At 39.5% G+C, this 144,179-nt stretch overlaps 1 protein-coding gene across 5 annotated transcripts; it reads left to right on the top strand.

Annotated features, from left to right (window-relative positions):
* The first annotated feature begins 31,503 nt into the window (after window positions 1-31,503).
* On the top strand, window positions 31,504-141,573 carry PHACTR3 (phosphatase and actin regulator 3). 5 transcript variants are annotated; one of them, XM_075768243.1, is made up of 13 exons: window positions 31,504-32,018; window positions 90,686-90,847; window positions 91,726-91,803; window positions 95,941-96,123; window positions 100,265-100,468; window positions 104,349-104,610; window positions 105,599-105,846; window positions 111,449-111,602; window positions 131,742-131,797; window positions 136,028-136,089; window positions 136,956-137,096; window positions 138,466-138,542; window positions 140,516-141,573. In XM_075768243.1, exons 1-13 carry the CDS (start codon window positions 31,910-31,912, stop codon window positions 140,529-140,531), a joined length of 1,752 nt encoding a protein of 583 aa, XP_075624358.1. In that variant the 5' UTR covers window positions 31,504-31,909; the 3' UTR covers window positions 140,532-141,573. The 5 variants fall into 5 exon arrangements, with proteins under 5 accessions (XP_075624358.1, XP_075624357.1, XP_075624360.1 ...); XM_075768242.1 differs by having other exon boundaries at window positions 104,346-104,610; XM_075768245.1 differs by lacking the exon at window positions 31,504-32,018 and adding an exon at window positions 34,856-34,875 and having other exon boundaries at window positions 104,346-104,610.
* The last annotated feature ends 2,606 nt before the right edge of the window (window positions 141,574-144,179 follow it).

The following is a 144,179-nucleotide window of genomic DNA, read 5'->3' as shown; positions in this document are numbered from 1 at the left end:
TAAGCCTTCCCTAGCCAACAAGTAGCTAAACAGAATACGAGCAGCTTGTTTAATGCAGCTGAAGTATATTCAGTTTTCACTGCCATCAAGTGAACATTCAAATTCTGTATTTCATGCTGCAGTCCCTCTCACAACAACCAGTTCAAGACACTATACACTTAAAAAAAAAGAGAAATAGCTTTACTTTAGACAGTAACAGACCATATTTTAAAGTGTTTATAAATAGGAAGACTACATAGGAGTAGCAAATTTATTCTTTTAAGACTCCTAATGTGAGAAATATAGGAAGACACACTAATGGTCAGTAATTACTCGATTGCACACTTTCCAGAAGAAAGCTTGCATTTTTCAAAGACAATAAACCTGAAGCATGAATTTTGCTACCTGATGCAGTCAGGGGTTTATCCCATGTCTCTAAGTACAAAAAAAGCACAACTATTTCTGAAATTCAAAAGATTCATCCTCCAATTCCTAGGTTACATTCTCATTTTTTCCTTATTTTAGTCCTAAAACTCTAGTATCTAACCTGTTTTCTAGTACTACTGAATCACCAGGTACTGCTCCTTTCATATGATCATGGAGCAGGTTGACCTTGTGGCATGCTTACAGAAAACAAGCAATCTTGCTGTGCGTGAGCCATGCAAATGACGATTTCTTCAGTCTCCCAGAAAAACAATAACAGTTCCAAAACAGTCACTTCCATGAGACTTCTCTTCAAAGGTACCAAATATAAAAAAATATTTTAAAATATTCTGAGATTTGATTAAAACTAAGAAATGTCATTCCTGTTCTTTAATATTTAGTAGGTAATATTAAAAGTGTCCCGTGAAAATTAGAAATATAATCCCACAAATTTTAAATAGCCTTTCATCTTATAAGAAACGACCTCTATTTTTGTGAAGATGAATACCTGAAGAATCAGGAACAGAACAGTTTAAGTAATTTTAAACTGACAACAGGGTTTAGTTGCAACCAGTCACTTTAAGAAGAACCAGTAGATTTAATTATTAGTTGCCCTAGAAAAACTGATTTAGGCATGATTTCTCTTGCCCTTACTCTTTCAGTCATAACAACAAACACTTGAAAATGTAGACAGGAACAAATATAATAAGGCTGGATTAAAATAAACAATCAAACTACACAATTCACCTCATTCTTCTGTTAAATTTAACAGAAGTTACTGTAGTTTCACACTTCTACAAAGATACACCTTTTAACAACAACTGGAAAAGACTGATTCTGCCAAATTGTGCTCCTGCATAGGTAGGTTGGTTTCTAGGCAGTCAACTTTACCATATTAAAGCTTCCAGATTACAAGAAAGGTCGAGAATTTATAATACAAAAATAAGGGTTTTTTAAAGGAGCTAGATACATAGAAACAAAAAGAAAACCCCTCCTTTTTCGGTTTTAAATCTTAACCAAGTCATCTACAAACACATAATTATTGATTTTTATTTGGTCCAAATAGAAACCAAACAAATATAAAATAGACCTAAAATGGAACAAAACCCCCACAAAGACAGCAAGCATTTAGGTGCTTAATCATGCACATAATCAAAAGAGCAAAATCATCAACCACAATGAATTCAAAACGTATTAAAAAAAATTACCATACCTCAAATGATATTCCAGGCTTTGTGTGCAGCTTAGTTAGGCCTCACATAAACTCACCCTGAAGCTTAGCTGTAAGCAAAAATACCCAATGGCATGCACCAGGCCATACCAGGAAAAGCCCTACTCTACACAGGCTCTTCTGTCAGCAGAACCATCACACTTTCACAGCATACTTGCCTTATGCTTTTCACTAGCTCTCTTTCCAGAGTTCTTTTTCAACATATTTTCAAGTTCACTTTGCAGGACACTTTTTTCATTTCCTCCTCCTGTTTTTTGTTTACACATGCATCATATGCCCAGGGGCAGGGTATGAAGACTTAATTGCTGGATTCAGGTGTCACTTGAACCAAATCAGAGAGCTGATTGCAGGAAGAAATACAGCTGGCCACATTCAAAATGGAGTTAAAAAACAGTGGAATCCTCATTTAACATCACACTGGCAAATAATCCTAACTCTGCCTTAAGTTTAAGATTTCAAAATTTTTAGCATTTGATGAAGCACTTAGATGAAATGATGGCATTCAAACTTCTGTTTTCACAAAAATTACCCCAAATCCTTCATATTATGAAAACAGTTTCCAGTACGGTGTGGAATCACTGCTGTAAGACTGTATTATTAAGAAACTGCTTGCTCTCCCCCTCCCTGCCTTGAGAATTAGAAGCAGCCTTGCCATGGCAGGCTCAAGCAAAACTTTTCCCTGCCAGCTTGTTTTTCAGCCATAGAATTGCCAGTTCCTCACTATTGACAATGTACATATAATCCTCTTGCCAGGAATGGTTGTCAGTATTGAACAGTATCTCTTGCCTAAGACAGCAGATTGCTGACAGCAAAACAGGCCACGGAAGGGACTGTGTCCCACTTCACTTGTACTGGATTCCTGCAGAACCTGGACGGCACCTTTTGTCACTGAGGAAGGGGTCAGATCATATTGGGTCGCAGTTACTGGGGATGGGAAGGAGGAAGAAAGAGAAGTAGCCCTTTTTTTTTCATTTTCTTTCAGTAACACAATTTACTCACCCTATCCAAGAAAGCCCCACCCTCCAGGGGTAATTAGTTATGCCCTCAGGCTTTGGATTGCAAAATTCACTTTTGCCTGCACAGCTGAAATTCTTTTTCTGCTACTACACTAGAATGAGCACAAACAGCAAAGCCACTGTTTGTCCATAATGCTCTTGAAGGATGTAGTGGGTTGACCCTGGCTGAGGGCCAGGTGCCCACCAGAGCCGCTCTATCACTCCCCTCTTTCATTAGACAGGGGAGAAAAGGTATAACGAAAAAAAAACTTATGGGTCGAGATAAGGACAGGGAGAGCTCATTCTCTAATTATCATCACGAGCAAAACAGACCGAACTTAGAGAGGGAATTCATCTTATTTATTACTAAGCAAAACAGAGTAAAGGAATGAGAAATAAAACCAAATCTTAAAACACCTCCCCCCACCCCTCCCATCTTCCCGGGCTCAACTTCACTCCCGGCTTCAACCTCCGTCCCCCCCCAGCAGCACAGGGGGACGGGGAGTGGGGGTTACGGTCAGTTCATCACGCGGTGTTTCTGCCGCTTCTTCCTCCTCAGGGGGAGGACTCATCGTTCCCCCGCTCCAGCGTGCGGTCCCTCTCACGGGAGACAGTCCTTCACGGCCTTCTCCAACGTGAGTCTCCTCCACGGGGTGCAGACCTTCAGGAGCAAACTGCTCCAGCGTGGGTCCCCCACGGGGTCACAAGTCCTGTCAGCAAACCTGCTCTGGCGTGGGCTCCTCTCTCCACGGGTCCACAGGTCCTGCCAGGAGCTTGCTCCAGCGCAGGCTTCCCACGGGGCCACAGCCTCCTTCAGGTGTCTCCACCTGCTCCGGCGTGGGGTCCTCCACGGGCTGCAGGTGGAATCGCTACACCCCCTCATCCTCCCTCCATGGGCTGCAGGGGGACAGCCTGCTTCACCATGGTCTTCACCACGGGCTGCAGGGGAATCTTGCTCCGGCGCCTGGAGCACCTCCTCCCCCTCCTTCTGCACTGACCTTGGTGCCTGCAGATGTTCTTACATCTTCTCCCTCCTCTCTCTGGCTGCAAAAGCACTCTCTGATTTTTTCTCTTTCTTAAATATGTTATCACAGAGGCGCTGATTGGCTTGGCCTTGGCCAGCGGCGGGTCCGTCTTGGAGCCGGCTGGCATTGGCTCTATCAGACACAGGGGAAGCTTCTAGCAGCTTCTCACAGAAGCCACCCCTGTAGCCCCCCCACTACCAAAACCTTGCCACGCAAAACCAACACAAAGGATATTTCTAAATCTACTTTGTACATAGGATGTGGATGAAATAAATGGGAGAGAAAAGAAACTTCAGGAATTAGGTTTTCTGTAAGATCCCTAGGTAAGCTGCATCAGTCTACACCAGTGAAAATTTAAATTTCTTTAAAAGCAAGCCAGGCAATCAAGGAAGATTTATGGTTTTAGCACTGTCTTAGAAGTTTCCATCAATTGATTTTCTGCTTTGTGGCTTCTGTCTTTGTGACAAATAACCAAATAAGATCAGTGCACAATACTGACCAGGCTCTTCCACTGATTTCCTCAGGAACATAACCCTCTTCTCTCTGGAAAATGTAGGGAAGAGGGAGAAAGCTGAAAAAGCCCAGCAGGCTAAGACATATCATGCATGCCCCTTTTGCCAAGCTATCAGTAGTCAGGTATGACATGAAATCTGAGCTGGTTAACAGCTCTACCCCACTGAAAACATATTTTCCTCCCTTACTATGCAGACTCTGAAAGGATAAAAAATGTCTAGTAGAAGCTTAAACACATTATTTCATCAAGGGAGGAAAAGGTAACATGCTTTTGGTGGGACTATGCAGCCCATAAATTTCAGTGGTATCCAAACATTACCAAGTTATTCTACTTTACATTTTATCTTACATTTACATATACGCAAAATGTGTACTCAGTGCAGAAGGCTATTTTAATGTAGCAGCAAAATTTGAAAGTGACAGGCATGAAATTTGTGCACAAAAGACATATTCATTTCCATGGATCATATATGCAACTGGCCCTACTCTTACTAACACTCAGACCTAAAGGCTGTAGAGCTATGCCAGGTTCAAGGCTAGTGACCCTCAAGGGCAATGAATTCTAGCAGTTCTTTCCCCTTGATGTCAATGGGGATGACATCTAGTATCTTTCTTTAAAATTTTGTCTAGCAATTGAACCAAATGGCAGCACCAAACCAACAAAGGCTCTTGGAGAACAGAAATAAAGCAAGTTATCAATAAAGACACAGAAAGAGCTAGCTAGTGGGATGTATGTGGCTAAACTAATTGCCTGCACCATGATGGTTTGCATACAGAGTTTTGCAAACCAGCTGGGTGTTTTAGCAGTTGGAAAACTAGGCACCAAATTATATACAAAGCCTTTAATGTTCAGCTTTCATACAGAATTAGAACTCCAAATGCTTAGATCATAGTTTACATCTGTACGTTCTTATCTGTAAATAGTATCTATGCTAACCCAAGGATTAGAATGTGCAAAAAGTATTTAGTCTACAAATATGTTTCATTAAAGGAATCTCAGATTTTAAATAATGTTTTATTCCTCTCAAATGGAAAACTGAAGGTGTAGTTTCATGATACTGCTGTCAGCTGAACACCCAGTTTCAGCCAAAAGAACTAATCTTCAGCTTCATGCCAGCTGCATTCTAGCCATTTCTCTTCCATAGGGTATGACTCTTAATTATACTATAGCAAGATAGTATAGGGAGCTATACCAGAAAAATAACCCTGCAAAAACCCTGCTTTCAGCTGAATTCCCTGAACTGGCTAAGAATGCAAACAAACACCTTCACTTGTACAAGGAAAAGGGCAAGAGCAGAATCAGGATCACTTCAGTGGTTGCTCGTTATTAAAATGGCTTAACTTTAGTGCAACCATTTTTGGGGTAAAATTTTTAATCCAAAACATTTTTAAAGTGCTATTGAATTTTTTTTAAATTACCTTCGGCAGTTAATTAGCTTAGCAATTTATGGGAAAAAATATAAAAGCCTTTAATTTGAGCAAACTGGAAACAAGGTACTTTTAATTTCTAATCTTTCAATTCAACTGGTGAACCAGAAAAAAAAAAAGTTATTCCCACAGCTTTCATTACAACAAACCAAGACTAGAAACAAGCCAACATAACATGGTGTTCTGATTCCCCATTCATTGTCATATCATTTATATCTAACATGTAAAAAAGGAATTATTACACCTATTCCACTTTTATCTGGAGATCTTGTACTACTCTAACAAAACTATTAAAAACATTATTTCTTCTTTATGCACACAAAGAAAGATGCAGAGGATAGGAATACACAAAGAAGTTTCTGCAGGGTAAGCAAGGGTATAAACTTGAAGAGCTCCACTTATTCCATGAGAAATAGATGCACATCTATATCCTATAAAGCAATTATTTCAAAAGAGGATAAATTCTTCTCTTACCTCAAGAGGTAAATTTGAGGTGGATTATCTTCCTATCCTGGGGTAAGAATGTTTGTTTGGCAATACTGCTGAGAAGCTGATGTATTTCAAGTTCAGTTTGCCCTGAAGTAACTTGTTTATGTGTCCCTAATAAGACTTGCCCAAGGTCAGCGACAAAGCCAAAAAAAATGGTGCATGTGCCCTGTGCCCTGCAGCTAGCTGAATGATTCTTCACTACATTGGGCTAAATATTAGAGTTTTAAAAGCATTTTGCACAGTTCATTAGTGTCACCAGACAATTTATTTTTTAACAGCTTTCCCAGAAAATAATGTAACTTACACCGGTTATTTTCAATTTGCTTTTAAAAAAATTTATAAACTCAGTTCAGGACATTTCAAGAGTTGTCATCATCACACTGGAGACCATTTTGCTATGGCATTATCAGGGGGCATTTTTACAGCTTCATTAACAGATGTATCATGCACACTAAAGTGTTGAAGAGGCTGTAAAACTTCCATCACTTTAGTCTCAGTCAATATAGTTCATACACATATGCCTGAAAATTTTTGTAATATAAATCTTAATGCAATCAGAAATTATTTTTAGAAGATGCGTGATTATCCTTAATTGAAATGGCTGATACATAATTTTAAAAATTATATTTTGCATATAAACCTACGAGCTGAAATGCCAAAGATAATTTATGGCACAGACCAGCAGCACAGACATGTAGTTAACGTAGCATCTGCCTTACTTAACATCTGTTATGGATAGAAAGTTTTTTTAGGCCTTCAGTTAGGTTGCTGTCAGATGCTTCCCATCTCTAGTATTTTCTTGCCAAAAAAGATTTTTAAGTAGGATTCTTATAAAAAGGAAATAACATAGAAGATATAAAAACTTCTGCTCTTGAGGTATTTGATCTCTTTTCTAATAGCTTCAACAGTTGGATGGAAAAATAACAAGGAAATATGGAAAATGAGGGTGATGAGTATTAAAGCAAACAATTTAGCTTTGCGAGAAGTAGTTTTAAATGAAATTGCTTCATCATCAAGTCTTAAAAAAGGCCAAGTGTGTAATTGTCCATACTAGCACTTATCATAGAGCTAAGTACTATAGACTATTTTGGCCCAAAGTCATGATGAGTTGTCTTAGGTCATGAGAAAAGTGTGAACTTTAATACATTTTGCCTCACAAGGCAAAAACTTCTGCTGCAGAATTTAGGCCCTGGCTGAATTCTACTACTCGAAACAAAACTCAATACTGAAGTCACAGCTAACGGTTTGTTTGGAATCTTTTTTCACAAGTTGTTTAAACCTCCATATTTTACATCTGACTCCAGAGAGGACTGGAAAAGACCTAGTCATGAAGTTTGTCACCTGCAGCAACCACATCATATACTAGTATTAAAAAAGAGATAAAATTTCTGCTCAGTTTTGTATTTAAACTTGATGTTTTCAGTGTCGTTATAACCCCTCTTTTGTATGTGTCCCTTGTGTTTCTGCAGACACCATCATATCCTCTGACAGCTTCAGTTCAGTACACTAAACACAAGAAAAGGCCTTTTAAATGCCTCCTGGAAAATGCTCTTTGATTCCTTCCTCATTGCAGTAAAACCACTGTAAAACTTTGCCAGCTACAATTGTCACACAGTCCACATACTCTACATGCTAAAAACTGTGAACAAACCAACTCTCAAGCAGTAACTATGTTAAATGCTTACAAATTACTTCAGTGCATCCAAAGGGAAATCCAAGCAACTGTGAACTAACCTAGCTTATTCAAGCTGAGGATCTGGGCTTTTCCCTTCTAAGGAAAGAAGCTGTGAGCTCAGGTAGCACCATCAGTTCACCCCAAACCATAGCAATAATAGGACAATTTACATTCAATTATACAAATTTTCAATTATTTTCAAATTAATACATTTGCGAATTAAAAAGATAAATCTTGAAGAGTGCATCTTTTAACTTGAATCAGATGTGTGCTAAATGATGAGAAAGAATAAGAAACTCAGTATTCACACCACCAAGATAGACATAAACGAGCCTTTTTCAAAACTAAAAAGAGAAGAATGAGAGGATCACATATTTTTAATCCATGATAAACCAACTGTTTCCTCACATCAGTCAACTAAACATTTCTCTGACACAAAAATCATGATCCAGTTTCCAAATTGCTCATTTCATATATTGGGATAAGTTTTAGCATACTTACAGTACATCTAGAGTTCTTTTCTAGATGTTTGGCTACTGGTACGGAAGAAATAATTGAAGGTTCTATCAACAGGATTTTTCACTACCATGTTGCACAGCTTTAAAAATGTAATTTCCCTCCTTTTTAATGTAAAATAAAGCTACAAAATTTGATATAATTTTAATTCCTAAGTGTGTGTGACCATCTCTTGTTTCTGACTAAACATTGTACTCATTGTCATGAATTCATAGACTGATAAATACTCTTTAGGCACTGGCTCCAGGCAATAACAGGCCTTTAATCCAATACTAGCAGGCCTAAAAGAATGACATTCTGCAATTTTCAGATGCATTTTGAAAGAGCATGATGTAGTCAGATGCAGCAGATGATGAGAATACACTCATAAATCCTCTCTTCAGTTACAGACAGAAGAAACTAGCAAGTAGTTCTCAAGAGACTGACCACAGTCCAGGTATGAAACTACTGAGCCACAAAGTTCTGAGCACAGTTTTTACTCCTTTTGTGTTCATGACCACCTCATGCAGTTTCCTCTGCATGACAGATTACAGAAGTCCAACTCACAGCACAAGGTCCCCATATTCCAGTTATTGAGCAAATGTAAATTTAGCCATTAGTGACTCCTAAGTGACAAGCTCCATCCCAAAGAGTATTTTCCCAAGTACATTATGAAAATCATCTGTGTTAGCTTTGAAGATGAAAAGCACTCAACACTTACAAGGAAAGTGATAACAGACAGTACAGAGCTGAGTATAACAGCTGGACTGATCAGCAGCATGCTAATGGCAATATGAAATTCCCTGCACCATTAGTGTTCACTTAAAAATTCCACATCAAAAAGGGTAAGAGGACTATAAATTTTAATATTTCCTTCCTTTATAATATGCGGCCAGATATCTTTCAGTATGCTTTCTTGTAAAGGTTTTGCTTCGCCTTTTAGTTTAACTGTTTCAGGACATGTCCAAACAGTTCATACAAAGCAATGAATGAGAGTTCTAGAGTCTTAATTTCCAGTTTGGTGCTAGGTATTGCATGATTGCAGCAAGCAAAAGAGAAAACACTACATGATAAAACAGGAAAAAATGAACTTTTTTTTTTTTTTATACTGTGACTTCTAGATCTTAACCTACCCAAATAAGTTGCAAAAAGTTCAGTGAGATGAAGCATCTGTTTGAAACATCTACTTCAGCAAAGGTGCTTTTCTAGGGGAAAAAAAAAATTAAAAAAATTAAATCAGATATCTGAACTAAGGGAGATGGATTGCTTTCACATGTCTTGTCTGAAGGCATTTTCCTTCTTCCAGTAAAGATGCTATTTTAAGGTTATAATTGGAGCTGGCTCAAAAGAAGCTGTGAAAAGAAATGTGCCGGTAATTTGACCAAATGAACTACAGTTTTTATGAAAGGCAGCCAGTTTGAGTAACATCATTTACAAGCACTATAAAGCCAGTATCATTTAGTTCTTAATTTTAAATCTTTCATGTTACTGACTGTAGTCATTCCCTTGACATAACACCCATTCAATGTAACATTACAACAGGAAGCACAGAAGAGTGGCTTTCTCTAACTTGTCGTGCCAGTTTTGCAGTTCAACCTTTTCTCCAATGCTGCTTTTTGGCTACTAATATTATGCAGTGATCATGAAAGCAGCATTTTGTAGTTTCTAAAGGGTATGCTATACAGGCAGTTGACTCCCTCATTCCCACAGTGCCTCAGTGATTATTTCTCCTTCTGTAGGGCTTCTAATACATAATTTTATTATCAGAATTAATCAAGAAGAATGACTCATGCTTAGTGGGAAGTAAGGTAACTCAGTTCAACACAACACTATGAACCAAAGATGCATGAGTCTTAAATTGAACTCACAAAATAATGAAGCTTTAACTGGCCCATGAGGACTGTTATCTCTGCTATCACTTTGAAAAATACAGTTCTATTTCAAGAGCCACAAAATAACAAATGGTTCCACACCTGCTTACTTTGAGTGACGGTATAGCAATGGGTGCCTTGGCTAGTCTTCTTAAACTTATGTAAATCATAAAGTGATGTGAAAAGGAAGGAAGGAAATTGAGAAAATATAACCTCCTAATTTTCTTACTGAATTCTGTATGTTCAAGCTACAGACCTACTAAATTATCTAATTCTTCCTTTGCTGAGTATTGTTTATAGCATTTTATCTTGCAGTTCCATTTTAACTCTCTGTATTGATTAATGCTAGTTACTTTACTTGCAGTTATACAGCATGACACATGTCAGCGTCAGGAAATTGCTTCCTGAGATTGAGTTAAACCAGTGGCTTTGGGAAATATCAGGTGTGTTGAACATGGCCAGCTGGTGTTGAAGTAGCACAAGCTGGGTTTTTGACTACCGGAGTCCTAAAGACAGGAGATGCCATTATGCTGTTCGGCATGGTGTCCCATGTGTATCACTTTTCTCCTTCAAAGACTGGAAAGTGGCATAAGTTGGGGCTAGCGTTTGGTCTGCTCTGTGCAATAGGAGAAAAGGTATCTTATCTCAACAGATGATCATCTGATAATTTTGCTGTTTGTAGGTACAAAGTACATTTATTGAATGCTAAGCTAAAAGCCAACACTCTCATTCCATTAGGTGTATGAGACATTTCAGTGCTCTAACATTTCTCAAGCAGCAATAGTATGGATGTGGGAGCCTTTATGATTCTAGCCCACGTAGTTTCAAACCCCAGTTCTTATCTCACTTGGGAGGTAGAGTTTTCCAGTTTTCAACTGAGCTGTAGGAAGGACACGTATGTTGTGATCCTGACAATTGTACACCGAGGAGCTAGAGATCCACCTAACAGTTGGTCTCAGTAGGACCAGCCCTGCCCCGTGCTGTGCTATGCTGCATATGCAGTGTGGCTTTCAGGGGTGTGCTGTGCTGCACAAATTCCCTGGCCGCAGGATGAACTTAGCCACCTAAGGGTAACAGCAGAGCTGGCAGGGAGCTGCCACTTGGCACCGGTGGTTACAGCACCTGCATGGCCTTGCCTTTATCTGAAAGTGCAGCATGAAGTTCTCATGCAAACATCCTTTCAGTTTGACAGTAAAAATGATGAATAGAGTTGTTTTCTTGTCAGAAAATTCTGTAACAGCTTGAATGACCAAAATGGGAGAACTTCCATGGGTGGGTTCTGCACAGCGTGCAGGTTCTACACCACTCGGGATTCCTAGCATCTAAAGGGACATAAAATTATCTGTACTTAGTCTTTCCTTATAATGGTACCTCCAGTAAATATCATTTGAAGTGATACTTTACAGCAACTGAGTACCTTTCTTACTGAGATCATAATGGACCAGCACCTCCTTGGTCAAAACACATGCATCTGTAGATTACACCTTGCTTAGTAAGAGATCTGCGCAAAAGTATGCACATATTTATGAATTACATTGACGAACTCATTTTCTCTTTTTTTCTTTTTTTTTTTTTTTTGGTGTGTGTATATGTGCTAAAAGCAAGCTAGTAAGATTAGAAATTATCAGATAGCTCTGACATATTCCATTGATCAGACAACACCATACCGTCCCTGTGTACTGAGCATTGTTCTCCTTCTCAGAAAAATATAATCACTGCTGCAACAGAACATTCTGGGAAGACTGGACTTATTCTCAATGTGAATTTAGACCACAAAAGTTAACTGAGTATTGAAGAGATTAGCCATATATCTTACTATAGTTTAAAACCCCCGTGCCCTAAAGGGAAATATATAAACTTATTTTTCAAGTATAATTAAGGTTTTGGCTCCAAGTGTTTGGCAGAAGGAGAAGAGTAAACATTTTGTAACTTGCCTTTGTGTGTATTATGCTATGAGAAGGAGTTCACATATTAACTAATGAGGTCCATAGGAGTAATTTTTCTAGTCCATAAGTTTGGCATGCTGATACTTCCCTAATCCTGACGCTTCACCTCAAAGCATGTATTACATGCTGTATTATTATGCATTAACACTTAACAGCGTTATATTCTTCTTCCTCTCAGTTAACTTGAAATATCTGCTCCTCTTTGCCCAGTGGCAAAACTTTCTCTCACTGGCAGAAGGACAGATTCACAAGGTCCTAAAGTCATTCTCTGTCATCTCATTGTATACCTGTGCTTTTCCTCAGATGTGACTGCATTGCAGTAAGTGGGATATTTCTGTTAGTGCACACAGTGCTAACATTCACTGAACTCAGTGGAAACTTGCAGTCACTTATGTGATATCTTTCCAGGCAGAGATATCAGCGATATCTCTGGAAATCCCTGTCTATGTAGATCACTCTGGACAGATTCAAGACCTGCGGCAGCCTAAATTAGCAGTGCTATTCATTTCTTAGGACTTCTCCTATAGTTCTCTGAAGGCATCCTGAAATTGTCTCCTATCTTTCTCTCCTTGTCTGCTCATATCCCTTTTGAGGGACTTCAGACTCTGGCCCAGAGGAAAACCTGTCCAGCTGTACCCAACAAATAGGCACAACACATTTTCTGATGTCTTATGTCCCACGCTGATGAAAGGTGGTCTGTATTTATACATGTCCTTTATGCAGGAATGGCTAGTTCTTCAGTGGAAGAGGTGTCTTTTAGGTGGAAGAAGGTGGTGCTGCAGGGTTTGCAGTTAGGTAAATTGATGGCTTTTCCTCATCTAGTCACGCTTCATTGTGGTTCAAGCAGGCAAGGAAGGTGCCAGGAGAATGAAATGTTTTTCAGAGAATAGATTCATATGCTTGTTTATGGAGGAGACGGGAATGGTAACAGTGCACAAGTTTAAAGGGGTGCCAGCTACAGACAAATGCTTTCCAAATTCTATTAAAAATGCTGCTCTGAATAGGCTGTGGGGAAGAAGGCTTTGTGAGAGGGACACAAGAGTCAGAGAAAGGAAGGAATGCAGATTGCACTCAGGAAGCTGTTTTATTATCACTCCTGGGAGCAATGTATAATACGGTGAATTTTAAGAGAGAAAAAAAATCACTTTTGTGGTAACTGATTTTAAAACAAGATTTCAAGCCCTTTGAGCAGAGCACAGTTTTTTGCAGAATGCCTACAGCTACTCAATTATGCATGTGGATGCTTATCTCTGATAGAAAAAAATTGGTAACATTTATTTCTAGGCCTTGAAGCAAAATCAGGGCATATGGGACATGAAGATCCTGTAAGAATTTTTGCAGGCAACTCCTAGAAAAAGTCCAGATCCAAGATTTCCTAGAAATCCTAGGAAAATTCCTAGGGAGGTTCTTAACCTAGGAAGGGAAATTACTAGAACAGCACAGGAAGTACCTCAGGTTCTAGATTCAGGAATCCCCATAAAAAGTGAGAAAATTCCAAGAAAGGTTGTATGTCCAGTAAACCCTAGAAAAGGTCTCAGTCCAAGAATTCCTAGAAAGGTTATGCATTCAAGAATTCCTACAAAGGCCAGGGAAACTCCTAGAAAAGATCTAGATCAATTAATTGCAAGAAAGTGCTAGGAAATTCTTTGAAATTTTCTTAATTCAGTAAATCATAGCATAGGTCTCAATCTAGGTATTCCTAGGAAGGTTCTTGATCCAGGATGTCCTAGAAAGGCCAGGAAAACTCCTAGAAAGCCCCAAATATTCCTAAAAAGTTTATAGACCCAGTAATTAAAAACTCTTTCTTTCCTGGCCCTGAGAGTGACAAATACTTACAAAATCCATTAGACATCATTTGGATAGCTACTTCCTTAGGAAATTAAGGCTAGATTTTAACTTCTTTTTAAACTTTTCTAGATCAATGACTTTTCACATATTTGCCTGCACACCTTAAATCATAAAAAGCTCCATTAATTTAATCTATGTATTTTAAGAGTCATAAAGATTCATTAATTAGAAATTCTGAAACAGATCACAATTTCAGTATTTTCAGCTACTTCTGAACATAAAAATCATTCAATCTAAAAGCAATAATGTGAAGTGTATAGGCACTGACTTTTTCCTACTGAAGCTAAGCCAGAAGAAGAGAATGAAGAATTAAATACAGTGTGGTTAATTTACATGCAAATCAATGCAAACATACAAATCAATCGCCTAAGTATACACTCTAATCACTACGGAATATATAAAAGCTCCTTTCTGAAGGAGTGACCTCAAATCTTTGCAGATTTATTAATTTCTGTAAGAGGTTATAGTCATGGATTTTAATAAACTGTTCACACTTCAGCCATTTAGACTGTAACCTGAATGCTGTTTATTCTAAGTTGCTTAAACAAATTGTTTGAGTAATTTTTACATTTCATCACTTGAATTAAAGCCAGTAACACTTTTCATATGGCCAAGTGACTTCCCAGCTAAGCATTCTGGTACTGTAAAAGTAAATAGAAATGTAGTCTCTCTTATGAAGTTTATTCATAACTGGTGAAGAACAACTATGGAAAAGAACAAACAAAAATACAGGGACATCTGTGATTATTTCTTTTTTTTTTTTTTTTTTTTTTTTGGTTCAATTGTCATAGAAGCAATGTGGGCTTTGTCAGCAAGTACTTCAAACCAAACCTGCTAGTTAAGTTTTCAAGTTTAACACTGACATAAACAGGCTGGCAAACAAAGTTGGGGATCTGCAACTCAAGGTAGGGTGGTTTTTGTTTTTTTTTTTTAGTTTGGTCTATTTAGGTTCTTATGTGATAAATACCATTGTCATGGGTAGGGTCTTCCACATCACCACGTATTCCATTTATACAGCTGGCCCTAATGTTTAATGTCTTCAGAATCCAATTTAGTCCCCTACAGCTGGTCTGACTAAATAATGCTGACAAGAAGTAGTAAAATTTCACTTCAGTGTAATAAGTGGCTCTGCTTCTCAGCACCAATTTATTAAGTAAGGAAACACCATTCTGCAACAATCCCTTTGCTGACCACAGCTGCACTAATCACTTCCTGTAAATAGAACTGCAGACCTCATGATGAAAATTTTGGACTTCTGGGCTGCCCCTTATCTTCTGAGAATCTGCTTTCTTCCACAATCACTGGCAAGTTTTAAGCTACAGCCTTTCCACCTTCTTCTCACACAATAAGCTGAAAGATACCAATGACTTCAATGAGAAAGTCCTCCCAAAAAGCACAGAAGAGATTTAAAAGGACAATGCATACCAAGGTCTCTGACAGCTGATTTCAGAAAGCAGTGTGAAAAGAGAGAATAAAAACCCAAAACAACAAACCACCTCAAGGCACAGGTACTTAAAAAGACAAGAATAATGCTTTTTTTTTTTTTTCTGGGGGAATATGGGAGATGAGCCATACGAGAGCTACAAAAATACAGTGTTGGTCAGATAAGGAAACATCAACACTAGGATCAGGAAGAAAGGAGCAGATTCATTCATGCAGCATTTTCCCTTTAAATCACCATTTGTAAGAGTTTGCTTACATATTTTACATAGATGGGCTCCATTCATGGTTTGCTGAATCATAATGATTTGAGATAAAAGTTCTTCTAAGAACTAAGCTAAAATAGGACTAGAGTCACCAAAGGTTATCTATACATAATACATCAAAGCATCATAATTCAGTCTTATTGTAAAAATAGCCCATACATTAATAACTATAGTGGACTTTTCCTGGCTATATTACAGATCTCTGTGAAAAACTACTGAGCAAGAATTAAATGTTGATGTAAGAAGTCTTTGCCAAGAGTAATAATTGTACAAAACAAAATGTCAGAGGTCTTAAAATCTGGGCATAATATACTCTATTTTGTGCAAAACGCAAGAGGATTCTTAAGAAATGTAGTGAAAAAAGCCTTTCATATTTAACTTCACATTGTAGTTCTCTATTTGGCTACCACGCCCTACTTCGGAAAAGCTACAATCACATAGTGCTCTCTAGTGGCTGTCACTCATAAAACCCCTGTAGGCTGCAATGGCAGGTTTTAAAATATGCAAAATAATCAAATATTGAGCTGCCCCTGTAGTCAGGCACGACTCACTGAAGAACAGTGCTTCTGGCAAAGAGGATCAACCGAGTACACAGGTAGCCCTGTCTGTTTGCAACAGCTTGTAGAAATGGGCTTCAAACACCTTTGGTTACAATTAATCGGAGCTGACATTTTGAATGAGAATCAGAAAGTGAAAAATTTTCTGTTTAAATGAGAATAAATTTGGCATTTTAGTATGTCTCCAGACTCATTGATCTTACATCTTTAACAACTCACTGAGGAGTAGACAGTGACTTAAGGCACAGACTCAGGTAACACATGATGCAAATAAAAAGGTGAGTAACAGTTATATTCCTTCTCTTCCCTTACTGAGTGTGATCTTATTCCTGCATGTTTAATAAATTGTTGTGAAGCTGTTTCAACAATTCACCTTGTGCAGAGATCTATTAAGAAAATTACTATAAGAAATTATCAAGTCTTGGAAGAGAGAAGGCACTTGTGTTTGCTACAGCCTTCTGCACCGACCCAAGCCTTGTTCTTTCTTAAGGACTGAATTCCGTAACACAAGTGCAAATATTGATGTGTCTGGAATTATGCAGAAAAATTTAACACATTTGGTGATTTTTTAGTACATTAGGTGTCTCATGGTTAGTATCAAAACAAGGGGACCTTTTGACTCCCTAACAAACTCCAGCTGTGCCAGATTTCTTCCTCATCTTACAAATGACTGTGTAAGGGGAAAACCATTCCCTTCTGCTCCATCTAGGCTTTCCAGCTGAGATGACCACATTGCAAAATAGGCGCCTATTTTGGGCTATTAAAACTGTACTACCTTACTGTGCAATGTTTAGACCAAGTCAAGGACTTTTCAGTTTCTCACCCTGCCCTGCCAGTGAGGAGTCGGGGGGCACCCAAGAAGCTGGGAGGGGACATGGCCAGGACAACTGACCCCAACTGGCCAAGGGATATTCCATACCATATGACGTCATGATCAGTACATAACCGTGGGGAAGGTGGCTGAGGGTTCGGGAACTAGCTGGGATTCAGTGGTCTGTGGGTGGTGAACAATTGTTCTGTGCATCACTTAATAATAATAATAACAACAACAACAATAATAACAACAACAACAATAATTTTCCTTTTCTGACAGATTAAACTGTCTTTAAAACCCACAAGTTTTAACTTTTTTTTTTCCTGATTCTTTCCACAGTCCCACTGGGAGAAAGGAGTGCGCGAATGGCTGTATTCTTATTTTAGCTGCCTGCCAGGTTAAACCACAATGATTTCTTGAGTGTAAAAAGTACAGCAGGTCAGAATATCGTAAGTGAAAGGCAAATTCTGGGAGCATCCAAGTCAACCATTCTTTTCCTTATTGTTGAAATATGAAGCATCCCAGACAACTAACCCACATTCCATTTCAGTGCCAAGTCCGAGTGGGTGTTCAGGGATTGTAAAAAAACTACCCTGAAATATTTTTAGAGAAGCCCAACACTAAAACATAAAACCACAGGACTTCTGCTGCTACCAGTGTTGAACTTAACCTTGTGACCAAGACGAAAATAAAATCAAGGACCACTCCAGTGTGATTTCTTTCTAATATACAGAACTTTATTTTCTTAACCTTGCAGAAAGCTTTTATCTACAGCTTTTTTAAACTATGCTTTCTTTCTACTTTTCTACCACACTATAATATTTGCAATATAATTTAAAAATGTGAAAAATCCAATATGAACAGATATTAGATATTAGTCTTTAGAATCCTAGATAAAGTAAAAATTTGGTTAAGTGTCCCAGTACTTCTCAACCTCCATTATCACAATAATATAACCCCAAAATAGTTTGGGAAATTCTTGGATACTAATGCAATGGAGAGTTGCTTCTGTCATAGACGACTTTCTCAAGACCTCTGAAGTCCTAGTATGTAACAGTCTGACAGGACACTATTCTCTGCCCATAGTAACTGACACATTTCTGTACCCATTGGCCTGTAACACTGCTGTTGTAAAATGTCTTACTAAGGATAAATTATACTTTGATATTTGTTACTTCAGATGCATAAATCAAGGCTAGATGGCAAAATTACCCTTTAAAATAATTACATAATTCCTATGACTCCTTAGTAGGCACATCAATAATTTCCTCTATACAATAATGTATTCTCTCAGCTCCATCAGATATTTATTCAGCCAAATAAAGCAAAAATTGCTGAGCATAAAACCACTACCGAGTGTTTGCAGTATCATCCATTAGCTTCATGATTTCCTTGACAGCACAAAGGATTGCGGACTGCCAATTATAATTAAATAGAGCTCCCTATTGTCTCAAGCAGAGCTCCTCATTGCACTAGATAGGAAAATGCAGGTTAAAACCCAAGAGTAATATAAAATGGACCCAAACCTGGTCCTGGTAACACTGTTTTACAGAACTGGAAATATCTCTGTAAACAACATTTATATGACATTTGCATTGGGCAGAACACACAAACTGTGACATTCTTGTGTTGTCAGCTAGTCTTCTATTCAGGAAATCCAGTAGGAGGCCCACATGAAAGTTTAAGGAGTACATACTGTATTGTTCAGATGCACATACAGAACATCTTTACAAATGGAGAAAAAGATTCATTTTGACAGCTTTGGTTCATAATGCATTAATAAACAGAATTTTTGTAACAACAGCCACAAAGCCAAAGAAGAAATAAGATAAAATGTTAAAATAATTCATGATTTCTGAATTATTTTTGAAGAAGTAAACCTACCGGCATCTTCCCTGATTGATTTAATTGGAATTATTTCTACTTTATTCTTTCAGGGCTGGGGGGGGACCACCAGCAAAACCCCCTCTGTTTGCTAGTTCACTAAGCAAGGGTATAATTACCTAATCATAAATACTATGGGTAATACAATCTCTTAGCTGTTTGGACATGTACTTCCAATACGCTTGCCTACAAATGACTAGCAAGATTTCTAAAAGATGCCATTCATGTACATAATTATTTGCATATTTAGCAAAAACTGGTGTTGCATGTCTCTATATTTCAGATTGGGTTAGAATAAAACCTTTTTAGAATACATGTTAATAAAATATCTAGTTCTGCAACTGGACCTTAAAACCTGAAGGACATGGCCTTGCAGAAGTAATTTGTAGGAGAGAAGCCTAAAATATCTATATGGATCACACACAATATTAAATTGATCTTGGGAATTCCTTTCCAATGTAATGTTTTTATATCTAGCCCTAGAAATATACATTTGTGTAACAATGATGAATGGCCTCAAGTTGTGCTGGGGAGGTTTAGATTGGATGTTAGGAAAAATTTCTTCATCAAAAAGGTTGTAAAGTACTGGAACAAGCTGTCCAGGGTAGTGGTTGAGTCACCATCCCTGGAGGTTTTTCAAAGGCACGTAGATGTGGTGCTTAGGAACATGGTTTAGTGGTGGACTTGCCAGTGTTAGATTAACAGTTGTACTCAATGATCTTAGAGGTCTTTTCCAACCTAAATGATTATATGAATGAGAAGCACATATTAGGAACAACCTCTAAGTGAAAACAGTAAGACTCTTTCTTTTGACTTCAAAAAGGTTTGGATCTAGCTCTAAAGCCCATTCCATATGCCAGCTTGCTTGTTTTAATACCTTTCCTGGTCTTGTTTCCAGTATAAATTGGCATGCTTTCCCATTTACCTAACACTCATGTACACTTGCACAGTATCAATGCACATGGTATACAACCCAAATGACTAAAATGTTCCAATGTTTACAAACACATGACTGTCAGACAAGCATCTGATAATATGTGGATTTTCATTGTCGCTCTGGCTTTGCCAATGGCTTTGAAACACCGGAAGCAGCTGGAGCTGTTGGCATTGCGGTGTACAAGTTCAGAGCCACATCCGATGTCCTTCAAATACATTGGTAATACTTCCTCAAATCCACTCGTCACTACAGTATTTCAGAGTGTTTCCTGAATTTGTCGGTGAGTGATGAGACTGCTTTGTTAGAACGTCACTTTCGGTGTATTTACATGGTAAGAGGACTTTGCCAACAAAATCCCCATAAATCATTCTTGCACAACACACCTTACTGAGCTCATAATTTGCAACTCCGTCAGTTGTGCTGATGCAACTCTTTGTTTTGACCATACAGAAATCTGATCACTGACATAAGCCGGGTTGGAAGCAGCACTAAAGAAAGGGGATTTGGTTTTTAACCTTCAGCCTTTCATTGATTCAGTTTATACCTGTCCCACAACCATATTAACACAACTGATGGAGATAGCAAACTACAGTGTGGAAAACAAGCAGGTCAAAGTAAAACTCCTGAAACCAAATTACTGTTGAAATCACCATGTTATGTAACTGTACTTTCAGACTCTTGTGTTTTAACACACCTGGTAATCCTAGTGAAGAAAGACTCCTGCCTTTTAAATACTAATTAACTCATACATACTCATAAATTCTGGTTAAGAATTTGGCTCTTCAATAAGTTTATCAGAAATAGTGTTAGTAAAATCCTACTTGCATTTTTTATTCCAATGTGTCACTTGGCCTAGAAGGGGGCTTTGTAACAACCATCTGAATTTTCACCTCACTGGAAGAGTATGACAGGCAAGATCTGCATTTTACTTGTTGGATAAAGATGTTAAAGAATTTGTTTCCAAAATACATGAGATCAAAGCTGCATAGTCTGAAAGCATTCACCTGATTACAGTTTACTGCTGTTTGGAAGCCAGGCTGGCAAAGTGTATTTTACAATAGAACTGCAGTACTGACATTTCTACGATTAAATTGTTCTGACTTTGCTTATGATAGTGTCACAGTTTCCAGCTTTGAAGACATGGAAAACAAGATCTGTCTAATTCTGTCTTGGGCTAACTTCTCAGGTTAAAAGTTTACTATTAGAACTGTTCCTAGAAAAACAACTACTATCTCTGTCCATCAAACAAGTTGTCTTTAAATTGCTAAGAACCTGCCCTTCCAAAATTTGCAGCAAGATGGCATCTGTGTCATTAAGAAACAGCATACTAAACTGCAATACCGTAGATAAGCAGATTGTTTTAAGATTGCTTGCTGTCATGGCAACATACACAACTGTCAAATATCCAATACTTAAAAAAAAAATCAGCTCAGTTTTTACCGAAGAATGATTTCTCAAAAAGACTTACTACATCTGCAAAAGAGCAGAAACACAACCTTCACAGCAATAATCTTATTGCATATCTATATTCTGCCTAAATGAGGATGCAAAACACTACATAAGTCCCTATTTCATCACTTGGACAGCAGTAACTTTACTATGTAGGAATGGTATTCAGACCTAGTGTTCCTTAAAATTAAACTAAAAATTCCTGCAATTTATTTGTAGCTGTTCTGCTTCCCTTCTCAAGTCTTGCTTCAGGAATTGGTGAGCAGGAAATGGAATGGATGGAACCATCCCAAGGTTTACTCTATCCCAGATACACATAAAACTAGGTCACTGAATCTTCTGTTGCACTATGTGGCACCTGAGCATGAGAATTGTAACTGGTGGCTATGACTTCTGGGGAGTCATGCAATACATAACTTCAATCTCGAAACAGATACTGCGCTGCTAACTTGGACCTTGCTTATTATGAGTTCTAATCATTTTGATCTTTCACTCTCTTATCTTCAGCTGCTGATCAACTCTAGACTTCCTATAGTCTCTCCCATTAGAAGACAAGCCCAGGTTAGCTCCCGATTATATGAGGTTGTGTCTCCTGTGAGATGCTCATAAATCCTGATTATTATGGTCTTCACTAGATTGCAGGTCCCCAGGAACTGTAAACTGTGATCTACTGAAGGAAGCTCTGTCACTAGTTTCAGGTATCCCTGGCCCCAAAAGTATTTTAACTCTCCAGCTGCCAAATTTCTTGTGTATTATGGTCAGTATGTAAAACACCAGCCAAAGTCCTGTGTTACACAAGAAATGAAACTGATATACAAATGACATCAAAATGGCATTGAAATAAATGTTGAAACTTATACTATCATGAGCGGAATCAGAATTTTGTCCTGTAACTCTATGTCGAAGATTCCTCAGCTCACATCCAATTAGGACAGAACACCAATTTTCTCTTTCTGCTTCTGCTGACAACTGAATGATCTTTGCTATTTGAATTAATTTGAGAAAATTATACAATCAAAGTTATTCCAGATTTGGTAACACCAAGATGAGATCTGAATCAGAATGCACTGTCTGAATACAATACATAATAAAAAGAAAGGACGTCTCCGATAAGGGTACAACCAATCTGGTATATGATCCCTGAAAAATGACCTGTGTTGCTTCTAAAATATAAACACTTCCAACAGCAAAGCATAAGCAAAGAAAGGTTACTCTTTGTCATATATACTTTATTTCCTAATGGAATTTAAGTGCTCAAAATGGTTATTAATAAAGTCTACTTATTTTCTAAGCAATTTACCATTTGCAAGGAGAAAGCTAGCATCATTACAGTAATTACAATGTATGTCTTCCTTGCACTGCGCTCCAGTACAGTATTACTTACCCGCTGAAACATGGAACCCAAGATCAAATGATGTGAGTAAGATATATGGAAAGCATAGGAGCTGCAGCAACATGCTGATATAAAAAAAAAATTTTAAAAAAATCACATAATGTACTAAACATAGGGGTATTATGGTGGTTACTACTACTTGAAATATCTGTGTACAAATATGATTTACTCAGCTGTTCATTGTTCCATACATCCTAAAGAGTGTCTCTGTTACATACCCTGTCTTTTCTCTATTATGGGAAAAAAAGGACTAGATCACAACTATGGATAAACCTTGGTGATATAAGTGTTAATTTCTAGCACCCTATGTAAACAGTTTCATGCTTTCTCCAACGCAGCATAGAAGGAAGCCTTCAACGCCACAATTTCTTCCCAAGCACGTGCCCTCCCGTTCTTGGGCCAAACTGATCACCGTCAGTTAAATCAGACTTTCATAAGCAAGTGGCAAGCAGTCATTTTTTTCATAATCCAAAAATCAATTAGTAGCCGATGCTAAGTTTTTGCCATTTGTGAACTTCTCCCACTTAGTATACCAAGTCAAATAGCTTCCATTGTTTTTAATCTTCAATACATCGAGTGATGGAAGCAAGGACAGGTAGCCTGGGAGAAATACAGAGAAACTGTCTGAGCAGCCAGGGAGCAGGTTAGATAGAAATTAGCCTGGCAAGGGATGTCAAGGACAACAAGAAAAGCTTCTATAGGTATGTTAGTGAGAAAAGGAGGATGAGGGAAAATGTGGGTCCCCCCCCGGCATGAAACGGGTGAACTGGTTACCCAGGATATGGAGAAGGCTGAGGTACTCAACGACTTGTTTGCCTCAGTCTTCACTGGCAAATGCTTGAGCCACACTGCCCAGGTCACAGAAGGCAGGGACTGGGAGAATGCAGAACCACCCACTGTAGGAGAAGATCAGGTTCGAGAATATCTAAGGAACCTGAAGGTGCACAAGTCCATGGGACCTGATGAGTTGCATCCGCGGGTCTTGAGGGAACTGGCAGATGAAGTGGCCAGGCCACTCACCATCGTATTTGAGAAGTCCTGGCAGTCCGGTGAAGTTCCCACCGACTGGAAAAGGGGAAACATAACCCCCATTTTTAAGAAGGGTCAAAAGGAAGACCCGGGGAACTACAGGCCGGTCGGTCTCACCTCCGTGCCTGGCAAGATTATGGAGCAGACCCTCCTGGAGACTATGCTCAGGCACATGGAAAACAAGGAGGTGATTGGTGACAGCCAACACGACTTCACTAGGGGCAAATTGTGCCTGACAAACTTGGTGGCCTTCTGTGATGGGGTTACAGTGTTGGTGGATAAGGGAAGGGCAACTGACATCATCTACCTGGACTCGTGCAAGGCATTTGATACTGTCCTGCACGACATCCTTGTCTCTAAATTGGAGAGACATGGATTCGATGGATGGACCACGTAGTGGAGAAGGAATTGGCTGGATGGTCACACTCAAAGAGTTGTGGTCAACATCTGAATGTCTAAGTGGAGAACGGTGACGAGCGGTGTTCCTCAGGGGTTGGCACTGGGACCGGCACTGTTCAACATCTTTGTCGGTGACATGGACAGTGGGAACGAGTGCACCCTCAGCAAGTTTGCCAACGACACCAAGCTGTGTGGTGTGGTCAACACGCTGGAGGGAAGGGATGCCATCCAGAGGGACCCTGACAGTCTGGAGAGGTGGGCCCGTGCAAACCGCATGAAGTTCAACAAGGCCAAGTGCAAGGTCCTGCACGTGGGTCAGCGTGATCCCAAGCACGAATATAGGCTGGGTGAGGAATGGATTGAGAGCAGCCCCGAGGAGAAGGACTTGGGGGTACTGATTGATGAGAAGCTCAACATGAGCCGGCAGTGTGCGCTTGCAGCCCATAAAGCCAACCCTGTCCCGGGCTGCATCAAAAGAGGCGTGACCAGCAGGTCGAGGGAGGTGATCCTGCCCCTCTACTCTGCTCTTGTGAGACCCCACCTGGAGCACTGTGTCCAGCTCTGGGGACCCCAGTACAGGAGAGACATCGAGCTGTTGGAGCGAGTCCAGAGGAGGGCCATGAAGCTGATCAGAGGGCTGGAGCACCTCTGCTATGAGGACAGGCTGAGAGAGTTGGGATTGTTCAGCCTGGAGAAAAGGCGGCTCCGGGGAGATCTAATTGCGGCTTACCAGTACCTGAAGGGGCCTACAGGAAAGATGGGGAGGGACTGTTTATCAGGGAGTGTAGTGACAGGACAAGGGGGAATGGGTTTAAGCTGAAGGAGGGTTGATTTAGATGAGATGTTAGAAAGAAATTCTTTACTGTTAGAGTGGTGAGGCACTGGAACAGGTTGCCCGGAGAGGTTGTGGAGGCCCCTGGATCCCTGGAAGTGTTTAAGACCAGGTTGGATGAGGCTTTGGGCAACATGGTCTAGTGGAGGGTGTCCCTGCCCATGGCAGGGGGGGTGGAACTAGATGATCTTTAAGGTCCCTTCCAACCCAAACCATTTTATGATTCTATGATTTTGAAAGATAAATAATGGAAAGAAAATAATATATATAAAGAAAAGCTGACAGACATAATTGATCAGTGAAAGGGTTGTGTTAGTGAAGAGCTCAGGCACGGCATGCAAGATGACAACTGGCAAAAGGAAAAAAAAGCTTCTGAACATACAGCAACCTGGCAGAATGAGGAAAAGAGTTAAACAGAACAGCCAGATAGCAGCAAATCTGCCACAGCGCTTATTAATGCACGTAACAGTTTCAGGATCGCAGCCCTAGAAGCATGAAATGGAGAACAGTGGTTTTCCTAATGAAATCTCAATTAGACTCAAACCCTTCCTCCCATATTTCTTTGCTGGACGCAGTGAGGAAGGTGACTAGCAGGCTGTCCACAATGCCTTCCTGACAACCATTCCACTCATACTGCCAAGCCTGGTCTTAAGAGTACTTGGGCAAGGTGAGACTGTTCCAAACCCTTCGCTAGCATGTCTTGGCTATTTTTAGTGTGAAGAAAAGTCCTAGATTTTTACAAAATTCAGTTAAGACAGAAATTAAATCTTTACGTGTGGATTTTTAGAAAGCAAAGCGTTAAACATCAAATAAAATACTGTTTCCAGCTGCTCAGAAATCATTGGGAAAGCAGCCTTCCCTCCTCCCCTTATTAAATGAGGGAAAAAAGTCTTTAAACAGTTGATATTATCAAACTATTAACTAGCAATATTTATACAGTGTTATATAGGCCTAAAATGTTTTCATAAAATGAGGTTCCTGATTCTGTGGAGCTAAAGTTAAACTCCAGGGTCAAGTACCTGCCAAGCTGAGATAAATCCTGGTTAAAGGTGTCAGAGTTTAAACACAGGGCAGGAGTGGGATTCTTGCATAGAGGCTTTCCTCAGCCTCCACCCAACGGGATGCTTGCGGCAAACCTCACGGAACGCACCAGCCCTTGAGCAGGTTGTGTTAAACCCCGGTAAAGCAGGGAAGAAATCTCATCCACAGGTGCGTACCTCGAAGGAGCTTCCTCCAACGCCAAACGTCCCGAAGACGACCAAGGGTGCGGGACACCGCGGCTCTGAGGAGAGGGAGAGACCGCGCCTCGCGCCCCAACGGCCGTTCCGAGCCGTGACGCCACCTGCCGCTCGCGCCTGGTGCCGCGGTACAGGCGGGGCGAGCTCCGCTGCGGGGGATCGGGCTCGTGCCTCAGGCGAACAGTGGTTTAACGGCGAAACTGCACGTGCACGGAAGAGGAGCCCGCTGGAAAAGCGACGCTGAGGGTAAAATGGAGTCAGCAGAAAATTTCCATCTCGGGTGAGCCAAGATCTCATCTGTGACAACAGCTCTACGGCTAGAGGTTCAGGCCAGACTGCATCAATTAATACCTGATCATGCCTGATACGCATTTTTTCACACCCTTAAATATGTCAAAGGACAATTTAATGATTCAAAATGAAACTTCCTAACTCCAATGGAAAACTTCTTCTGCGATCTTACAATGCATTTTTTATATTTACAACAAACACCAATTTCTTTAAGCTATTTCTATTATCCTGAAGTCTAAAAGCTCTACCACTTATGTTACAAATGTAACAAGAAATACTTCACTGGGTTTTCCTGTATTAATTAGTAGAGCTTGCACGGGCATGGCTTTCAGACCTCCCAGGTCTGCAGTTTTTCATAGTTTTGGATATCTGAAACCATGGAATACTTTTAGGATAAAAGTGAGAATAAGGAACTTCTAGCCATCCTGTATGGTGGGCCTGTGAAAAAGAGAAAGATCCGTATGCAAGAAGATTCATTCCCCAAAAGGCAATGCAGAAGATTTGGACCTGCTATGGAAGTTGTATATACGCTCCTTTTCCTCAGACATATTGAGGTCTAAAAGGAACAAAAGAGGAAAATCAGATTCATCCCTTCAAAATTCAAACTGGCACAAACAATACTTACATAGCACATCACCTCTAGCCTCATTGGCTTTGACAGCGCTGCAGGAGTCCTCCACTGTCTTCCACACACAGCTGCCTTTTCCTTGCTCCTTATACACAATTATTGCACACAGTAATCACATCCCTGTAACTCTCTGTTGGCTTTGGCATGTCACAGATATGATTTCCCTCCCCATAAACTGACTTGTTGCTGTTACTGTTACAAGCTGTGTAATTTAGAATAACTGACCTAAGAGTAGATGTTCACCTTCTCATTGTCATCGCACTGCTACCTAGAAGGACTTAGGTGAGTAGAGCTGTTTGTCAAGAAGGCAGGAGGCAGAGATGACCACCTTTCCCACATTTCTCCCTGCCTTTTCCTTTCCTGTTCCTTCACTTATAAAGTGACAGACTGAGCACGAGAGCCGTGAGAAAGCAAACATGAAAATAATATGGGTGATCCCTAGAATATCTCTTAAGTATCAGGAATGTTAAACGTGAACGTGTGCATGAAGCCACTGACAAACAAGTCCCTGATGCTTATTCATTTTTTATTCGCCTTCCATAGTAGCAACTACACCGTTATGCTTTGGAGAAGACATCTTTTGAGTCTTTGTAATTCCAAAGTTGTGACTGCTGGATGATACTTACATTTCTTCTCAGTGACATGCATTTATCTTGGCTAAAATAAATAGAGGCTAAAAATAGACCCTATATCCTCTTTACCAAGAAAGGATCTGAGGGGGAAAAAACCCCCCAAACACAAAGTAAATAGAGACAAGAGCCTTTTGAGCCTTGGAACGCCCATCTTTATTGTTACTGTAAGCATACCGAATTACAACAAGCTGGCATGAAAACTAAAAATCTAGGTTAAGACTCACAAGCAACAGAACAAATGCTGCATCTAAGAAAACTGCTCTGAGCAAGACAATTTGTCCCTTGGTCATCAAAACAATTTTAACATGAAAGTTGATATTGTCAATCTCAATGTATCCTGAAGTCATTTTTTCTAAATAACAGTGCAGAAAGATCAGAGTTATGCTCAGAGATCACATGTAGGCTTCAGATTAATGAAAACGAAGTTGTTTAATATTCTGCTGATTCGAGAAAAACAGCACTGACATGACTCACCTCTTTCCTTTCTCCTCAGAGAATTAGTCCTTTCTAACACAAGTTAGGTTTTCTCTTTATATAACTAGATCATCAAACAGGAGTTCAGCTGCCCATCAAACAGAAAGCAAATTAATCAACTCATGCATACCATTTATATAATTGCATTTTAAAAATTTTTATCAAGTGAAGGCATATCAAATGGACATGCATTGGTTTGGTTGTGGAGTATGCATCAGGCTAAATAAATTTTATTTTCTCTTTTGTGTTCCTTGAGTGGATATTTCATTTTAAGAAGTATTTTTCTGCAACTGAATGGGATCCCATTGCAGAAATATCTGCCACTAAGCTAGAAAAATCTCATCGTAAATATCAAAGGCTAGAAATCCTCTGAAAGAGAAATAAACAGATCATTGTACTTTCTGGGAAAGTGTTGCAAACTTGTTTACCACAAGACTGCCATAGTGAGAAAATAAACCAAATAAAAGGAAAATCATGTTTCTACTAATAGTCATTCTGATCCTGCAAATACTTTTGTTTGTGACATTTATAGAATTATATCAAGTAGTAAAAGGGAACTTAAGAACAATTTTTCAAGTGCTTAATACCCACAGCTAGAACCAGGCTTAGTTTCATTCCAATTTCAGAGGGATTTACAGTCAATATACTTACAATATATTGGTTGGTGAATACCTCCATCAATTTCTATTTACTTCTGAGAAAATGCTCCGTTCCTTTTGGCACTGCTCCTTCAACATGAAGAAAAGACTTTGCCTCACATTTATTTTTCCTGTCAAAAGCTTTACCCCTAGAAGGAATGCAGAGCCAGCTTTAAGGTAAGGAAATGAAAAGTGCAAATAGATACATCATCATTATATATGCAACTTGAAAGTCAAAGACATGCAGATAATCATACTTTTTACACAACAGATATTATTTAGCAACATAGGTTTAAATAATTTAACACAATTACGTGTTTCCTTGTGCCCCCAGACCCGATGATGATTCACTCGGGAATAGCAAGGTGGCCCAGGGGCAGCTCCGTCAGCTGGCATGCACAGCACCTAGGATTTATTCCCAGACTGAGTCTCTTGATGCTTGATTTAGCAGGAATGAGAGAAAATGAAATGTTTTAACTAAGTTAAAACAGCAAGGCAGATTCCAGCCTTGTTTGACTGATTTCTATCAGACAATATTTTGGGATCCAAAGGAACCCTATGAAACATCCTCTATAGAGGCAATCCATATGCAAGTTGGTTAAAAATACTCCAGTCTCATCTTATGTGCTTCTATAGGTATTAAAGCTGTCTTGGAGAGATTATTTCTTGGGCTGAAAATATTTTAATATATTTGATCTTGTACAAATGCTTAAATCTGATCTGGAACTTTTCAACTATATATTTTATACAAGAAATCAGTATCATTCTTCCTTGTAGAAGGCAGGTATATCATTAGTACAAAGAGACTTTCACAGAATTCACTAGAAACCATCAGCATTTTCCAGCATGACCTAAAAGCTATATAGAGAAGACACATTTAAAACTTACTACTTCCTCTCTTTTTAGGACTAAAAACAGAATTGGCTTACTTCACTATAAAGGGGAGATTTCTTACTTGAAAACGGCCCAGTGCCTATGTCAGACTGTGCTATCTGTTTGCACAGGAAAAAAAAAAAAAAAAAAGAGAGATAAATCTATCTTAAGTAATTTTTAGAGTTCATGACTCCCTTTCAGAGTTGAGTTACAGCAACTTAAAAGCTTGGCTTGAGGGGGAAAGGAGTACAAAATACATCCTGATCTCTTTAAAGCATCCCTTAAACAAGTGTTTTGGATTTATTTGTTTGTTTCCTTGGGAATGGTTTATAGCATGATAAAAACGGTTCATTTAGCTGTCTGTTTGGAATTATGATGAGCTGTTTGACTGGCAAGGCTTGGAAGAAATTACAAAAATTGACACTGAAAATGTGTCAAGATGGCAATGTTAAGCTCTCAAAAAAACCAAGTTACAGAATGCCCTCGCTACCTTGATTTATTCCATTGCATGATGATACAGCTTAGATTACACTACTACGTGCTACTTTTTCCTTAGGATCTACCTCATACGCCACAAGAAGGGATAATACTCACTGAATGAGAAACTCTTTGCTATTTTGTTTTAAACTCTTTGCTCCACTTCTGTTCTTGTGACAATATTCAAACTCACTGTTCGATGCAGCAGCTTACCCCAGCCTTGGGCAGACATGACCAGAACAGCCACCCTCAGGCCTTGTTCTAATGGAGTCTTTGAAGACTTTTCTTACCAAGCCCTACATTAAACGGAGGGCTGCAGACTTTGTTTTTTGTCAGAAGGTCTCCGAGTTGAGCAAATCTCAGGGAGTACACAGCCCAAAGGTGACTCCCAAACAAGATGTGTGCAGGTGGTTAACTCTGAAACTCCTGCTTCAAGCGAGAGGCAAATACACTTCTCTGTGTGATAGATGTGATGAATGTTGGGTTAAACCCCTCAAAAATACAACAAAGTCATGACCCCACAGAAATAGCTAAAAACACATTTGCTTTATGTAAGATACACGAGACGTTTGCCATATATTTCTGTATAAACAAATATGTACATGAACAAATGACCACATTAATGAAAAAAATTCTGACACAAAGTTTCATCCGTAAAATTTGGCAAACTTATTTCTGTCTTATGGTAGGAGCTCACATAACCACTGCTCCCGAGTCAGCCTAAGAAATCTACTTATAGGTACACGTAGTCCTTAATGCTAGTTCCATACAAAGACAAAAGCAACGTTCAAAGCACGCTCCCCAACACTACCTGCTAGAATAAACACGAACCCACATGATCCTAACACGCACCAACTGAGCATCCTGCAGGGCTTTACGAGGACAGCAATTAAAAACCACTCCCGGTTTTTACAGGTCAAAACTCCCAAGAAGATACTACCCGGTGCACTGGGTACACACCGGCAGCCCCGCTGCTGGCGCCCACCGCAAAACGGGGAAACAACCCCCAGGGCACCCTCCTTCAGCCCGGGCTGGAGACATGCGACGGGCACCGAGCCCGGCGGTGGCGGGGGCTGCCCCCGTGCCACAGGGTCCCTCCGCTCCCGCCACCGGGCGAAGCGCCCCGAGGGCCGGGCCGGGCGGAGGGGAACCGGCGGGGTCCTCACCCGCACCCCGGGGGCGGGGCAGCCCCTCCCCACGCCCTCAGTCACGTGCCCCCGGTGAGGGCGGAACCCCAAGGCCACGCGCACCTGCGGCGGCCCCCGCCTTTGTGCAGTGCAGGTGCAGCGCCCGCCCCCCCGCCGTGACGTCACACGGCCGCTCGCGGGGCACCATGGGAGAATCCCAATGTTTTCCAACGGATGCGCTCAGCAGCGCGGCGGCTTGAGGCGACTCCGGGAGCGACGCTCGGGGGGGGGGGGGGGTGGGTGTCCCGGGAGGGGGCGACGGGGGGCCGGGCGGGCGGCCCGCGCCCCGGCTCTTCCCCACCCCGCCAGGCAGCATGGCCCACCCCCCTGAGGCGCCCGGAGCTGCCCCCTGAGTGCCCGGTGCCGGCGGAGCGCCCCGCCGCAGCCTGCCGACGGCGCCGGGGAAGATGCTGCCGCGGCTGGTCCTGCCCGGCTGACGCCCCGCCGCCGCCGCCGCCGCCGCACCCCCGTCCCCATTGTCCCCCGGCCGCCTCCGGCTCCATGAGCGCCTCCTCCTCCTCCCCCCGCCTCTGAGCTTCCCGCCCTCCACCTCATGGCTGCATCGGAAGAAGGGACCGGCTGCTTTCTCCCGCGAGGCAGGTCGCAGAGTGACCCCAGCATCCTCACCGACCCCGCGGGCCCCGGCGCCGGGGAGCACCCAGGTAACGGCCCCGCGCTCCCCGGCAGCGCTCAGGCGGGCGGGGGGGGGCGCCGGGATCATCCGCCAATTTGTAGCACGCCTGTCCGCCACGGCCGGGCAGGGAATTGGGAACATATTTTCTGCAGTAAGTGCTGAAATGATGCAGCGGCTTAGCTCCAAATAGGATTACAGCGGAGCTCTGCCCGCCGCTTTGCAATCGCGGCGTTGGTCCGCCAAGTGAGCGGGCGGGGGGCGCGGCTGGCGCTGGGCAGCCGGTGGGGTCCCCGGGGCCGCCCGCGGGCAGGCGATGGGCTCTCCCCTCCCCGGGCGCAGCGCTCCGGCGGGGCAGCGGTTAACGCTGCGGCTGAGGTGCACGGAGAGCTAATTTATTACTTTGGTGGGGCGGGGTAAATAAGGTCTAATAAAGCAGGCTGTTTGCATGGGATCACCATGGAGACAAGGGGAAGCAGAGTCATAATTAAACGCTTTCTCCCCACAAGAAGGTAATTTTCACTTCATAGGGAGAAGCGTAATCTTCTTATGAAGTGTAGGCACAGGGGGTGGTGCTGGGGGATACAGCCGAATCGCTAGTATATAAATAGAATACTGTGATTAGATTTTTTTTTTCTTTAACAATGGCTAATGGCTAATGGTGTTTCAGCTTAACTTCACTTTGAGGAATAATTCTAAATGTCTGTTGGTGGTGGCTCAGTAATTTCAGATTGTCAGAATCTAAGCAATGATGACCTCTGTAGAAAAAAAAAAAAGAAATAACTACATCATTTTGATGTGATGTGACTGCAAGGAAAGCACAACAACAAGTTGGAAGCAAAGGCTAAGAGCCAGTTTACTCTCAGTTTATCTGAATAGATGGTCATACAAGAACTGGAAGGTTTCTTTATGAGAAAAGGAGTAATCAAAAGAGTGTAAGACAATGAACAGGGTGTTGATCATCACTGCCCGTTACACTGAATTCTAAACTTAGAAATGGGTTGGGGTTTTGGGCCAGGCACTATCAGCCAGGAAGAGACAGTCCCTGAATGCAATTTTGGATTGAACTTTAGTTCCAGTCTTTTTCAGATTACTGAGTAAAGACAATATTCCAGACTTTTTTCATACACCTGCTATACTGCTTCCTTCTGAGCCAATGAGGATATTAATATTTGTAGCTATTTTAAGTTCTTCTATTGTCTTATCAAGCGATTCTGAGCACCTTGGTCTGGAGTGAAATACAAATTAAATTAAGGCAAACAGTAGATGATTTATCTCTGATGCCCAACTGTTCCGATACCGTAAGCGAAGGGAACAAAGGACTCTTCTAACATGAACTGCTCGACTCACTCCCAAAGGGGCAATCTTGACTGAGAGGGGAATGTATGTTTCTGCCATTTGATTTCTGGAAGCAGAAGTGACTAATGAAAGGAAGGCATATGCAATCTCAGTTTTAATTCCTCTATATTATTTTCCGCTAATCAATTCTTTTGACCTTTGTGAAATGTACAACAAAGGAAGTACACAACATGTCTGACATAGAGACAAAGATATAAATGTTATAATGCTTTTTGTAAGGAGAAAGAACTATCAATACTAAGTAGCATTTTTTTCCCCTAATACAGACTTCATCAGATAAGACAGTGTCCCATTGCATGGCAGAAGCTATACTAATACGCAAGAAAAGATGTCTTTTATGGTATTGTGTTATGCATACAATATGTGGAGAGAAACAAAAGGTGATAAATACGTATGTTTTTTGTCCAGGTAGGTATAAATAGTTAGTAGTAGAGACAGCACGTGTGGTAAGCTTTTCAGGTTTTAAATTTGTTTATCAAATAGTATTGGACATCTGTATGCTTCAAAATGATCATAAAATAAACATAAATTACTTAATTCAAATAATATATTGCCCTACAGTGTTGTAAGTAATCACTTACTATGAGCAATTTCAACCAACTGGCTACTCAGAAATACAATTTATTCTATTGTAAGAATTATGTATGCTGGGTGATATAATTGTAATTTATCTTATTATTCTGGAAAATAATTTTATCATTATCATTATAAGACCAAGATAACCACCTACGGACTCTAAGTCAAAAGGAAGTCTTAGGAATGCTAAATGATAGATACAAAGTTTGTGTTTACATCCCAACCCTACTCACAGACAAACCATGTAGAGAAGAAATTTTGAACATGTAGGATTCTTTGTTAATTTAAAAACTAAATTAATTTTCATTAACATTTAAGTCATGCATTTAAATTATACATAGAAATAAGCCAATAACAAAATATGGATAAAACTGAAGGATCACTACAAAAACATTCCTACTTTCATACAGCATTTGAATGATACTATATTCCTACTGGAGACGCACTCTTGTTTTGCAACATTTTCTTGAATGCATGATGTGGTCAAGGATTATTCTGCACCAATTCATTTGGCTGTGTCTACTGTAGGAAAGTATATTGAGGTAGAAAATGTGGTAATAGATGAAGCCAGCCTATATTCTAAACATTTTTCTGGTTTTCATGTGGGTTTGTTTAAAGACATAATTTATATTCCTTTTCTTGACCTATACAATTACAGTGTGTTATTTTTAGCCCAGCTTTATACAGGAAATTTCAGTGACACAGCTGAGAATGTAGAGGTAGCAGTGTATAGCTTTTTGGGAATTTACCTAAGAAAATTCTCTGATGCAATGCTTCATTTTCCTTTCTCTCGTGAAATGCCAGCTTAACAGTAGTATTGACTGTACACAGCATGTCCTGCACGAGTTCAGAATCTTTCATCATTGGACCATATAATCTCCTTTTAGCCAATACAGAGTAATGTAAACATCAGATTCAAGGAACTTGGGATGAACAGGCTGCAGATGGCAAGTGTTAGTTCACTTTCTATTGCTTTCATTCGCAATTTTTTTGATGAGCTATTGCGTGAGGTCAAATCTAAAAGGGAGTTTCCCACATGAGAACAAAGCTGAAGTTCGTGTTTTGGTGTTTTTTTTCAGTTTTGTTTGTTTGTGTTTTTGTTTTGTTTAGTTTTTCAAGAGGATTGCCTCTTCTTCCAGCAAGAGCACAGAATAACTAAGTAACTGGCTGGTTCAAATAGCCTTAGATGTTGATTTTTGAGAAGTTCTGGACACTTGCAATCCTGACTGATGCCAGCAGAAGCTGCAATTACTCCAAGCCTTGAACAATCAGGGCTTCACGATAAAGCTTCTTATCTAGTGTGCTCTTCTTTACAAAGCATTCACTGTAGAAATGAAAAGCTATTTTATAACCTTGATTTACTAGAACAGATGTAATCTTTAGACTACAGTGAATTTTATCACATGTAAAAAGCTTAAAAAATTAACACGTCACTATGATCTTATTAAATGTTCCTGCAGTAAATAAGATAAAGAAGGCGTTCAGTAAACTCAACTAGAGGCAGTTAATAGCTATTTATTCTAAAACAGAGATACAAATTCACTGATTCAGATCCTTCACATGCAACTTTAATTAAACAGCAACTCCTCACAGTGACCAATTAAGATGTCACAGTCATGGTCTGAGAAGAAAATATGGGCTTCAGTTATCTGTGCAGGCACTACGGACAAATAGATAATTTCCTCCAGCATTTAAATGGTGCATATAGTTCCTATTGGTACTGTAGAGAATACTGGAAATAGTATGAGAAAGGTAAGAAGGAAGGAATGTTTCCTTGTTTTAATTGAATCAGTTATTTTCTCCTTTAAGACAAAATAAGGCATTTCAGCCTGTGATTTAAGTGAACTATTTTAGGGCCACTGAGCAATATTTAATGAGAATTATGGAATTATGAACACTGGACGTCATATTTCAATCTTTATTTAACCATGCTGTCACAGTGAGTGAGCAAGCATTAGAAAGGAATATGTCCTGAATTTGAGAAACATACATCAAATACTTATTTCTTGCTTAACTATAGACTGTCTCTGGACTGTGTGGTTGTTAAGAAAGTTAATTTCATTTTTCTTATTGTGCCACAACGTAATGGCAGATTCACAGGAGAAGAATCACAATTAACACAACTTTCATTTGGAAATCCTCTTAGGAAAGAGTTCTAAAACCAACAGCATCCTTCCCTGCTGCCATTAAGACGGCCGTTCAAAGTCCCATTGTTTTCACTGAGTTTGGGAGAAGGCCAGAATACCCAATTGTATCAGATTTTGTGTATAAACTCACAACTGAATTGATTGTAGAACTAGGGTTAGCTCTGAGCTGAAAAACTACTCTTGAAAATAACACATCCTGCCATAACATCAAGGGGAATTTTTTGAGGCAGTTAAGGAAGTTTAAAAATTATAAAATTCTAGTTAAGTTCTAATTTAAAAAATTAAAAGGTGATGGAAGATGATTTAGATGGCAAAAGACAGCAATCACTTAAGAAAACATAATGCAAAGAGGGATTTCATTAGTTCCAGAGATCATCAGTTCCTTTCCCTTTTCTCTTTCCCCTCATCCATCTTTCCAGGTAAGGATCAAGAGAGAAAGGAGAGCCAAAAGAGGCCAGGGATATGAGATTCAGAACAGATTTCAATATCACCATCTATTTGAGAGACAGTTGCAGGAAGCCAAAATATTGCTCTCATTATATCTTTCCAGCAGTCACAGGGCTTAGAAAAGATTGACAATCTCATTTGATTTGTAGTCATAAGAGATAGGGCTCCACAGACTGAAGAAGAGCACACCATGTCAAAACTCGGTATTACTTGAGGAGATACAGACAGCCATGACAATGTGTGAAAATGCCACCTCCCCCCCTCAATTTTGGGGTAATCCATTCTAATTTGCATAAGCATACATTGGTGCCATCATGTTTTGCTCTCCATGCTGCTACTTTTCCTCTCTGGCACCATGCAATTAAAGATTTTTTTTCAGGATTGGCACTACCAAGTTCTTCAGTGGACCTTGCCAATGGTCCACTATGTCTTCCTTCTCCTCCGGTGTAGGATGTATACCAAGGCAAGGAGCTGTTGTGGTGCAAGCCGTAGTGTTACATGTTGTTAACAGCTACATTAGCATAATTTTTTAGCATTCTCATTGGAGAAGATTGATGAAGAGGGCTTCTCAGCCTCTACACTCTTTGCTGTGATGTGCTTCAACATCTGAAAAGTTAAAGCTACTTCAGAATCGTTGTTCCAGAGATGTACAACTATGTTGCAGCCAGACACTAATTCCGTTTTAATTTCTATCAATACCATGTGTAATTAGCAGTATTGTGCACTGAATTAACTCAGGGAGAGAACAACTGCATAAAACTTAAAGCTCCTTCATCACTGTTTCTAGTTATTGTAATTCAAAAGTTTTGTAGCAGGAAACATTCTTGTAAGTATTCTTCTAGGATGCTAAGAAGAAAATTGAAAGAGAATTGTTGTGTTCCTTTTACTTTTACATTGCTGGTCTGTAACTGGACCCCAAGTCCCTGTGATGCAGAGAAACTTCACTGGAAGCACAGAACTCCCTTTTTTTCCCTCTGTCTTGCAGCAGAGAAGCTCTTCCTGCCCCAGCAGCCCTCCTCCCTGGTGGATCTCGTATGCATGGCAGCTCTTCTCCAGCATTTTCCAGGAGGGGAGAGTAATCTCTCCATCTCTGGAGAGGAAAATGGGCACAGTGCACTTGGGCAAGCTGCATAGATGGGACGTACTAGATGTAGATTCTATTGCTCTAATAGTGTGATTTTGGTACTGCAGATATTTAGATTTGTTGCAATGGCGCAGTATCATGTTGCTCAACAAGATGCATGCTTAACACAAACTGCTTTATGCTGGTTGCCTGACTTTTTTACTTACTGAAACTCTAACTACTTAGTTTATTTTTGGGGATTCAAGAGACAGCTTGGTGAAGTTACGTTTTAATGCTACTTTTGCAGCAGTTAAGAGATCAGTTAATAAGTATGCTATTCGTGTTGAGGGTTGTTTTAAGGTTTTTCCAAGGTTTGACTGTTTCCAGTGTTTGGAGACTTGTGTTTAGCCAAATATTAGAGTTCTGTAAATGAAATAGAGACTTGTAATGGGGAAAAAAAAGTGGTTTAGAGTTCTCTTTTCTTCTAAATGCCAAGTTGGCAGGTAGTTTGAATGTTGCTGAAAAGCTGCTTAAACTATTTAGGCCTCTTTGTCCAAGAAGTAGAAATACTCATTATACCCCATCATAACCTAGTCTGGATTAATGACAGTGAGGTCATCATATCGGAAATACCTGGTGTTGGTTTATGAACTTTTTTTTGCATCTATAGTTATTTCTGCATCCTTGGGCAATAACTGAGGGTCCTATTTTCCTCTAGCTTTACAATCATTGTCTTCTCAACAGAAAGACTGAGCAGAATCTCACTCTGAAATGCAGAAGTCTAAGGGACCATCACAGTGCAAATGTGCACTCTGCTCCCACGTTACAGAGACCCAGTGCACTGCTATTCTGATATTCCAGATGATTGTTGGTTCTCCTGTTCTCGGCACTACTAGCAAAACCCTTGGGACACGTAAAGGCTTGGGTCTAAACTTGAATATCAGAGTTAGAGTGTGGAGTCTGTCACATGTCAGTGAAAAGCTTTTTCACTAGTTATTTGATCTAGCAGTTTCTGTTATCCCTTGTTGAATCAGAATTAATTTATTAGTTCTGGAATGTCTTAAATATTATATCTCCCCTAGTTCCTAGGAATCCTTTCTCATGCACCAGAAGGAACCTAGTTATGTGTACACAAGTTCTTTCTTCACACTTATGTTTCGTTTTAGCAACTATACTCTGGCATTAAAAGCAGCAGGGATGACATTGCACACTGTGCAAACAATGCAGGATTGATTTTTTTAAAAATTATTTTTATATTGATATCTAAATAATGCTTGTGCATCCTATTGAATAAATTTTTAGGTCTTAAGTATACAACCATCAAAGCAAGCTGTATGAGTGAAAAAGGGCTCTTTCAGAGTTGCAGTATCTCACATCACGCAGAGAAGTATTACAGGTTTCTTGTATACTCTCTACAAAGGGCATCGCTGTTTCCCTCTTTAACTCTTCAGATGTTTTCATGCATCATAAAAGAACTATCACAGATTACAAAAAAAGATTCAGGCTCAGAGTCTCCAAACACAGATGTCTAGTCTGAGAAATACCTATGGACTACATTGGAAATAATGCATGATTGTGCCAGTTGCTCTGTAGTATATAAAGAGAAACTGTTCCCACTTTAAGCAGTTTGCAATCTAATTTGAAAAAGACAGAAAACAGTGAAAAAAAACCCAAATGTTTCTTATATTTTACATATGGGGAATTGAGCTGTAATTAATTGCTTTCTCTGAGTTTCTGTAGGAAGCCAGTGGCACCACTCGAAGTTGACTCTGGATTTTGTAAGGCTCAGTCCTGTATCTTAACCACAGAAACCATACACAGCAGTACTACTCTTGGGATAAAAGCTGTCTATGTATGTAGGTGTTTCACAGTCTACTAGTCAACTCATGGAAAAAATTGGAAGGGAGAAGAAAACATATTTTGCATAGAAAAGGAAATCTGTTCTCATTGTAAGGTTAGAGAACTTTGATTTTTTTTTTTTATTTTTTTTTTAAATGTAGCTGCAGTTTCTTGTTCTATGGCTTCCAGTGTTTCATGCTACTAATAATGGAGAAAACAGTTTAGGCAAGTACATCTTGGAGTTTTGGTGAATTAAGGAAAAAAAAAAAAAGATCTGAAACTCTGCTCTTTGTATAATATTACACTGGGACAGTTTATTTAAAATCACAGGCAAGTCTGTTCTCTCACTTGGAGATTTAGGACAAGAATTTTTATTTGTTAAAAGTCTTCGGAGTTTCAGCCTTTGTGCTGAGTATTGTTTCACCTGATAGGAAAAAAAGGGAAACCATGAGCTTTTTGATGAAAGATGGATAAGATTTCTAATTACCTTTTAGTACTTCTTCCTCTTTGGAATTAATTTACCTTCTAATGACCTTTTTTGATATGAAGTAGAGGTAGTTGGGAACCTGACAGAGAAAAGTTAAATCACAAAATAAGTATTTCTCCACACCTTCCTGTCCAGCTTCACTGAAACACCAGTTTCAGTAAGGACAGAATTAAAAAAAAAAAAAAGAAAAAGAAAAAAGAGATCAGTAAACAGGCATCCCTCTCCTAAGTTAGGCAGAATGGGCACTTGAACAGAATAGAAATTGTTCAGTCAATCAACTAGTCTGTGGAGTATTGAAACCCTGTCTTATCTTTCTCTCTTTAATGTTACAGGCTTTATTTTAAAACAAAAGTAAACTCCAAATTTGACTGCATACATTAAGTAGAAGTACTCAGACTTAATTTGCACACGTAATAATTGTGCACACAATTAGTTGCTTCTCTGTGCAAATAAGATAAATTCTTATGTCTGTCAAATAATAATAAAAAAAATAATCACACTTTAGCTATAAATGAAGATGGTTTAAGATTATTCAGTCAATTAATGTTTGCACCACACTTTGAAAATGTAATGAGTTACATAATGCTTGGAGTCATGTTTATCTGGAAACTTAACTGTTTATTTTAGTGAGTAGTTAAGTAACAGTACTAATCTTTCAAAATCTTTAGTTTTGGAACCTGTTTCAAGACTGCCCAATTTGTGCCATAATGAATGGGCTACATCATTTATTTATTTATAACATTATGGCACTTTTAACCAAGCTTGTGGATTTGTATTTTTAAAATTTAATATGTAGAATTAATTATGCTGGCTTCTCTAAGCAGGTCAGATCTATAAATACCAAAGAGTAAGTAAAGCTACACGATACCTTCGTTTTGCTTCTAAACGTAGCTAGAGTTTGTATGCTAATACAATGGATTCTTTGTGCCCATTAAATCCCATGCTTTGGTTTGAAATTCAAGTTGGTTTATGGTCTAATATATACACAATTTATAAATGCCCTAGAAAGCACATCATATAACTACTTGACACAGGTCAATAGCTTCATGCTCGAGTCTGCATAAATATTTCAGTAAGATGATCTTAATCAAAGGGTATCTTATCTTGCTCTCTGTGGTACAGTAATATCCTGTAATCACACGTGGTTCATGCATGCAGACCTGTGATTATAATGAAAGAAAGACACGTCCTTATGCATAAAGCACTTCATGATGGTTGCACATAATGAAGAGACAGTTCATGTGTTAACTTCCTTATTCTTTTTTATTATTATTTTAACATCCTCAAATTGTTCTGTTGCTGCCTAACCAGCAACTGGACATAGGTCGCTGCATTACAAACCAGTGAAGCCTTCAACCTTTTCTGAGGGCTGCTGCATCCCTCGGGCCACGCAGTCTTCCCTACGCCTTGCCCATATTGATCTGTTGTGAATGTCTGTCCAATTTCATTCATTTGCTCACAGATGTCTGTATCTGACCTCTTAACTCAACAGCCTGCACCAAGACTTGGTTGTTTTATCCTTATAAGAACATAAGAAATGCCCTGCTGGGTCAGAACTGTGGTCCATCCAGTCTAGGACAGTGTTCTTGACAGGGGCAGTAGAAGACACTATTTAGGGAGACCGTACTGGCCTAGCCTTGAAGCTTCAGACAGATTGGAAGCAAAGCAAAGGGTGGCTGAATGAACACACATGAACACCAAAATCAGTATTCAGGGTCAATCTTCTGTGTCTGACTTCAATTAACATACACAAGTGTTGATGCTTTGGGCAAGTTTGCTCAGCTTCTAGAACCAGCCCTGCCTGCTTGGGGGAACTCAGACAAAACATTAGTGGAAATCAGTCTCCAAGAGAGTTTCTTGGTTCCTGCAAGTACTTTTTAATTCTTTCATCATGAATTATATGAATCTGTGTGGAATATTTAGAAGGAGCAAACATTCTCAACAGAAAGGTTAGCTACTATTCTACAGAAGAATTATACACTCTTCCCTATTTCCAAGTCTTGCTGGGTAAGAGATGTGATGAGGTGCTTTGCAAGAAGTCACTGTCTAAGCCAGAATACCTCAGCCTCCAGAGTTAAAATGCTTTCAGTTATGTATGATGGGCAGAGTTGGGAAAGATGATGGCAAGTTCAGGACTGGAGCCTGGAAGGTTCCCCACGCAATACTTAGTGTCACAACGTGATTTCAGCTGGTCTGGAGAACTGCAGTGAGGGAACAGAGAAAGGAAATAGTTAAGAGAATTCTTCTCACCCAGCACACATTATGGTCAGCTATATAATGGCCACTGCTGAACATCCACTTGAGGGATCACTGGATTATTGTAAGCATTGCAATGACTTGTTCCCTGCATTTTGAATGAGCATGGCAGAGTGAGACAGGTGGATTGAGAACCTTAATCTTGACCATCCCGCATTGCTTCAGCAGCAGAGAGAAAATGACAGTACAAATGAAACCCACGCTCCCTCAGCAGTGTGCCAGTCACCTCTAATGATGGCTCAGAGCAAGGGGCATTTCACGAACTACTGCAGAAAAGGGGAGCAAACTCGTATGCACTTTCACTGGTAGGCCTTGCAAATCACAGTTGTTGAGATTGACAAATCCAGTTCTGTATGCTTCCCTTCTCCCCAGCTACCTAAATCCTCAGCCCCTTTTGGGTTGCTCACAATGCATCACAGTGCTTTTTTTTAAAAAAAAAATAGCAGCTATGCAGACTGGGTAGCAGCTTTCAGGGATTGCAGAGGTTTCAAGGAGAAATGCATCCTATTTTCAGACACAGCAGTTCAGCTTAACTTCAGCTAAAATATTTACTTCCATAACAGTTGCTCATTTGACTTTGCTCTATGTTACAATCCCTAGAAGCAGAGAATAAGTACTCTTATTAGAATACTAACTATGCAGAGAAAGCTCTAGAAAAAAGAAAATGGAGCCTAGTTTTTCACTCATACAACTTCTCCACTTGTTCTCCATGAGTTTTAAATGCCTAGTTTCTTGTTTAACTCAAGAAAATTAATGGAAAAATCTGAACTGAGATAAACTACGTATATCACTTCAGAATTCAGATATAAGATACTTAACTCTAGAGAACCTAGCAACCTGTAACACTTCTTCCTGCAAGTGAGGAACATAAGTGAACTTAATGTCACCTGGGAATCCTCTACATTTAGGAACATAACAGAGGTCCTGAAGAACATACTATTTTACTGTAAACTCCTGATAATGATTTCAAATTGAATGGTGTGATACAAAAAAATTACATCCTCACTAAAACCATGACTCTGCTAGATCTGTAATAGGAGCAAATATCAGCCATTGCCTGAGGCTCATTTAGTTGAACCCTTGCAGTAGTGGTTAACTTAACAGATGACATGATCAGATGCATATTTTCTTAAAGCAAACATAGGGTATGTGAACAACAGCTGTCAAGATAGATAGCAAATAGACTTCTTAGTGTTATGGTGTACATTTTCTGCTGTAATTCAACCAGAAGAATAAACTGAAAGGAAGCCGAGTAAAAGAGATCATTTTAACAAGCAAAAGTACAAAGAAGCATCCTTCAAAAATCCAGAATATTGTGCGTGAATGAAAATGCTTTAAGGAGGAGTCCTAACTCATAATTGAAATGTATCCTGTATGTCTTTTCTTTAGTTCAAGAAAGGATCTTTGAAGACAACATAGGCTGATCTGGAAAGCTGGCATTCCTATCTTGCTGAGTTGTTGCTTTCCTAAATTCTTTTGTTCTCTTGTGGAAGACTAGAGCTTGTTGCAACTTCTTTTCTTTTCTTTCTTTTTTTTTTTTTTTTACTTTTCAGTCTGTTTTCTCTACAGTTTTTTCATGTTTCTGCCATCTAGTCTGATTTTATGCTGTTACCTAGCACTTTTCTTCTGCCTTAGCAAATGCAGGAGCCCCTTGCTCCAGATGACTTTCTCTAGAATTATTCTTCTGGAAATAGAATGGGTGTTACTACTATAACAACAGAGAAGCAAACAAAGCCTGCCTTCCTATAGTTTCGGCATTTTCAGTCCTCAATTTGATCTTAAACTGTCAAAAATCTCATTTAGGACTTATGACTTAAGATTTGATCCTCTATTGTCTAATGCAGTGTCAGTCTGACTGAAAACTATTCCCTTAGGGCACTGATAGCATCTCTCCTGTGTGGATGCTTTGGTACATAAGCAAAACTGACCTCACACAGAGGCTTTTCCTGCAAGTAATACTCAATAGGGTCACTAGTGTCTTTTTTTCATGAACTATATCCTTTGTTGAAAGTTGCCAGTAAGCTCCAAAGTTATTGTGGGCGACATGAGATGAACAGTGATTAAATAACCCTTGTTTCTGAAAGAAGAACCTGGAAGCAAAAAATAGATGTTTTCAGTAAGTTGCTGTTCCATTTATATTTTTCTCACTCTTGCTCTCATAACACTACTTCTAGGATGTGCTTAGGCTTTATTCCAACACATCAAAGGTCTCTAGTTCTACCAACCTCTTTGAAAAAACCTGCACTATGACCTGGGGCATTACTCATATATCTTATTTGGGAGATGATATTTTATATAATCAACTCTCTTGTGTACTGCACCTGCAGAAAATTCATTCCATTTCCCATCCTGGAATTTAATATTTATCTATCCCTCTATTTCTTTGCCTGTTGAGCATTTAAGACATATTTTTCAGTAACTTATTAAAAAAACAACCAAAAAAACCCCGAACACCCCCCCCCCCCCACCTCCCCAACCCAAACAAAAACTACACTGCCAAGAGCTTATGCATTTTGACATCATGTTTTTTTGGCTGCTCTAATGAAGTGATTTTAAAAGAGGTAAGGTACTGAACATGCTCTTAGCAGCTTAGACATCATGAAAGTATCAACAGGGAAATACACCCTAAATTTTTGAATAGCTATGTATGGAATGATGTTTTCACTCTATCCAAAAGGACAGATCTCAGAAGGAGAATACACCTTTATGCATTTTTTTCTTTTTTTCCCCTCATCCTATTAAAGGAAATGGAAGGCTACTTCTTATGGGTTTAATTAATTAGTTTTTAATTCAAATTCCCCTCCCACCCTCCCTCAAGAAATTCCCCTGCAATTTGCCATCACAGCATTGCAGAAATCTATTTTAGATCTTGGTAGCTGATGCAAAGTTGTCTGGGAACAAAAACTACTTTTGAAGAGATTAATCTAAATATACATATCCAAGTAGAAAAAAAGCAGAAGTAGATACCCTAGATCTTCAAAATTTACTTTCATTTTAAGTATTTTTTTGAAAAAAAAAAAGAGAACCTCAGGTATTACATCATGTCTTTTCAGAAATACTAATTTTTAAATGCCAGAAACCTTTTTTTCCCTGCTTTATGTTAATGATCTGATTTTTAGCCTGATAGTGTCTGTTAAAATGAAATCATACAGTCTTAGAAATATCTTTTCTGACAGAAAGAGACAAGTCTAAGCATATCAGAGCCAACGGGAATGCATGCAGTTTAGGGATTTTGTTGTTGTTATAGATCATAATATTCTCATAATACAAGAGAGATTACTGAAATATGGCATAGTCTTATTTTGTCTGACATTGTAAAGAAAGAAAGACTTAAAGGATTAGTCTTGGTAACTTAGCTGTTCCTTTGCAATGTATTGTGATATAATAGAAAATAATGCAGTGCATATCCTGAACATGAAAGAGAGCCTCTGGTCAGAATCTCGTTAATGCCAGAAATGATTTAAAGCTAGCTAGCAGTCCCAGTTTTCTGTCACAGAAATGACAACACAAGATGTGACACCTCTTATTCTAATGCTACATAAGAGCATATCATGCGTATGATTAAGATATCATTCAACACAACTAATTCCTCAAGATTCACTTCTCTTCATTGTTGGAAACCTGAGGACAGCACAAGAAAGCAGGATTAGGTTTTAGATGGAAGCTGCTACTTTGCCAGGGAATGAAACTAACTACTTTTCCAGTGATTGTTGAGAGGGATGGGCTAAGGAGGCAAAGTGAACTGTTTTTCACTGAAGTAAGCTGAGCACCTAATTTACACATTCATTGGACACAAAGCTTCACTCACTGTGCTAACAAATCACCATAATGAAGCATTTGCACACCCACACACATTTATACACGTGCTGTTGCTCAGCTTGCACCTGCAATGATGGTGAATAGATACGTAATTGCATATATAAGTTGTTGAAAGAACAGCTACTAGGCAAGGTCTATATAGCTATACTAAGTGGCTGCTTTTTTTCTCCACATTGCTGTGGTTGGCAACTTTTTGGAAGCTGTTTTACCACATGAATCCTGCTCTTCCATTATACAACTCTCAAAGACTTTTCCAAGGAGCCTGTATCAGCTCTACAGGTGTTGGTATTGAGTCATGAAAATGTTGGGTAACTGCTCCATGGGCTTGTGTCTCTTGCAGAGTCAGAGAGCTCAGAGCAAAGGCCAGCACTAGAGGGCCAAAGTTTAAGCATGCTCAGATCTTACAGCTAAAGACGACATCAGAACCTGGTACTAGAAGATTCTCCTGAGAATAACAAATACTACGTGCTGAAATTTGCAAAATTTGTCTTGTATGTGTTGCTAACAACAGTATTTCCTGGCTTACAGCTTCCAAGTCAGATCTTCTGGTCACTTGATACCACAAATCAGTAATCCCATTATCAGAGGGGCCACAAAAATGCTGAAGTCATATCTCTTCATTAACCATCCAAGTCATGTTCCAAACTTTAAAGTCATGACTGTTTTCGTGAGGTTTTTAATTATACATTCTCAAAGTCAATTTTTTGTTCCCTCATTTCCCATGTAACATACATCTGTGCACAAAACAAAATCACTGGTAACTCAGACATTTTGTATTCTCCGGAAGTAGCACTGAGATTCCTTTGTAGGCATTTTACCATTGTAACAAGCCTGAGTGACCCAGTGTTCCCGCTCTCATCTTGTCATTTGGATAGCTTTCGGAAGGTATGACTTCAAAGCAACTGTTCCAAAATAGTATGTCTGCAGTGGTTTTAAGTAGCTGCTTTATTTCATTGTTGTTCTGCCCATAACACACTGCCTTATGAGATGAGAATGTGGCTTCATCTATTCCATTGCCATGTAAGTCTACTTGAGGTGACAACCTTGTTATTTAGGATTATTTCTCATGACAGATGGGTTATTTACAGCAATTGTTTTCCAAAGTTCTCCATAATATCATTTTAATAAATTGTCGGCAACTTTGGGATCACAGGTATTTGTGTATTTGTTTGGTCTTATCCATTTATCTGCAAATCAGCAAATTCAAAGTGGCTCCAATACCAGATTCCAATAACAATGATATTTGAATAGTAATTATATTATTCTTTTTAGACTTTTGTCTGAAATTTAACGGTTCTAACTATACATTTTTAATGAGCATTTCATGTCTGTGTTTGATACCACTGTCCATCAGTTTGTTTGACTAAGGATAATGGAGACTCACAGTTGCACATGTAAACCAGTGCGTCACTGCAAAACCGTTTGCACTCTTTAAATGCATGGACCCTAAACTGTGATTCTCTCTCAGGTCTTGTGCTATCATACAAACCATATCCATTGAAAATTGGTTTGATATGCATAATCACTGTTTAATTTTAGTATCTCTCAAGAAGGCTAGTTTATATAAGTGAAAATAATAGCGTAGGACAAGTATATGGTTTTCTCTAATAAGCAAGCTATTCTGATTACCCTGTCCTAATAGCATAATTGCATTCTGTATGGTCTCTTCTCAGCAATAACGCTGGTAATTACAGTCTACATGTGGTCCAGGTCCTGATGGGAAAGGAAGGGGTTTGGGTTTTTTTTGTTGTTGCCTGAATATGAATTTTAAAAGCATGTAACTAGATTTTTTGGCACTGCAGCTATGGTCAAGCTCTAGGATAAAGGAGGGCAGCCATCAGGTTTTATTAATTTTTCAGTTTTTACCATTGTTGCTGAAAAATAATATTTGCAGCTTTTATTGGGGGGGGGGGGGCAGGTGAGAAAAGGAGAGGTAAGGAGGGGATGGCAGCTGTCACCTGTTTACCTTTATATTTTGGTGTGTTTTCCTCTCAACGTATTAGGTGAAAAGCACAACCCAAAGGGTAGTTTGGATTTCTCACACTTCCTTTCTTCCTGGCTCATGTCACTATAAATCCATCACACCTGCAGTCACATCCTCAAACTAGCTCTGAGTGAGCTTAGGAGAGGCCAGCTAGAGCACCAACTTTGGCCCTAATATCCGTGTATAAGAGGTTGCTCAAACTTCAGCTATATTTAGGACTGAATTTCAGCTGATGAAGTACTACTATAAGAGCTGTTTCTCTAAAATAATTAAGAATGTGGAGCCAAGGATGAAGCCATTTGGCCGTCATAAGAGATGAGAACAAAACTTTTAGATTCTAGAGGATTTAGCTGTGGAATAGTATTGTAGAAGTGCTTGGGCAAATCTAGTCTGATAGTCCTTAAGAAATATTACATAAACATCCTCATTTTCCATTTTTTTCCACCAAAAATTCCATTTACAGTTTTAACACCCATTCTATTTCCAGAATATCCTTACCCTCCCCTCTCTGAAAAAGACTCCAGAAAACCCAACCCCCAAAGTCTGGCCCCTCAAAAAAGAGAAGAGCCGGGCAATTACATCTGTAAGTTATTGCTAATAGTTTTATGCAGAAAGTGCTCAAATACTCGGATCATAGACAGCATAAAAAAGTATATAACAGCCATTACAGAACACTCAAGGTTTGAAGGGGCCAAAATAACTCATCCTGATGATGTGATTAAGCCCTGATGGGAGGGACTAGAAGGGCAATTTCACTGCTATTGCATGTGGAATTCTTGTTCTGTAAACAACAGAGAACTTCAGTTCTCCTGGGAATGCTACAGTCACTTCAAGAAAAAGTATAGTTTGCAATTTGTTAGTTCATGATATGCACTTTGTTTACTATACAAAAAGAGATTTAATGAAATGGCTTGAGGACTGAAACAGAATTTTTCAGCTATTCATAATTTTGTAGCTGATTTAACCATTCACCTAGAATTTTGATGCAGAGCAAGTAATTGCACATGTTAATGGCAATTACAATAACTAACAGGCATAATTAAGCGGTTTGCATACGCACTCATGGGATTTTTGTGCATACAAATGATTTGTATATTTCAGCATCTGATTTTACAAATTTTCTACATTGTATGTAAAAGACCTCTCTTTTATACGTTGTTGCCATGCCTATTTCATTTTGCACAATGTATTATACTAAATGTTCAAAGCATTTAAGCACACAATTACCACTGCTATGTATTTCAACCAAATGACTGTAATTGACTGACTGCTTAACCAGATCAGATGAATAATGCTTTTTTTCCTAATCAAAGACTGATTCTTATGTGTTTGTCTAGTTCTTTGTAGATAAAGGACTATCTTATTTACTAGAAATACACAAATTTTAGAAAGGTGGTTTTGTAACTGAACTTTGAAAAATCCCTTTATGTCACTTTGGGGCCTTTCTTGAGAATCTACTTGTTGAAGAACCTCCTTACTAAAGAGCTGATAGCACAGAGGCCAGAATTTGCTAGACTGCTTTTCTTCCTTTGGTTTTGTTTCATTACATCAATGTTCCTTTTTTAATTTTCATTTTTGTAAGACCAAATAAGTCATGCTACTAACTGATTACCCCATCCCTGCTCTTTAAGTTCTGATTTCAGTTTCTCAAAAGTTACTTTATTTAATCTTATCACAATGGTTTGAAATGTGGCAAATGCACTGATTCTGAATTGGTAAAGATAGGTTATTGTGTGTTGGTTAAGACAAGGAGTGCTTATTCTGGACCTCCAGGGTGTGATCATCTCCTCAGAAACAAATGAGTTCTCATTCTCATTTACAATGGGCCAAATTTTAGTTTGAGTGGCACCCAGGTTGTGTGAATGCACCAGAAACACAGGACCTGTCATTAGGGTTATCCACTTTGAGTTACTCTGGGTTTCTCCACACCTAAGATGTGCCAGTTCTTTCCCAGAATAAACCAGGTAGAGTCCCCCAAGAGACCATAGCTGATGCGACTGTTCGGTAGGGGTCCAATCCAAACAGGGATCTTATATCTCTCTGTATAACTTCACTTTTGGAAAATTTTGCTGAGATTAGCCTTGAGGTATCTGCATAACCCATTTCACCATGAAATGGGAATGAATCCCCTAAATTCAGAGAAATATCTTACCTAGGAGGACAATCCAGAAAGTTTTAGCCATATCAGTTGCATGGTCTGGCAGTTTTATAATGCAGCTAGACTTTTTTCAGGGAGCAGAATGACTCACTGCAGAAGAGATAGAGCTAATGATAGTTAAATAGTTCCATTGATGCCTTTTGTGTACAAACAAAGTACAAATCCATTATATTCTGCTTTAATTTTATTAATTAGTCATTCACTACCCAATGCACTATTAATTAAGCCTCTCTGAAGAAATTCTTAGTATCCTCCTGTTTCTTTTATCCATAATAAATCTATCAGTCTCTGATTAAATGCCTGAATCGTTAGAACAGGTTTAAGGATACAACATAGTCTACCTCTTTCCAGTATGACCCATGCTTCATGGAATGAAGCATGTAGTAAACCCCAATAAAAATCCATATTAATTAAAATCACAGATTCTTATTTCAGAGCATTTGTAAATAGATAAAATATTTAAATTATCACAAGCAAGGTACCAAATGGTCACATTAGTCTGGGAACACACTCAAATGGTTCAATCTATTCTAATTTGGCTAATTTCTCCTAAAAGTTGTAGTTGTCTCTCCCATTTAACAAAATTAGGCAACATCTGTACAAAGCAAGGTTTGAATAACCAAGCATATGTTTTGCACACATACAAATAAACTTAATTAAAAGTTGCACTCAGTCATAGAGTGAACTGCCATAAGGTATTGGACTAGAACTGAGCAATTCCACTTGTGTTTGGCCACTGAACTCATACAATACACATCTTGAACACTGCAGAATAATCAGGCAATTGCAAGTTGATGGTTGTGTCAGGAAAACTGTACACAATCGAAAGGAATATGCAGATCGAAAGTAAGAAGGTGCAAATATATTTCTCATCAGGAATTATTTGCTCACCTATAATGGATATCACTGAATCTAACTAAAACAGTAAAGGCTGTAAAAAACAAGTTTGGGTCACTCTATAACCTTAATTAGTAACTACTAATCTTTCTGAACTTATTGCCTTCTGAACTAGTCAAAAAAGCCCAGACTATTGCCTCCTGTGCCCCAGATGACCTGCAATAATTTTCAGATTGCATTTTATTTAACTGATGCTGACTTGAAACACGAACAAGTTCTATCCTTCTCAAAAAAATACAGAAATAGCTAAAAATGAGAATTATAGAGAAAGCTCTCCTTCTTTTTATAGTCACAGTTTGAATTTCATGCATGGCAGTAGCTCTAAGGCATTGAAGCTATTAGATCATTTTTAGTTCTACCTATTGTATGAGCCGTTTTAGAAGGGAGAAAAACCTACTCAAATATATTTAAAGATAAAAGCAAAACATGAAACACATCATTTTGAATGTATGCCAGTATCTGCATCAATGACATTCATGAGCCAACTGCATTCTAAAGCAATCACACAGAGCCTGTATTCACAGCCTGAACCATTACAGGAAAAGCTGCCAGAGTTAATGTATGCAGTTGTTTAATCTCCATTGTAGTATCGAAAGATGGCAATCATATATCCCAGCCACAGTACTTGATTTTGTCATTAGTTTACACCAGTTTTTACCAGTCACAACAGTCTCGTGCAAAGGGTAGCTTTATACTCAAATGGAGGAAAGTCGTCGTAAGGGGAAGCCACGTAGTTACATGCAGTATGACTGGTACCGAACTTACTTGTCCACCTGTGATTTCTAATGGGCTAGATTTTCAGCTGGTAGAAAATGTCTTTCTTGAGCAGAATTGGGATAGTTAACTCAAGCTGAGGAACTGATGCATTCTCTTTTCTTATCTTTCACTTTCTCCCACATACACCCCCATTATCTTTAAAATGTTTTAACTGCTTCTACTGGGCAGAGGAGAAGAGAAGCAAGGTAGCTTCTTGTCAGAGTATTATTCTCTGTTTTAATTGAGATGATAGGCCTATGTACCCTCACATTTAGGAAAGCAATCTTGAATTGCTGTTGAAGAACCAGCCTGGAAAAGTTATCCAAATAGTTACAATGAAACATAAACTGAATGGGGTGCATAAAAACCTCTAGTCTATTGCCTTTGCGGAGGGCTATTCTTAGAATGCATTCGTGAGTATTGTGTCAACACCTGAGTTTGCAAGCATTGCAATGCCTGCTGCACTTTCCGTGGAGGTCCGGGGTAATAGGACATCCTCCTGCAAATAATGCTTGTTTGTACAAGCTCCTGGGCAGTGGGGAATATCCACATCAAATGACAAAGTTGTCTAGCTGCTTGTCTTCTTCCTATATATTGGAGGCAAATGTGTACCTAACAAAAACTTAGAGAGACAGCCGTTTGTTTTTTTTTTCTGAAGTCTCTAACAGTATTTGAACCAGTTGTGCATCTTTTTCTATTATATTTGTGTTTCCATTTATTTCAGAGGGATTTAGGCGTGCTTAGTGCTTTGCAATGTTTTGAACACAGTATATAAAAGGAATGGAATTCAGGCTTTGGAAACCACTCCTGCACAGAGTCCTGTGAAACTCAACAGGAGATGGTCTTAGAAATAACCACTGCATATTAACATTCTACTAGAAGGACTGCTTGTGAGCCAATATGCTATTTATTTTTTTTTCTTATGCTTTCCTAACCTGTGTGTATATGGATTGTACATATTTTATATACACCACTATTTTTAGCCAAAGGTACTTTTGCTTCAAGAAGCTCCTATAGCGTTCTAATTGGCCTTTTCCTCTGATCTGTTACAACCTCTGGGTTGACTTAGTGCACTAAGGATGTCTTCCTGAGATGCTTCCTTTACCTAAATTTGCGAAACAAGGAATTGAAATGTACAAGGACTCTAGTGAAGCTCAAAAGAATCCATATCTTAAATTTCATCTTACATTACTGCTATCCAAGTGAGAATAGAAAAATATTTTTCCTGTCCTTTGCATCACATGATTTCAGACACAAAGACCTTCATTCCGTAGATGTAATAGAAAGATGCTAAACCAGATTTCTTGTTAAAAACTACCATTCGCTCTGTTTTTCTAATACAAGAACATCTGTGTTTTCATGAGCAGAAGTCACATGTTGCTGAAGAAAAAGCTGAAAAAAAAAAAGTTTCCATTGAAGAAAATGGTTGAACTTCCATCTACTTCAAAGAATCTCTCTATGCACTCCTGGCCATTTTAATGGTTCTGTCTAGTAAATCTGAAGGCTAGAAGATCAGTTGTCATGGGAACTGGCAACAGATGACTCAAGAAAACAAAATTAAATGTTGGCTTGATGTCAACAGCTAATCTAGTGCCCTGCCAACTGAAATCACAGTTAACACGAACCATGCCTAACAAGCTGTGATTTGAACAGAGTTGCAGCCAAAGATAGAGTTTCTCACCCCATGATCAGGAGAACATTTTAAAAATTGAAACTAATGAGGAGACCCAACAAGTTTGGGAACAGTGAAACTTAAAATCCCATTGTTTATAATTGTTGAGTTAGAGCCTTAACAGCTATAAAACAGAGTTTCTTCTTTGACATCAGAATCATGATATCAAATTAATTACCATTTCAAGATCTATCTTAGCATTTTCAGAATCCATAAGATTGATTTGTGCTGGGACACAGTCCAAAAATTCTTTCAAATTGTGGTTTTAGCGCATCTGTTATCTAGAAAATCCAATTCTTATGCTATAAGCTATTTTGCAAAGGAACATCTTTAAGCATATCATTTTTAGACTTGTAATTTAAATAATACTCTTCTGAAGAATCATATCTAACTTCTTTTGTTCATCATCAGTAGACTTTTAAGGCCTAAAGGGCTACATTAAGGACTGTAATTCAGAGAATATATAACAAATTGTCTTTTCTATACAGTGATGGAAAATACAGTCTCAGTTAAAAACAAACCACTAATACTTGGCTCCTCCTAGTGACTGTGAAATTAGCCCATATGGAGTGTAATAGAAAATAGAACAGTCTTGAAATAACATAAGAGTGTGTTTAGAGCTTGTTTACATAAACACGGACTATGAAAATCCATGCAGTTTAACTTATGAAAGTACAGTGGATTAATTAACTATTAAAATCTACGTGGACACTCATGTGAGCTCAATTTAATTTAGGCTTATTCTTTTCCAAAGTAAATGAATCTAAATTGAATTAAGATTACTTTAATTCTAAGAGAAAGTATTCATGCAAATTTAGTGTGGTTTAATTAAGCTACTCCAAGCACACACAGTTAGATAGTTTGGATTAGATTTTATAAGCATTGCCATGTAAAAAAACCCTTACCTTCATGTAAAGGACAACATTTAGGCTGAAATGTCTTTGTGTGCAGTACTGTATCAGCCTGGTTACTTAAGTAAATGTACAGTGATTTACTTTTGTCTTTGTTTTGGGATTTCCCATATGCATTATTGCCGTGTTCTCTCTAGTGATACTACATAGGGAACATTTTCTAACCTTACTGCAGTTTTGTTTTTTTGGACTACCTACCAGAATTGTCTACTATCACAACACAATAATCTACACAACCACTTTGAAGTTTTAGAAGTTTTATATTGTCAGCGTAGCTTTGTTGTCTGTGGTGGATTGCCAAAGTCTTGTTCAGAACCTATGACAATTCATTCTCTAAAAATTAAAGGACTCTTTGGCTTGATACATAATAAATCCAGTAGGACCTCATTTGTCTTTTTGCATGTATAAAATATATAGAGGCCTTCTGAGTTAGCATTTCACATGCATCCAGATCAGTTTAATGTAAGGAGGAGATTTATCTTGTTCTACTCAATGCATGTCAATGTTTAAAGTCCACACTCAAAGGAAATGTAAGTCAGCTAAACCTACACACAAAAAAAAAATCTCTAGGTTTGTGAAAGACTACATACATCTGATTAAAGGAAGTGAAAATGTCTATCTGTCTCAGTCTGCATATGAGGGCACATGCACGCAACCTGTTACCTTTGACATCTTTCTTTGGAAGATGAAGTTTAGGAGTAGACAAGGAGAAGTAGAAAGAGAAATAGACTTTGTTGTAACAATGCAATGCCTGGTTAGTGAGTGCATCTGAGACATCACAGACATGCTGTAGACTGCTTCTGAAAAAGTTAATTTGTGGCTGGCCTATCATGAAGCAAAGAGGGAGCTGTGCTACAATATCATGTCTTCTGAGATTGTGCAATTTATGATCTTTGTTCAAGACTATGCCTAAGGCACAATTTAGCCCATATTTTGTACATAGGCAGTTCAAAGAAAAATAGATGCAAGTCCAGTCCACAATTCATCTGGCTTTTTTTCCACCACACATACAGGTAGCTGCATTGTGCATTCCTAAGAGTAAATAACGTTACATACTGTATCTCACATCTAACCATTTGCATTATATTCCACATAAAATGTTCTATAAAGAATATAGTTAATGAATAAAATTTAAGCCTTAGATTTTTTTTTTCTTTTTGTAAAATCTTCTCTATCAGGATTCCAACAGTGTTTTATTAATTCAAGATTGCTCTATATCTTGACGGGAGTTTTGATTTTTTAATGAATTCAGGTCCTTTTCTATAGGTTGTGCGTAGTCCTGAGCTGACCGTGGTGCTGAATGGTGGAGGGTTCTCTCTGGTATGCATCAATACAGCTCTGGTGCTCCCTGTGCTAGAGATAGATGTACGTTTATAAGGATATATATCATGTTGGTATATCTTCCTCTTATTAGCTGATTAATGTAGAACCAGTCTCAAATTCTTATAGCAATTTTTGAGAGAGGCTGATGAAGAGAGGCCCAAAACAGCAGTCTATGAATGCATTATTAGAGAAAAAATCAACAATTCATGACATGCTGATTTGGATCTATGTATATGCATAAAAATGTTAGCTAGTTTCAGTCCTCCAAGCAATGAAATTACAAGGCTATGGCCTGTGCAACATACAGTATGCTTATATTCAGTTGTTTAATGATTTATCCTATGTAGGGAGTACAGAAGTCTATGTTTTCAGAACTGACTGCAAACAAAATATGTACTTTTATACAGTGTGCAAATCGCCTTCTCACTGATTATTCTCTTGAAAGATCATCACGATTTCAAATGAAAAGACAAAAGAGATTGTGAAGTAAAGCTCATATAGTGTGAGAAGAGATAGGAGAAAATCTTAAAGGGAATTACATTTCAGTGTTAACTGCTTTTTGACATTGCTCTTTTCACTTTCTTTTATGTTGGCTAGTGAAAAAATGGTCATCCATGTTTCAAGTGATATGCTCTGTGGTGATGAATGTTAGAAGTTGCAAGGACCTTATTTTAACAGGTGACAAGAGAAATACTTATTGTGTGCGATATTAGGTAATATCTGTAATGCTTCTCTCAAAAATTTATTTGGAGCTCAAACTAGCAATTTCAATTGCAAATACAAAAAATCATCCCAAGAATTTAAACAATACCAACTATTGGTTATCAACAATTGTTCTACTTCTGCTGGTATTTTTTGTACTGAGCCAAAATGAACCTGAATTACTATTGCTTGTTTTATGAAAATTACTCTAGCAGTCTACAGTAGTGGATCGTTTACAGGCTTCTAAGCTTTTCCAACTTTGGTCAAGTGGAATTTTCTATTGTGCTTCAGTGTTTCTGCCTGAAGGTCAAAAACATACATTTGGGACAGCTATAAAAATATAGATAAATAATTGATGGATGTGGACATGGATTTTATTTCTAAGAGTTACATAAACAGATCATAGCATCATAAGGTGATTCAGGTTGGAAGACATCTCAGATCATCTAGCCCAAAACAAAGGTTCTTTGCAAGGAAGAGTTTCTACTTTCTCAGAGGATGCTGTGCTTGGAAAATAAACTGACTTATGAAGTTATATCTTGTGATTGCAGAAACAAGTTACAACATGATTACATTTCTTTATTCTGTCAAATACCTTAAGATGAGCTCTTATACCTGTAGAAATCAGTGTCAGTGAAATAAAAATTGTAATGTTAGGTCTTTCACTGTTTTTGGAGTAGTACTTACGTATAATCAATTTAGGGTCAAGTTATCCAGCTTTCATCATAGAGTAATGCTTTGCTGTGTAAATAATCACAACAATGGTCAACAGAAATATCTATGACTTAGTAATGCAAGTGAGTAATACTGGCAGAATCTGCCCTTTGCATTAATTGCACCCTGATCTTCATACTCAGAATAGCTGTATATACTATCACAGTAGCTAATAAGCTGTATCAATGACAGCTTTACCAACTGATAATATTTACCATCCACTGCATTCACTTACAGGATTATAACGAGTATTGATAGAAAGTCCTTGAGTTCTGACATCAGTGCAGTTGGAATACTGCATTTATCTTTCTTCACTTATGCTGTTAAGCCCAGACTTAACGATTTTAATAATATAGCTTAGTATTACACTGAGTGGCTTCTGTTTGAAAAACTAACCATGAAATGGAGCTAGCAACGGTATAGTGTTGAAATCATGATTTCAAACCTATGTAAAACAGACATGGTACTACATATTCCCCATTGACTAAATTATGACTCTAGAGTCTTGACTGTGCTGGGAATAGGCAGCAGCTATCTATTCCTGACCTCTCACATGAGGTACCTAATCTTCTCTCTTACACTCACAGGGTAACAAAGACCGTAGCTATACAAAATCACATATAAGAGATATAAATACAAACAGAAAACATATTTAAATTCTCAGCCTCTCACCATTTTGCTGTTTCCCCCTTACAGTAATTTCTGGGCTTGGACAGGATTTTATACAATTCAGTTGCATAACAACCTTTCAGTGAACCATTAAATGGCTTACACATACAACTAATTTTTATGACAGATGATAAAAATAAAAAAAATTAAAAAGGCCGCATTGAGAAAACAAAAGGAACTTATTGCCACATTGAAAAACCAAAAATATCCTAATTAAGGCTGATCAAGAGACACAGGGATAGTGGTATATGTATTTTCTAGTTTTTGAAAATACTTTTTTGGACTTTTTAAGGATACTTCCAGGAATATATTGGAATATCTGGTCTCTCTTTTTCTACTAACTATAACATTAATTCCAAATCAGAAAAGGTTACAAATGTTAATTATTGAAGTAGTAACAAAGTACTCCAAGCATGTTAAGTGTATTCAAATCAAAAAAGGCTTTAAAGTAAGAGGAATTTCTTCAGGTTCATGACAACAGGAGAGCAAATGCTTCATTCTACAGTCTTTCTAAATCTATCTCAAAGTTTCTGGTTTTATGAGTAGTTGTTTCCAATTTTTATGAATACGCTTCTTTTCATTCTATTCATTAAATCTGATAGAAGACAGTCTCAAAATTGAGTACAAACACGATTTATCAGTATTTAAGATATACTGAATAAGGTGTAGACCTAATGTCACCTAATTTAAAACCTGTTTAAGAGGGATTCCTCAAATGCAAATTTTTCTTCAGTGTGAGTTTCAAAGAGTCTACTGATTCTATTTGAGAAGTTCTAAAATCAGCACTCAGCATTCTGATACAGAGACAAATTTTCACATGATCATTTTTTCTTGAAAAACAGGATGTGGAAGCAAAACACCTTGGATTTTCAAGAGGTAACCTTGCCAATTTGCCCCCATCCACCTCTTCCTCAATGGGGAAAAAAGCTTTTCAGTATCCATATAGGGTTTTGTATGCCAAGTATGTACTACATCAATTGCTCAAGTCATTACCTGGTAACTTTGACAATTTAATCTCTTTTTATTGAAAGACTTTTAAACAAACTACACAATAAAATATTGAAAGATGGAATCTTGCCCAGCTTTCATGAAAAGGGCCACCATTTGGTACCAGCAAAGAATATCTTATATTTTAGCTGTAATTCAAAGAAGATCTACGATCTCATAAATAAATGAATGTCTTCTAACACAGAAATACACTGACAACTAAAATGTAGAATACTATATCCAATACTATTACCACATGCACACAATTTTACATGAGACATTTAGGATGTTTTGCAAAATTCACACACTTGAAGTATGTTTGCTAAGAAAAGCCTAACAAAAAATTAGTACACCACAGTGTATGAAGGGAGTTCAGATTCTTAAAGAGATATTTTAAAAAGCCATGCATTTACTGTAGAGATTTATTTATTAGCTCAGTGTAAGTTGCCAGAGGTGCTTCATATATGGAAGCATAAAAATGAGAGTTCTGAGTCTCTCGCAAAAAGGCAGGATTAAAGTCTGTGTCTTGTTAAGGAGGAAAAATTCTCTTTTATTTATGGCAATGGAAAATCTGAATCTGAAGTTAAGCCATTCCAAGCTTTTGGGGAATTTTGCCCATCAGCAAGAGTACAAAACATCAACTTTCTCAGTATGTTCATTCATTTGTTAGCTCAGTCCTGTATCGAAAGTGTCAACTTGACTTGGTTGCGGCAGTCCAACATTGCCTGTGTGGCCATGACACAACTCCTCTATTGGTTAACAACCAGTTCTGTTGGCCTAAAGATTAATGATTCATATTAACTTCTAAACCAGAAAAGTTCTGGTTTATTTTTCAGCAAAACATTTAAGAAGCTTTTGCCAGATTTTCAAACTTGTGTGCCTAAATTTCAAGTATTTAGAAGCTTAGCAAACATGGTTTTAAAACTCAAAGAAGCATGTTTGCGCATAAGGCATCTCACTGACAGATGAATCCTATTAACCTTGTTAAGACTACGTACTTAAATTTAAGCACATGTTTGGGAACTTTGCTGGGTCAGAGTCTTTAATTTTTCATAGAGATGTACTTAATATTTTTTATTTACATTTGAAATGTAGGCCTTTGTTTGTCATAGCTTTTTCCAGAACATCAGTAAGTAGAAGAGATGAATTCTGTACACAGAATAGTGAGATAGTCATTGTGGTTTTTGTTTTTTGGGTTTTTTTTTTTTTGGGGGGGGGGGGGGGTTGGGGGTTTTTTTTTGGTTTTAAATTAACTAAGGACTTCAATACAAGCAAGGAAGTACACTTTTCCTTGTTTGACTTTATCTTACATTTTTCTCTACTTTAGCCAGCTGTCCAGTATTGTGGACCTTATTTGCCTGCCCAACTTTAGCATTCTTCCATTCAGAAATCATTCGAAAAGGCTAGTCTTGCCAGCCACAAGGTGACTCAACATCCTTCTTTCTCTTATGATACAACACAGAAAGATCATTAGACTTTGTAGCATATGCCTGAGAGATTGTAATAGGAAGAGCTCACTGAATAACAATTAGATTAATGGCCAGGTACTGACTGATGGGTCAGGATAATGCTCACTAGCAAACTTCCACTAAATACTAAAATGTGTCATTGCATTTAATTCTCTAAGATATTTAATTTCTTGTCACATTACAGATGTAATTACATAAAAACAATCAAGAAACCCAGATTTATCAAAAAGCAAAGTTCCCAAATTTCTAGGCTGGCTGCCCCTCTAGAGAGAATCAGATACTTCTGAAATGCAAAAATTATAGTCAGAAAAAGTAAGGAAGTCCTTAACTAGAACACATGTATATATATTTTTATATATATATATGTATACAAATTTTTTTACTGAAGTTATGCCATTGACATTAATTAAAAGACTCCCAGTGATGTTAATAGCCATTGAAACAGTACTTCATTCAACTTGTTCCTTAAAGTATCCCTCAGGGAAGAAGTAACAGGCTGTCCATTGAAGTCTTGTTTATGAGAGTCTATGCCTCTGTCTGACATATGTTCATTGAATCAAAATAAATCAATCTTATATTATCCATATGATTAGTGCACTTTTTTCAGAATGAGCGATTTACAATGAATCATTCAGTCACTGGCCAAACTATTCTGGAAAATAAATGTTGGTGGTTGTAGAAGATGCATAAAAAGACACAATAAACTGAGAAAAACTGTTAATATGTATTTCACAGGGCAAAAAAGACTGATTTAGTTTAAATTCATAAGATTTTTTAAAAATTTGTTTAGATTTTCTTCCTGGATTTTGGAAGTTCACTAGCCATTTTAAGAGCAAGAGGTATGCTCAGTGCTCCAAAGTGGAATTGTTTGCCAGAACACTATTTGAAGAATTACATGACCTAATATCTACAGAAGCAGACAGTGCTTGGTTTATTTATGTAAAATAATACTGCTCAATAGTAGGGGCAAGATATTGCTGAGCGGTCAGCAAAGAGCTGAAGCAGCTGCAGAATGAGACTTCAACAAAGAACTGTGAATAGTGGTTATATTTGAGAGTGTACAAGAATTCCTGTACCTATGGTTTTGGCCAGTTCTGTACAGTCACCTTGCAAGCAAAGACCTTCTCAAACAAGAATTGTTTTTCACTTTGATCTTATTTTCTGCATCATCGGCATGGAATACTTGAACAGAACAGTCATTGTGGTTTTAAGCCTGCTTTTGCCTTCATGCAAGAAAGCCAGTGTTTTTAAATTTAGATGGTAATAATATGTTTCCAGTGACAAAATAATGTACCAAACCATTCTGAGATATGGCTCACTTGAAGCTGAGAGCAATGCAGCTGTTCACTGACTCCTCTCTTGTTTCTTTTAAATCTAGAGCATCTGCCTTTCCAAAACACTTCAATGTTAAGTCTCCCTAATGAAGGCATTTAGGATTGCAGGAAGGAAAGACTGTTTTCCTGCATTCTGGGAAGTATGGTTATGGCTGGGTGGGGAATAATATGAAATTTAAATATTCCAGAAAAAATAGTCAGGGAAAAGCCCAGAACAGGCTTTCACTACTGTAATTTAAGATGGAATCTTTTCAAACAGTGCTGAAGCAGTTTGCTGACAGTGCTGTAAGACAAAATTGCCTTGGGAGAAAGGAATCACAGGTTTGATGTGGTAGCTGACCAAAAGTTACAGTGGGGTTAGAGGCACTTTAACGATGAAAACATCTCCAATATGTTTGTTTCTGGTGTTAAACCAAGTCTAGAGGTCTCCTCCAGCATTTCCAATGAAAATCTGTATTGATTAAACAGTGACTTCCAGCTTCTTCTACAGGAGAGGAAAAGAGAAACTTTCACAACAAAGAGAAGTTGATTTGCAGATTTTCATCTGGTTCTTCATTTAGAAAACTGAGCCCAATTCTCAGCATTACGTGGGTTTTCACAGTTGCATACAGTATACTATTAATGATGCACACGCCTGTCAGTGAAGACATGATTTTCATGGTTAAAATAGGAAATGCATTCATCTGTTTTACATAATACAAACAGACCTGGATAGAGCCCAAAGGGTCCATCCTTGTATTCCTGTGCAACTTGAAAAGAAAAAAGTGAAAGAGTTTCAAGGGAGAACAGTAACAGAGGGTGAAAGGAAATAACCGTTTTCTTCCTCAGATTGAGCTGCTGCATTCTGTGTGCTCCAAGCAACAGCAGCACTCAGAGGTAAGTGCAAGGAACAGAAGAAATGAATAGAAAAATGGATAAATACTTCTTGCTACTGGTGCCTTAATTTGTTAAACTGATCTGTCATATTTACTTGGAGTTTTAACTGAGGTGAGTGGACATTATGTACCCTAAAGCTTTGGGCTTTCATTTTAATATTTCTGAGATTCTATATTGAGGGTATGCAGCTAGCTTTTAACATTCAGGAATTAGGACTCCTATGACATTTTGCTTGTGATACAATGTGCAAGAATGTGTTACATCTGTGATCATTAGGAATACAGAAAGAAAATTCCATTGGCTATCTTTTAGCTGAAAAAGTAGGATTGTTCTTCCATATTTTGTGCTCCAAAAAGCATATATTTCATAACCATGAATGTATTCCTCCAAAACTAGGATCAGTGATGGTGCTGGCAGATTAAGTGCATAACTGTCTATTACATGTGCTTCATTTCAATATTGATATATACGCTTTTTCAATGGGGAGAGAGATTTATGTCTACAGTTATGTTGCAGAGAAGCTGGGGGGGGGGGGGGGGGGGGAAAGGAGCAGGGAATTTTTCCCACTGCAAGTGCCACAATGCTTTTTAGTTTAGATGTGTATTGGATAGCTGGTCTCTTTCCTCCTGGCACTGATGAGATAAAGAGTTTCTCTATAAAATCCAACAATGTAAGAAAATTTATTTCTATGAAACTTTTAAATCTGCTCAGGTAATCCAACAGTTGTCCGGCATGCCTATGATTGCATTTTGCTGGACAGTTTGAAGATGCAGAATGTTTTTATGCTATCTAGTACTTAAGACATTGATGTATATTAATTTTCAGCCTACAATTGAAAAAAGCAGTTGAAAAGAAATGTATTATTTTGTAAAATATGAACTTTATCAATAATGTATAAACCAACATATTGAAGCATTCAGAAGGAGATCCTTTTTTAAAAAATAAATTTGGATGTTCATTATGATTAAAATAAAGTGCCTGGAGAAATTAAATTCACATACCTAAAAAAAAAAAAAGTCATCAATTCCCTTCCTCTCTCACTCTTCCTACACATTATTCATCTGGTATGTGAAAAGCTGTTCTGTGGCTTCCACACAAAAGCAAAGCAAAAAGAAAGCCAAAGATGTTTTAGTTAAATAGCGATTATTCTTCAGGATCCTTTTAAAGCACAAAACAAAATGTTCTCCAGATACTGAGAAAACATCACATATGTAGTTTCAGATAATTACATGTTATATACCGGAAAGCCACTATATTAAGAGCACATTATTAAGATTTTTAAAGGCAAGCACTAAAAACTTATGAAATGCCAGAATTATGGTTGCCTATGCAACCTTCATTTGGTTCCTTGTGCGTATGCATTATGATGCAGCCTTTAAGTGCAGGATTACACACATTTTTCTCCAGTAATCTACGAAGGCAGAAGTATTAATATATTCAGAAGCATTTTGTAGTGCCTATCACTACAGTACCTACTCCACAAAAGCCCTAAGCAGTGGGGCTGGTGTGTCCACTTTACATAGTTGGGGAATGTGCAAAGCATCAGAGAGAGATTTAAAATTTTGACTGCCTCACTTGAGACGTGTATACTATGATTTTCCAGGACCATTACATAAGGCAGCATTTTATATGCTTAGAGAATAATGTCTACTAAATTCTGTTATAGATTCATATCTACCTGAAGATTTGCATGTCAACCATAGTTTCAAGATGAGCACCCTGTTTAAATGACTTATTCCTTTCCCCCATGAGCAGTCTGGCAGGGGCAGGAGAGAGAACCCAGTTCTCCAAGGCCTTCTCCATCCACCTTTTCCCACAGTTCCCTGACCATTCACAACTTTTGCTGCAAAGCCATCATACAATTTCTCAGTGAATGACTATAGAATATCACATTAAGATTATGTAGCCAGCAGCATGCATGTACGAGTTCTAGTAAAGACTTCAGAATATGAATTAAAACAGCCCCAGACCTTCTGCCACACAGATCAACATCACTGTTTCATCAGCACTATTTCAGCCAGAGATCTACTGCAGACAATAACAGGGTAACTGAACTGACCCAGCAGATAGGAATGAAGAAGAAACCTTTACCAGCACCCAACAGGTATTTTCCAGTAGAGAAACAGTGGTCCATAATCTTGGGTTCCATTTATGGCTCTGGACAACACTGTGCTTTCAGTTTAACTTTTTTCTTTACCTTTAAACCTCTCCAGCTCAGTTTTGTCTCTATTGAAATTTTGGGTCCAGATCATTCCCTCTTTCGTATTTCTAATCCTACACTTTGCCATTCCCAGGCACAATTTTTCTTCTCTTAAATCTAAGCCTGGGACAGAGTTTTAGGACATGTACTTTGAAGGCAAAGCCAATTTAGTAGTTGTTTTGCCTTTAGCTATTTGTTTCCATTCCTACATGTAGTTCATCATCCTGCACTCAGCTGCTCAGTCCTCCATTTTTGCCCACTGAATGGTTTCTGAGTCAATGTTGTGAAGTGCAACACTGAAATGACCCAGGTTAAGAGCACTCTTTAAAAAAAAAGTTAAATTATACACATTAAAAGGTTAAGGAGACTTTCAGTGGCTCTTGAGGGTAACATCTTTTTAAAGTAAACTTAGATAAAATATATGCATCTCCGTTTAAATGAACAATATGGGGTTTGCCATGGGACTTACACTGTTAGGTCAATAGATTAAATCTATTGCTTGCAATTCCTAGTAGCACCAGTCATCATACCTGTAATAATCTATAGTGTCTATATTGTAAGCATTAAATGTAATACACAAGAGCATGCTATGAATGTTATATTATTATTGATATTATGAGTTCATAAATTATACTTAATTTATGGATCTCAAATGTGTGGAAATATTTTGTCCACCACCAAACCCTTGTTTCTGCTGGAAATCCATCACTATTTTGCAATTATAAAGCAACCCTGAGTGAACAAAGTGTGATTTATGTAGTTTTTGGGGGGTTGAAAAGGAGCTGATTTATAGTAGACCTCATATGAGTAGCATCCCGGTATTTACTTCAGCCAGGTCCTGTCACAGTGACAACTGCCCAAAACAGCCTCAGATTTGTGTGACTGGAACACTTTTCCTTACTCTCTTTGTGGTGTTAGAGGTGAACAAATCTTAACTGAGAGTGGGTAAAATATTTCCAATTTTGTGTTAATTTTTTCCCGTTCTGTGGCTTTGACCTAAACACTTAACAGGCTCTTGTGGTCAAGAGAGAGTGGAGTACAAAGCTGTTTGGAGGAAGAAATCTACTAACCTGGGGAAATAGAAATGTTTTTCTTAATGAATGGCCATCATCTGAAATCTGATTGAGCATATAAAATATGAAAATCCCAAAGGCCCGTGTGGTGAACTGAATTAGATTGCTGTTTGATTTGTAGCAGTCACTTTACCGTATTATTGCGGTTTGCTTTTTCTATTTCTAATCTCCAAAAGTGATGTCTATGAGAGGTAACTTTGCAATGGTATGACATTTTCCATTCTTTTTTGCACTTCAGAATAACGACTCACTGTTCACTAAAGCAGCTGGTAAGGGACCTAATACTAAAAATGGTTTAACTGAATTAAATGACTGACTGATCTGATTTAGACAACAGTTCTTACTGTGACCTGGGAAAATGTTCTCATTGTTTCCAAGAACTGGGGGGGGGGAAGGTTCTATTTTAACATAAAAATTTTGGAAATTATGGAATTTTTCATGGCACAAAAAATCACGTTACTATCTATTTCTAATGTGTATGAAAGCACTTTCATTTGATTTTTTTTTTTAACCTATGTATTTTTTACTGGAGAGTCCTGTGGCAGATCCTCTGTTGATATAATCAATAATAGATTAACACATTCCATTAAAGTTGTAACAATTTATAACACTGATTGTGAATTTGCCTGTGAAAAAATATTATTGAAAGTTCTTAGTTGTCTGTGGCAGGAAAAGGTTTTGTGGTTAGAATACTGGACTAAGGAAAGGATCTGTTCTATATCCAGTTCTTCAAAACTTTGGAAAAATCATTAAAATCCATGCCTTGGTCTGTCTTGTAAAGTTTGATTAACCCCTTTTTTGGAATATTTAAATTGCAATCTCTTCAGAAAGAGTCTCTTATTTACCAATTATTTTCTTGGTTGTTTTTACAGTTTATATCTTGGAGTTGTATATGGCTCCAAAAAAACCCAAACCTGCCCCTGTAACTTTTACAACAATAATTTTTGAATTCTAAGAGAAAATTTGAAAAAAAACCAAACTCCTTTTTTGGCACGGTCATAGAGCCCATCACTGTAGATAAGTCTGAACCGTATACAAATAGGGGCTGGTTTGCTGCGAGCAGTTGTCACGCAACAATCATATATTATGACAGAGATCTAAAACAAGAATGAAGATGTCAGAGCTACCTAGCAGCAAATGTAAATTTAATCTTAAGATAAAAGCAGATCAACTATACCCAAGTGGCTTATTGGCAGAGATGCTAATTAGAAAAAACTGTATTATGCACACAGCCATTTGTTTCAAATGGCTCTTCAGGGACCGGGCTATGGAGGCATTTCCCTGTGTGGCTTGTTCTTGTTTACAGAGGTTGTTAATATTTGCATAACCATCTCAGTGACAGCATATGTCGAGTAAATAAAATAGATTTAAGCATGACTCTGGAAACTCCATTTTTCAATGAAAAAAACTTGCAAGACCTCAGGAGCCAAAATTTTAAGGAAAAGCTGTAAATTACAGACAAGTATCAATAGTAGAAGATTTCAACTCCCCTCATATAGCCTGGATCACTGCCTCTTCTGGGATAAATAATTTTGGACATAGTAAATGACTGCTTCATCAAACAGCTAATCTTAGAACCCACAAGAAAAGATACCATTCTGAATTGCATCTTGAGTGGTGCTCAGGACTCAGTGCAAAAGGGTTTAAGTGGGTAACAGCCAAAATACAATTGTGGGGGGTGCATCCAGCATACAGGTACTTAATTTCTAGCAAAGGGACTACATAAGAATGAGGTGATTATGTAAAAAAAGAAACCCTGAGAGTCCAAAAAGCAAGATGCCTTTAAGTCGATAAATACATACTATGTTTGCAACCAGAGTGAAATATATGCCCATAACTAAGGATGAAGCTGTCCTAAAATACCATGAATGGCAATGGGAAGGTTAAGGAGGTACTGTAGGGAAAAGGTTGGCATTCAAAAATTAAAGGTTGCCCAAATGAAGAGAACAGGATCACCTTAGAAACTCTGTACATCTTTCTCATTTTCCCTTCACTAGCACTGCATGACTCTAAAGCCATCAGATTTCTTTTTGCCTAAAATGGTGCTGAATAGTTCCTGACACAGGGAAGGCATCCTCCTGCCAAAGTAACTGCCAGGAATGTCCTCTCTATTAAACAGACATCCATCCATCATCTTAAGAATCCAATGGACATTGCAAATGATAGTCATACCTTTCAGAGTAAATTAAATTACTTGTATCCCTTTTCCTCAAAGAGGATAAATGAAGCCCAGAGGGGGGAAACAGGTTGCTCAAGGCCACTAGACAAGTAAATGACAGGACTGCACTAAAAAAAAAAAAAATCAACAGTACTCCCAGTTTTGGCATATCTTGGCCCATGCACACAGATCGTCTGTATGAAAAGCTAGGCAAGAAATGTAAGTGGTGTCCAATTTATGGTTAATTGTCTGAAAAAAAGCCCACAGTGAAGCACAAATACTATAAAACTTAGGGTAAAATCCTTAGGTGGCCACACTGGGTGTGTTAGAAGAAGAATTAATCTTCCCTGATAAAGATTTACTGAAAAACAAGTGAGCTGCCCCTTAGCAACATTTTTTCCGAAAATTCCACTAAAGCTAGTTCTGCTATGAACCACTCTCAGTCATAGCAACACCATAATTATTTTTGCTAAGCATTTAGCAACTGTGTTGCCACATGTCATTACAAATAAATAATGAATCATTGAAGTGACAAGTAAGGGAAGTGTGAATGAGGAGTTGTTAGAATCATTTCACCTGGTCGGCAGGCGAACCAGCCTGGGCAAGGGTGCTGCAAGCTGTCATTGGGGACCGTCATAAACAGAGCAGCTTCCAGCCCAGAATGTGCTGGAAAGATGTTTGACTTTGTCAGTGAGCTTTTGCTTATCAAAAGCCAAAGCAACACCACAAACCTGATAGCATAATAGCATCCAACAAAGAAAAAATGTAATTCCCTAACAAAATCATGAACCATAAATGTTAGCAGACCAAAAGCCCAAGGGGAGGTTCTGCACATCCGCTGAGAACAACCTGACATTACCCAGCAGGACAAGTGGGCAGGGCAGTACAGTCTACACAGGTCCCAGCCGCACACTTGGGATTTCAGCTGCCTGTGTTACAGATTTGTGCTCCCGCAAGATCCCTCAGGCTTGCACCACCACCCATTGGGTAGCCGGGCTGCTTGGGGAGGCACATTGCTTGTGAAGACTTCACCACAGCCTTTCCCCATCCTAATTAGCTATTTCCCCACCAGTCAGCACTAAGCCATGGGGGTCAGGGGAGCTATACTGCTGGCATTTTCTAGGATGAGAAGTCACTGAAAGGTCAAGGGCAGTTTTGCCACATCCTTTCTGTCTCCTATGCAATACAAAACCAGTAAGCTCTGAGAAAGGGGATCCATGCACCTTGTGCCACAGCAGTTCCTGGAAGCATCTCTTTGCTTTTGCCCTGGACTACCACTTGCGTTCTCCTACTCAGTGTCACTCAGCTCCTAATCAAGCCAGAGCAGAGGCATTCTTGCTCTCCATTCTGCAATGTAGGTGCACGTGATGTTTTATTATACCTAGCAAGGCTGTCTGTAATGTACTTGCTCTTATATATCCAGCTCCAGATTTATAGAGAAGCTGTGCCAGCAGATGCCTTGGTCCAGCTTATATATACAGCTGTGAATCTACCCCATGGGCACAGTTATGACAATCATGCATGCAAGCTGGATAATGAAAAAACAAAAATATCTAATTAAACATGAATTTGCTATTATGCAGCAAGTAGAACTGTATGAGTTTATAAATAGTGTACATAGATCTCCCTTGCTGGATGACACAGGATTACTGCTGTGAAATTTTGCAAACCTTTGAAATCCCTGCAAAACAAGGCATCATCAGGCAAGTATAGAAAGAGATGACAAAGAGAGGAGGAGCCCAAGTAGAGACAGTTGTGATAGAAATACGAGAGTGGCCTTATTAACAGAAAGCTGAATTTTAACCTGCAAATACAGAAGAACTGCAAATGTGATCTGCCATTATTGAAATACATTGTATCACAATCCCTTCTCCAGCCACTCTACCTTCAAAGATGTTTCAGTTTTAATAGATTATCTGACATTTAAAAATATAAGTATGGAGAGAGTTCCTAATATATTTAGACTGGAGAGCTTCATTTTGGTCATCTCTGCCTCTAGCTTCCTCTTAAAACATTTAATAGCAGCTTCATTCCTCTTGACTTCTATGAAGTAGGGATTTTAATTTATTTATGCTGATGAGGAACTTTTCAATATCCTCTTCCCCTCTTGTCACCATTACATGGAAGAGGGCAATGATTTTTAAAGGAAACTGTTTTTTATCTAGAACATGCAAAATTAAAAAGACACTGGAAAATGCAGCATAATTCAGGCTCACAGAACTCTGGAGACCTAGTTAAAGAACACCTGTTAATGGAATTAATTTTTCATGCTCCACATACACAGAGGAATGTATTTCAGGGAATATATAAGCCTGCAATATAAAATCAGAGTAAATTTCAAAAGAAATGTAATGAAATGGTAGAAACTTGACTTGATGAAAGTACTGATTGTTTCAATATCCCATGACTTGTTAGTTGTACAACAAATGCTCAGCTTCACCCATTGTGCAGTGGTTGAAGAGGAAAATGCCACATGTGACTAATCTAACAGTTACTTGGAATATTTAATGCAGCCAGTCTCGTCTCAACCTTCTGCTTCTGGTTAATCTATTTATTTATAACTTTGCCGCCAAGTATTACTTTAAAACTAAAACAAAGGACAGGATTCAAATACGAAGCATGGGTCACTGCCATCCCATCTTCCCTTGAGGCTGCTTGCGCCGGCTTTCTCCAGATTTTGTGCATCAAATTCCTTCAGATTTACTTACTCAGTCCTTCCCTGTTCTTTAATTCTTTCTACAGAAGGTTCACCTTCCTCCCCAGAAAATCTTGAGATTTTCTTAGAAGTCATGTAACTTAAATTAAACCATGGGTTATTGAGCTTTTATGACTCACTTTACCAAGCTCTTCTGAATAACCAGGCGGGCCAGAAAATTAATTAATTTCTATTGTCTATTTGCAAAATCTATTCATGTTCTTCAAGAAGAAATAAGCTCTGTCACTCACAGAAAACTGAACTACCAGACCTTGATGTTATTTTGGCAGCACTGTATTATTCTCTAAAAGTAGATCTCAGTCTATCGCAAGTTTATCCAGGCATGATCACCAAGCACCATACCTCCTAGGCAGCACTTTGGAAGATGAACAAATACATTCAAGTATCTGAAGCTTTTAAGAAGGCAAATTTCTGTTTTTCACTTCTGGAGAATAAGCCTTGCAAATTTGGTCCACATGCCCACTAATGGTTCAAAAAACAGACAGCCAAGGAGATCCCTGAAATTTCTCCCTTTCCCCCTGAAAAAAACCACAAGAGGGTGTGGGCACGGGAATGCAATTTTCAAGGCAATATTACAATTCAGACACCTAGCAGTAGTAATACAGGCAAGGGACTCTTTCTCTCCCTATGTCAGCAAGCCAAAAGTCTTCTCCCTCATTTTTAGTGCCAGAGAAATAGGACTGGGCCTATTTGTTTGGCAAAGGCACAGTGCCCTTTGTAGAGTACCACTGTCGTGTTGCACCTGCACTGCCACTGGAAGTCAGCTATAAACAGCTGCACAAAGTAGAGAAAACCAGCAGGATCCTCTCAACTCTCCCATTACTCCAGATAACGACAACTTTCCCCAGTTTTTCTGATTCCTCTCAGGAAGATGGAAGATAGGTGATAATTCCCTTTCAATACAGCATTTAACAATCATCTACAAGGTGATAAATGCTATACTCTAGAGAGATTAGCACAATGAAACCCAATTATAATGAATAAAATGAGAGCGCAACTGCAACTATCTGCAAATCCAGAGATCCTTGGAGCTGTGTGAATAACTAATCTTTTACTACGCTGGCAGTTCTGAAAAAGTATTTAAAAATTTCCATTTGAAGGAAATGTTAAGCATTTCATACTTTGATAAATCGAAGGAAGTTGAAACAAATAGTTTCATAATAAACATATTAATCAGAGTTGTTTTGGTGGTGGAGGGTAAGGATACTTTTCAACTCAAAGGTGTCACTGAAAAATGTTACCCGGAATATTTTCTCCAGCTGTAGCTTTTGCTGTCCCCAATGAACTGATGGCATCGGTAAAAAGCCTTTGGATCTGCAGAGCTGTCAACTAGTGTAATTTTATAGTGAGTATCACATTTGGAATTTGGGATTATACAGCTCTGGAATCGGGAAGTTGCAAAGAATCTCCAGTTTTCATGTAAAAAGCTGAACATTTTTTTAATCTTCCTGGCTGCAGACAAGAAATGAGGAGGCAGCCATTAGGCTAGAGAGTCCTTGAAGACAAAATAAAATCCAAAGTCAATCAATCAATCTTGTGATTCTTATCTCTGACTCATGATTTTAAATAGTTTGAGGTGAAGAAACTGGGTTTGGCCTTCCTTAGTACAGATGCTTACTGTGGATATGCACTTCTGTGCTAATTCAGAAAGTAATTTATGCCAAAGCACACACCATATTATTTTCTTCCAAGCATACAATAGCATGGTGACTTACTAAATGCTGTTATGAATGCCAGTTACTGTTACTTGCACACATATCAAGATGCAAACATATACCTGTCATTCTATAGCTACCAAAACATAGTTTGATGCTTTCCCACTGGGCTACTTTTTTTCATAGTAGTTCATTATTCAGTATTCAGAATTCATAATAGAAGGCAACGCACCTCCAAATAACATTTAGATTTTAGGGACTATCTGTAAATGAGAGGCTAAGATATAAATTACCCACAGTGCAACTGTATTCTGGTATACACAGCTCTCGCTTTTCTCTCAATTGGGAATGGAGCTGGATTCATAAGCAAACCAAGAAACAACTCTTCCCCTTGACCTGAGAGCACCCTGTTTGAGAGGGGATAAAATCCCAGGAAATTTGCATTGCTTATCAGTACAAAAATGAACATTGCTGAAGCTTCAAAATAGCGTTTGGAAGATGCTTGTGAAGTTCTTTGAATGAAATACTGAACAGGTGTCTAAAATTGAACTCTAGTTATTCAAAGTAAACAGTGTAGAAAGAAAATTAGTATTATTGTAGAGGTGAAAGGAACTGTTTACTTTTTATGTTTCTCCTCATTAAAAGTGTGATTAAATTGAAGAAGGCAAGATGAGATAGACCATGTGTCATGTATTTCCACTGAAGACAGCCAGGCAGCATCATATTTGACTTCAAAATAAACTCCCCTAGTAGGTCTTGATTTTATTAAATGTCATGCTAGAAACTATTACTTTGCTGTGTTTGTATGAAATAGCTACCGGTGCCATCCCATCTGTGCTTCAACCCTCATTAGCCTCTGCTCTCATTTTCTACAAAATTAATCTATTTTGAGAAAAATCATGGGAAGAAATTATGCTTGTATAGCAAGGTTTCAATCTGCAGATTGTGAGAACTGTGAAGTTGTCCTTCTGTTTGCACTGAATCTAAGGCCACAATGTCAGCAAGAGATGATTAAATGAGTCTGCAAAAAGGCGTACATTGGCAATCCTTGGTTTTGCTTGTGTAACTGAGTGGTTACATGTACGTAGTCAGAACTGGCCAAGAATACAGCCACTACATGATTCATGCATACAGCTGTGGCAACTATATATCCAATTAGGTCTAAGTATGCACATCCTTTATGTACAGCTGCACACTACAGTCATTGAAAATATTTTTCTGTGACTGTCAGTGCAGTCATTCCACACACCATTCAGGTCTGATGAAAAAAACCAGGTACACTATCCATTTGTACACCTTCAGCTTGCACTCAGTCCAGATAGTACTGACCTCACAGCTGAATTCTTTCGTGATCATAGCAAGATAAGATACATCATGCAACTCTGTGGAACTTCCTTGGCCTGTGATTGCAGTCAGAATTTGCTGGGCTGCAGGATTTAGCTAAAGAAGCTAAAAGGCAGAGTGCTGGTCCAATATTCAGAGGTGAAGATTCTCTTTCCAGCACTGGTTCAACCTGAGACAGGTCACCCTACACATTGTGTTTTAGCTTTCCTCCTTTGTAAAGCACTTGGGCATATACAAAAAAAGTATTATATAAGATTCGGCTGTTATATCAACATAACAATTGAAAAACATGATAGTAATATATGATACTAAGCTATTTCATGTGGGTTTTTTAACAACCATTGAGTATCCAGGTTAGTTTGTAGAGCGAGATGCTGAGGACCACTTCACTGAAGAGTTTGTACGTCTCAAGTGTTTTTGCAGTTGCCATGGAAAAATTTATTTGCTGAGTGCCAAAGTGCATCCTGGAGGAAAAGAGTTGTTTTCCTTCTTAAATGGTCAAAATGTAAGCTAAACCTGCCTTTAGGCAGTCTCAGTGTACCCTGCAGCCACCCTGGAACATTTTCAACAAATAAGAAAAGTTTGCAATTTGAAACACGAACATTCGGGGGTGTTTCAGCTGGTTTTGCCAGTTTTGGCTTGGGAGATGCTTAACTGTCAAAGCTTTTCACTTTTAATGTTGACTAAATACTAAGTAGCACTACCTTTCTCCCCTTGCCCTTCCGCCAAGTCCGGGGGAAAAAAAGAAAAAAAAAAAAAAAGGAAAAAAAAAAAGAGGAAACACAAAAATCAGAGGAGAAAAAACAAGGAAAAAGATACCAGGAGAGGTGAGGAGAGCTAAAGAATGCTTTAATGGGAACTGCATTTCAAGTCTATTCACAATCCTTTCACTGTGCATTTAGGCACTCAAGCGTTATAAATATGAACGTTCAAGACAGCACTGTAATAGATACCCAAATTTAACTTCTACCTTGTGCCTTGTTTTATTTGAAAGTCATTATACGTGCTACTAGAATGAATTAGGTGCATTACTGAGAACGGGTTAGAAACAGCACGGCTGATCTAGTTGGACTGGGTACTGCTAGGTAGCTTACTTGGACTTACAAGATCTGTGATGCTGACTATGCCCCCTGAAGATCAAGCTCCCAAACCCTCTCTCACTCTCAGCTACATGAGAATTAGCTATAACCAAATCCATCTTACCAGCAGACTCCTTGATTTTTTATTTTATATTTTTTAATATGTAATTATGTAAGATAATGCATAATACTGCATGCATCCATGTATATTGTCTAGATATACTATGTAGACACGGGCACACTATAAAATTGTATCGAATTTGGGGAGGGTGGAGCATGCATGCATTTGTAGTACCTAAGCAAAAAGACCAAAGCCAAAACCAAAGAAAAGCAAACATGTGGAAAAGGGTGGTCTATTTTGCTCTGAAAACGGAGCTGGTCTGTATCACCCTGCTGCCTTGCTGGATGCAGCTGCGCAGCATTGGCTCATGCCCTGTGAAAGCACTCTCCTTGCTGTTCCCGTATAGGACGTAGCTGCTGTTGAAAGTTGAGGTCACTGAGCAGAAGTACCAAGGCTAGAGCCACCATGTGATATCTCCTTTTGCTTCTTGCCACCCAGCCCCCTGTGCTGGGGTGGCAGGCAGAGGCATTCCATTAGTTTCATATCACCTTCTGGCACCGACAGGCTCTGCCATCTATGTGAGGCTGATGTTAACATCAGATCTGTGCATGATTGTTTTTAACAGCAGTACAGGTTTCATCCAGATCAGGCATGGACAAACAATCATACTTCTGTCAAATCAGCCAGAGCTGTGATGAGAGTTTATGCCAGCTCTGTGCTTTTATGCCAGATTGATGCCAACTGTGGGAAGACAGACAATGCTTGATACGACATAAAGTGCAAGTGGCGCAGACAAATGATACCTGATCCAGCAAAAAGCTTGCAGGAACAAAGTTGACTGATCAGCGTTTCTTTAACACATTTGAGATGGCAGAATGAATTTCTACTGGATCTGCACTTTGTATCATTGGGACCATCTGATACTAAATGCCCTAAAACCAGATATATTGGATACCAGCCCAAGACTTTGTAAACCAGCGTCTACTTGTTTGTGTCTGTATCTTCTAAGGGTTTATCTACCTTGTGGAAGAAAAGTGGTGTTAAGGAAATCTGAGCTGCTGAATCTAATTCAATGCCATGCATAGATCATGGAAATACATAACTCATCCCATCCAACACCCTGCTAACTACCAGTGCTGCTTAGCTCTCCATTTTAGAGCTCATCGCTATATAAATTCTGCAGTGATATTTAAACACCCTGGCTTGTTGGGTTACCCAGAGATCTCTAGCACAATGCTCCACTACATTTTACAAATGTCTCTTGTTTCCATTTCCTTATTAAACAAAAGAAAGAACAAAATCATAAGATGTGTCTTATTTTCAGCTTTAAGCATTCTGTTCTGGTTTTGGTGGTTTTATTGTGAATCACATGTTTTGGGCAACATACCCATGTGTTTTTGCAAATATGATCTCCGAGTGATCCCACCAGGAATGCACAAGACATGTAACTCTCATAACTCCGGAGTAAACTGCTAGAATGGCACCTGGGCCGTGTGGTCAGCATGTGAACAAAATCACTGAGCATCAGCACATGTCAAAGAAGTAAAGCCTGATGGATCAGGTGCCTGGAAGCAGGATATGAGCTATTCAGTATAAAATGTCCTCTTTAAACTCCTGGGGATGTATTCTGTTTGCTGATTTATTGCAACAGGAATTCTTAGTCCTGTGCCCACACAAAATGTCATCACAGCTAGTATCAATTTCATACCTCTGCAGGAAGATCACGGGGACAGACTGACACCTGCTCTGCTAATCATGGGCCATTTAGGTCAGGGTCAGGCTTCACTGATCAGCAGCATGGGGAAGTTGCGCTCCTTCACTAGCTGTGCCGATTTCTGTGCACAAAGAAAAATCTGCGTTTTTCAGTGCTGTCAATCCAGTATCCTCAAATTTGCTTCCCTCAGCACTAAGGGACAATCTGGGTGGGCTTCTAGAAGGTATGCAACCACTGCATGCAATTGTGCAGAGAAAGGATGACTTGTCGATGGTTCTGCCTTACTTCCAAATAAACGTATTTATTTTAGAGCCACTGTCTGAACTCATCATCCAAAGGCTATACTGATAGCAAGATATCAGAATCATAATTTTTTGTTCGTTCAAGCTTTTCCCCAGCAGCTTTAAATAGAAGAATAAATTTTCCACAGAGAAAGAATCTTCTATTAATAGCATTAGATCATTTCAGCACTTGAAAGGAAGAAATTAGTGGAGTTTTTTATGGGTTTTTTTAGAATACTTTTTAAAATATTGTAAGTTCTTTTATTGTGCAGGCAAGAGCATCCGCCTTCAGAGTTTTAATTACTGGGAAAAAAAATTCTCTCTCTTTCTCTGAGTTCAAAAAATGAAAATAGTGAATGAGACTATGTGAAATGGCTTAAAATAAACATCTTCAAACAATCTGGTCCTATGTGTCAGTTCTTTCTTGTGCTTTGATAATCTTATCTCTGTTGTTGAAACAGACTTACACAGATCGCATAGGAGGCTTGAAGATGATTGAAAGGACTTCTGCTTATCCAGTGCAGTGAATTGCCAATAAGAGGTGATGTTCTGAAGGGCAGTGTCAACAAATTTCCTCACTATATTTTCTCATAACAGAGAAACTTTGGCCAGTTACCCTTCTGTGATCTCACATTCTAAGATCTCTCCTCATTCATTTAGGAAAATGAGAGGAAAACAAGCTGTAGGCTTCTCTGCATTTTCCAAATAAAGTTTGTTATCCTCTTATGTAAAACATTAAGAGGATATTCCAAGTGGCAAAGAGCTTTATACACAGCTTCACTTAAAAGCAAAAACATAAAACATGTTTTGTTCTGAAACTACAGAAATTTCAGTCATTTATTGTAACGAACGGGCAATGTCAAAGGAACATACGGTATTTTTAGGTCTGCTTCATTACCAATGTGGTAAATGAATCCTGAATACTTGTAATGTCTAAAAGCTTTCTCTGAGAAGAAAGGCGTTTCCTGCATAGTCTTGATTAAAGTCAGACTGTTATTGTCCAGAGGATCAGTAAACTGTACTGAGCAGGAAGAGAAGGCTGCCTGCAGGAAAAGTAGTCAGATCTGTACAAATGATGAAATGATAGCAAAAACCAGAGTTGGGTGTAAAACCAGAATGTGTATAGAGAAGAGGAAGGGTAGCTCAGTGAGAAAGGGAATAGCCTCTGATGGGGAGATGTAATTTCAGTGCAATAAACTCCTGTCTGACCTTATGTTCAGGAATTTAGGACTGAAGCTCTATGTTAGAGGCAAGTAAGCTTAAGCCAACATAACTGAAACAGGGCAGTATAAGGCATAACAACACATGTCTATAAATGCAATAGAGCTGACAGGCAGATTTGATACCAATAGCCTCTGTTAATGTGTTTCACAACTTTTTTGTACTGTATCATTTGTTTTATGAATCCATTTGACCTGTCAATGAATTGGGCTTATGCTTGAGTAAGTTGACCTCTTTTTTCTTTTTCTCCTCTTACTGCTCAAGGTCCTTGACCTGATATGATATGCTCTGCTCAGTCTAGACATGAGCCAAAGTATGAGGGATCTGGCTTATTCTAAACAAAGTTACGGGATTTCAGAATGAAGAATGGTTTTCTGCCATGAGCTTCCCCTGTTGTTTATAAATATAATATTATAGGTAGTTTCAAACAGAGATTTAGTTTGGATATACCTTACTCTGTATAGGAAGGAGCAGGCAATGATGAACATGTTAGCTTGGAATAGCATGGATCAGCCTGGCAAGCACTGAACGCCCTTCCAGTTCTCATAAAAGCCTGTGGATTTTAGAGTTTCTTGGAACATCACAGGATCAAATCCAAGTTATGCCTAGACGAGTGAAATTCAATACTATAATTACACAAAACAAGCCACAAAGTCAACAGCAGTCTGAAATCTCTGCAAATGCTGAAGAAAAATGGCATAAATTTGAGGACAGATTGATATGGAAATCTAAATATCTTAGGTTTCATTATACTCATAAGTAATCAGTGTTTACAGCTAAGATATTGTCACTTCCGCTATTAGAGTCCATGTAGGTTTCTGGCACAAAGAAGCTTTCAGGAGATTTTTGTGGCTTTTTAGTGGCATACCCCAAAACACACACAGGCTTCCTCATGAGGAAGCAGTTGTTATAATATTGGGGAAGAGGGGGGGTCTTGTTTCCAGCTCTCCATGACTCATGCAAGCAGCTGAGAACACAGTTAAAATATGAAAGCTGAAAAGAAACTGAGAAGAGGGAGTAGTTATTACACTTCTCTTTCTCTTGGAAGAACTAAAAAATACATAAATTTAGGTCAGACAGTAAAAATATTCCATGCTGTTTTTCCATCCATGCTATTTGGGCTTTGTGAGACTTATAAAAACAGGCCCAGGATATGGTTGAAATGAACAAGACTATTATTTACTTGTTTAATAAAAACCATACATTGAAATAGAAATTGAGTTCATAGTCTATGGTGGTTTTAAAATGAAAGTTGTGTCACAGACCTGGTTTTCCCTTTTGCATAAAAAAAATTAAAACTTTTTTTAAAAAAGAGAAGGAAACAAGAGGAAAAAGTCCAAATATTCTTGCTGATGAAAGGCAAATGTTAGAAAAACATTCATTAGATGATTGCTTCTCAAAAACATGACCTAAATGAAAATCAAGAGCTGGAGACCAAAGAACTGCTTGGGATTGGTAGTCTTAAAAAAAAAAAAAAGTAAATTTAAAACCTGTTGCCAGTAAAATTAACAAAATTTGTCTGTACAAAGACAGAGCCTCCTGACATGCTTTTAATTTTGAAAACAGTAGTTAGTAATTTTTTGTTCTTCTGCATAAGCACTGACCAGTGAAATAGAAGTGTAATCATGTGCTCCCTAGACACTTCTCAAGAATCTTTTTTTTTTTTTTTTTTTTTTTTTTTTTTTTTTACACCATTACGTTATAAATTAAGTCTGTAAATGTAGAACTGGGACAATCTTATCTGTTCAGACAGAATTTGCAGAATAGGATTTTGATCAGCAATTTCTCTATGTATGTGAAACACGGTACAGAGGGGGTTTGTTATACTGAGGCAGATTTAACCTGCTCCATATCCACCATGCTGGCCCTGACCACTAAATTGCCTTGACAAAGCCATGGGAAAAATTATTAGCAGGAAAATCTTGTGCAACTCAGAGTTGCTACAGCTTCTCCTGTTTCATCTGCAGGCTGGTCTAGGGTGAGCAGGACAACGCCTGATGCATTAGCCACATGGTGACACTTACGGAAACCTTCCAGGCACTTAAAAGCAGATGTGGGGAACCTTCACCAATGCTGCTATAGACTTTTTAAATATAAAAACCCCACCCCATTTCTCAGCAGTTATCATTTACATTTTAGTTTAGCTCATGGCATTCTTTGTACCTACTTTGAATATCTTTGTATGCTACCTCCTTCCTCTGTTTATTTCAGTTTAAGGTAGTTCAGTTTAAGGTAGATGGTGTAAGCACTGTAGTCATTAAACATCATGCTTGTACATACTATTGCCTAATATTTCTAGAGACAGTAACCATGTGCAGAGATAGTGTTGAGGTTTATTATGCGACATTTACAGTTGTAAGTTGTAAAAACATGAATATTAAAATGGTATTTAAGACATTTCTCTCCCCTTCTTTCAAATGTAACCATTTCAAGACATTATTATGATGAATCTTCTGACTTGTTTTTAAGAGCAATTGTCTAGTTTGTGCGGAAAGAATGTTTTATGAAGTCAAAAATTAATACAAAACTCAGTTCTTGTACTGACCTGCATAAAGACTCACTCCAACTAATGAAACCAGTAGAACTCTGGTTAAACGTAAAGCCCTTTCTCCACTAAATTCAGTGCACCATAAACCTTAGAAAAGAACAAGCTAAAACAAACTGGTCCATCTGTGCATTAGAGTAAGTTTCCTTTTTCTGTCACAACCATAGTATCATTCTAGCAAGTTTGAAATTATCATTTTATCTATTTTGTTAATTTATGCATAGCAATTTCATTGATGCTAAAATGTCTTGCTGAAGGACTCTAGGAAGATATATGCCATTCTGGACAGAGGGATATATAACAGACAAGTGTAGTATATGGACATTTCAGATAAGCTGTAATATGGGTTAAAACACCTTACAAGGGAATTTTTACTTCAATAGAAATTTAAATGCCAAAGTCTTGATGAAAGTTAGTGATTTTTCAGTACCAACAACTCATAGGAATTTGCGTGTGTGTTAGGGGCTTTTGAATCTCATCCTTTAGTAAGAGAAATAACGATCTTTATCCTTCCTCTGGAAAGAAAACACGGGAATTCTTAGTTCATTTTTGGAAGAATGGTTGTTTAATTTGGTTGGCATTTTTGTTTTAAAGAACCACCTTGTTTCCTTTGCACTTCATAAGGAAAGATCTCATTCTCTGTCAAGTTAGTCACAAGCTCATTCTACTTAACAAATGCATGCCAGAAGATGTTGAGTCCTCAGCACCAGCTGTTCAGAGACCCACTTCTAATGGGCTGCACTACTTGCTAATGTACACACAGCCAATACATTACATTAGCGAAAGGAATAGTAGTTACTTTCATAGTTGTTCTCCCTGCTTGGCTGCTGGGTGACATGGAGAGTTACTGGACAGAGATTACAGTTCTCCTGCCAAATTGTCTTTTTGTTGCTGCCATGTGGGACATTGTCTCTCTATTCTTTATTTCTTACACAGGGCAAGGATTACAACTCAGTAGTTTATTTTTCCTAGCTCCTATAATACAAGGAGAAAACAACCTGGAACGGAATCATTCCAAGAGCAGCAGAGAAGACAGCTTTATATATTTTGAGTAGTTTTCATGCTCATTCCTGCCCTGAAGATCCTGCCATTCCTATTAGGAATAGATTGTGATCTTGTTTCAGACAAACAGTGATAAACACTACAGTAAATTTGATAAGCATTTTTTTCTCTTGGCCCTTGACCAGTAAATAATTTCATTTTAGAAGGCATATTGCTCTATTAGCACTTTAAAGATTGCTACCCAGAGCCCATCTATTTGGAAGCAGAATCTGAGTTTTTAGAGTATGGACCTCCGAGGAACTCATTAATTTTTAAAGATACTCAGATCTCTACAGTTAAGCATGTTGCAGTTTTGTTAGATCAGTGATTTAAAGTCCTTATCTGATAGTGCCATGGTAAGGAGCAGTTAATATTAACCTTAACACAAGACCTAACAGGTGGGAAGTGCCATTGCCCATGGGGACTTTGTACTGTCTGACTCTCTGCTCTGTGTGGATGGACATATGTGTGTGTCTTTTCTTGCTGAGGACAACAGGGTTTGTGGTACCTTGCTGTCTTTAGAAGATTGCTGAGTATTTGGTGTAATTGCTTCTTTGGAAAATACTAGTAGACAGTGGTTTTAAATGGATCTTTAAAATATTTTAAAATAATGCTCCCCTCAAAGTATTTCCTATGTGTGTCTCATATTTACAGAACATTATGTGCAGCAGACCAAGCCATCTCTAGAAAGTATTTAACCACTCATTCAGGTGATATGACCTCCTAAGAAGGGTTTCATCACAATTTACATACCGACCATACGTAGAAATCACCAGCAGCTTTATAACAGTTTTACAAGGAGCCAAATTGGATGCATAACCTTTAGACAAAAGTTGAACTCAGTCACTGTGTCTGTTTTCTATCTACCTTTCTCTGTAGCTGTTCTGGTTTATGTCATAATTTTGTTGTCTAAGTATTTCTTCTTCCAAATGTCTGTCCTATTCTGTATAGCAGGCCTGGAGTACGCACCAGAGACTGTCGACTAATGTGTATTTGTTGCCAATGGCTGTAAGGAGAGTGAAAGTGCAAAGCAGCAGGAGTGATAAAGGGAAAAAAAACCCAGCCCAAATGCAGATGCTCTTGCATTTCACAAAGCAGAAAGATTGTTTTCTATCTGCAGTAGTGGCATTGAACAGTGACAGAGAGCTATGGTGCGTTTGAGGGAAGAAGGAAATTATGCATTAAATTACAATGGCATAAAAGTACATAGGACATGAGGATTTGATTATTTATCTAATATACAAGTTTGGGATGGATATAAAGTGAGAACTGATTGTATGTCTGACAGACATAGACTCCCATAAACAGAAGAAACACTAAACAGGTCAATTCTGCAGCACGAATCCCAGAAAAAAAAAAATTGCATAGTTCCCTGTTAGCAAGCACAGTGCTCTTAGACCGATGACTTCCCTGGCTGTTACATGTCCCTCTAAATGTAACCGCTATCCGCGATAAGCTGCAGTGAAACAGATTTGAAGGTGCCTCTTGGAGACAGCATAGGGTGTGTTTGAGTCTGCAGACTCCCTGAGGAAGCTATAAAAAACATCCTTTCAACAGGTTTGCAGCAAGGCTACAGCTAATTAAACAACTGCAGGTGATGAAACACTGGTCCTGCAGTGCAGACATCAGCTTTACTATGAATGCACGGCAAAGCCTAATTCAAGCCATTCCTGTACTTCCTGGGCTTGGCCTCCCTTTGTCCTGCAGAACAGCAACTCTCCAAGAGGCTTGGGGAAAGTGCCCACTCCTGGGAATTTGTAACATGTACGGACAAAACCCTTTGCAGATGCAGGATGGACAGGGCTTGGTGCACAGTCTGGCTCTCGGCCCTCTGTAGAGGCAGTGCTCATTTGACTTTATCTGAATAGATTTTTTGTGAATCTCAGGAGATGCTGCTCTGCTGCCTGAGCAGTCTTTCACTGGGTGAGAGGCATGCAAATGTCAAGTTTCCCCTCTCAAAAGAAGACGTACAGGCTTGGGTAACTGAATTAACCGTGATTAGCCAGCAATCCTTCATTAGCCTCATTTTCTTACTGTTATTTAGTTCCTCCTTATCCAGGTAAAGCATGTTGTGAGTTCCTTTACGCAAACACTGAAAAACTTATTTTGTTAATGAATTGCTAATGTCACGCTATGCATTGTAAATCACAGGAAGTGCTATTGGGACTTGACACAATGATCCAAAAGCATGAAAGGTTCCTGATTAATTTCTTTGCACCTTGGCTCATATGGCAGTAATGCTGTTAGGTGATATGTCAACTTCCCGGAGGAACATTTTCTGGAAGAAATCACAAATCTCAAGCATATAAAACGTATTTTTATCTAAGAGATTTAGGTGGAGTTGCCACTTCCCTGCTCTCTTTCCTTTGATAAGTATAATCTGTTTCCCCGTTCATTTCAGCTAAAGCTGGTTTTAAAATCCAAATACTTTGAAGGGAGGCTCAGCATGACAGAATGGAAATAAACTTCCCTGGCAAGCACAGCCCCCTCCTACCACCCACAAATTATGTTTTGGGTTGTGTTTTTTTTTTTCCCCTCCTTCGATTAAAGAAAAATGTTAAATCATAATTTAACATACTAAAGAGTAGTGGAAATTACAGAACAAGGATACATGGCAAACATTTGAGTATGAAGTGAAAATGGAAGCTCAGACTCTGGAGACCACACGAAAGGTAGAAAGGAAAACACAGTAAGTTGCATTTTCATGCAGGGAAGTATAAAAACCTAATCAGGATTCAAACCACCTGGCTAAAAGAAAAGTGATACAGTCCAAGAACAGTCTGTACTCAGTGGAAGTTGAACCTGAAGCTGTTTTGGGTATAGTGCTCATAAAGGACTCTATTTGCCTTTGTCATTCTGCCATTTATCTTACTATTTTCACCCTGCCTTCACATATCTCCATGAGTCTGAAGTCTACACAAATTTACTGTGCCAGACTTCCCCCCAAGGTAACTCGATGAATGACGTACTTATCAGGTGGATGAACCTGGCCCACTACCAGTATCCTTGTAAGATTAAACTACTGGGTGAGATGAAATCCGAGGCGTGAAATCATGAATATAAAGGGTTACAATTTTGAGAACAGAGAGAGATGAGAATTCAAGCCATTTTTACCTACACTGTTGACCATACAAAATCTAAAAATTTGCATAGGTAAATGCTTGAATTTGCACCTCAATCCTGTAATTTTCCATACTTTGTTTCAATATTTTTTCTGGTGTAACAAATATGATGTGTCAGAGCAACAATCTATGTCACATCAGCAGCTGTGCATCCAAAATTAGCTTATGATTACATTCAATAATATACTACAGGTACTTTGTTTTCTAAATAACTAAACTGTTAGGAACTAGGTTTTCTGTTTTACAAAGGATTCTGTGTAAATTTTTCCAAACCAACCCAAAACAATATTGAAACATTCACAGTTTCAAATACAAAGTCCTTCAAAAATTAAATAAATTTCAGGTTCATAAAAAAAGGTTTTTTCTCATTTCTAATTTTAATTTCTAACACTCATTCAAAATCAGAAAAACCAAAATACTATGTGTTCAAAAAACTGAAGTGGAAACTTCAAACTGGAACATTCCACTGCAGTTTCCTTTCAAAGAGAGTCAAGAAAGAAAGCATGTCTGCAGAAATGCAGGTGACAAAACATTTTTAGAACAAGGAAGAGTTCCATCACAGGAAACATCTAACTAGTGCAATAAAAAAAGTCTCTTCAGTTTGAATTTTGCTTCTCTGGAACATAACAGAAGTGTTCAAAGGCTCCTAGACACAAGCAATTCACCCCTATCCTGCAGATTCAATCACTGTGATCAGTTTTCCCTCTTTTAGGATGCTAAACTAAGGAAAAAGGGGTTTGTTCGTGCTGCTAATTCTCCTTCCCAAAGCTCAGGATAGTCCTTGCTCTAAAAACAATACAACCTTTTTGCCTTCTTTCCGCTGCAGATTTCTCTCACTAGATAAAAAGTACCCTCTGTATAGAACACCTTTTGTAGAGAAGTGCTGTTTCTTGGCTAACCTCACAAATGTCTGGCTTGCATGATTTGGGACTGACCAGTAGTAGACATGAACCCTTTAAAAGCTCAGGTCTCCCTGTGACATCCTCCTTAACATCCTTTTTAGAGGCAGACACTAATTCTAGGCAGCACTGAAGAAAGTTGGTAGTGGTACAGGCACCTCTATCCCAAAAGTCAAAAAAGTCATTTTGATTCCACTCACTATCTCTATCCTCTGGAGTGGGCCAAAGGGAACCATTTCTCCTTTTTTAACTCTGTACCTGAGCTGCAAAGACAGATGCAATGACAGTAAAGAGGAAAACATGCAGAGCTGCATTACAAACCAATTCATCAGAAAACAGAGCACGCCTACCTTACAAATTTGCCTGCAGCTCTTGTCGGCTGTGTTATTTTTAAACTGCCTGCAGGTTGCAGATTTTTCAGTGGTCCTTCTCCTAACAGTGTACACAGAGGATTTAGCAAGGCACAACTTCCATTACCACTAATTTAAGTTACCAAAATTCCCAGCACATTAAAATTCAGCATCCTTCATCTTCTCATAAACTTCTTGCTGCGATTTGCGTATTCACGAGAGGGCATCCCATGTCTCTTACAGCCTCTCTCCATGGCAAGGTCAGCATAATTCAGCTCTGCATTCCTGATGTTCCCAACTGCCATACATCAGCCTGCGGAGTGCAGCCTGCAGTTGCTATAATCAGCAACCCAGGCTTCAAGCTACAGACTCTTTGGCTCATCATGAAAAACCCAAAAAGACAGACCCAACTGACTGAACCCAATGCTCATCTTTGCAATATTGTTATCACTCAGACGTGATTGTCTCGGCACCAAAACCACCTGCTGTACAAATGAAGGCTATGTACAGGCATAGGACATTCTTTCATCACACATCCAGGACACAACCTTCACAGTACTCCCAGCAAACCTGCCCCACTTCTGCTGGAGGCTGGGTGGGATAGAGTCAGGACTTGACATCTGTAAATGGGAGAGCTTCTACGTGCAGAAAAACTTCACAATCCATGCATAATTCCTATAAAGAAGGGACTAACAGGAAGAGTAGTCTATTTATGTCACCACAATATTTTAAAGAAAGCATAAGGGCATTTTTCAGAATCACTGATCACCACAACTGCTGCTGACGTAAACAGAAGCTGCAGATGCTTAGACTTTCTGAGGGGTCAGACCCTGCAGCCAAATGTAATGAATACTATGCTTATGTTTCTTCTTTGTTGCCCGGTTTATTCTGCAGCCTGGAGCAGTACTGCAGAGCAATACCCATCAGGTCAGAACCTCTCACCTCATCTGATTTGGGATGTCTCAGACATCAAACCATTCACTCTCTTGACCACTGTTAGGAGCTCTAGACATTCCCCCAGCTAGCACTGTAAGAAGCACTTGCCCAGCATCATCAGCAGGGCCACAGCCACATTCATTTCACCCCTTTGACGCACACAGAACAGATGACAACTGTGTGATGTATGAGGAGTTTGGTTTGGATCTGGAGGTCCAGCACAGAAGCCTTTACCCTCAGTAGCGTAGAGCAGGGACTTGAAAGTAATTTCGATATAAACACCAACAAGCTTCAGTCAGAGCAAAATCCTCTGGCTCCACAGGGCTGATGACTGTCTCCTTGTGGGGCAGTGTGGGACCCGTTGGCCTGTCCCAGCAGTGACAGCCAAGCAGAGCCTGGTCTCCCTGTGTTGGGTAGGCTTAGGTTGCTGTGCTGTGGGTTAAGCTTGTGTCTGCTTGACCCTGTATAACAACTATACCTCATCCTTCTACATTACACAGCTAGTTAAGCTATTGCTCATTTCTCCCTACTGATTTGGAGAGTCTTGATTTGGCTCTTGGCTGTTTACATTTTGCAGACATCCTCTATGTAATTGCATAGCCTGGCCCCAGGCTATCAGGCTCTGGGAGAAATAACCGCATTATTCCACAGAACAGTTAGCATAATTAAAATATTGACTGCAGATTAAAAAAATGTGCTGAATATTTCACAGAGTGGTTGGAGGGTTGGCAAGTCTTGGCAGCTTGTTGGCTGCAGGAACTGGCTGATATTTAGGCGTGCCTTCTCCTTCAGTATTCATTGCTGTATGTGGGAACTGCTTTTTGTGCTGTCAACTTCTTACCTCCCAAGCAGCCAACCCACAAGCAAGAAAAAATGAACTGACTGGAAATGAGGAGCTCCAAGGGCTTTCTTGTGATTCTTATTGCCAGTGAGACCATTTCCTTGTTATTTATGACTTCAGGACATCTGTCTCACTGTGTCTCTATCTATTTTTATTTGTGTCCATCTTTTCAAATGCACAGTGTAGGAACTACATATGGTGAGAATGTACCAGGTGATAAAACCATTTGCTTAAGAACTCTCTGTACCATATGAGAAGCATTAATAAAGTTAAAAAGCCCACGAAAACCTCCACTGGAACATTTGTTTTAGCTACTATTCTTTCTTTGACATTTGATTTCTATCTGTATTTTGTCTGTAACCAAGCTCTAAAGCATAAAATCCTTAAATTTCCAGAACCAAGAGAGAAGGGGATGGAAGAAACCCAGTTGACAGGGCTGGTAGAAACTACAGAAGCACTGATCACTACAAGGCACGTAGGGAATTCTTAGTGCCTTTGCAACATCTCCTCATTCTCTTAGTGGAATATCTGGGACAATAAACATTGCCAGAGACACACAGGTTTGGGTTTGAATGACTTCCTGGTTCTGTCTACATCCCCTGCTACCTGGCAAAAAAAGGTAATATGATCTCATGCTACCAGTGTTAAACAAAACACGTGGATAATGCCGAAACCACTTTGCAGACACCTACATCCTCAGTGAAATGCAGCAGGATCAGTAACTTGCCAAGGTACTGCTTTAAATCAGTTGCTCATTTAATCTTCATTTAACATGCTTGAGAAATTCCTGGAACAGTAGGAAGAGTTTGAGCAGCAGTGCAGTCTCACAAGCAAGGACCAGGGACAGCTGAGCTGAGGCTGTCCTACTCCACCGTAGCCCCCAGGGACAAGGGTCTGATTTACAGTCTGATCTACAGCTCTTTTGAGATAAGCTAATTTTGTGAATATTTCCATTCCCACTCAAGGGATGTCACAAGAAATGGCCAAATGCTATTTTCTGAGCCTTCTATTACAGCTTTAAAGCAATCATAATAGCAAATTAATAGCAGATCTACTCTGCCATTTTCCATTCTCATTGCCATCGCTGTAATCAAGAGCAGCTCTACTTCTTCAAAGCTTATTTCTGCGATACTTCTCATATTTGAATATGTAATTAGGAAAGGAGCATGATATCTTGGCACTCCAGCTGTGGTCTGTAGGCTACAGCCCTCCTTCTGCGCTGGGCTCATTGCAAGTTTCTGCTCTCAACTTAATATTGACCTCCAAACTGTAAATCATAAATATCACCTCGGGTAGACACCATTCTTACAAAGGCAAAAATATATGTTTACATACATTTTAAATCTCTTCTAAATTAAATACCAAGATAAACTCTGTGGAATGAGACAAAAGATGGTCTAAATTCAGTACACAGAAAGAGAAATTCACTGGGCACGCAGGGGGCGGGGAGGATTGTTACAGCCTTTTCTCTGTTCTCATAGTTCACGTGGCCAAGTTTTTAGTTTGTCTCCACTGAATGATTCATCTCTATTACCAGTATTTTCAAAATTAAATGGAAGAGGAGGAACGTGTTCATTCCCCTACTGTGTTTAATAATCTTCCAAAAATTGTTTCCTGTTTACTCGGAAATCCCCACCTCCATGCTGTGATTTAAGCATTTTCACCCTGTTAACTTAAAAACAAAGCCTAGAAGATGCTATATAGTTTTTATCTTGCAGTCATAAAGCAATTTATGATAAATGTTGTTGTTCCAGTGAGCAATTACTTGGTAATGTACATATGTTCATAGCTCCGCATTGCTCATTAAATCATAACTGATTGTTGAAAAAAAGTACAAATTGCCATTCAGTTTTTATTCATGTAACGTGTCTGATGACTGATGGCAGCTTCTTTTTGAACAATCACTGTATTGGTGCTCAAATACAAATCTCACTAAAGACATCAATAACCCCATTTATGGAACTGTGCTACTTTCTTTCATGGTACTGGCTAGCACACAACTATGAATAGGCAGTATGTGTTGTTTCATGCAAGACTTGTCTATAAGCAAAACTTACAGTGTGTTTTTGAGACAAAATATTAAAAATACCTTAATTGCTTTTCCAGTTGAAGCATTATCTCTGAATTCCTGTGGCTTGGCTGGACAAAAGGGAAAGAATTTTCCCCTTAGCCTCCTCAAGGAATAACTTACGTAGTTATTTAGTTAGCTTACGTAGTACATATCAAACAAACCATTCTTATATAAAAGATTTGCATTAGCTCACACAAGTCAGTGTCTTCTGTGTTAGCTTATATGAAAAGAGTTCATTTAAAAGGCAGCAATATCCTGTGGCCTGAGAACAGAACTGGAAGCTGGGAATTCAGAAGGGACCTGAGCTTTCTCACACTTCCTCTCAGCTTTTCATAAAGGTCTAAATTTTTCTAAATGAACATTACATTTACGTGATTAACTGGAGACCACATGGGCCTGGTTTACAGATGTGTTAAATTTCTACTGCTCCTATTAAAGCTATTGAGAGCTCTCAGCTCTCCATGTTTCAGAAGGCTGTAATGCAGTTACACACAGCCCTTGGGAGAAAGAGTAACACCACTACCTTGGTGAGTACTAGGCATGGACAAAGGGAGGAAAGCAATGGCATACAGCACAGGGTGTACTAATTGAGCACATCCCCCTCTCTCTGGGCGTAATAGCCCTGATTAATCCATGAGGGATGACAGCAGTGGAGGTACTGAAATATTTGGCATCCAGACAGGTACTGTGCAAGACCAGAGTCAAGAGAGCAGCTGGTAGGAAGCACCGGGCTGGCACGGTGAGGTTGAACACCTCTCTGGCTGGCATCCCTCAGCCTAGCCACCGGCTCCAGCAATGCAGACGCTTTCTTTCAAAGTCTTGCACTGCTTATCTTGGTGACTACACTGAATGCTTTTGAGCTGGAGAGCCTCCATTTGCCTCCCCTTTTTAAGTCTATGCTGAAGCGTTTTGTCTAACAGCTGGCTTTCCTCTCTTCCCCTCTCAGATGAGATGGAGCAGTCTCCTGCAATGCGTTCTGACTACTTGGTCTCAGGGATTCGAACTCCGCCAGTGAGGAGGAACAGCAAACTGGCAACACTGGGCAGGATCTTCAAACCATGGAAGTGGCGGAAAAAGAAAAACGAGAAGCTAAAGCAGACATCTGCAGGTAGGATGAGAACAAGAGAGTGATGCTGCAGAGAGCAAAGCTTAGCTTAGGCAAAATTTGCTTACAGAGAAAACGTTAACGGTGACCTGATCTAAATCCAATTCAGAGATTTCAGCACGTTACAGATTAATAATGGTTAAGGCTAGAAAGAGCCCATATAGGCTGACTTTGTATATAATACAACATAGTACATTTAGAAGAAAAGATCAAAATAAGAGTGAAGCACAAAGCCTCAACACAGACTGCTTTTCATGGGCTCTCCCTTCTCCAAAATAGGCTACGTTCATGGCCCCAAGTATCATCACCCCTTTTATTTGGGGTGAATATTATATAGGTCACAGTAACATTATGAAAAGTGACAGGAGGGAGCTACAGCATGTAAAATGCCTTCCCTCAAGCAGCTGTCTCTGCGGTGAAGGAGCCCAGCACACAGCACTGCATTATTTCACTAGTCTCCAGGGATGTCCCAGGAGATCAGTAAGCAGGCAAACTCACTTGCGTTTTCCTAAGATAGGATGGTGCAATTCCCTCCACTTGCCCTGATATCCTGTGGAACATCACAGTAAAGCAGCTCCAATGTGCCATATTAAACAGCATGAAGGGTCTAATATCCCAGTTACTCTGCACTCAGTCTGATCAGACAATAGGTTAGATCATAAATCTCAGCTCCACATGTGGGTGATTTTACAGCTGTTTTAACAAAGGAAAAGGCATAAACAGGCTGACCAGTCCACACTCCCTAAAACAAAATCCTTGCAGTTCCTTCCAAGCACACAGTAGTTGAGACTAGAGGGAATTTCCACATTGCATCTTTCTCACTCTGTTAGATGAATACTCTGCTGTTAACTGGTGCTGTGTTATGCTACTACTTCATGCAGTGCTGGAGAAGAAGATGACAGCACGACAAGGTCGGGATGAACTCATTAAGAAAGGCCTTCTGGAGATGATGGAACAAGGTAAGTAAAAATTCTTCATCTTTTTTTATCAAAGTCTTTTTCAGAACAAAAGTAAACACCTAAGTGCAAAGAAGAACCCTAACAATCAAATAATCCAAACAGAGAAGAAAATTCAGTATCTGAATTAAGCACGTCTTTCTTCAAATTCCTCCCTGCTGCAATCAATCCATGCAGTTTAATTTTTGATGTTTTACCATCTTGAATGCAACTCCATCTTTGCTTGATTAATACACATTGCAAATCTGAGCCGGTACGTATGTTTTATTCAATTGGTCTAAACCTAGCTAAATCCTACTGCTGAGAAAGTCAGCTAAAGCAGGTATAAATATGAACTTGAACATACAGATGCATTCAGCTAACACATGCAACCCATGAATTCAAATCTCATAAAATGATACTAATCTGATGTTTTCAGCTTTCTGGTGAACCAAGTGTGTGATAAAACTTATTACCGTTCTGCCTGTTTTTCGTTCACATGGAAAAGCGAAGCATTTGGTAGTGTCATTTTAAAGCTTTCCTGAGTACAAAGCAAGTTCAGCAGAAGTCATTGAATGAAAGATGATAAAATGTCAGGAACATGCACAAAGGACTGTGGTTCTGTATATCCCTGCTCCAAAGCCCCGACAGATGCTCAAGGGAGACAGAGATCTGGGTCACTATTCTGCAAGATCAAGTGAGCTCCCAATGTTATGGACAACATCCCATATGCCACTTCCACCTAAACAGAGATAAAAAAAAAACCAAATCCATCTTTATAGCAGAAAGTACTGTCATGAAGAAAGATCGGCCTTTTGAGTTTGACCAATCTGATAGATAGAAATTATTCTTTGAAACTAATAATTGAGTTTCTTTGTATAAAACAAATGCCATGCCTATAAATAGCCTGTGGTACAATACTCAGTGATGCTATGCTGGAGTGTAACCGAGCAACTGAAGAGTCAGAAAAAGAGCATTTGAAACAGTTTTTTTCATTGCAGTAAAGAAATTTTCATATTATTTTATTAGATATATTTTAATATGAGTTTCACGTTCAAGTTAAAAAAAAAATCTATCAAAAGCAGTAGTTTATTCTAAAATGAAAGTTTTTAGAAAGTGCATTTTTAATTCTGTCCATTGAACTCTGTGTGTGTCTCATAATTCTAGATAATTAGTTCCCCTATTAGCACTACGGGATAGCACCCCGTTTCTGTGAGGAGTATGGAAGTTCCCCATAATCGATGAATTTGAAGACAAGAGTATGTAGAGCTTTGCCAAAGCACAGTAAAATAGAACTTCTGTAGAGCACATTAAAAGGTGGTAATAATAATAATAATAATGAATCAATAAACCTCTTGCATGCATAAAGAACTGGCTGGGAGGAAAACAGATGATGCTAAGTTGCAAGATTGTTTTAACAAAATTAAAATAGTTTAAATACATACATATTGTCCAATAAGAAGTGACGACGAGCTGTGCTTTTGAAAGGCAGCTGCAGACAGACTGCTTACCTGTCTGCAATAAAATTGCATAGAGCTCCTATAAACATCAAACAAATTTTCAGTACTACCCTGCTGCCTAGAAAGGAGAGAATGGCTAGCAGTCAGTTGAAGGACATTGCAGTTGCCTGCAAGTTATTTTTCTTTACAGAGTATTGTGAATCTCCAGGGTTATTTTATTATATTATTAGTAGAAGCAGCTTATTAACAGGAATCAAAAATTGACCCAAATAATTCTCAGTAAATGATTAGTGCCCTACTTGGACTGAGATTTTGTTGCAGTTTCAAGGCTAAGTCCTCATTTATGCAGTAAGTTGCAATTGTCAAAGCAGCAATACTATGCTAAAAGACTACAGTAAATCCCCAAATACCTCTATTTCATCAGGCTCTACTCCACTTCCAGAGACCCAATTCCTGCTCGCTTTCATAAACAGCCCAAACTGGGATGAAGCTGTGGTCTGAGAAATCTCTAGATCTGCTTCATGCATTTACAATAGCTGTGTCACACTCCAGTTTCGTAGTACAAAGTCTGTCAAGCAGCATTTTGAACTGGACTGTTTGGCTAGGAGCAAACCACAAAGCTAGCGCAGAATCTGCATCAATCTGTGAGCAGCCCAGGGTGAAATTGTACCGTCCTTTGGTGATGAGTCATCCTAACAGGTTATGTCACCCTTTCTCCTCACACAACCCCAGAACCCAGCTGCCCAGACACAGTGTGCAGATGAAGTTGCACAGCCTGGGCCCCTTCTGCCTTCTGCTCTCCAGCTCTGCTCGCACAGGGAAAATTCAGCTTTGCTCTAGGGAATCAGCTTGCACTCTGTAAGAGCTTACAGCAGGGTCTGGCATACGGCAGGATTCATTCCCAACTAAATTACAGCCCTGCTTCTTCTGATTATTTTGCAATACTCAAGATTCTCTGCTGCTTTCCTTACCAGTGGATCCAAGGTCTGTGCTTTCCCCTGTCCCCGGATTATCTCTAAAATACTCTGTTGGGACCCACTGCCAATCAAAGCAGCACATCCACTTTGATCTAAGCACAAGCTGATCATTTCTGACCAGAAACATCACTGTTGTGAGTCTCAGATGCTCCCCAACAGGGCTGTCTTCTGCCTGTCATTACTTCCTTAGTCATTACACTCTCCATCAGCCGGGATCTGAAGGAACTTACGTCTCCGACTGCAGTTTCATTGTGGCACAGCTGTCAGCAGCTTGCCTTTCCAAAGGATGTGAGGAACGTGCAAAGCAGAGTTACCTTGAAAACATTTAGAGAGCTTCCCCTGATATTTCTCCCCGTTGTGAGCACAAAACTGATCAGATGTAGCTGTACTTATAGCACTGAGATAAGGGTTGCCTGTCAAATAATGCGGGCAGCTGTTAATACACCGATGATTATGTATAGGCTGCCTTCACAATGAGCTGAAATGTAGGCAATGAACTTTTTCCTCCCCTTCTCTGTATCATAGCAACTGTGCTACTGCAGGGGCTATTTTAAGAACAGTAACTTTTCACCAAACGTGATTATGAGGCAGACTGAGTGAGCTCAGCATACAAAAATACTGCATCCCTTCCGCAGCATCTCTGGGCCAAAATCTGATACCCTTACCCAAAAGGGCAATAAATTACTCTGCAGATTGTCCAAATGGTATTAAAAAGGAGTAGCTGTGAATGCTTGCTATTTTAAATCAATGTTCAAGAAACAACTTGTTGTGATATCATTGCAAGAAAACATAGCCCTGTCAGGAGCTTCCAGAAAGGAGTGTCTAGGGCTGAGAAATACAAGTTAGGAGGTCAGGGGTGGACAACAGACGCATCCATCAGCATGGAGCGCTGGCTACAGCGGGAAGTAATTGCTTTTTTTGGTTTGCAACAGTGATGTAGATATTGTAAATTCTGAGAGAGTCATGAAGTAAAAGGATAGTTTGTATTCTGAGGACTCTTGCCTGAATAGGAGAATACTAGAAAAGCTTCAGTCATCAAGATGCGTACAGCTGCAGGGATCACTGGCACAAAAATCTTTCAGAGTAAGCAAAGGGAGCAGTTTCTAGGTCTGCACGAAGAGGGATTTGAATTTCTGATCAGCTCAATCACACAGGACATGCTTTTCAAAGATGAGTAACTAAAACTATGATGAAAACCTACAGCTTAGTAGGGAACATTAGCAGCCTCGTCTTCAGCAAGGCTCTGGCATTTCTCCTGGGGCAGCTGGATAGCAGCGCTGCGCACACAGCCTGACACAACTCGGGCACATCAGACCAACCTGCGTACGTGCTGCACCACAAGCTCTGCTCGTGCAAGGAATTGCCTTGTCCCAGAGACCTCTGATTTCCCATGCTTGTACTCACGTCCCACATAGCGGGTGCTTACAAAGTACACTGGCTTTCCCATGCATGCACAATGGCCGTTTGCGCAGGCTGCTGGATGCCCCCAGGAGAAGGTGCCCCACTGAGAAAACTGGGTGGATATTAGTATCCAGATGGGCTGGTCTCCACAAGTTTTGCATTACAGATGCTCAGCACTGTTAGAAATCAGGTGCCACTCTAAGACAAATCTCAGTTCCCTGGGCACTAGAAGCTTTGAGACTCACTCTTCTCAGGAGGATAGCAGGGAGTTTCAGCTTTCAGTGCTCATGGTTTAGTTAAGATTAAATGATTTGGTGTTTTAGATAACGAAGGCAAAGCCTGCACTGATGACGAAGCCACGAGAGCAACGCAGAGTGACCCTCCAGCTCCTGTGTGTCAGGCACTTGCCTCAGAAGAGGTGCAGCAAGAGAGTACAACAGCAGCCATAACGAATGTGACCTCGCTTGGTGAGGAGCTGCATTTGGATGAGTTGAAAGAAGATGCAGGTATTGGATAGAAAACGTTTTCAAAAAAAACCATAAAATGTTAAAAAAATATTTCTGTTGCTCTACTTATGAGGAGTCAAATATGTCAGTGCATTAAAGGGTCAGAGCACCTTGTTCAGCTCAGCCCATCTTAGGGTGGCAAACAGCGTGTAAAAACAGTGATTTTTGAGACTGCTACCAAACTGAAGGACCACACAAAGCTTGGCATAATGGGATTAGTTGGATTATGAGACAATCCAGTCTTGGCATGGTGCCCCTTTGGTATTAGCAGTGACTGCTGTGAAGATGAAACAAGCTTCTCTTAAAAAGATTTCTTAAACTTCTGTGCCAAGCCTGAAATTGCTTGTCCTGGCTCAGGAGAACAACGTCAATACACAGCCCACACTGTCCATATCATCACCCTGTCTACAATATGCTGCAAATGCAAGTGAAGTTCAATACCAGGAGCACAGATAAGCTAAACCAAGCTCCTTTCACGCAACTGTGCTCCAACAGAGCTCATCTGTGACAGCAGTTCCTTGGGACCAGAGCAGCCAGGCACAACCCAGCAGCTGAAGAGTTTCCATTCACTTCCTGACAACCACGAAATGCAAAGCTGCAGCTTTATCCTAGTTTGTGAGGAGTGCCGTGTAGTGATTACAGATCTCCCTGCCCATTCTTCTGGTCAATCTTTACACCTTCTCCATCTGCCCTAGTTGCCTTTTGTTCTCCCTTAAAATAGAGACAAAATAGAGAATTGGACATAGACAGCTTCTATTAATACATGCCCTTAATGCTGCTTTCCTTTCTCTTCAAACTCTATCCTTTATGGTTGTGTTGGGTTTTGTATGACTCAAGTTAATTGAGGAAAACCCCATTCATCTCCCTGTTCTTAGAACAACCAGACCAAGATCTTGACCAGAATCTTCAGACACTACTATTATTAGCAATAGTACTCTCTTCTAGAGCGTTTCATTCCATATCACTGAGGAAATTTGTCTCTGAACTTCTAATTCTTATCATTGGGACAGGCTATCCTGGAAAGATGATACTAATAATGTATCATGTATTTAACCCTATGACTCTGCAAAATCTAGTACTATGATTTAAAATTTACCTTACACTGTCTTCAAAACTGAGGCTTTGAAAATCATCCCAAGTTCTTATGTCTCTTTCTCTAATCCTAGTTCCTTTTACTGTCTCCCTGGCACAACCCTTCCTCTCTTCTGTATTTCTTTTCCTCCCTTTTTTGAGGTATCATTTTTCCAGGTTCCAAAAAATGACAGTGGGATTACCTTCTCCCGTCTCCCTGGTCTGTGAGACTCCACTCCTATTTGTTGGAAATCTTCCTACCTCTTTCATTGGTGGCCTCTGGCTTTTAAAATAATTATTGTTGATCTAATCTTCATGTGCTAATTTATCCCTGTCTGTGTATTCGAGCATTCCTGTCTCTAGTGAGTCCATCTTAAGGAATTCACTGGGCAGGAAAGCTCTTCAAAATTGTCAGAGTGTATTGCTAAATCTATTATAATGTTGAGTTTATTATAACATTTGTCCTTGGGCTCAATCCAGGCCCAGTGCAGTAGGTGTCTTTCCACAAATTCATATGAATATTTGACCAGCTAGAAACAAAACAAATACATTTGCTTTATACCCAGTATGTCATATTTCACCCTGAGGATTTGGGGGAAGGCCAGGGAGGGGAAGAGAAGGGAACAAAAGGAAATATTTGTAGACTTCATGTTTGGTTAATACACAGAAAAAGAATAGCCTAGGCAGAAAGAGGGCAGTTTTCCCCACCTAATCTAGCCAATAGGCTTGGGGGCAGTCCCAAGGGGAGGATTGCTACCTAGTAGTGAGATGGCATTTTGACAAGTGGCACTCCATGAATAATTAGCTACTCTGGCAAAGAGTCTAGTGCTGAACACTTGGAATATGTTCAGCAGAATAATATTCACTCTGCAGTATTGAATCAGTCAATAGGTTTGTGTACTCAAGACTCAGGTCTGCCTTCAGACTGAGTCAAACGTGCTGCTGTTATCAGAAACAGCCACAGAAAAAAACTAGAAGCAGACTGTTCTTTGCAGGGAATGTAAAAGGGACATTCTTTAGACAACAGTGCACAATGCCAGTTTGTTTTTGTGATACCACCCTCGGAACAGGATGGGGTTCAGAAACAAAAAGATCTCTTTGACTGAGGCTGTGTGCGTTTCAGATCAACCTTCTCTATAGGGAAGGTCCCACCATGGCTGGTCATCTGCATCTGAGACAAACAGCACTTCATGTCACAGGGAGGTCTACTGAAGTGAAGTTACTGCCAGAAGAAAGTATCACTCCACTCAGGGGAATGCAGTCAAATCTGACTAATTTTCCTATCAAGCTACTAACATCTACTGGAGCTCTTGATCTTTCTGTAATGTAACCCATTAATGAGTTCATTTTTTTCTTTCTCTATTCCACATTTTGTCTTCTATGCAGTAGGCCCAAAAATACAAGTGATGTCAGCCTGGAACAAAGCATTTCCCTAGAAGTATATTTTAAAGAAAATTTCCTTCTATAATTCAGGCAACTATCACATACAGCAGCTTTCCTATCAAGCCAAATTTCACAAGAATTCCTGTTAATGATGCATATTTATTCTACTTTCCTGTATTTTTTGACTGATACTCATTCCTGCTCTTCTAGGCATACTCATTAATCTGTTTGTCAACAAATTAAATGCTATTATCTTGCCAATGCTATTGTTTCCAACTGCCTAAGTGCTTTGGTGCCTCCCCATGCACTCTGAACACGAGGATTCTGAATGCTCATTAATACAGAGAGTTTGTATTCCAAAACTGAGCCAAGAAAAGATTTATGACATAGCAGCTGTGGCTGCCCACTGCTGTGAGTTTTTAGGAGATGCCCCAGAACAGTTTGGAGGGAAAGGTACTTTGCTTAGACAATTCAGAATGCTAAAAGGAATGGGATTTGCCATTTATCCATCTCAAGCAGTTTGGACCTTTCTTATGCTGAGGAGAGACTTAAACATTGATCTCCCCATTTGGATGAGTGCTTCATCTGCTAGGGGAGGCAAAATAACCCTCATGGCTACTACTGAGTCCGCAGTGGCTGAAAATGCAGTTTGGAGAGAGCCTGGCTGTGGCTGGGGTCCTGGGTAAGAGTCAGGTTTGAGCCTCTCTGTGCGTCCCCACGTATGCCAAGGCAGAGATCAGGACGTGTAACAGAGTGTGAAAGTCAAACAGTGAGTTTAAGCACTGCCAGAGTCAGTTGGTATCTAAAGCAGGATTCAAGGATGTTAATTTTGGACTTCAGCACTGAAATTCCACCTATGTCCTGCTTCAGTTCCATGCCTTTCTGGATCTATTCCCCTGTGCCCTCATCACAGCCAGGTCAATTTGATGAATTGCTCAGTAATTCAGTCTGCACTAACTTTAAGAGCTAAGTGCTTTTGCCATCTTTCAGGAGACAATCCTGAAGTGAGCACTGCTTCATCATCTCCAATTATGGCTTCGGCGATTGATGTTTTTCTCAAGTACTTCACCAATTCTCTGTTCCACACAAGCTGCTGAGATCCAATATCAAATCTTTTTTATGGCAGGCTTTTCATGGTTATCAACTTTAACCTCAGGAAAGACTCAAGAGTTCTGGAATCAGGTACAGTAAAAGAAGACTTTGGATGCAAGTTACAGTCATGTATTAAATAAGATAAAATTAAATTGTGAAAATAAATGTGTACAACAAACAACTGGAACCCCTTTGGCTGTGTGTTCATAGCACAGACAAGTACTCACTCAGTAACTATGCCACTGCAGCTGCATGCTGTAAGAAAATTCATTGCAGTTCTCAAAAGTTGCTTTGCCTTGCTGTCTTCATTATTTAAAAAAAAAGAAAGGGAAAAAGGCTTTAGGGAAGTAAGGGAAACTCAGCAGTTTTCTCAGGAACATCAAAACTAACGTTTTTTCAATATCTTCATACATTTTATTCTTTACCTGCCTTGGCTGGTTGGCTATTTCACACAATAATTATTTTCACTATGGAAGAGAAGTGCTTCTAGCTGTGTGCCATGTGTTCTGTTTTTCTGAATGTTCCTGGCATTTTCCCCTGGCCTATCATTATTATTAACTTCACGTTCCATTAATTTTACTCATCTTCCTACTAGCCAAGAAACCTTCAGCACCCACGGAAGAATTAGAAGATGCCAGCCTGCCAGCATCTGAAGACAGTCCACAAGCCTTACTTGTATCTGAATCTACAGATTCCCCCCAGAAACAGACAGAAAGAAACCCAGCACAGCTTCCCAGCCCTCCGTTGCTCCCAGCTCCACCGCCTAAGGCAATCTCCAAAATCACAAAGAGCGTAACAGGTCAGTCATTACTGGTCAGTAAAGACTTTCTCATCCCTTATGTGTTGTTCGCCTATACAGCACTGTATGTCATTTTTTTCTTACATCCTTTTCTAAGCCTATTGCCACAAACTGTTGTGAATCAGGCTAGTTCTATTGAGTGAACAGAATGCTAACGATTTCCATGAACTGAGTGGTCCGGTTGCCTGATAACAATGCACTGATCTTTGTACTTCACATATTTATCTGAATCTCTCAGGGGATTATTTGTTGCAAGTCTATTGCACTAAACACATGTAAAACAAATCAAACCAATCGCAAACATCTGCTGAATCAGATGCTCACATCGATATGCCATAAAGCACAAGGAAGATTTAAATGTTTTCATTACCTAGACTCCCGCTGGATAACAGTACAACAGCCAAAACCAAGTTCAAGTCAATAGGTTCTGTAGAAGTTTCTGTCTGAAGGGTTTCCTCTCTAGGGTAGGTCTAAACTAGAGCTATGAAATCTGGACGAGTTACACAGAACACACATAAGTGATACACCTGGCTCCCACAAAGCAATGCTCTGTGCCAGACTTCATCGAATGTTTCAAGAGCAATTCCTCTGGGCTCGATTTGCTAATGTATTGCCAATGTTGTTACATTTTTCCAATGTTCTGGCACTGCAGAAAGGGTGTTAAAGTGAATATGATTTTAGTTTGTTCCAATTTTAGGGCCCCTACATATGGTAAAAGCAGTTAAAAGGGCCTTATTGCAAATTAGAATCAAGCCCTGACATCTAAATGTCAGACCTGTTGGATATTTAGACTTTTAAATGACAGCCATTAACTCAGCCCTGATTTGCATCCACACTCATCTACTGACACAAAGAATAGGGTTTTCAAAGTCACCAGGAAACAAAATATCAAAGGGGCATTGTGATCTGACCACTGGGGTTCATAGAAAATATTGGGGGTTTCAGTCTTTTTGAGGAAAATTACAAGTATTTGTTTCCCATGGAAAATATCCATGTTTTGTCCATGCTTAAAAGCCATAAGAGTTTAAGTGGGAGCTGGATTCAAAATGGTATCATATTGCATCTTGGGAGCTGCTGTTCAGATTGCTTCCACATTCTCTGCTATGAGTCAGGCTCTAGCCTGCCCCTTCCACCTTGCAACATGAACAGGCACAACCAGGGCACCCCTTTGACTTTGCTCAGTTGATGAGATGGCCATGCTCAGTATGAGATGTAGGCTATTTGGAAAACCTGATCCATAGAGGGTAATGAGATTACAGCTTCATCAGGCACTTCACAGCATTTTGAGTCTAGATATTTTGCTGCTTAAGCAAAGTATTTCCTCTAATATCTAAGATATTCTGAGTTTAGGTATTTCATTCTCATCTAAATTTTCCATGAAGAACAACTCTTAGTTTTCTCAAGGACTCCAATAACTATAGACACTTTTTCAATAGTGATTATACATTTGCTTATTTTTGTGTGGATTTGGAGGCAAAGGTAAGCTAAGACTAAACAAATACTGTCAATGAGTGAAAGGGAATTCAAATGTATGGGGAGAGAGAAACAAAGAGTGATGATGAAAGAAAAGGAACACAAAGAGGTTAAAAAACTCTTTTGTGTTTAGTTTTTTCCCCCTTAACAATGTTAGAGATGCTGTTAGCAGAGGAGTGAGGAATAAGCCAAGCACCAATTAATCACAGAGAGAAGGGGAACAGGGCAAGATGCCAAGACATCACTTTGCAAGATTATTCACTGAACAGCTGTCAGTAGGAAAAATAAGGTGTGATCTAAGGAAACTCTCAATATTGGTCCAAGCTGCAATGAGGACAAAATTGGCCCTTGACCTGTTCCAGGAACAAGCAGGTACACAGACAAAACAAAGTCTTCTCCCTTCCTGCTTTAGGGTGGAGCTGAACCCAGGGCTCTTGCTCTGAGAAAACACGGACATCCTCTCTCACTGGGCAGAGGTATAAAGTGACTTAAGAGATGTGTTTTTCAACCCCTCAGGCCATGATTCAATGGGAAACACTCGATCATAAATGTCCGCTGTGCATCTCCACAGTAGTACATAATCAAAATCCTCTTGAGTGCCAGAAAAACACCTTTGCTTAGCAGAGGCTGGCTGTGTGCTAGCCACAGAAACCATCCTGATCAGTGCAGGAGGAGCTCCAGGGTAAGAAGGTGTCTCATTGCACATTGGGCACCTAGACACTTGAAGAAATGCCCTTGCGCTTTCAGAATTTAAATAGGGTAACTTTTGGACTAGCTTGACCCCTGTCACCTGGATGCATAGAGAGATGAATGAAGCTCTAGCCACTGGAGAGAAATGTGCAAAAATTCCTTCCAAAAATGAGAAAAAAAAAAAAAAGTGGAACCTTTCTTAGAATGAGAGAGAAGATTGTAATGTGGATGTAACCCCCCTCATTGAAAGATGCTCTCCTCCTCACCCCACAAATGTGAAAAAGAGACAAGGTTTAGTGTTGTCACTCTCAAATTTTTTATTTTGGTTATGGCTACAGGAGTTCTCCTCCCTGCTTGTGCTTCTGCTGTTGTCCTCAGTAATACTGCCCTCCAACCTCCAGATGCCCAGCTCTGTTCAAGCACTAGCCTTACGGAGCTGTACCAGATTTCCAGCAGTGAACTAAGAAGAGGCATGTAGTTGGTAACCATTATGCAGGCTGCTGGGTCTGAGAGAAAATATTTAATAACTGAAGTTAATATTCAAACCTACTTTTGTCCTCTCCAGTTTTCTAGTAAGTTACCCTGCTAATAGGAACCAAGTCCTTTTTACATGGGTATTTCAGGATAATCTTGACCTAAGAAGAAGTTTTTCTCCGCTATGAACTGAAGGATTTATCTCAAAAGTAAGTGAAAACTGGAAAAAGATCTGTGAAAACAAGTTTATACAAAAGCTGTACAAGCTGTCAGTTTAAATTCCTGTTTAAAACACTAGGTGGCAACAAGCGAAAAGAAATACTCTTGTACGAAGCACTCGCATTGCTCTTTTACACCCAGACTGAGCTATTGGTGTAAACAACGCCATATGCCAGAGACTTGGGACGGAGATAGAAGGGAAAGGGGAAGAGAACTGCAGAACAGAAAAACTTATTAGCATGTTTTTTCAGGCCAGATGTTCAGTTATCTAAAGAGTGTGAAACTAGAAAATTTACCACCAGGGAAATGTCCATTGTGTTTTGGACTGAGGTGTTAGAGAAATGTATATATCAAAGTCTAATTTCCAATAAAATGCTTACGTGGCACAAAAAAAATCTGAATTTGGGGGTACAAAAAAATTAGGTTGCCCCCCCCTTTTCTCTTCTTAGTGCTCAATACCACATCTTTCATTCGGATTTAATTTGGCAAGTTTTGTTATGTGAACATTATCCTCATATTATAATGATTTTGGCATTTCCTCAGCTGGCATATGAAAGACAGAGGTCTAAACTGTGCAGCAATCATAGAGGAGCAGATAATAGTCACTGGTACATTTTGTCCTGACTCAGAACCACAGTGCATAAATTTTAATACAGTCTGCCAGAGTCCAGCAGAGAAAGTCCTAGATTGGAAAGCCACTGCAGTACAAGCCATCAGTGGTCAGGAGGAACACTACTGGCAGTGAAGAATGCATTCATGGGCTGTGAAACAGGAGCATCTGATACTGTGGGAAAGAGGAAAATGGGGGAGGCATCAATTTTTCTAGATCAAAGATCTGGATTCTGTGTGGTATGAGCCTTTTGAATTCAGATAGTTACTCAGCTTAACCATTTACCTCCTAGCAAGAACAAAACATCACCATTTTCCTCTGTTCAACACAACAAATTAATTTCAGTGCAGACTGTGTGTGCAAAAAAATAAGCAGCATTGCCCAACCTCTTACCCTCTTGTGTTTTGACAGCAGGAAGCGAAATAGATGACCCAGCCATGAAATCTCCTCCTTCCACCATCCTGAAGAATTATGTCATTGTTAGTTCCTCCCAAATCTCAGGACAAGCTGCCCTCTTCCATCCCGCTGGCCAGAAAAGTTCAGATCCCCATGCCAGAGGACAGGTAACAACACCAACCGGTTCCCCTCACCTGGCCACCGTCCACCTGCCTTTACCTCCCAGCAGAGTCATTGAAGAACTCCACAGGGCTCTGGCCACCAAACACCGGCAGGACAGGTACTTACAGCCTCTTGGCAAACGGGTGCATGAGGAGAGTCATTCCACTAAATCATTTTTCTGGGTAAAGGTCCCTACCCTGTTATTAGCATTTTATATACTCCTAAAGCTTGGGTTTGCCTTCCTCTTGATGTCACTTCTTTGAACATCCATCTCTGGTTAAAGTACTTAATTTGGCAGTTAAAGTATGTTCTTCCTTTATAAAGTGGCTACTGTGACATGAAAGTAGGTTTTCAAACAGGTAGAATCATTTGATAATCCTTGACCTATTGCAAAAGAAAATCTCCCCACAAGATACCAAGTTAGAGTAGCTAAGGCATATCCTGCTCTAAATATCAGTACTCTACATATGAGAAATGCTATTATTTCAGTATGTATCTCTTGGCTTATACATGAGCATATACGATACCCATTTTTAATACAAATGCTTGTGTGGAGGTACATTGGGTACTTCATCTGGTTTTTCTTATAAGCCCTCCTGTGTGTTAGAGGAGGACAGAGATAACCTTTTCCATCATAGAGCTTTGGAGTTAAGTTGGTAACATTTCTCAATTCCATAGCAGCTATTGTCATGGGGAATAGATTCATATGATACTATTTCCAGGCCCTGTTAAACCTTCATCATGATCATAAAATATCAGAATGGTAATATTTCATGCCATGTATGTTTTACATTAGAAGGACATGCTGTGGGGGGTTTTTTAATCAGTACAATATAGCATGTGCCTATATATATATTTTTCAAAGAAATACATCAGTCCTACCCTTCCGTACCTTATTTTTATGGCAGAGATAGGAAAGTAGATCTGTGTCAGGCATTCTCAACACAGTCTTGAGAATGCCATTCCATGTTGTCCCATGTTGAACACACTGCCCTGGCCTTTATGAGCTACAGGACATTCTGCTCATTCTCATATAATGCTAAGTTCCTACTATGGCAATAGAACAGTCTTTTGTAAAAACTGGCCTATGCACCTTCCACCCACAGCTTCCATGGAAGAGAAAGCAAAGGCTCTCCAAAAAAAAGAGTGGATGTCCGTCCATCCAGAACATCTAGCATTGAGCGCAACAAAGAAAAGGAGAACTCACTGAGTTACAGCAGTGATTCAGAAAATAAGCGGAACTCAGTTAAAGAGTCAGATGAGAACAAAGAAAACATGATCATGAACTCAGAACTCAAGGAAGACACTGTTTTCTATCAGGATGAGGAAGTTTTGAATGACTCCATTATTTCTGGTAAGGAAAGTCACTTACTATATTACAAAGATATACTATCGTAACCTAATGGAATGCTATAAACAAGGCAGCATGCAACAGAAAATATCCTCTATTGTCACATCAACTTTTCCAAGAAGTCCTGGTGAAAAGCTGAAGTTAAAATAGAGTCATACTGATTGTGATCATGTTTGTCTTGGTAGGTACTACATACTAAGATGATGTTTAGAGCTATGTTGGTAAGTCAATGTATCAGTAAGCTTTACCCTTTCAGTTACTTATGTACCCTTTGTACTACTACAGATGAATGGCAGCACTTGCAGACACATCTTGCTGTCAGTAGGCAAAGCTTTCTGTATACCCAGTGCCATGTTGTGGATGCTATGAAATTAGGTAGTGTGGTGATTATATACAGATTAGTATTTACCTGCAGATGTACACTGAGAGCAAAGAGAGCAAATGCAGCTGGTTTATCATTTGATAAAGAGGCCCCAGATATGAATACAACCCCTTTTTCCATGCAAAACACTTCCCAATTTCAACAAAAATAATTTTTAGGAAGAATTTTTCTCTCATTTCTTTGTTTGTAGCTACACAGCCTTCTTCCTCATAATTAATTTATCTCATACTTTGGTATTCAAGTCTCTTCACACCTAAACTTCAGTCTCTGCACCAAGAAGCCCATTCCATACACCCCTAAAACTTACCCAAGTCATTGTAAGACTGGAGCTTTATACACAAGATCATTTTATTCAAAATGGCTGTAGATCATTGTGGACTGTCTTGTCCTTGCAGGTTGTAAACATGCATTTACAAAAAACCCCTAATTTCTTGTACAAGCCTGGTGCTTGTTCTGCTAGTGTTCAAGTTCAGGCACAGTTTAGGTATGCAACAAAAACCCAGGCCACACAAAGTTTCAGCTGTTTGATGTCTAAGGAGGCTGCCATGAACAGGTACATGGCAAGCTGGGCAACATGGCTGGTTAAACCACACAAGTCCTGCTGTGGGGTGGTATAACCTCAGCTCCTGAGGAGACAGTAGCTTTGGAGATGCCAGTGGGGCCCATTTACTCATTGCAAGCTGGGACACAAGCAAGGCATTTTTCGTTGTGACACTGGGTGGCACTGGTTGTGCCAGCATTCATTCATATGCATCCATTTGCATTTCAGAGGGGAGCTAGAGATGCAGTAGTGACAGAGATAGCACCAGAATAATTCCCTGAAAAGCTCCAGATTCTTTCTAGTTTAAAAAATCTGGGCTGGTTTGCAAGTCAGGAGGTAAAACTACCCATCAATCTATAGTTGCTTTACAATTAGTGTATTGCCTTAGTTTGTCACCAACTTTGCCATTGTCACTCCAATGCAGAACAGTGCATCAGTGCAACAGCCCCATGGTTACAGGGAGATTGGTACAGGTCACAGATAACTCAGGAGAAAGTGAGGAATTGTACCTTGGCTTTCAATTAGCACTCTACTCAATAAATCATTCTTTGAAACCTCTAAAAAACCAAAGCAAGACAGTATACTTGTACATGAGTTTAAAAAAAAATGTAACTAGCATGTAGTCCACAACTGATAACAAGTCCAAGCCAGGTCTTTCCATCAGTATTAGGATTTGCCTTTTGCTCGATAGGAAAAACAGTAAACATATAGGAAATTAAATGTCATGATTCAAATTAATTAAACCAGGAACTTTTGTCAGGAACCTGCAGACCAAGCATGGAAAGGGTGTGAATTTTCAAAGCATTTATTGCTGACCTAACGAAGCTGCCATAAATCATGAAGCAGGCCACAGCCAAGATCCTGTCTGAGATAGCTTGGTCATGGGGCAGACAGGCATTGAACATGCCTTATTGACCAGGAAAAATAGCTCTTAGGATGAAAATAATTAAATAAGGGTATTTGGAGGTTCACTTTCCACCGAGATAATGATCAGGAAAGAATTTGACTCAGGGTGCTGAAAATGGACATGGGGGAAACTAGTTCAGGGCTTTATTTCCTCTTTGTTCTCTAGTTTTATTTATTTGCATATTAATTCTGAAACATCAGATATGGGTTTGTGCAGCAGGTGGAATAACAGAATTGGCCATCAGTGGGCTGGTCAAGATGAAAACAGATGAATTACCCAGTGTTTCCCAGCATGTCTCCCTGAAGGGAGTAACATCATCTCCCTCTTTTCACTTTGTCAGGCAGGTATTGTTTATCAGGAATTAACCCAATTGGTCAGGCATGGGGAATGGCTCCTTAGACTAGCAGATCAGCTTAATCCAGATCTCTTGCATTTTTATTTGGTGAAATACCCTAAAGATTAATCAGTGCACAATGCATATGGACCATGGGAGTGGCTATAGCATAAGCCTTTTAGAAATCCAGACATCTGGATGAAGCGAGCGCAGCTTATCCTGTGTGGGTTATATGCTCTCCACTCCTCTAATACAACAGCAGGATGTGGGTTAAAGTTGAGATTTTTCAGATATGATTTGTGTTTTTAATTTCACAAAGTAGTGGACTCTTTCTAAGTGTACAGCAGAGCAGCCTGGGAGTAGTCAAAGTGCTGAAGAGCAGCTTCATTTTACTGTTTCAAGCAAAATATTGCATCGTTCCATCTCACTTTGAAATACAAGCCTCTAGGGCATACACTGAGCTAGCTTAAGCCAGTGTCTCCACATCAGCTTCAAAACTGCTTGCAAAAAGGTCCAGTCTTTTACCTGCAGAACATTGATTTCAGCTGCCCTTCAATGACATGAAGGACAGCAGAAAATGAGTCCTGACCTCATCTGAGCAAATAATCACTGCAATACTAGCCCTTGTCCTTCCACAATTCAAAGATCAGGTATAGTATGGTATGACAAGTAGTTTTATAACAGCCTGAAGGGAGTAGGGATAGTTCTGCACGCTCATACCTTACCTGTCACCGATGAATGGGAGAATAACTGTTTAAGGTGCATCTCCAAAAAAAAAAAAAGAAAAAAAAAGTGTTGAGTGCACATGTAGAACTCCCTTACTTTCTTCAAAGCAGTTCTGGACAGAGACGTATGCACATGCTGTATAGTATATACATAAATTCCTTTCAGTGCACCCACAATGCACTGAACTGCCTGCAAATGCACTATGCAGATGGCCAGCACGTGGGCGGTACATCTATCATGTTCTGGAGATGCTGGGCTTAACATGCGTGTGCAGTCTCTCTGCACAAATCTCCTGACATGACCAAATTCCTCGTACCACCTGTTTAAAATTTCCAGGTGAAAATGAGAACATGTTCAGGGATACCCCAAATGTGCTTTGGGTTGTTTCCAGAAGGAATTGTTAGTTCCTGTGCTGTGCAGCTTGAGCACTGCAAACGCCCACTCTACACCCACTCCCAGTGTAGTGGGGGCTTGAAAAACCTTGACGGAGTCCCAAGCTTGTGGCTTAGCGAGCCAAATGCTTCTGATGGAGTCATATATTCAGTTAGCAGAAGGCTCTGTGTGGCATCAGCCAAATCATTTAACTTTTTATCCATCTGTTAAATATATACCTGCTACTTCACAGAAGGCTGTGTGGTTTAATTTAATTAATGTTTGCAATAGACTTTGAAAGCATTACGAGGAAGGTGCTAAACAAGGGCACAGCTTTTAGACTCTAAGTGGGGTTTTGAGCTGATTATGGTTTCTAAAAAGTTTAATTTTAGACCACTGCAACTATCAAGGGACTTGTCCCTACTCACACAGAGAGACCACAAATACTCTCTGGCCCTGTCTTCCCAACATGTATGTGTGGATGTGGTAGAGACTCCTTCCCTCTGCATAAAGAAATTTGAAATCAATAGTGATAATAATAATGGAGGTCCACAGATCCCTAGCAAATAAACCCCCAATATTTGGGAATGAGAATCTTATTTAGGATTTAGATTCTTGCCAACCTCCAGAGCATCCTTTAAAATATAGACTTTAATCCTATCTCAAATGCCAAACAAAAATACCAATTAAATGTCATTTTCTTCAAAAATGAGGTGACCTTTTCTAGAAAAGGTGAAGCATTAAGTTAAAAAGAAACAACCTTTAAGGTAAAAAGGAACCAAAACAAAATAACCTCCTACTACACACCATGCTCCCAAGATGAAGCAAATACAAAGATTTAACTGTAGTTCCTGCGTACTCGGACAATACTCTACACCCCATCTGATTGGTGCTACTCTGCAATGTTCATTTTCAGGCACGGCCGAAGCCCTGGGCTGGACACTAGAAAAGTCAGTACAGCACAGTAGAAGCACGCAGGGATCTGCCGTAAATTTACTTGCTTACAACCTACCTCTAACATGATTGCTGGAAGACCGCAGTCCTACCAGTATGACTCAGCAGCTCAGTGGTTTTAATGGCACTTTCGTCTTCTTTCCCCCCCATCATAAGCAAGCTACCCTTCATTAAATACGGACATCACTTCAGATTTTCAATCTGCATTTGAAAATAAAGATGGCTTTCTACTTTGCAACCATTTTATTGCATGCCTTTCCAAACACATGGCAAAATGGTTTTATAAGGTCAGGAGTCCAATTTTCATTTGTTTGGCCTGCTGAAGTCTAAAGAGTTCCACCAGAGATACAGAAACACCTAAGCTCACAGTTGCCTCTAGCTAAGAGTGAATGGATGTTTCTAATGTCATCAGAGGGGCAGCATCAAGGACTCAACATCCAGCACCCTGCAGAGCAGCAGACTCCTACTCAAAAAAATTGCTGCATGTTCTCCTATGAACAGTTCTTTTGTAATGGCAATGTTTTAGGTTGTCTGATTTGATGGAAAGCATGTGTTATCATATTTTTACAATAAGCACAACAGGTCATGCAATCACAGTATTTGTGTCTCTTATTGACTGAATGCCCAATTAAGTCACCAGCATCCTGCAAATCATCATAAAACCTGGCCTTTTCTTTCATTCCTTGGAATATTTGCCCCTGCTCTCTTCAGAGGGAAAGGCTTAATGTCAACAGTATAGTACAGTATCGATTGCTAAATGAAATTCTGTTATGACACACGGTCACACTGGACAGGATGTAGACATACATAATGGCTTACATTTACTGTTAGAGTTACACACAGAGAGCGTGTGTGTGTGCATGCGTGCACATATACACACATGCCAAGTAACAATCTTGATTGTTTGAGTTACCATTATCTATTCCTGGTTATACCTGGTGACCAGAGAGGAAGGTGTACATGTCACAGGCACTCCTGTCACTGAGCGATACAGTCCTTCTGCAAAGGAACTGCGAAATGGTTCAGGAGATAGGGATTGCCCTGGGCCATAGGGATACTCAGAGGACTGAGGCAAGATGCACAGCCTTTGACTTCTAAACCAGTGACGTGAATCATGTCTCAGCTGCAAATAATTTTCACCTGAGAGCGCTGCTTACTTATATCGGATAACAAAGATAACAGAGGAATATGATCCCTCTGCATTTGTAAGCAGTTTAGTGTCTGACCACTGCACAACTGTAAGCGCTACGTATATTAATGTATACAACTGCTCATTGCACACTAACATACAGATCACTGTCACTCTGTAGGTTTCCCACTCTTCATATGTTCATGTTTCATCTCCAGGAGCTGTCTTTCTAATAACTGTCTTTTCAATGCACGTCCCAGGTACTTTGCCAAGAAAATGCAAGAAAGAACTGCTGGCAGTAAAACTACGAAACAGACCAAGTAAGCAGGAGCTGGAAGACAGGAATATTTTCCCAAGGAGGACAGATGAGGAAAGACAGGAAATCCGGCAGCAAATTGAAATGAAACTCTCAAAGTAAGTCTAAGAACAGGGAGGAACCTCCCTTTACAATGGAGTGTCCTCTGAGTACTATCAGATGAGACACTGTCACCCACCTCCAAGTCCATTTCCCACGGTGAATCATGCACAAACTAATATAGTACATTTTCATCTGTCAATCAGTCACATGAAAAAAATCTTAACTCCCTCTTCAGTCAGGATTCCCTTGTTTTCATTAGAAAACAAGACAGAAGGCAATGTGGGAAACAAAATTCTGCCAAATCTACCTGCAGCTCCACTGACATAATCAAGAAGTCCTCCAGAAAGGCTAGTGCTTTAGCAAAAATAATATAACTATTTATTAACCCGATTTTGCTTTGTCAGCACTAACTGAATTTGAGGATAAAGGCAATTGTTACAGCTGCATATTTACATGAACAAGGGAAAGCCACTATATGCACTGGTGGCTGTATTTCTGCTTTAAGGAAGAAGCAACTTCAGCAGCGTTGTTCTCACATGGGCAAGGCGTTTGTGTAAGTCCAGCTGCAGGGATGGCAGGAATGGTCTGGTTTTGATCAGTAACCAGGGCAACAGGGTAGAGCTATGAGAGAAATAGCATTACTGTGGCGTGTAGCCTAAAGAAAAGATTTAAGGTAACTGTAAGGCTCAGACGGCACCATTTGGTTTTTGCATGTGGTTTTTTTTTTTTTTTTTTTTTTTTTTAAGAGCTACATTTGGATATCTGCAAACATGAATATTTTAGATGAGACAAAGTGGATTGTTAAATAATCTGTGCTGTGCCTGCCCACACTGGGACAGTGAACACTGCTTACCGCCAAAATGCCTGGAATCAAATTGAGAAACATGAACAGAAGTTCATTTTCAAGGCTTATTAAATATTAAATATCTCAAGCCTCTCCAGAAAGAAACATTTATTGATATTTAGGCTAGCTCATTCATGTGTGTGCATTTGATTAAACTTTACCTCGGGGGGACAGGGAAAGAGAAGTGCGCATATGGATCAGAGCACAAGTCCTAATGGACCTGAGTTTATGGAGGAAAATATCACTGCCATCACCACACTTGCCCTCAGATAAGAGACAAGCTGTTGAATGAACATAGACATGAGTTTGGGTGCACTTCACGATGCCCCTGCAATGTTGGAGATGGAACAATCGCCTTCCTCCAGTCTCAGTGATTACTGTTTACTCTTTGCAGCGCGGTAGCACTTTACACTGAAAGGAGAACAGTGCATTGTGCCAGTGACCACAGGAGACAGAGCAGGTGATAGTCCCTGACACAGAAAACATGCACATCTCAAATAAGTAGAGAATATCACATTACAATTCACATTAAGTTCCAAGAGTTACAGGCAGAGCAAGTCATAGATGTGCCACATTAATACCCATTGTCTTAGAAAGGAAAGTGTCATGGACCTTGACCATGGCCTTGGTCATCTGACCTTGCAAGCCTTGTATATTCATTCAGGGAAATATTTCAAGCTGCACTTTGATATTGTTAATTCCAGTATTTTGGCCAGTCAATTGTTCATGAAATGTCTTCATAGGTTAGGAGCCTAATTTTATGGTTTCCACCCGACTGCATCCCTAAAACCAAGTTGGACCAAACCAGAGCATTCACTGAGTGAGAAGATTATCTCATATCTAGTCACACCTCATATAACTGAAATGCCTGGGTCACATCTCTTTCTGATACAGTCTACCTTCTCTTAGTGTGAAAGGTCTAATGGAATTGCAGCTTCAGGTGGTATAACTACAGGCTTTATCCCTTTCTTTTCATTTACCAATTAGCTTGCTTAATAATGAGCCATAAGAAATATTTTAAAGGAGACATACCTAAAGTCAAGTGTCAGTACAAGGACTTAAAAAAGAACCTGCTCCACTGGTAAAGAAAAGGGCTGGTCATTACTAGAAGCATAGGAAATGTACTGGCTATAGGTAAATGTGGTGAAGGAAGCCTCCATACTGTCTGCTATGGTGTTATGGAGCAATCTGTGGTGCAGGCCATTAGTCTCATTGGTAATGCCTAGAGGATGGCTAAAAGCCATCTTTGTTCCAAGTGCTGGAAAACAGGCTTTCATTTAGCTCCTTCCTGGAACGTAGAAGATTCAGCACATCTCAGGGAACAGACGGTGCAGAGATTGCTGCAATAGCCAGGAACGGCAAAACAGGTTGGAAGCAATCTCCCACACAACTTCCAGCACATATGTGCCCTGGCAGAGCTCAGCTCAGCTCTTAACTCATCCACCAGAATAGAACATGACCATGCAAACAAGCTCAGGTGGTGGATGCATACAGGAAAATATTTACACCAGCAAAAGCAAGTATATGTCAAAAAAAAAAATAATAAAATCACCGAAGTAAAAATGGGTACTGATAAAGGCCGAAGAGTGAAAGTCCTAGAGATATCCCTCTGGGGTTTCTGGCTTCGACTGACTAGGTCTCACTCCACAAAACCCAAACCTCCCCAGAGCCCCCCAAGTTGAGAGCACAACCTGACAGTAGTGTGGAAACGTAACCCCACCAGGCAGAGTGAAAATCTTGCATGAGATTTTGAGGTCTTTAAATCCATTCATTTTACTGGTACTTGTGCAGAACAGTCTTTTCGTGACAACTTGGGGAAGTATATAGCTAAGGAACATACTGCTAAGCATTCAGGTGTGAAGCACTGACTGGGAAATGGGATCCAACGGAAATGCCTGTTTTCTGTAGGATTTTGCCACTGTCTAGGCAGACAGGAACATGTTACTGCTGCTGCTGCACTAGTAACACGTTGATAACAGCAATGGGACTTACTGGCTCAGCTATGAATCCACATGTACCATCAGGCTATAGACCTGTACTTCAGCACAAAAGAATAATGTATGGGCAGATTACTGAGTAGTTATTCAATGGCTATCTGCATAAGAACGGCAAGTAAACAGGCAGTTGTTTTTAAGATCAGTAATTTTCAGCACATTTGTAGGGATTTGAAAGTCTATAGCTGTCTAGCAAATTGCCTCAGTCCCACAGCTAACACAGCCTAGCTCTGTACTCTGGAGGAAAAGCTGTGCTGACATATATAGCGTGCAAACTATACCATTAATAGTGCCTATGTAACTTCAAAAATGGGGACACAAAAGAATAACATTTTCTCAAAACCACTGCATTTTTTAAATGGTTCTGGTTGCAATACATTTCAAGACTAGTTGTGAACCTGCCGAGAAAACCAACGCTCTGCTATCATGCTAATGTGTGTTTATGCAGCCAAAGCTAAAATCCCTATTTTTTCCTTCACTTTGCCACTTATTCCATCTCAAAAGAAAGATTGAGGAATTCTGTTATATCTTTTGGACCAGATTCTACTTTTACAGCAGTGCAAGTCCACTGACTTCAGATTTATTATTAACTGACAGCAGCATGAGTACAGATTCAAGTATTCATTTACGTGCATTGCTGCTTTTGAAAAGCGTATTTCCCGTATTTCATGCTCCAGCCGATTTAGTCTACCACTTGTTGCCGTGGAAACATGCACTTCTCCCTCCTCCTCCTCCTCCTCCCAAAATGGCAGTATTCCATTTTCCCCAGACTTCCCTTTCCAATAATGTTTTCTCTTATTAATTCATGCATCCCCAGTGCCCCAGGCCATGGTGTGCACTTGCAATATTCTACTGTGCATTAGGCAACAGGGCTCCCAACAGGTCTTGGTTCCCATTATTATGAGTTCGGAGTACAGATAATAAGCTCTCCACGGAATTCAGTGAATTGAGAGCTCTTTGTGTCAAGAGGCAGAAAAGACATTTGCAAGTACGATTATTTGCAATAACTGTGTTCTGCCTTACAGTCTCACTTTGTTCTAGAAGGGGTTTAAGCTGAAACCTGGGGGAGTAAAATAGTTGCTAGACTGAAGAGTGACGCAGGAAAAGGTTGTTTAATTAAATTTGATATCTGACTGTTTAGAAAGTTAATGTTTGAACTGCCTGGGTGGCTGGTACTTCTCAAGTATGTCTTGTATAACCACAGTTAAAGACACTCCATTATTACTTAATGTTTCAATGAAAACATGAATTCCCGGAAAAGATTATACTTGTAATTTTCACTTCATGTTCTGTTTCACCTCCTTGGATATTTGCATAAGTAGACACGATGCATTAAGCGACACTTAAAAGATTATGGAGACAGGAATTCAGATACAGAAATGTGGGCATCAAAGGAATCAGACAGAAAGAATAATGCGGACACAGAGCAGAATCAAAACTTGAGCACCTAAAACTGATTTTTACCATGTTGAAAATCTTGGCATGGGTAAGCAGATCGTGCTGGGGCAAGGTTTCTTGGCAACACAGAGTGTAAAGGAGGTATCTTTATTCAGTACTTTACCACATCTGGAAATCTGTAGTTCTAGTGCTGCCCTGAGGTTCTTGGAAAGGCATTTTCGAGTTGACTTGCCCAGAAACTGCAGACGTAGCTAAATGCACACCCAGATTAGACCCTGGTTTGTACCTCAGCCTCGCGTTAACAGACCATGAAGTTCACAGTGCTGCTGGAGACAGAACAAAGCCAAGCAAACAGCACTTCAGATTTGCAGCCTAAAAGCATAAAGCGTGACAGTTGAACACAAAGCAATCATAAAGGAAAATTTTACCTATTGACAAAGCAAAAGCTGTGCCCTATTTCTCAAGAATGCCATGTCTGGTGCTGTTTCCTCGCAGAAATGTCTCAGTGCAGCTTTGCTGACTGAAAAGGCATTGGCCCTCCAGACCAAACGATTCAGTGGGAAACTGGGCTGAGTCCACAGAACTGCAGGGAATATTTCATTTGATTTTGAGAAAAAAAGGGGTGGGGGTGTACAAACTACTAGTAGCCTTAATGGAGAAATTAAGTAGATACTGAACTGACCTCAGTCTAGAGACTAGCCTAAGTTCACCTGGAGATTATCAAGGTTTTTTGATGAAGTTCCAATTTTGCTCAAACTCCCACTCACAGAACTAGAAATCAGGAAACTGCCCTGGATTCAGAAGGCTGGGAAGACTTGACACAGATTTATTCCAGAGACAGAAAGGCAGGGGTAGGCACAAAGAAAAGATCAGCTGTCACCACTAATTAGCTGCATACAACTTAAAGCATTTCATTCTTATTTGGCAGGAATCATCCAGGTAACCTTGGCACTGATGCTAAAAATAACTCCAGCAAGCACAGCGTGGGCCCTGAAAGGCTCAGCTCTTCGCATGAGACAGGAGCTATATATAGAGCTATGGTTTAATTCTGTGGGCGTGTGTGTAAGCCGAGGGAGTCTCCCGTTCTCCTTGCTCTGCACTAGACAGCAAGACAAGATGCTGGCAGCGGGGGGGGGGGTGCTGTTGGATATTTGCATGTGGCTGCAGTATTTCATTAACAGCTTGCACAGTGCCCAAGTGTTTTTTAAACCTGGTGCTGTGTGAGGATTTGGGATTTTTTTTTTTTCATGTTTTGTCCCTTTTCCATTATGGGCTCAGCTTTTCAGACTACAGAAAAGAAAAATATTGCAGGTGATGAGGAGGAAGGATTGGAAGAATTGGGGAGATGCAAGTGATAGCTGAGACTTTTTGGAGCTGCCTCCAGGATTTAGATTGCTGGATCCCATAGGCATTAGCATTGCCTATGCCCTTCCTTGGTGTCAGGCAGTGACACGCGGTTGAAAACCCTGTTATGTACCTGGTGACCGACAGCACTGGCCTTACAGTCAAGGGGGCTGAGGTTTAGTCTCTGCTGCTAGAGTTACTCTGAAACAGTCTTCAAGGATAAAAGTCAGGAGGAAAGGGAGAAAGCTGAAGTTTTTTTTAACGTCTCCAAGCAATGAGTCAGTTTAGCCTCCTGTTTACAGGGCTTTTCAGGTCCAAGGGAGCTGCATTACAGCTCAAATATGTGTATTAGAAGAGGTTCAAGTACATCTGTACATGCCATACCTTGACTACCCTGTCTCTTTCTCTTAAGGGCTGAAGAACTCTTGAGAAAGGTAATCTTTGTTCCCTTTCAGATATTACACCTGCAAAACCAGAATGAACTTTACTAATATGAATCCCTGATTAGCAAGTAACAAACCTAACTGCCCTGAGCATGTGTGATCATAATGGACCCTCTGGACAGAAGCTCTTTAACCAGAGGTGCTTGCTTGCTTCAGTAATTAAGCACAGTGCATGCATGCACAATTAATTATGGAGCACCCTATCAGCTTTGGGCAAGAGCCATGATCTGCAGCTGAACCAGAAAGAGCAATTTGTTGTCTCAGACCAGCCCACAGCACATTTGGCAGGAATTTTTGAACACATTAATTAATTTAAAAAGGGTTGCAACAGAGAGGACTTAGTTCTTTGTGCTAGTTTTTAATTTGAACAACATGCATATGACTTGTTTGTATCGCTAAGGATTCAGCATACACTTCCTGTTGAAAGTGTTGGGTATTACTTTGTGCAAACATGAGGAAGTGTCATTCTGGAGGGCAGTTCTGCCCGGGGACAAGAAAAAATTTCATGTGTCTGAGGAGAGCTATTAAGAGATTTCTTCTGGGAAGACACTAACTCCTTGCACTGCTCTGTTCTACTTCCCTGGCTCCAGTGCCGGGAATTCATAATCAAACATACTTTCCATGGCACAGTGAAGGCAAGGGCAGCAGGTCAGTGCACAGCAGGAAAGGGAAGAGCAGAGCAGCAGGTGTTAACAGAGAGGAGTGTCCAGGACCTTTTCTGGGACACAGAGTCAATTCCTTGAATAGGTCTTCTGGCATAAGTGGCACATGGGAAACTAGAAATAAAAAAAATCAGGGTTCAGAAAGCTGTAATGTATCACAAGGGAGCATAATTATGTAAATAAATTCACAGGAAAACTGCTAAAGCAAGTGTAATTAAATAAGGAAAACACATTTTGGGGAAGAAAATAGTGCACTTGTTTTGCCCTGCCAAACTGCCTACGAATAGCAGCATATGTTCAGGCTCAAATCCTCTCTCAGAAATTAGGCACCTACACATGCCTGAAGATCTGGGCCCTAGCCCTGTAAAGTGAGAAGCAGTCATAAAACAAAATGGAAATCTGCAGAAAGCCAATAATGCTCTGTAATACCTCACCTTACCCTGGATTACGATTCAGGTCCTTAAGCTAGTTTGGATCTGCAGCACAAGTAATTACAGAAAGAAATTACTTTAATTTAATTTGCAGAACTTAATCGATAGGGACCAAAATAAGCTGCTCTGGTTGCCACAGCCATTTGTGCTGTTTTATAACAAAAACCTGACCAGAACAAGGTGCTGTAGCAGTTGTGAGCTACTGATAACGCAAGTGTTGAGCAGGGACTTGGGCATTCACGGTAGCAGCCCTCACCATTTGTGAGGATGGTTGCTGTGTTTCTGTGATTATTTAGGGTTAGTTTTTTGGTTTAGACCTGTTAATGAAATGCAAGAAAAATGTTTTATGCACTTAAAGCCAAGCACTTACTTCACTGTAATTGAAATGGAAGCAAGACAGGGTGGACAGCGTGTGGCTGAAAAAATGAACTGGTATAAGCAAAATCTCAGCCAGAAGAGGGTTTGGCTGCATGCTTCTCAGTTTTAATGTACCCCATTTCACACTTGCCACCTGAAAGCATGTAAGAACAAAAGAGAAAGAGAGGTAATTTGGGCCTTGTGTTGGTTCTCCCCACAGCCCTCCTTTTAAACCTAACCAAATTTATATGTAGACTGGATACAAATGAGTTTCACCTTAACCGTTGCTGTGAATTGCCTGCAGAATACCTAAGTGGATAGAATTCACTTCTGCCACAAAATTTGTAGTGTGGCTTTTAGTCTGGGGAAGGGAAGAGACAAAGCTTTCTTACTGTGCGTGTCGCATGCATTTGCTGACACTATACCTGGAGGGCGTATGGCTAGTACCACAGCAGTATGTTATCAGCGAGTTATGGGACAGTGCTATCAGATGAGTCATCTGCTGCACCTTTGGGTGAAGAACTCAGCATGTTTCTGGATTCTCCTCCAAGAACTGGCTCCCCACATGTGATTCAAGGAAATTGCAATTCATCCAGTGCAGTTGCTGGCCCTCCAAATACTGTTAGAGTTACTATAGTTTCCTCCTCCTGTGGCTCTGAGCACAACTTCTGTAGCCTGGTTCATTCAAGATCTTAATTCTTCCCAGGAATCAGAGGCTTGGGCTTGCTGCTTTCATATAGAAAAACTGGGTCAGTTGAGCAGAGTTTCTACCTTTTTTGAAATAACCTTAGAGAAGGCGAGGGGGGTGAAAAATGAGGGAAATAAATATTTAGAAAATAGGGAGAGGGGAAGGAGAGAAAACAGGTCAGAACAGAAGGTCATTGTTTTTAGTCAAACACTACTTAATAAATATTGTACAGTCATATCAATTATTAAAATGTAGTTCTAGCTAAATCTTTTTGATTTCATTGCCTGTGCCCACCTGGCAAGCTGCAACTGTATAATCAGGTCTTGTGGGGGTTTTCCTGTTTATTTGTGTCGCTTGGGAGCTACTTGGGTCAAACAGAGCACCACAAGTTCCCTTCAGTATCTGTTTTTCAGATTAATTAACTCATCCAAGTGGCCAGCACACTTCCTTGACTTCTCCAGACTCTGGAGAGTTCCCCCCACCCTCCCAGAAAGCACTCTCATTTTCTATCTTTTTCTTTAGCTGTCACATGTAACATACCAAAAGACAAAAAAAGGACTCCCAGATGTATCAATCCATACTCAAGTATCTATCCAGTGAAATGAAAAAGACACCACCTTTGGAGGCTGAGGACCTCCTTTTGTGGAAGGTCCACTTAAGCAGAGGACTGTATCAAGGCAACTAGGAAATACACCTGCTTGAAGAACCAGCGTGTTGGTAAAATCTGAGTCTTAAATCACATTAGACACAGGTTACTTCAATCTAGTTAGTCCACTGTTGTACAAACATGTGACAGTTATTTTATTAAAACTATACAAAAAACTACTCGGCCAAGAGACAAACACCAGAATAAAAACATGACTGCCTCACTGTTGTAAAAAGCCCTCAAAGTCAAGACTACATGGCTCACAGATGAACAGCCATTGTCATTTGCTTGAAATGATCATATTCATTAAGCAAATTAAATTCTGAATGAATTAATACTTCATTAGTTTTTCAGAAATCATGTTTAAAAAAAAATAAAAAGCCAGGATCTCACAAAAATCTCTCCAGATAGCAGCTGGTCTATTGCCAAGACATCAGGCTAATTTGAGGGTGTCTGCAAAAGCCACATTGTGGCCAGGCTACACTGCAGCCTTATTATTATAATTATCACAGGGAGTGGCTACAGTACTTCCAAATACCACCCAACAGGGGAAAAATCCTCCTTCTCAAGAAAAGGTTAAACAAACCAGTACTAATGTGGTAAGGAAAGTTATATTTACAGGCATCACACAATGAAGTTTAAAGAAGTCTTTTTGCAGCCTGTTTACAACATAAAGGTAAAAGATAATGGAGAGTGACAGGTGTGTAGAAATACCAAGCTTAGGTCTCCAAGGATGATCAGAGCAGGAAGCTCGGGGTTAGCAAGGCCTTTTTGGTGCACTAGAGGCCCAGAAATCAAATGCAGCATTACCTGTGACTTGCTGTGCATCAGCTGAAATGAAACAAAACATACTACAAAAGCCTGGAAAACCAGTGTATGATGGAGGTCATTTGCAGAGAGTCAAGGCCTGTCACTGCCACCTTACATTGCTCTGCTTAGCTTACCCCATCCCAGCAGTTACTCAGCAGACAGAACGCAAGTCTAAGGAGACATGGACGTGGTAAAAGTGAATCCTTTCTCAAGAACATGGAGACCTCACAAAGGTTTCTGTTGCTGCTTTGCACTTTGACAGTAAAAACCAGTGTATGTTGTACCACAACAAATCATAGCAGTAATGTCAACACTACATGCTCAGGACAATAGGAAATGTTACATAATCAAATTCTTAAATTTTATTTGGTTGAGGAACCCAGATTTCAAAAGCTCAGAATTTTCTGTCCTGACTGAAATTTGCCAGCAACCCCTATTTGGATTTACACCACCATAAATAAACACAGACTCCTAAACAGAACTAAGGAGGATCCCAAAAAGCTTTGGGAAAGAACAGACAGAATGAGGATGACGTTTTAAAATTCAAATCCTTTCTGCATTTTCATCTAAGTTAGCCTGTCTGTAATGCTCAGTGTCACGCTTTGTGGCATCAAGTGACAAGTCATACTCCTCATATAGCCCAATTTAAAAACAAAGAAACACAGAATCACTAAAATACCATTTGCAGAGAGAAGTGAATAAATCCCTGGAGGGTCTGCAAGTCTGGTTTTCCAGACAAGACACTTTGCCACATTTTCCTATTCTGAATAATAGGGATAACCATACAGAGCAGCTTTGCAGAGCACTGAGATCTGCTGGTGAAATAACTACAAAATAGATGATTATTCCTGTTGCTGCAACACTCATGCTCCTACAGAGTGCTTGTGCCACATCTTTGAGTTGTCAATGGAATTCCTCATTTCACTCTGCACGCTGATAGCGGGAACACTCTTTGCATTGCAAATCAACAGATAACCTCAAGAGAAATTTTGAAAAAAGCAAAGATTAAAGTAAGATAAATGGGAATGCAGTAAAGAAGCAGGATTCAGGGCATGCTGTGGGCAAAGGCTGTGTGACCCTTGCCAGTCTTGGTTAATGACAGCATGAGGGCAAGCTGTTGGTCTAGCTCTGTGCTGACAAATGCTGGCCTAACAATAGCGTGCACAAGAGAAACAGAAAATAGTACAACAGATGGCGATACGCTATCTGAAGGCAGGGATATCCCATCCTTTTGGAGATGCTGTGTGGGTGAGTGACAGGAGAGAACTAGAAAGTACTTGCCTTGCCAGGGAAAGCGTTCCCAGAGAGATTCCTGCAATTGGCTAGCAGGTGTGCAGTCATACATATGGTCCCAGCAGGGGCTGTCTATCCCAGAAGCATTCGCAACTTTAGGAATCGCTATCATTTAAGTTTTTTCTTTAGGGATTACACAAAGCCAAGAGCATGCTGCATTTCCTTGATTTACTTCAGTGCTTAAGAAAGCGATCCCTTGATGTAAAGCCTGACATTACAACCAGTTCGCAAAGTGCAACAGCATGCCCTCTCCTGTTAGGGTCTGAAGCTGCTGGGTTAGTAGGCTCACACAACTTGATACCACCACCTCCGGGGTAAATCCTTGCTGTTGCTTTATGTGACACCTTGCAATGGCAAATATACCTGCAGATGTTTATTTGTCACTTCCCAGACTTTGCAGAATGCCAAAGTGCCCTTTATATACAAATACAGGTTACAGGGAACAGAGAAGTATATTCTCCAGAGCTCACATTGCATGGGGAAATTCTCAGCAGCCTGTATCCATGGCAAGAACGGCCATTCTCAAATCATTTTGCATTAAATGAGGGGGTGGAGGAGAATTTACATACAGTCAGCAGAGGCAGCCTGACAAGTTACGCATACCAATATTTCTTTGTCTGCTCTCTGCAAATCCAGCTGTGGTTTCCTCCAGTGACCCAAATCCCACAGCTGTATGTTGCAGTAGCATCTGTTGGTAGAGGCAACCGTTTATAGGTTATAGGACAGCACTGCAGGATCTTAACACTAGCTGTGCAACAGTGAGCATCCCAGCTGAATTCAGGAAATTTTGGGACACTTCCATCCATGTACAATATCTCTATTTGATGAACTCTAAAATGCAGTTAGTGCTACAGTCCAAACTAACATGTCTTTCTTTCCTCCTCGCCCTGTTAGCTCTAACTGTGGGGGCTGAAATTGCATTCCTGGCTGCCCAGGCAGTTGAGTCATGAGCCTACAGACAATTTCTTACAGGGCTTAGGGCTGGCTGGCAAGCCAGCCTCAGTCTTCCTGGAGGAGATCAAGAACAAGCATTATATCATTTGTACAGTGAAGTTAAAATCTAACTTCCTTTTTTTTTTTTTTCTTTTTGTACATATCATTACCCAGTAAGCACCCAGGAGTATGCCACTGTTTCACTAGGAGCATTGGAAAGTCTCAGTAAAGTGGCAGTCCTCACCACTGGGCTAAGATTGGCTTCTGGTCTGCTAGTGATTGACTTGCAGACTCCCTACTGTTGCTCAAGCAGTTGCTATCAGTGTTGATTTTAGTATCACTTCAGCAGTGGCAGAAGCCTTTATTTAAATATAATATAATGGTAATACATACATAATGGGATAGAACTAAACTCCTGGGATTTATATAATTCCTTTTGTTTACTTGTGCCACAATGTTCTTAATTTGCCCAAATTGGAGATATGTAACATTTTTTTTTTTTTTCCTGTGGGAACATAGGGCTCCAGGGTTTTATTCCTGCTTCAGAGAAAAAAAAATAAATCTATTGCTTTGCAGTGAAACATTATTCACCATTTCCAGTGACCTGCACAGTGTGACCTAGATCATAACCAGCATGTGGTTTCAGTCGGAAGACCCTTCTACATATGTTTTAATACACAGCCTTGAGCCCTCATCAGCCTTCAGCAGGAGTTGCACTGGGAGTCTGCACCACATACTGTTATTTGAAGAGTGTGTTCTTTCAGCAGTTTTTCTTGCTGAGCTATTTTTAGTTTGAATGTATTCCCCAAACCAGTTCCTTGCCCAGCTGCAAGGCAAAGCAGAAGCAAGAGCAAGCGGTAGTGCTGCTCACGCTGACATTGCTACCAAAAGAAACACTCAAACTACAAACTTGGAGCATGCCTTTGGCTGAATAATCACTTGTACTTTTGTCATCCTGATGATGAAATATTGTAATTCTGTTATAAACAGGACAGATCCACTATGTAGCAGCTATGTTAAACCAGAGTGAGGGAGCAGATGGGAGAGGAGAAAGCTCCAGTTCTGAAATAAGCAGCTATTACATTTACACCGTGATGTAGGCATGTTCATTCCTGTGTATTAACTAATAGCTGAACTGAAAATGACAACCCTTATGTTACATCGGTCCTGGGATGTGCCACAACATTGTCCTAGAATCCTTAACTGCATGTTGAGAGGTATGAAAGGAAAAGCCTCCTGAAGGTGATGGAAAGAAACTCAGCATCTTCCCTGAACTTTGCAGCAGGCCTTTGAACTGAGAGCCAGGCTCTGCTTGCCAGCTGTGTCTGGCCTTTTTGCCTCACACATTGAGAAAACTATGAACCCAAAGGTCAAATGCAGCAGGGTTTTCACAAGTGGTGAAAACAGTGATTACTGTAAAGCCTTCTCCATCTGAATCCTCTCACATAATTAGATACTGGCTCTGTGGGTTGTATTTCAGCCCACACAGTGCTTATCACTAAGTAACACTATGCAATAGCAGACCTGTCACAAGGATGTAGGTCGTTCAGGGACAGTGGGTTATGATACAAGGGTCACACTGGGCAAGTATGTAGTTTTCGTTGCAACTGACATCTGAACTCCTCATTGCAGGGCTTCTATCAGAGAAATTATAATGATGGACAACTGTAATTGCCTGAGAGATGAGTGACAACATAATTAAGTGAACTCTTGCTGATTTGCAGCCTTGAAAATCCAGACAGAACTAAAGGCCAAACAAATGAATATGTAATTAAGGCAACATAGGTTGCCTTCTACTGGACACCCAAAGGTAGTTTTCTTATTTGGATGCAAAAAATAGTTTATGAAGTAGCATAGACACAAATATCAAGCAATTTTAAAGCAGTAGAGGTTTTGCATGCAACTCGCAGAATTTACCATACCAAGTCACCCTTTTCATACTGCTGTTTAGCCTCCTACTATTAGAGAATGGCAGCAGCTACTCTTATCCTGTTATGGGAAACTCTGGCACATCACTCAGCTACCACTTCTTACATGCTCCAGAATTACCTTGGGTTAAAAACAAGTTTGTGTCTCAGTGTCTGCCTTCTAATTTTGTACAGACTGTAAAAGGCAAGTCCTTCCTACCAAGGATTTACTACTACCCATAATTGTACATTGCAAACAGTACTGCACTGCTACAGTGCAGTGCGTGGGTGACTCAAAACCCTGGCACACATCCTCTTCACAGTCACTTATAGGAAGGATGAAAATAAACTTCTTGTTGAATTGAACATGATGTTCTCATAATAGAGATGCCAATTTAAGAGGCAGAGCCTTTGTCTCCTGATGGACAGCAGACACAAGCTGCTTTACGAGGAGCAAGCACAGGGGCACTCCCCGTTCTTCTCTCTTTGCCAGGATGGGAGCTCTCCAGTGAGAGGGATCCTCCCCCTCCCCCCTTCCAAACTCTGCAAAAACTATCTGCAAAACTACCTGCACAGGAGACAATCAATGCAATTGCTGCTGGCTACAGCTCACTTGCTGAAGGCTGAATTGACTGCTCACTTGTCAGTCCAGAGTCACATGCACATGTCCTCCCTTTGTAGAAGATTATCAGAATCACATGGATCTAACTAAGAGCAGAAACGGGATTCCAAAGTGTGTCTTTTGGGTTCAGCTAGAAATCCAAAAGAAATCCAGTTTTATTACAATCATGCATACAGATACTGTGCAACAGACTATGCAAAAATATATTTGGGAGACAAGGGAACACATTTGGGAGACAAAGGAACAGATAAGACACCCCACAAATAAGAACACAGGCCTTTTTTGGACTGGATTCTACTGAAAACTTGCTAGGGTCTGCCAGGCAGGTGAGACCACAGACTAGTAAGAAGAGCTAAAAAGGAAGGACTGTCTGAGGTGTGGGAAGTCAGCACAGCCCCATACGCATACAAGTGGGCTGTACCTCTTCCAAATTTGTCTCTTATCAGCTATCCTGTGCCCATACCTGCAAGCCCACAGCTTCCTGTGGCTTTGCTGAGATGGAGTTCCCACCACGGATAAAGCAGACACTGCTAAGGTTAACTGTGAGGACAGAAAACTTGGCACCATCTCCTGCTTGTAGCACATATTGATGCATTGCCCATCTGATAGCAGACCCTGGGATCCAGTGACATGCAAATCCTCAGATTGCAGAGGATTCAGTCACCTGTAACTACTATCAACCATGGTGTAACGCTGGTCCCAAGACATTAGATCCCTTGAATGCAAAGGAGACTATCTGACTGTGTGAAGTAAATATTGATCTATTGATCAGTGGTCACAGGCACATATGAGAGTCGTTGGGCTCATGAACATGTGACTTTGCTCCAGAGGGGATGAGCAATTAGTGCTTTTCCCCTTGAAGCCAACTCCAGTGTCTGCACTTGTGCATGTGTGGAACGTGTTAGTTAGCAGGACTTCAAACCAGACTCTTGTGGCAGAGGGCTGCAGCCCACTCCACCAGACCAGCTGACAGAGACTTCCCCACCCATGGAGTAGTAGAGGCAGAGCTTGTTATCTCCCTGGGCAGCCTGTTTTGCTACAATTATACACCACACATGTACGTCAAGGGAAACAGCCAGACACAGGTGGATTTGTTGCCCTCCAGAGTGCATGGAGCATGCATGAATGTCACAGGATACTTGTTTTCTCCCCACAATATGCACATGGATATCTCGAGGCCATGTGCAGGCTCTCAGCACTCGGGGGACTTCAATACCAAGAGCACACATGACGGTACCTGCAGGGTGTTCTTGGGGCGAGCCACTGGTGACTGAGCTAACCTGCAATGACCTGCTCCTCTCACACTCAGGAGTAACACTGCAGAGAACACGGGAGCAGGCAAAGTCTTTGGCTTCTGAGAGATGGAAATATATACATTTATCCAGTTATCTTTCTGAGCCCAGATTACTGGGGAAAACATTCTAAAGGTCATCTGAAAAGACCCCCAGAATGCTCCCCAAACTTCAAACAGCTGAAGAACACCTAGTGCTTGAAGGTTTATGCTCACTTTGCACAGAACAACAATAAACACACAAACTTTGTTATTTTTCTGAACTTAAGAAACAGCTGTCCATGTAGTCCACATAGTGCTGTGTGTCCCCCAACTTACGGGGACTGCTTTAGCATTATGAGAAAATATTCAGATTTTGGTCTCCAAACTTAGAACATTACCGACATACGTACAGCAAACTCTGAACTATATCCAAACATCACTTACAGGGAAGCGACATTGGTGCCTCCAATTGTGCTCAGTTTCCCTGAGGCAGCTTCAGCCACCTCAGCTGAGGCTCTGCGAGTTGAGCACCGCTTACTTCTGCTTTTGAAATCCCACAGTTTAAGCTAATGGGGAAGCAAATTCCCAGAGTAGCTACTCTTAGCATAGCAATATCAATGACAGTCGATGCCTTTACACCATGGAGGATCTGGGCAGAGATACAATTTGCTGGCAAGTTACTTGAGAGTTTTCAAGAAAGTTTCAAGACCCTTTGCTGGCCCTGCAGAGTGCTCAGAGGGAGCACTCCTGCCTCAGCAGACAGTGCAAAAATACACAAACCTAGATTTTAACATCACCCAAGAACACAACAGCATTGATTGGATGCTTTTCCCAAAAGCAAAAAATAGATACCTTAACTTCAATCAACTGAAAAGAAACCATTACTGTGACACAACAGAAGCGGCACACAACGTTAGTGCTCTGAGCAGAGCTTACAGTCACCTCACTGAGATGAGTCCCACCCAGGGCTGCAAGTGCTCAGGTGAAAAAACAACAGAAACAAAAAACAGAGTACTCACATAGCTGTGTCCATGTTCACACTGAAGCACTGCTAGAGTTTCATACCCACCTCAGACCTTCAAGGCGCTCCTACAGCCAGAGCAACGTGGCACACAGGTTAGATGCAGGCTAACCCAAGAGTGAAGCCCTGCAACCACCCGCACTCAGGTGCAGATGCTTTGCTGAACCCACAGGAAATGAGCCAGGACTCTACTTTGCTTCAAAATGGCCTGCAGCTGTGTAACACAAAATCATCTCTGTGCAAAGCTTGTGGAGATCATCCACAGTCCACTGAGGGTTCAGTTTTTAGCCTTCACAAAGGGTCCTTCATGGCAGGTGCCTGCTTCATCCTCTGGGATCGCACACAGGCTCCCCTGCTATGATGCAGGCTGCTGATAATCGTTATTCAGCTGGAGTTTGTTTCCTTTAGCGTCCCCTCTCTAAAGCCTTAGTCTCAGTACCTGCTTCCTGGCCCACACTCCCCAACAATAGCATGAGGAGAGCTGGCCGCCATTTCCCCAGGCCAGGTTTCCCTGAGGCCGCCATTTCCCCAGGCGTTTCCAAGGCCGTGGCGCTGCTTCTCCACAGGGCTGGATGGGCTCCTTCTGAGGAACTGTACTGAGCTCAACACACAGGGGATATTTTCTGGTGCTGTCAGCGGTGGCATTTTATATTTGAACAGCTTTAGAGAAAAATATGAAATAAATATCCAAAATAGACCATTTGTTGCTCAGGAGAGTGTATGGAGCCCCACAGCACCCAAAGAACAGCTTACTCAAGCAGAGGCACAAACTTATCTGAAACAGTTTGTTACTTCAAAGCTCCCTTCAAGAGGGATGTGCATTTTTGACAGAGGTAACCTGCAGCTTCCCCTGCTCTGTGCTGAGCCACTGGCCTGACAGGAACCCTCAGAAATGTGGGTTTTTTCCTTATCTTGCTCCGAGCCTGGCTGCAGGTGAGTTTTGAGGGGAGTCAGTGGCATCAAGGGGGACTGTGAGTCCCGTTCTGAGGAAACAAAGTGTGGCTGGGACAGCCCAGCTGAGGCTTAGACCCCCATGGAGGGATGAAGCACCCTGCTCTGGATGGGTGCTGCTCCTGAAGCAGCTGAGCAACACAGGCAGGATGGGCTCTGCTCATGCAGTAAATACCCGCAGCAGCAACTGCTTTCTTGCTATGACGGATAATCAGGTGAGGCAGTGGGCTCTGTGAGCGGGCACACTCCTCTTCAGATGTGGAAAAGACCCTCCTGCAGAAAGAGCCTCTGGCATCCTGACTTGCTCCAGCTCAGCGGAGATGTTGCCCCCTGGCCCTCGCTCGTCAGAGTCCTTCACCTCCGCCAACTTGCACTGTTTCCCCTTCGCCCGGAACCCAGCCACAACGTAGCATGGCTCTCACAGCAGAGAAAGCAAACTGTTAGATTTTTATTTTGAAGAAAAGCCCACTTCTAGTTTCATGGCTATGACAGAATACTTGGAAGCGTGGACCATGTCTCTGAAAAACAATGCAATACCCTCTTGTGCACGTATAGGACTGTGTATGTCTGCAGCTATTACTTCTGTTGTGGGTAAAGCTGAGGGTGTGCACAGAAATGTGGTGGTGTCTCTGGGCACCTACCATGTATTTATCAAAGCCAAAAGGGTAACAGAGTTTTAAATAATTAACCATCATACATAGTGTAACTATATATATAAAAATATACAAAGCATTCATATACATATGCATTCTCATACTGCTTTAATCATTTCTGTTAGGCTTTTAATCCCCCAGTTTAAAAGGGGCCTCTGAGATCTAATGTACAGATTCTGGGAGAATCTATAAATCTCACATGGAAGGGCTGTAATTAAGAATGGCTGGGGAGAGGCATGTGAGCAGCAGGTCGGGTGGACCTTTCATTTGCAGATAAGCTCTTTGAGTAAGTCATTCTTCCCTGATTTATGTTATAAAATGCACATTAATCTCTTCCAAACAAAAGCTAGCCAGAGTTGTATCATTTCTGAGACATACAGAGAAATGAGAGAGGAGGGAGTAGTCCAAAGGTAACAGGAATTAAAAATACATGTTTAAAACCTTTAGAAGGGCATTTCAGCATCATTCCTGTTTCAGTATCTGGCTTACTACTCCAAAGAGAAATCCAGAGACCAGGAGAAAAACCTTAGGTGATACAAAATGTTAGGTAGGAAGACCGAGAGTAGGTGTTTCTAAGCACTAGAGCTCATCAGCTAAGTTTTCTGTTGGTGTGAATCTGGTATAATAGTTGTGATGCCTTCCTGTTGCCAAAGATGAGAGCTTTCCCAGTCATCTCAGGGAAATTAATTAAAAAAGGATAAGGAGTTGCATTCGTATTTTGTGCTGTTGGTCTCAGAACATAGGAATACAGGGATGATTTTGAAGGTATATTTGGTAAGGCTTACAAAACAAGGAGAAATTAGAATCAGGTACTATTACTGTTTCTTTTACAGTCTGTTAAGAGTTACTTCATTTTTTCATCTCTTGTATATTTGATAAAATGTAGACCTTGTTATAGCATTACTTTGTAATCATACCTTTATTTCCTGTACATAGTAGAGGGATAACTACTGCAGCAGGGGTTTGCAGTGTGGTCCCTGCTCTGAGTATTTCTTTGTCTCTGTAACTTCATCTCTGGCTTGGAAACATCTGCTGGAGAGGAGACGATGAGAATCCGTAACGTTGCCAGCACGCAGGCCAGAAAGCATCATAAACTCTTTCCGATCTGCTTGCTGGATTATTACTTGAAAGCTAGCAAATGCAGCATGTGTGTGTGTGTCTGCCTAAGCGAGGGTTCAATTACCTGAGATTCTCTGCAGATATTAGCAGTGTCTCATGGGGAAGTCTCATTTAGTATGCAGAATAAAATCGCTGTGGCACTGATCATATGATTTGAAGACTCAATCCTGAAGCAGCACTACTGAAAAGGGGAGGTGAAACTGCACAAGACACTCGACACTCTGTTCAGACAGCATGAGGCTGTGAGCAGCACACGAAATTTATTCAGCAGGCAGGAGGAGAGCTGCTGGATTGGTCTGTTAGACGGGAAACCACAGGAAAGCTGTATTTCTGGCAAGTCTGCATTTTGTCAGGATGCACCACTGGTGTTACTAGAAAAAAGGAAGCCTGCTGCTACGTGAGGCTAGAAGGTAGAGGCAGTGATAGCTACAGAAGATCACTGTGCAACTTATTTGATAACCGCCTTAAATACCCTCTCAAGAGTGAATTTAGCTGTTGGAGAGCACTGGTTCCAAGGGGCTGTCTGGAAAGTATGGTGAAAAGGATGCACGTTCTGAGGAAGCGTTTCACTGACAGCAGAACAAACTAGAGGAGAACTTCTGCCTGCATTGCTGACGTTTGGGAAAAATAATATAAGAAAGCATTCTGGTGCCAGCATTCTTGTATTTTTTTTTTTTTTCCTCTGTGAGCCCTGGAGGGATTTTGCAGTCCCCTCCCTGAGGAAAGCACCAACCAGAACTCAGAATACTGCAGACTTTCCAAAGAATAGGCATGGTACAAAATGTGATTTTGGTGTTTTTCCGCAGGCGACTCAGCCAAAGACCTGCTGTTGAGGAGCTAGAAAGAAGAAATATACTTAAACGTGAGTATTTTTTTCCTAAAGTATTTTATGTGTTTATTGAAACCAGCAACTGCATTCTAGAACATATTATTTTTAAATAGACAAATTAATTCACTGGGATTTTCTCTACCTAAAACTTTAAATTTTTCACATCCTGGGTTTCAAATACTGCAGGCATCAGAATTTACACTTTGACAAAGGCATGCATTTTAGTGCAGAAAAGAATGACTTGTTCAAATTTAGGCTTTCAAATAATTTTCATTCTGATTACCCTGTTACACATGTCTAAGTAGGGAATACAGTCTTAGTGTCACACAGTGCAATGAGAACTGGACTGTCATTTTTCAAGATGTGGACTGTCATGGCAAACTGTACACTGAATAGCACCAAGGCTAAAGTGGAATGGAGAAAGCATCCCTGCAGAAGTGCGATTCTCCTAGCAAGAACATTTGTCCATCACATTAGAGACCTTCCCAAAGACAAGGCAAAGAAAGATCATTCTGAGATATTACAGTTATCAGAGGGGCAGTTCCAGGCCTGTTACAGATGCTGCCACAGGGAAGTGTTCTCATATTCTCAAATAAACACAAGGCATAAACTTGCAACTCTTTTCTAAAGATTGGTATTCCGACCTGGGGATTGAACAAGTGATGAACATAATCCCTTTCTTTACAAGTGCTGGGAATCCTCTCAGTTAGGGGAAGGTGAGGGAGAGCTTTGAAATTGTCTCCATTACGAGTCCTAGACAGGAGAAGGGGGGAGGCCATCTGCTTGAAGGAAAATTATATTGCTTCTGTTATTTTCATGGTCTATTTAGTGTTGAAAGACAAAAACCAGAGTGATGTGAACAACAGTTGGTTTCTCATTAAACGATCATAAAACATAAAGCCACATAAGTTTATGTCATACAAGCAATGCTGCCTATGCTATTTAGTTCGTATTTAATTATTAATGTGATTGTAATTTGCTAGGAAAAAAACTTACCTACATTTTGTTACCTAAATTTGAATGTCTCAGAGCTTTCTTAGTAGTTCATAGAAAAAACTTTATGCTCTTGCCATGGAAGTTATTGGGGATTTCATTTCAGTTTTAACACCAAAATGTTCTGTAGCCAACTTACATTTATCAGTGTTTTCAGTACTGTTCCAATGCATACATTGCACCTGGTAAAATTAGATGTATCTAACACGTGCATAGCTAAATGAGAAACAGAATACATTCTCTGAAAATGTGAGTGGATGAACTTGGCCTAACTTCACCTGTCATCTACCACAAGAGACAAGAAAAAGCAGTAACCCAAGATTCTGAAATATGTGAGGCCAGATTTTCAAGACTCAGTACCCAAGATCTCTGAAAATCTGTTTCTTTGGGTTTTTTCCTTACTAAGGAAGAGCTGATCTCTACTGAAAAAATCTGTTCCTTTATGTTTACTTTTTGAAGTGTGCTGGTTACATCCTTAATCTGGGTTAAACTGACCAGCTTTAATAATAATAAAGTTTGAATACATTCATATAATGAGCTTAGAGAGAGATAAAGCAGAAAGAAGATAAAGCAGAATTAAAGATATTTCCTGAATGCCAGCTAAACATACTGGTCTAGATTTGTATCTCATTCAAAGAGCTCCCAGCATGGAGCAAATTTATTGACTTCAGTGCAGTTGCTCAGGCTTTATACAGGTTCAGCTGAGATCAGAACCACTTCTATTTTATTTACCTCTTCCATTATATAAAAAGCTGGGTATCTTGTAAAGAGCTAAGGTCATCACTTAGCTGTGTCAGTTGTCATCTTAAAAGCCTGGACAGATGCAACAACTCTAGTGTCAGTTTTGAGTGAATTTGGAAATTAGTAAAGTCTCCTGTTATTAATAGGGATATCCCCATTCTGGGCAGGGACTTTAAAAACACCTGGACTGGGTCTGACATGCAAAGCTATAGCAGTGTAAGAGCCCTTCAGTGAAATCACTGCAACCTCCTCCAGACTGTAAGGGTTTGTACCGTTGTGTCGCAAGTTTCCTAACATCTTTGATGTTCATAATGCATGCTGCTAACGGAAGCAACGCTACCCCTAAAGCTGTTTTAAGGATGTATATTTCACATTTGCACAACTCCGTCAAAATGAGAAGCATAGTGCAAATGCCTAAGTGCAACTACTGTTATTTTAAAACAAATCTCGGTAAGATTAAAAAGAGTGACTTCTTATCTCCCTTAGGGAGATGTTCTGAGACGAAAGTAATACTTAAAAAGCAAACTTAAAGCCAACACTTTCTTAAAATCGTGTTGATCTTCTAAGTCCTTTAGTTGAACTACAGAAATACTGCTGTGGTTTACCACAAAGCCTGAAAAGCATATGAACTAAAATCACAACCCAGCTACCACATGTGTTCCTCCTGTATTCAATAGAAAGCTGATGCTCACATCCAAGAAGGCAGCATCTCTTAAATCACACTGTGCAATCCCCAGTTCATTCTTAACCCCGGGAATTGTTTTAGTGTCACGCATAGCTAAGAGTTCCCTGAGTAACTCAGCAGCAAAATGAATTACAGTGCTGCACATGCCACTTCGTAATTGGGAGTGTCTCTGTACTGAGATTTATAAAACCAGCCCTCACTAATGAATGGATCTAAGTGTGGCAGAGGGATGTTGATGGGAAAACCTCTCTGGTTTCTGTCTGTAATAATGCCCGAGTTTTATAATGTGCTTGCTAGCATTTCCTATCAAAACTTGTTTTTTCTAAAAGAACTATTTCTTGAAGCTGGAAATAAGCACTAAACCTGAGTGAATGTCTCATAGAAATGGGTCACTATACATGTTTAGAATATTTGGAAAAGCATTTTCTGATCAGAAATGTGTATTTGTGGGTTTTCTTTAGGAATTCTCTCAGTGCATGTCACAGTCGTATCTTAAAAGGCACTATGCCACAGAAAACTCCCTTCTTTTAATAAAAATATATAAATAGGAATATCTACTCTAGAAGGGGTGAATTAAAACTGAATGAAACATATTAGTTACTTCTTGCAGGTATCTCTATGTCTTAGAATACACTCTACTTTTTAAAGCCTGTTCTCTTTGTAAACATTCCAGGCTTACATAGCTGCTCATCCCTGACACAGCACTGATTTTAGCTGTCTTACTCTCTTTTAAATTTGTGTGCCTTGCCACTGAATTGTAATACAGCACATTACAGCATTTTAGACTCAATTGATTTACATTTCTACTGTAGCCAGTTGTGGCTATGCACTACTATGTTATTTTTAATAGATGCTTATGATTGCATTTCAGTGTAATCTAATAAGCATAAAAGTAAGGGAGAAGAATACTTCATTACTAAAAATATAATTTTGGAAACTCATCTGCAGTGCTAGTGTTTTTTCGAGGCATATTAAAAATCACGTATGCTTTAACACTGGAAATACCCAATGCAAGTGGTATAATAAACTGCACAGTAGTATCTAGAGAATCCCAGAATGGTTTAACATTTTTCTCTAGCTTTGTTCAGGTCATAGGCTCAGGCCTTAATTTAGTAACAGATAGTACTAGAAATAGAAACGCCATTAACTCATTTCCCAAGGCAAAGGATAGATTTCACACAGTGTTACGGCACTCTAGTCTATTTTTAGACCCAGTGTGTAGGAGTTATCACGGCTTGAATGTTAATACGCACAACACACAAAAGCAAGCTGGCTTAGGTTAGAATGGAACGTTACAAAAGAAAACCCCATGAGGATAAAGAGGTTCTAATGTCAGTGGCATGTCCTGAATAGCAGAGGGAAAAAGCATGCAAGATAAAATAACTACTGTGGCAGCGTGACCATCTAAAGACGTAGCCTGAGAATAAGGTTATACAGGACAGAACTACTTTCCCTGGAGCTGCCACAATAAGTCTTCTCAGCGTCTAACAGCAATGACTGGCTCCAGCATTATGGACAACAAAAATGATGATTAACTATGGAATATTTTGATTTTTCTTACAAAGTTTATGCAATTGGAGAGTCGGTGTGGCTGCTGTTGTTTTATTAAATCTCTTTGGAGTTTAGAGCACAGGAAAAGCTGACACTGGCATCAGTACGTTGTCCTTACACAGAAGTAACAATATGTTCTAATAGAGAACCAGAGAGACGTACTGAATTAACAAAACATACAACTAAGAAACAGCTACTAATTTTTCTGTGCTCTAATTTTTATTGCCTGGAACTTTGGAAAATACCAATCCTCCTCATGAGGAAAGTCATCCTTTTTTTAATATTCTCTGCAGAACGAAATGATCAAACAGAACAGGAAGAAAGAAGAGAAATCAAACAGAGACTGACAAGAAAGGTAAAATCTTGCAATACCTTCTATTAATTTTTAGAAATTTAGAAAAGCTAATATAACATCAACCAGTCGTAAAGGTCATTATTACACTAAACGTCCCTTTATATATGTCCTCCTCAGCATGGTCTGGGATAGTGGTATCTAGTAATATGAATTATAAAAATATCTACCTTAGCTACCTGGGACTTGGTAGAACATTTACATATAAAGTTTAAATCAGAAAGTGGATATTTGCTTGCACACTGCGTATTTTGCAACTCTGTTGCCAGAAAAGAACTATATTCTTTGTAGCAATCAATACCAGAGCTGACTCCCTGCTGAGCACCAGGTGTGCTCCCACAGTAAATTTCTTTTTGCATTTAAGGTATTCTCAGAATCAGAACTAGATCTTGTTATTGTTCTGTTCCTGGGCATCTCTACTGAAATTACAAGGCAAACATGCCCATAACTTGTTAAAGCCAAATTGAAATTCTTACAATAGGTCCAGTCCTGAAAACCTTACGCAGACAATCTGCAACTGACTGTAGCAGAAAACCCTACAGCATATGCTACTATTCACAGACCATAATAAATTCTTTATGATTCCTTTACATATTGTAAATACATTTTATCAATATCCAGGTTAAATATTTTCCTCTTTTGCCCATTATAAAGCCACTGTGCTGTAGCACACAACTCCATTTAAACCATTATTACTCTCCTAACAGTCCTCTGAAGGACTGAGTATTTCCCTGGAATTTCCAAGGTTGGGTTTTTTTCCATATGCATAAAAGCACACTAAGCTAAGATGGGAAGCAGAAGATGTTGCACATTTTATTGATATGCCTGTTATTAACACTGGCTTTATTTTACAAAACTATTTAATACAGCTTAATCAGAGACCTACAGTTGATGAACTAAGAGACAGAAAAATCCTGATTCGATTCAGTGATTATGTGGAAGTGGCAAAAGCACAGGACTACGACAGGCGAGCAGATAAACCATGGACAAGACTATCAGCAGCAGATAAGGTAGTGACATAATTAAAATGACATATTACTGCTTTCTACTTGATTTGTCCATAATGATACATCAGATTCTGCAAAGACATTTAACCTCTGGGACATTCAATCTCTGTAAACGTTACTGCTATTTCTTATGCTGAAACCACACTGACCAATGCATACTGTCATAAAAAATCCTATTTATAAAAATGCCTATTTAGTACTAGAAAGGCTTCTACCCAGCCCATTAAGTGATAGAAAAAAAAAAAAAAAAAAGAAAAAGCTGGATGCAATCTTGCTTAATACTTCAGGGCTGCAACTTAAAAACATTTCCAGCCAGTACAGTAGTAACATGTATCCTGAGACTGGAAGTTTTGTCCCAAACATGCAAATATCCTCCACCATGTTTCTAAACATGAAAATATTTCCTGTTTCCTGTGAATGCTCAAGGAGTCACTTAATCCCACGTTTTTACGAGCATAAACAAACACTCATTCTTGTTCTATCACATACCTACCATATAGCTGATTTACATCTTAACTTTCACTTCTAGGTGCTTGAGTAGTAAGAAAATTTTATATTGTTAACTAGGCAGGTTTATAAGCTAAAAAGAAAGTGACAGAATTCAATCACATATACTGGTGGCATACCTCAGGAATTCAAGGTCAGGAGTTTGACCGTTGCATTTGTGACTGAAACCCTTCTCTTTCAGACTAGACAAATACATTATTTTTCCTCATTTTTCTTTTAATAAGCCAAATCTCTGATATAAAACATGAACAAGCCTCATAATTTTAGGTAGCTAGTACCAAATATATAAGAATCTGTGAAAGCACCAGTAAGTTACAGTTCACTTACAGTTGCCATTTAAACAAAAGAATGCGCTCACTTTTGTAGTCTTGAATTTCATTATATTAAGCACCAAAAGAGAACTTTTTTTTCACTTATTACTGTGCAATCCTATGGATACAGGTGATAACACAGTCTGGACTGGTATTTGCAAGTTGTGATAAGACAAACAACAGTCTGATTTTTATTAAAAAAATGACACACATTGAAATTCCATAAAATCACTTGACCAGCTGATCAATTTCTCAGCAACTTCTCTTGATCTTTAATAAATTTTAACTAGAATCTTATTAAACATGAGACAATAAGCTCTGTGGTTTTATTCTCCTGTCAGAATTGCTTCTAGAGAGAAATGACCCTGCAGCAATCAGTAAGGAATGATAAGAAGTATCACATCACCGATCCACGTGACTTAAATATATGCTTTGCTATGCTCAATACCTATTATTTCTACTTTAGAAAACTCCAGTTCTGCTTTGCAAGTCTGATATTTTACAATGCTTATAGATACAAAGGGATTTGTTAACCTTCTATCTTCAATTCCTAGGCAGCAATTCGGAAAGAGCTAAATGAATACAAAAGTAATGAAATGGAGGTACATGCATCAAGCAAACATTTGACAAGGTCAGTTTTCAGCTATTTATGTCCATTACCTGCTAAAACCAGTCTGCTTGAATCCTGAATCATTTTGGTCTTACATGCTGGATGTGGGAGAATATGCAAACAAAGCTTTATTTTAAAAGAAAATGCAAATACTTCTCTTCCTGTTCAGAACCTGGCTTTTCTGGTTTGGGGGTTTTTGTGCTTTGATTAGCATGTACTGAGAAACCCCCAGACCTTCTCCAGAATATAACTTGGCTTGCATTCTTTGCACCAAAGTTCAAAAGCTATCACAAAAAAAATTAAATGTAGGACGTAACATAGAAAAAAAAACTGGACTTGTTTTAAAAATAGATGAACAAGTTAATACACTATATAAAGGTGTTTGAATTAAATGTACTTGAGACTGCAAACATCATATGCATACTGTCACAAGACACACATATTGCCTGTAAGTAATGCATTTGTTCTAATTGGATTTGTTCCAATGGCTTGGACTGTCGGTCCAGTTGCTACTGGAAGGGGTGCAGCTCCCCCCACCAACACTTAATGGCAGTCCAGCCGAGGTCAGGGGAGGTAACTGCTTTGGGCTCTGAGCAGTTGGGCCAGTGAACCTAGTCAATGTAGTGCCTGCTCCCTGGGCCAGCACTGCAAACAGGTACGATGTTTAAACATGCAGGAAAACATTAAATTTCCCTTTTCTAAGTGGGAAAAAATGTGAGAGGCTGATTCCACAGCCACTGTTACTTGCAAAAAGACCTTGTCAGAAAAGCAGTCAGTTATTTCCCACAATCTCTGTGAAGTCTCTTGAGCAAGTCCAATTGCTCTTAAAACAGAGATTTGGAAGCTGCTGGGAGCACAGGGTATTCCGTAAGCATCTCAGGCGTCCTTGCTGCTAAAGTTCTGAACAGTGTGCTAAGGAACGTGGTGTGCAGTCTCACACTCTAAAGGCTCGCTTCGGCAGTGCCTGAGCCCACAGTTCCATGCTTATTAATGAATTCCAGCTCACCTGAGCTTTGGCTGTTCAACGAAAAGATGGTCTAGGCAAATACACTTGAGTCGTAAATGCAATGTACATTGATCTAAACGCCGTATTTATTTAATTCCAGACTGTTCATGCAATTGTTAGGGCCCTTTTAACATCACAGGACTCAGACTCAACATTCATGCCAAGACATCACTGCACTGATAGAATGAAATAGAGGGAAAAAAAATGGGATGGCTGCAGTTTAAGTCTAAAAGTGAGATATACCTTCTCTAATTGAAGCTACCTGGGGAGTTTAAGTAGATTATAATAATATATTTTGAAATTTGTTCAGGATATTAGGAGTAAACAAGCTTACAATTTACAATTAGTGCTAAGGCATTACAAATGATTGGGGCTTTAATTATGTATCTCAGCCAAAACAACAATCCTACAGAGCAAGAGTATATTTATTCCAGACAGACTCTTAAGACTATTGTACATTAAACCAACAGTATGTCCTCATTCTGAAGCATCAGCTCAACATTGCTTAATTCTTACAAAATAAGATCACTGCACAATAAAGAATATTTCTACCAATGACAGTGTGGCTTAAAAAACTTAACCCAAACAAACCCAAACAAAAAAAACAAACCACCAAAAAAAAACCAAAACAAAAAAACTCCTAAAAACCCAAACAAAAAAAACCTCCAAACCACAAAAAACCCCCAAAACCCACAAACAAAATCCAAAATCAACCCGACACCTGTATTGCATTGCACTCCCAAATAACTATACTGGCTAGACTGTGCCCTGAGGACTGTAACTGCACTAAAGTCATGGCATATGTGTGGAAATGTGTTGATGAAAATTAAGACTTAAAGTCACTAATATTCTTCAATACTGTTACTGTACATTTAAACACAATGAATAGGGTTTGTGGGGGTTTTTTACATTGTTAATCTAACATAGAATCTTTAAAAATTATATTTTATTTCAAAGAGGTTTGAAAAACGTCTCTTATTTCTCCTAGATTTCACAGGCCATAGAAATTTTCTTCTGAGAAGAATCTGTCTTTACTTTTTGATATTGCTGCTGAACACATATCAGGGAATATATAAGTCTTTCCCTAAAGTTCAGTCCAGGATACCTTGATGTTTATGTGAAAGAAGGACTCTGCAGTTGAAGTCTCTGCAGCACTTACATACAGAAGGAAACACCAGAGATGTACTTCGCTCTGAAGTCAGAAGAGCGATGGCCTGTGGAGTGGGGCGATCTGCTGAAAAAGACTGAAGCAAAGCTACTTGAAAGAACCTACTACTCTCCTTTAACACTTGTTTTAAACTGTTTTGCAGTCTATCTTGGAAAAGGAGATGTCGTGCATGTACAGGCTTTACCATTCCAAGGCCTTTGACATAAATGGACATGACACACTGTCATTCAGTATTATGTTGAGAAGACATTTTGAACTTACCACAATTAGTTTGTAAAACACTTAAGTTCATGTTCTAAAAACTAATTTAATGTATTATAATTTCATTCTTTTTTATATAATGTCTAACAGAATCACAGCTGCAAGCATTTTTGATTCCTGTTACTTTTGTTCTTTAATTAAATGACTACTTATTGCAGGAAATGAACATGTTTCCTAAAGCTCTTTTTTTTACCAGAGACAGTTGGGAAGGGAAGAGATTATTATGCACCAGATCACGTCGCTTCTTTATGAACATGGAGTCTTCAAAAGGATGATCTCAACTAAGGTTTTCCATTTTGTGGAACATCGATGTTTTGGACCAGATCCTAACTGGCATAACACGACTGTCATTCTACACTAGTTGAGGTTCTGGCCCTCTGAAGAATGACAATTAAGTTCACTGTTATTCTCATTCAAAATTACTAAACTGAACAAGCATAGATAGAAATGTAACAATGTACTTAGCAAACAAATTATTTTAATGCTTTCTTGACAGTAAGAAGAAAAAAGTTTCTAAATGCTAATGACAAAGCAAATAGAACAGGTTGAGAAAAATGTAAAGCCAGACATTCTAATAATGCTTGACCTCTAGAAACATCTGAGAATTCTACTCAAAATACTACTAAAAGGAAAACTTAGAGGAAAAAAAAATACACTGATAGCTGGAAAGCATGCCTGACGAGACAGCAACAAAATGGCAAATACATTCACAAGACAGAAATTTCTTTGCAAGTCTTAAATGCTATCCTTTTAGGAAGTCGTTCAATGTTAAAAACTTGAAAAAGGTGCTCTTGATCTTGTAGCTTCATTGAGATGATCTCCATGAAGCGTGAAAATAATAAAGAAAATACAGTATATAAAATTGTATACTACTACTAAATTGCTGCAAAATGGTGAATGGAATCAATGCAAACAGTAGAGACTAACTTTCAATTATCTTCTGCTGCTCAGTGTGGGGATGGAATAAGTACAGTGCTGTTCTTTGGATAAACTAACATTTAGGAATGGAAGGTAAGAACATACAGTGCAACACTTAACATATATGTCGGTAAGGGCAATGCTAGAAAAAATTGAGGAGTCATAGGAGATGTGGTGCCCAGGACGAATGAAGCTTGCCAGCTTCGTTGTAGCTAGTTGTAATTTTGTACAACTTTCTAATGTTTGACTTATGTGGCTACCAGTTAAAGACTTGAATTACCCAATTACTTGATCCAAAGACTTTTTTTTTTCTATTTATTGCAATTTTATAACTTGCTGGCTTTTCACAGAAATATGTAACATCATAACTAGACTTTTAACATACTGTTAATTATATTTATCAATCATTTTAATTTTATTATCAATAAAATACTATTAATTCTAAACAACAATATAATGATAGTCCAGGTGTAATATACAAAAAGGGTAAACAGAAAGGAGAGAAAAGTTTCTTCAGGAGAAGAACCATTTTTAGTTTGAGAACAGTAGATGACCCACTGTTAACTACAAACTTGGCTAATAATCCAGGTGTCTGCTTTGAATGACCCCTGAGGTTTCCCATCCACAAACTTAAAAAAAAAAAAAAAGCGCAATCTCCCTATGCTGAACTCTGCCTTTGGGAATACTCCCTTGTGATATCCTTCGCATTTTTACAATTGTTAAAGTTGATTGTACCTGCTCAAAGTTTTTAGTAGTTAATGGGGTGGGGTAAAGACTGATAGGCCGACAGTAAAATTTCATAATTCTATTTGATCATGAGTCCTCACTAAAAACAGCAGTTGTATTATTTTTTCAATATGTACTCACTGTACAAAAAGAATTTGGGCCTTGCAGTGCACTTTTTTAAAACCTTGTACAGTTTAAAAAAAAAAAAAAATCTTTAACATCTCATGAGGTCCATCTAGTGGAGACAGTGATCACAGGCTTAAAAAAACCCCCAAAACCCAACCAATCAAAAATCAAAGGGTCAGAAAAATTAGAAAAGCATAAAGTACACTTATGTAAATGGGATGAGTGGACCAAATTATAAATCGAAAATATATGAAGTACCTGAAGGGACAGACAGATTGGATGGGCAAGCCAACAAAGTGTTAATAAAAGTGGTTAAGTATCACCAAAGATGCAGCTAGTGGTGAGGTTCAGCAGCGATCTTCTGCTGGATAAATATTTTGAAAAAAATGATTGGTGGGTTTGAAGGAAGTTGAATCAACATGAGACCTAAGTAACAGACAACAACTTAAATGATGAAAGACAGTCTATTAGATATTTGAAAAAATATTAGACAATAATAGCAGCAATATAACATAATAGCTGCATTCAGAACTAGCTAGGACGAAAAGAAATAAAGAGTCTGAGCATATAGATCGAGTTGGTTTCAGTAACATATGACAAAACAATTAAAGAATACTGCTCTAAGTAAAGGTCTCTGTGTTGATAGTAAAAGCAGTATTAGGAATGTAGAAAGGAAACTGAGGAAAACCAGAAGAGTTCAGAGGGTAGAGGGGATAATGCAAATAGTAACAGAGATGCATATATGATCTTAAAGACAACCAAAGGACGAAATAAGAGGTATAATGGCATGTAAAATAAGGACTATAAAGTCATCAAGTTGTGAAGAGCTGTTACCCCCAAATTGGCTAATATATTCTTTTGAGACCTCTGTGGTCATAACATCACCTACAGCCAAGCGTGTAATCCTCTTCAGCCTTGCTCCAGAAGCTGTGAAGTTGTGTTAGTGCGGTGCTGAGTGAGCTCAGGCCCCTGAGATGCTGGGAATGTTAATATCTGGAGTCAGTTCCGTGCTAAGGAGGCAGTTCTGCATGTGGTAATGTAAACAAGCTCCAAGATGTGCACATTCTATGAGTTATTCTCTACATCTGTTACCTTCTTGATCAGCTGTAAAAGTTTTTAATCCCCATTTTTAAAGAGAACTTAAATGAAAAATATTAAAGGTATTGCTCTGAGCCTGAAAAGTTTACATTATATATGTGCAGGATTGTAAGTTAAAAAAGATTACAAGGCTGCTAAGCAACTATAAAATGCAAGGTAGATTTTTGTTTAATTTAAAAGCAAATTAAGAGAAATATTAGCTTAGAAGTTGCACATAATAAATATTCAGAAGAAACCTTCTAGTTGATACATCGCAACAAAGGAGAAGTATAAATTATGACTCACTGGTTGCTTTCTTAGGAAATCTTCTGAAATCTAAGTATATGGAATAGGCTGTATTAGTACGCAGGATATA

Source organism: Balearica regulorum, chromosome 16 (genome assembly GCF_011004875.1).
Source record: "Balearica regulorum gibbericeps isolate bBalReg1 chromosome 16, bBalReg1.pri, whole genome shotgun sequence".
Lineage (NCBI taxonomy): Eukaryota > Metazoa > Chordata > Aves > Gruiformes > Gruidae > Balearica > Balearica regulorum.
Note: the sequence above shows the minus strand (reverse complement) of the source record. Positions and strands in the feature narration are given on the sequence as shown.

Coding starts and splice junctions, on each gene's coding strand:
- PHACTR3 (XM_075768242.1), top strand. CDS start 31,910: ATGGCTGCATCGGAAGAAGGGACCGGCTGCTTTCTCCCGCGAGGCAGG. Junction 105,847..111,448: donor GAATGACTCCATTATTTCTG/GTAAGGAAAGTC, acceptor TGCACGTCCCAG/GTACTTTGCCAAGAAAATGC. Junction 137,097..138,465: donor GACTATCAGCAGCAGATAAG/GTAGTGACATAA, acceptor TTCAATTCCTAG/GCAGCAATTCGGAAAGAGCT.